At 33.7% G+C, this 114,869-nt stretch overlaps 3 protein-coding genes, 1 long non-coding RNA gene and 1 pseudogene across 4 annotated transcripts; 2 read left to right on the plus strand and 3 right to left on the minus strand.

Moving 5' to 3' along the window:
* Nucleotides 1-17,108: 17,108 nt before the first annotated feature.
* Nucleotides 17,109-22,033, plus strand: LOC108477075 (nicotinamide adenine dinucleotide transporter 1, chloroplastic-like). Its single transcript, XM_017779516.2, has 9 exons — nucleotides 17,109-17,689; nucleotides 17,925-18,020; nucleotides 18,448-18,554; nucleotides 19,232-19,280; nucleotides 19,387-19,499; nucleotides 20,862-20,956; nucleotides 21,085-21,173; nucleotides 21,267-21,361; nucleotides 21,439-22,033. The coding sequence occupies exons 1-9, from the start codon at nucleotides 17,599-17,601 to the stop codon at nucleotides 21,781-21,783; spliced, it is 1,080 nt and encodes a 359-aa protein (XP_017635005.1). The 5' UTR covers nucleotides 17,109-17,598; the 3' UTR covers nucleotides 21,784-22,033.
* Nucleotides 22,034-26,962: 4,929 nt separating this feature from the next.
* LOC108477985 (two-component response regulator ARR14-like) lies at nucleotides 26,963-31,475 on the minus strand. The gene is made up of 6 exons (XM_017780436.1): nucleotides 31,361-31,475; nucleotides 28,330-28,479; nucleotides 27,938-28,255; nucleotides 27,775-27,851; nucleotides 27,463-27,646; nucleotides 26,963-27,372 (listed from the first exon to the last, which is right to left on the minus strand). The coding sequence occupies exons 1-6, from the start codon at nucleotides 31,473-31,475 to the stop codon at nucleotides 26,963-26,965; spliced, it is 1,254 nt and encodes a 417-aa protein (XP_017635925.1).
* A 16,161-nt stretch (nucleotides 31,476-47,636) lies between these two features.
* LOC108477984 (transcription initiation factor TFIID subunit 6b-like) lies at nucleotides 47,637-75,393 on the plus strand (annotated as a pseudogene).
* A 10,427-nt stretch (nucleotides 75,394-85,820) lies between these two features.
* On the minus strand, nucleotides 85,821-93,390 carry LOC108479589 (threonine--tRNA ligase, mitochondrial 1). The gene is made up of 19 exons (XM_017782292.2): nucleotides 92,846-93,390; nucleotides 92,677-92,736; nucleotides 92,107-92,196; nucleotides 91,727-91,801; nucleotides 91,460-91,588; nucleotides 91,272-91,361; nucleotides 90,170-90,258; nucleotides 89,989-90,085; nucleotides 89,811-89,897; nucleotides 89,559-89,643; nucleotides 88,811-88,905; nucleotides 88,527-88,559; nucleotides 88,351-88,437; nucleotides 87,849-87,941; nucleotides 87,540-87,632; nucleotides 87,221-87,442; nucleotides 86,620-86,691; nucleotides 86,412-86,483; nucleotides 85,821-86,258 (listed from the first exon to the last, which is right to left on the minus strand). Exons 1-19 carry the CDS (start codon nucleotides 93,323-93,325, stop codon nucleotides 86,163-86,165), a joined length of 2,145 nt encoding a protein of 714 aa, XP_017637781.1. The 5' UTR covers nucleotides 93,326-93,390; the 3' UTR covers nucleotides 85,821-86,162.
* A 5,380-nt stretch (nucleotides 93,391-98,770) lies between these two features.
* LOC128285694 (uncharacterized) lies at nucleotides 98,771-101,395 on the minus strand. The gene is made up of 3 exons (XR_008276235.1): nucleotides 101,309-101,395; nucleotides 100,747-100,835; nucleotides 98,771-99,126 (listed from the first exon to the last, which is right to left on the minus strand). It is a non-coding gene; the product is annotated as an uncharacterized LOC128285694 (long non-coding RNA).
* Between the last annotated feature and the right edge of the window lie 13,474 nt (nucleotides 101,396-114,869).

Below are 114,869 nucleotides of genomic sequence, written 5' to 3' on the forward strand. Positions count from 1 at the left end.
TACCATATAAATTTACTAAATCTTAGTAAGCTCAATGGTTAAAACGATAAACTTACCGTATAAACACATAAATCACACAGAAACAATTAATTAACTATAATCTTGTCAAACATAACATTCAATAGGAGAGTCTTTATAACTATACTCATAATAAATAGTCTTTAAAACTAAATTGGATTATTCACTATCAACTCAATTTAAAATCTACCTGATGAACGATATAACGTATTCAAATACGTGGTTAACCATTTAGAACACATCAGCACGCTCGAGTGAGCTTAACCAATCGAGAACACACCTAGGCTCCAAGTGCCTAGCCTGTAACATCCCAAAATAGGGCCTAAACGGAATAGTGGTTGCGAAACCATGAATTCGAGATAGAAAAGTTTATTTCGATTAATTTTTCTAATTTATCGAGTGATTAGATACATGTGTTAGAGTATCGATGGAAAATTTTATAGATAGCACGCTTAATTTGCCTACTAAGGATTAATTGCAAAAGTTGATAAATATGAGTTTTAAATGCTAAAGGATTAAATTGAAGAGTATAATTGAAGTAGAGGTCCTTAAATGGTAATTAGACCATTAGGTTTTCATGGACAAAAATGGACATACATAGATAAAAATAACTAAAGTTTTAATGAAGGGTATTTTAGTCATTTGGTCATTAAAAGATTAAAAAAGGGGAAAAAGATGGCAAAATGTGCTCATCTTTTTCATTAGGCCCAAAATTTTAAGGCTTTTCATAGCTAGGTTTTTGTGAAGCTTCCAAGCTTTATAGTAAGTGATTCCAAGCCCCGTTTTTAATGTTCTTTACGTTTTTGAAGTCCCGATAACTTGATTTAGCTTATTCTAGCAATAATTTAACTTAGGGTTCATATTTGGAAAAATACCCATAGGTGAAATGTGTTTATTTTGATGTTTTATGGTGGAAAATGAAGCTTGAAATTATGTTAAACGACTTGAGCTAAATGATTTTAAGCGAAAACGAGTAAAACGACATAATCGGTAAAAATACCTAATGGTCATAAGTACATGTTAGACTGGGAATTTGATGTTGCCGTAGGTAAATAAATGATTAGAATGTCATAAAAGATAAGAATTAGGGATAAAGTTTCATTTTCGAGCCTTGAGGCAAAAGTGTAAATATGCAAAAGTTTAGGGGTAAAATCATAATTTTACCAAAGTTAGAGTTAAGGACTGTTTTGATAAATGTGAATATTAAATAATTTAAATTTGCTATTATAGATCAAGAAGAACGAAATTCGGGGTTAGACCGAGGAAAGAAAAAGGTTGAGGACTAAATCAAAGTATTTGATCGTATTTTGTATCGAAGTAAGTTTGCGGTAAATAAATACAATATTTTATTATTTATAATTAATGATGTTATTTTTCAGCATCTATATATTTATTCTGTAAATTTATTCCTTGATGATTCAAGCAAGAATTGATGGAGAAATGATACTTAAAAGTCCCGGTTAAACCTTAGGAATGTGTAGGATACAAATGTCATGACATTAGGGTTTAAGGATACCAAGTAGGACCATGCCAAGGCATGGCATTGGTAAGTTTTACAAGGCAAGGAAATCATGTAAGACCATGTCAAGACATGGCATTGATAAACTACTATAAGGCAAAGATCCCATGTAAGACCATGCCAAGGCATGGCAATGGTGAGTTCATAAGGCAAGGATACCATGTAAGACCATGTCAAGACATGGTAATGGTAAGTTTAATAAGGAAAGGTACCCGTGTATCATTAGTATTCCAAATGGTTCAACGGAAAATTCAAAGAGTGTACCAAAGGGAAGGTAAGATAAGTCTGGTAATTCCTCATGCTCGACTCCAGCGACGGTCTCGGGTAAGGGGTGTTACATAGCCCGTAGGCTAAAATCCTTCTGAAACACACTTGGGCGCCAAGTGCCTAGTCCATAGGATAAAATCCTTCTAAAACACACCTGGGCACCAAGTGTCATGCCCGAAGGCTTTACATCCGCCCTCTATAACACGCCACAATCACTATAAATATAACTCGATGGTCCATAAAAAATGTTGGACTTCGGTATATTCAATGAATAGTAAGAAATCAATAATCATCATCTCATCATAAATCAAACTCATATCGCGCGCAGTAAAACCTATTGGCATGCCAATTGTATCCTATCCTACATTCATCGACTCAAAATAATATCGAATAACAGTGTTCAAATCATTTATTTTCTCGACTCACATCAATTTATTTCAGTTCAATTTTGTTAGAATATTCAACATATCAATTCATAGTTAATATAACATTTAATTTAATATGAAACTAAATCGTACAAACTTACTAGTGCTAAACTGCAGAGACAACAAAAGTTCAGGGACTACTTAGCCAACTTTCCTTTCTCCTTGGTTATCTACTTGTTCTTGATCTATAAAATAATTTATTTCAATTTATTAACCCCAATTTCATATAATATTCAATCTAGTGCAAATGATTTCTGATTTACTAATTTTCACATTCACCCCATACTTTTACACTTTATTCAATTTGATCCTTAAGACTAAAACATTATTTTCACAATTAATCCTTTATCCTAATAAACCAAATTCAATTGTACTTAAATATAATCTACATATGCTAAAATTTTCCAAGAAAACCATGCTTATTTTAATTTATTTTTAATTTAATCCTCGAACTTAAAAATCATATAAAATCACTTAACAAAATATTTTTATTTAACACCTAAACATCATATTCTACCCTTAAACTTCAAAAACACACCAATTTGATCAATGGCATCTTCCAAAAAATTTAACAATTTTACAAATTAACCCTTTGCTTAGCTAGATAAAGCTCAAACGATTCTGGAAAAAATAAAATTCATGAAAAACAGATGAAAAATACCTATCATGCAAGTGTATTAAGCTAAGGCTGAAAAATTCCTTGGGACTTCTATAGGGTTTCGATTTTGAAATGCTAAAGTGAGGAAGATGACAATTACTTTTATTTTATTTAAGTTTTATTATTTATTTACCATTTTATCCTTAACTAATAAATCAAATTTCACATTAAAATCCACTTAAACAATCCTCTAAATAAAGAAATGGCTTAATTTCCATATTAAACCATTTTATTTTACTTAATCACCCAATTGGCACTATAAAACTAATAACAATTGACTTTCGTATTTTTTACAATTTAATCCTTTTTCTTCAATTAACTATCTAAACTGTGAAAAATAAAATAGAATAAAATAAATAAAAATAAAGAACACATAAATTTTACGTGGAAACCCTTTCGGGAAAAAAACCACGGGCAGAGGAGAAGAAAATTCACTATGTCGAAAAATTTTTACTCAAATACAAGAGGAATAGACTATGTCTATTTATAGGCTTGCAAAGCCATATTCTAGTAGGATTGAAACACCTTATCCTAATCAATATAAAATAGATGGAGTTTAATAAGGTTTAAAACCTTATTCTAAAATAAAATAAAAGAAGTCTAGTTCTATATGGATTTTACTTTTATTTTATTTTCCATCGTATTTTATTTAAATAAGAACTTGGGTCACTTAATTCTAACAATCTCCACCTTGACACAAATTCTCAATGAACAAGTTCTTCATCGCGAACTTTCAATAAACAAGTTCTTCACCTCTTCCAAAAACCCCTTAAGGGTTTAACTTCAACAATGAACACCAACCAAGTCTAAGCAATGCTCAAACTTGGTTATAGGAAGTGACTTAGTCATCATATCTGCAGGATTTTCATGAGTGCTAATTTTGCTCACAACAATATCACCACGAGCAATAATATCACGAACAAAATGATACCGAATATCAATGTGTTTTGTTCTCTCATGAAACATTTGATCTTTTGTAAGAAAGATGGCACTCACCGTCACAAAATCTGTCTGATTTGAAGGTCTTCATTGAGTTCACTAAATAGTCCCTTCAACCAAATAGCTTCTTTACAAGCCTCGATAATCGCCATGTACTCACCTTCGTGGTAGACAAAGCGATCGTAGTTTGCAAAGTGGCTTTCCAACTAATTGCACAACCTCCGATTGTAAAGACGTAACTCGTGAGAGATCTTCTTCTATCAAGGTCTCCAAAAAATCAGCATCAACATACCCTATAACTCCATCTTTAGTTCTTCCAAACTGTAAGCAAACATTAGTAGTGCCTCGTAAGTATCTTAAAATCCATTGAATCGCTTTCCAGTGTTCTTTACCAGATTCGCCATGTATCTCGCTAATCGCACCGACCGCATATGATAAATCGGGCGTGAACAAACCATAGCATACATGAGAGATCCTATCGCACTAGAGTATGGAACATGTGACATGTACTCAATCTCATTATCGATTGAGGAGATAAGGCCAATGAAAGTCCGAAATGGTCGCTAAAGGAGTACTAACGAGCTTAGCACTCTGCATATTGAACTCCAAAGAACTTTCTCAATGTACCCTTCCGACTTAGGTACAATTTACTTGCTTTTCTATCTCGAGAATCTCCATACCAAGTATCTTCTTTGCTGGTCCTAAATCTTTCATCTCAAATTCTTCACTTAGTTGGGCTTTAACCTTTCTTATCTCTCTTTATCTTTTGTTGCTATCAACATGTCATCAACATAAAGAAGTAGATACACAAAAGAACCATCACTGTTTTTCTTAAAGTAGACACAACTGTCAAAACTACTTCTTTTGAAATCATGAGAAGTCATAAAGGAATCAAACCTCTTGTACCCTTGTCTTGGTGATTGTTTCAAACCGTAAAGGGACTTTTTCAGAAGCAAACATAGTCCTCTTTTTCGAGACTATAAAACCCTCTGGTTGTTGCATGTAAATATCTTCCTCAAGTTCTCCATGCAAAATGCGCTTTTACATCTAACCGCTCAAGCTCCAAATCATGCATGGCAACAATACCAAGCAAAGCTCGAATCGAACTATGCTTAACAACCGGAGAGAACACATCTCATGAAGTCCACTCGAATTTGATGTAACCCTTTGCAACAAGCCTTGCTTTATATTTGGGTTCTTCAACTCCTGAGTCCCTTCTTTCTTTTAAACACCCATTTACAACGAATGACCTTTTTACCTTTAGGAAGTTTTACAAGATCCCATGTTCTGCTTTTTGTGGAGTGATTCCATCTCCTCTTGCATAGCAAACATCCACTTTTCGAGTCTTCACACTAATCGCCTCGAATAATTAAATGGCTCTTGATTAGCATCTATATCTTCACCACATTTAAAGCATAAGCAACTAGATCAACCTCGGCATACTTCTTTGGAGGTTTAATTTCTCTTCTTGTCCTGTTTTTGGCGATAGAGTATTGCGGTGAAGAAGCAACTCTATTCTCAATTTTTGTATTGGCTTGAGGAGTTGATTCTATTAATCGATGCTCCACCGCTTTTGGTTTTCTTTATTGGAAGAGTCTTTAAGAGATAAGTTAGGTAGCATAGCGGTTTCATCAAAAACAATATCTCGCTAATCACAACTTTTCTATTTTCAGGACACCATAACTTATAGCCTTTTACACCACTTTATAACCAAGAAAACGCATTTAATGGATCTCGGTTCCAATTTTCCATTATCAACATGAGCATACGCAGACACCCAAAAATCTTTAAATCGAATAATTAGCGGGATTACGGACCATACCTCTTGTGGAGTCTTTTTCTCAATGGCAACGGATGGAGATCGGTTGATCAAAAACATGCAATGAGGTCGCTCGCCCAAAATGACTTGTAAGTTGGCATTTGACAACATACATCGAACCTTCTCCATGATCGTTCGTTCATTCGCTCGCAACGCCGCTTTTGTTTGTGGAGTATGACGAATCGTCAAGTGTCTCATGATCCTTCGACTTGCACAATCTATTAAACTCATCGAGCGTAACTCTAAGCCATTGTGCATGCGGAGGTATTTTATCTGCTTTTCCGTCTGCTTTTTCAATCATAATTTTCCAAGACTTAAATGTGGAAAACACATCGCTTTTTGCTTCGGAAGAACGCCCAAACTTTTCGGAAAATCATCAATAAAGGTTAGCATATAATTAGCTCCACCTCTCGAAGGCACTCGGGCGGCCCCACAGATCGAATGGATATACTCCAACGCTTCCTTCGTGTTATGGATTCCTCTAGTGAATCGAACTCTCTTTGCTTCCCAAAACACAAGGTGCTCACAGAAATTCGGTTTGCAAATTCCTTGCCCATTAAGAAGTCCTCTTTGCTTAATTACGCCATGCCATTCTCACTCATATGCCCTAGGCGATATGCCAAAGTTTAGTAATATCATCATCGACAAGGAAGAGGAAGCGACAATTTGCATCACCAATAATGATAGAACCTCAGAAACATATAACTTGGCAATCTTTCTTTGCCCTTTCATCACAACAAGGACCCTTTGGAAATCTTTAAAACCCCACTTTCACCGTTGTATCTGCACCCTTTTGAATCAAGAGTACTCAACGAAATTAAATTTCTTTTCAATTCGGAACATGCCGCACGTCACTAAGTGTTCGACAACTCCATCAAACATCTTAACTTTAATTGTTCCAACACCGCGATTTTACATGAAGCATTATTTCCCATAAAACAACACCTTCAGATCATCGTTTCATAAGTTGTAAACCAATCCCGATTGGGACTCATGTGGAAGGTGCACTGAATCAAGTATCCACTCTCGCCACTTTAGAATCATTGATGAAGCAACTAGAAGTTCACCATCGTTGTAGTCTTCTACAACATCGCCTTCACCGAATTTTCCGGTTGTTTTCCCTTTTGATTCGCACCTCCCTTTTAATCTTATTTTGTAGCTTATAGCACTCAGATTTAATGTGCCCTTTCTTCTTGCGAAGTTGCAAGTTTTACCTCTGTTTGAAGATTTCGATCTACCCTTAGATTTACCACGAGGATTCCGTTCCTGTGTTCTACCACGATCATCATCAACATTCCGGTCTTGTCTCCCACGAACAATGAGACCCTCTCCCCGAGAGTTGGGTTTAACCACAAGATGCTTCATCTTATCATACGAGGTTAAAGAATCATAAACCTCATCAACCGTGAGAGACTCGCGCTATATAAAATCGTGTCTCTAAAGGTTGAATAAGACGGGGCAACGAACAAAGTAGAATCAACCCTAGATCTTCCTTATCATCTTGAACCTCCATGGCCTCCAAGTTTGAGAGAATTTCTTTAAACACTGTTAAGTGTTCGTGTACAGACGCACCTTCCTCCAAACGATGAGCATAAAGACGCTGCTTCATATGCAACTTGCTTGTTAGAGTTTTTGACATACATATTTGTTCTAGCCTCTTCCATAATGCAATGGCGCTTTTCTCTTTCATCACATCCTCGCAAAATTTCGTTGGACAAATGCGATGTAATTGTGTTAATGCCTTTCGATCCTTACGCTTCTTCTCTTCATCTGTTAATGTCGAAGGCATCTTATCTATCCTAGCGGGCATCCTCTAGATCCATCTGCAAGAACGCTTGCATCTTAATTTGCCACAATGCAAATCGGTGTTGCGATCCAACAATGAATTTCATACTTCAAAGACGCCATTACCGTGATCGAGATGAATAACCCTAAGCTCGATACCAATTTGTGAAAAATAAAATAGAATAAAATAAATAAAATAAAGAACACATAAATTTTACGTGGAAACCCTTTCGGAAAAAAACCACGGCAGAGGAGAAGAAAATTCACTATGTCGAAAAATTTTTACTCAAATACAAGAGGAATAGACTATGTCTATTTATAGGCTTGCAAAGCCATATTCTAGTAGGATTGAAACACCTTATCTAATCAATATAAAATAGATGGAGTTTAATAAGGTTTAAAACCTTATTCTAAAATAAAATAAAAGAAGTCTAGTTCTATATGGATTTTACTTTTATTTTATTTTCCATCGTATTTTATTTAAATAAGAACTTGGGTCACTTAATTCTAACATAAACATTAAAATTTCTAAACTAAAATTTAATACGACCCTAACGACCTTATAAATATTAAATAGTTAATATTTACAAACTGACACGTTGGTAGTGTGGTTCCGAAACCACTGTTTTTGACATCATTGAAAACGGGTTGTTACATTATGAGTATGCTTTGTAATTTTCTTATTAGGAGGTGATTTGGAGTGTGTTTGAAATGTTTAAACTTGAATTTTTGGTCCCTTGCATCAAGGTTTTGACACCTTAGTTTTATGTATAAGAATTTTGCAACTAAGTGACCAAAATTTGGTCTTAGGGGTCTAGGTTTCGGAACCAATACTTGTAGGTATCATAAATTTCATGGATGGTAGCCAAAAAGCTATAGTCTCAGGCCAATGTATCGACACATAGCCCTCCGTCATTGCCCATTGCACTATTTTTTATGTTTTGAGTTCTCCAAAGCTTGTATTTATGATCAATGTAAACGTGGCATCTATCACCATACAAATAATGTCGCAAAATTTTCAAAGTAAAGACAATCGTTGCTAATTCTAGATCGTGAGTTGGGTAATTTCTCTCATGTGATTTTAATTGTTGAAAAGCATATGCCATTACTTTTCCTACTTGCATAAATACACAAGCTAATACACTGAGTGACACATCACTATAAACAACGTACTCTTTCCATGATTCAGGCTGAGTCAGTACATAAGCTTCTGTCAACATATTTTTTAACTGATCAAAACTCTATTAGCATTTATTTGACCAAATAAAATCAACATTTTTCTATAACAACTTGGTTATCGGTATAGCAATTACTGAAAAATTCTTTATAAATTGAAGATAATAACTAGCTAAGCCTAGAAAACTACGTACTTATGAAATATCCTTCGAAGCTTTACAGTTGACAATAGAATAAATTTTGCTTGGATCAACATGAATCTCATTCGCAGAAATTACGTGACCAAGAAATCCAACCTCTCTAATCCAGAACTCACATTTACTGAATTTTGCGTATAATTGTTTCTTGTGCAAAATTTGTAAAACAATTTTTAAATACTAAGCAAGCTCGGATTCTGTTTTAGAATAAATTAGTATATCATCAATAAACACAACCACAAATTTTTCCAAATGAGGCTGAAAAACCTGATTCATCAGACCCATAGCAGTAGCAGGGGCATTAGTTAACCCGAACAACATCACCAAAAATTCATAATGACCATAACGAGTTCTGAAAGTAGTTTTCGATATATCAACATCTTTAACTCGCAATTGATAATATCCCGATTTGAGATCTATTGAGAACACAGTTACACCTTTCAATTGATTAAAAAAATCATCAGTACAAGACAAAAGATATTTATTTTTTATCGTAACTTTATTCAATTGTCTGTAATCAATACACAATTTCAATGACTATCCTTCATTTTCACAAATAACATATGTACATCCCAGGGAGATATACTTGGCCGAATAAAACCTCGGTCTAACAATTCTTGCAACTGTGCTTTAAGTTCTTTCAATTCAGTGGGTGCCATTTGATACAGTGCGATATTGATCGGAGCAGTTTTAGGTATCAAATCAATTACAAATTCAACTTCATGTTCTGACAGCAATCCCAGTAACTCTTTAAGAAATACGTTTGTAAACTCATTCACAATTGATAATTGATCAAGCTTTAACTCCAAATCACGAGTATCAAGAATACAAGCTAAAAATGCCTCACAACCCTTGTGAATCAATTTCTATGTCGAGATAGCTAAAATAAGTCTGGTAACACTGTTTGATCTATTCGACATAATTGTAATCATTTCACCCATCTGACATCTTAGATCAATTCGTTTTAGTCTACAATTTACCATAACATCATGTAACGTCAACCAATACATTCCCAGAATGATATCAAATTCATAAAAAGGGTAACAACATCAAGTTAGTAGGAAAATCACAACCCTGAATTTGCAGTTGACATTTACGACATATTGAATTAACTAACACACTTTGATCTAGTGAATTAGTAACTCAAACACCAAACTCAGTTGACTCAACAAGTAAATTCTTATTCGTTACTAATGTCGTGCACATATATGAGTGAGTTAACCCAGGATCAACCAATGCATACACAGTAACATTAAAGAGATAGAATGTACCAGCAATAACATCAGGTGCAGTAGCTTCCTTTTTGGCTCTAACAGAATATGCTCGCGCAGGTGCTCTAGCTTCAGATTTGATAGTTGTATCTTTAGTGCCACTACGATTTTCTCCAATATTACTACTTTGACTAAGACGTCTATTCTTCTGATGTGTAGACAACTACTTTTTATTCTTTTCTTCATTATCTCCAACTAATCTCGGACAATTCTACACAAAGTAATATGTCGAACCACATTTGTAGCACGTGCCTGTTTTAGTATTATATTCAACAACATGAGGTTTTCCACAATGCTCACACATCAATCTCAAAACATTATGAACACTAGCCATGTCAGCAGGTTTAATCTGAGACTTCGAATCATGTTGTATTAATTTTTTTACATGAAAACCTAGATGGTGAATGACATGGCTAACAGCTTCTTTTGTCTTCTTTGACGGTGGTACAAAAAATGACTTGGAAAAACTTCTTTTACCAAATTCTCGAGCCTTCCTTTCTCTCTGTTTCTTATTATTATAAACTTCCTCCAACTTTTGAGCCCGATCAGATAAAACCATAAACTGTCATATTTCCATCCCTCCAATCATCATTTTAATTTCATTGTTTAATCCATCTTCGAAATAGGTGCACATTTCTTCCTTATTTGGCACAATTTCACAAGCATACTTGTTAAGATGTACAAACTCTCTTTCATACTCAGCTACTAATTTATTTCTTTTCTTTAGTTTAAGAATTTTTTTTTTCGATCTAAGTATCATTTGCTGACATACTTCTTTTTAAACTTCGTTTTGAAGAAATCTCAATTGGCTTTATTTCTTGGTACCACAACTATTAACGTTGACCACCAACTATAAGCTTCATCTTTAAGTAATGACACAACACATCTGAGACAATCATTAGGAGAGTAAGTCATTTTATCGAAGACTCGCTGAATATTCTCAAGTCAGTATTTAGCTTTATTAGGATCATCATCGGTTCTACCTTTAAACTCCTCAACCCCACATTTTCTGACTTTATCAATATGGATCCATCAACTCATTTCAATTGTCGGAGGAGGTGTAGGTATCATATGAGGTACAACAGAGGGTGGAGGTTGTTGAGCCACAGGGTTGGTTCGTATAAATTCCATAAATCATTTACCCATTTGAAGAAAACATTTTTAACTTCATTTCCAGACATTTGTGGAAATGGTAAACTATGACTTACTTCTTGTTCATTAGTCGAAACATTACTATTCACTTCATCAATGTCAACGTGATTAGATTCTGCAGACATCTTTCAAATTTAAAAGAAAATGGGGGTTAGATTGGATCAATCAACATCACACTATTATAGGTTTATATGACATGTAACTTGTAAACTACAAACATGCTACGTTTAGTTTGAGAATCGACTAAATCGTAGCTCTGATACCACTAAATGTAACACCCCTAATCTGTCTCCATCATTGGATTAGGTTTACAAAGTATTATAGTTCAATTCAGAATATTTAACTTCAAATAGAAACAATTATACAAATTAAAAAATAACATTCAATAAGTCATTTTAAAAAAGATAAAAATACACTTATGAGCCTTAAACCTAGCCTACGAGACCCTAAAAGTAGTTTGAGAATGTTCGGGGATCATTTTGAAACAAATAAAAAAAGTTTGAAAAATTTGACATTTTTTTAAAACGGGGGTTACACGGCCTTGCGGCCAGGTCGTGTGACATAGCCCAGGCTGTGTGAGCATTCGAAGTATAAGACACACTGTCGTGCCCCAGCCGTGTGTTCAACCATGTGGGTATTCAAAATAGGGTCACATGGCTATACCACAGGTCGTGTGCCTGATCGTGTGTATATTCGAAATATGGTCACATGACCAAGTCACATGCTGTGTAACAATTGAAATACCCTCACACGGTCGTGTTATAGGCTGTGTCGTAGACCGTGTGACACACTTATTTGAAATACAAGGCCATGTAGAGAGACCGTTTGTAGCACATGGTTGTGCGACTGCCCGTGTCCCAAGCCGTGTGCCCCTAATTTTTCCTTCAAATGCAAGTTTATCACAGCATGCTTACTTGAACATCAAGCAACTTAGTTGCCATCAATTAAACCTAATCAAAACACATTTAAACAAGCCCAAAGCATGTCAAAGTCATCCAACCTAAGTTCCTAACTAATGTGCTATCATTGACACCATAGTTCAATATCCAAATCAAATACATATCTTACTCTAACAAATGACATTCAAGTTCACATAAGCATACCTAAAGCATACATCAAACTTACTATATTTCAATACCATACCATTATGAAACTTGTATGAAATAGCCAAAGATAAGTTAACAAAGACATATACATGCCAAAGCCATAGGCACACACACAACCAAACAATACCAAATTTAAACAGCTTTTCATCAATCTCATACATATATCATTTGAAATAAGTATTCAAGACATATATTAAAACACACCTAATAGATGCCATATAACCCAAAAGTAAACATCCAAAAACTACCAAAAGATATCTGCATAGTGCGATTTCTCGGGTTGATCCGGCTGTCCGATTTTCCACAAACTGTAATCTATAAAGAAATAGAAGAAATAACACAAGTATGCTTTACTAAAGCTTAGTAAGTTCAACGGTTAAAATGATAAACTTCCGTATAAACACATAAATCACACAGAAACAGTTAATTAACTATGATCCTGTCAAACACAACATTCAATAGGTGAGTCTTTATAACTATGCTCATAATAAATACTCTTTAAAACTAATCTAGACTATTCAATATCAACTCAATTTAAATTCTACCCGATGAACGATATAACGTATTTGGATACGTGGTTAATCATCTAGAACACACTAGAACGTTTGAGTGAGCTTAACCAATCGAGAACACACCTGGGCACCAAGTGCCTAGCCCGTAGGCTAAAATTCTTTTGAAACACACCTAGGCACCAAGTTTCACGCCTGAAAGCTTTACATCCGCCCTGGTAACTATAAATATAACTCGATAGTCCACAATAAATGCTGGACTTTGGTATATTCAGTGAACAGTAACGAATTAGTAATCATCATCTCGTCATAAATCAAACCTGTATCGTGCACATTAAAACCTACTGGCATGTCAATTGTATCTTATCCTCTGTTCATCGGCTCAAAATAATATCGAATAATAGTGTTCAACTAATTTATTTTCTCGACTCACATCAATTTATTTTAGTTTAATTATGTCAGAACATTCAACATATCAATTCATAGTTAATATAACATTTAATTTAATATGAAACTAAATCGTACAAACCTACTAGGGCTAAACTGTAGAGACAACAAAAGTTTAGAGACTACTCAACAACTTTTCCTTTTCCTCGGTTATCTATTTGTTCTTGATCTATAAAATAATTTATTTCAATTTATTAACCCAATTTCATATAATATTCAATCTAGTGCAAATGATTTCCCATTTACTATTTTTTATAGTTTCCCCAAACTTTTACACTTTATTCAATTTGATCCTTAAGACTAAAACATGATTATTTTCATGATTAATCCTTGTACCTAATAAACCGAATTCAATTATACTCAAATACAATCTACATATGCTAAAATTTTCCAAGAAAAGCATGCTTATTTTAATTTATTTTCAATTTAATCCTTGAACTTAAAAATTATATAAAATCACTTAACAAAATATTTCTATTTAGCAATCAAACATCATATTCTACCCTTAAACTTCAAAAACACACCAATTTCAAAAATGGTATCTTCCAAAACGTTTAAAAATTTCACAAATTAACCCCCTAGTTAGCTAGATAAAGCTAAAACGATCCCGAAAACATAAAATTCATGAAAAATGGATGAAAAATACCTATCATGCAAGTGTATTAAGCCAAGGCTGAAAGCTTCCTTAGCACTTCCATGGGGTTTTGGTTTTGAAATGGTAAAATGAGGAAGATAACAATTTACTTTTATTTAATTTAAGTTTTATTATTTATTTACCATTTTACCCTTAACCAATAAATCAAATTTCACATTAAAATCCACTTCAATCATCCATTAAATAAAGAAATGGCTTAATTGCCATATTAAACCATTTTATTTTACTTAATCACCTAATTGGCACTATAACACTAATAACAATTGTCTTTCACACTTTTTACAATTTAATCCTTCTTATTTAATTAACTATCTAAACGTTAAAATTTCTAAATCAAAATTTAGTACGACCCTAATGGCCTTATAAATATTAAATATAGAGAGAAGAAGTGAAACGCTTGTTGAATTTGTAGAAGTCTATTTCAATAGAAAAACAACTTCTTAGTTGAACTAAGAGAGAGATGGGCTAATAAGGTGTGCTCTGATTCGGGCTTCTTATGTATTGTGTCTAATTATATATGCTTTCTGAACTTTTAACCCAACACTTTATAGTTTAGTCCAACCCAATACATGTTTTTCTATTTCTCAAAATAGATATTATTTATTAAATTAATTAATTTTTCAATTAAATAGTTTTCTCAACCCGATTCCGATTTCGTTAAAATCATTACAACTTTATGTAAAAGAATTTATGAGAAAATATATTTAATTTTTCTACATTCAACGGATTCATTATGACCAATTAATTTAATCACATTTTGAACTTCAATTAATTAATTAATAATTCGAAAAACCATAAATTAATTCTCAAGTCATTTTCATACTTAGTGTTTTCTATTTCTCTAACTTTACCATTTTTATCCATTTTTGTTCATTTGATTCAACATGCAATTCATTTTTGATTTCAATGACCTAGTGGGGGGTCAACTGGATATATGTAATTAGGGATCAAATGATTTATAATTAAGTTTCAGTTTTTCACCTATTAATTATAAACTTATTTAGTCACGAAGTCATCCCACTATAGTATCGTGACTGAGCTCTCTCTAATGGTATACCATTACGAAAACAACTCAATTAGTGCTAATCCAATGACCTTGTCATAAGTGTGTTACATTCATAGGATATCCTTAATCTCTTTGGGATAAATCCGCTCTCCCAATATGATTTTATTTTATCTCATGATAACTATTACATCTTACTTCGTGAAAAGTTAATTATTACCAAATAATAATTAAGTCATTTATCAAAAAGATAAACGACCCTTGGCCACGTTTACTTTTCATCTATTGTGTAATTCCAATGAAAGGATATCATTTAACTGTTTCTTGGGCTATGAATTTCACTATTGTAAATTATGCTACATATTGCAGAAGTCGTATACCTAATGCACCAGCTTTCGGTTCCTTATCTATTTAAACTCAGGCTTTTACTTACATCAAAGTATACGAGTCATGCATAAATAGTCCATTATCCACTCTGGGAGTCATCTACTTCGATGCCCAAGACAATGCATCTTCCTAATTGGACTTGATAGATAATATATTAGTCTTTCAATTGGTTTGCTAATTTTTTATTAGACTAAATACATGTTTAAGTTTGTCTACTAATATAAGTTGTCTTTTCGTATTACTATCCGACCACGTAATACTACTTAGTATTAGTTTAAACATTAGACAACTAATGAGCCAATATTTGCTTCTATTTTTCTTTACATGCAAACATGACATGAGGACAATATACAAAGAGTATTGATGTAATTAATGAATGATTTTATTAGCCAATCTGTTTGAAAAAATTACAAGTGTACATAGACGAAAATACTACACTTAGGGCAGCAGATCCAACACTTCACTCCTCGAGGGACTATAAGTTTGCTAACCTGGCCAAATGTCTCTCCTCTCTCCTACAAAGCTTAACAAGGACCTCCAATATTTCTAAGATGATTTCACCCTTACTAAGGTAGCCTATTAGGCTCATAAGACAATGATACAACCCCGCTTGCTTACAAAAAGCCCACTAGGCTTATCAAGGTCACTAGAGATCTATCAGGTTTGCCAAGGCATCCATTCGTCCAAAAAGTATGCTCCAAGAAGGTTTTCCCTTGCTAACCTCCTTATTAAGCTCATCTAAATTGTTGTCCTCACCCTTGCCACTCTGAAGACACTTGTTGAGCCACTTTAGGCGTACATAGTTTGAAGTGTTCTTATTGTTGTAGTCCAAAACACCCTCCTTTAGCCAAATTAAGGAAAAGGGAGAAGACAATTTTTTTCCCATTGATATTTTTTTATCACAATAGAATTTGATATTTTCTTCTAATGCACCACTTCCCCTGACACTTGTACATTGCAATTGTAGGCTTTTCTTGAACTTGAGTAGATGATTTCTGTATGTTATCTAAATAACCAAAACCCTTACCCTAGTTAAGTAAAATGAGGGGAATGAATCATCTTTCCCTTGTTTTGATAATACTTTTTAATTAAGGGAGGGAAAGTAAAGGAAGTTAAAAATCCTTCATTTTGGCTTGTTTTACTTAAATATTTTAATATTAAATTCGAGATAAAGTGAGAAAAAGAAAATGCTATAAATATTTATAATGTATAAAATTTCATTTTATCCTTTTATAATATATAATGTACGGTTTCAAGATTCATTTATGTTAGAAAATAATATGGATTGGTAACATGTTACGTTTGCTATATCATCTTTGGTAGTTAATTTTATATGTTGAAATAAAATATTTTAGTTAATAAATTGATAAATTAAACTTATTTTAAACAAGAATATATTAATATATTATTGATTATTACTTTAATTGATTCTATGAAAATATATTATATAAAATTAAATTTTGTTTGAAATAAATCATTTCCTTTTCTTATCCAAATAAGAAACATTAAAATTCATTTCGTTTCCTTTCGTTTATTCTAAAGAAAAATTAAGTATATTTTTATTTCTTTAATCTTTTCAATAATATTTATCTGAACATGAGTTAATGCTAATGTTGTTTGAATGAACTACATTAATTGGTCGAATTAATTAGATTAGATATTGTTGGTTTGGAGAATAAATTTAAATCTGTAAATAAAAAATTGATATAGATAACTAGAACTGATTCTATAACCAATCCAATCTAGAAAAACATTGGTTAATGCGCGACCCCAAACAGGCAATCACCCCTAACCTTGTAAGATTACTATCATGCTCCATTTTAATAACTTAATCACTAAAATTGATTTTAATGAAGCCGGTTAAAAACGTAGGCAATGCATCTCATGGCAGACCCAATTAGCTACAGCAAACGAAATGCGATTTCTCTGCAACTTGTTTTATTTTTACTAAACACACACCCAATTTCAAAGAAATTGTGACACCCCAAAACTTTCTTCCACTTTGCCATTAAATTTCATTCCTCCTTATAACAAAAGCAAAAGTCATCTATTCAACTTTAAATTCCACCAAAGACCCGCTTCAAGAATTAGTAAAAGTAAAAGTTCCCGTCTCGCTCTTTACTTACCCCTTCAAACAAGCTAAAACCCAGAAAATTTTCGTACGTATAGAGGGTTTCAGGCAGATGCTATATATACAGATCTTTGATGAGTGTATGCCTTGGATGTTTTTAAGTTGTTTGTAAGATTCTTTTAAGGTTTTTGAAGATGGGTAGTGATGGAGGTGGCCAATCGTCTCATCCTCTAAAAATAACCGTCCGAGAACTTATCTGCCATGCGTGTGCTGGTGCCACTGCAGGTAAAGCCTTTTACTTTGCTGCTGTCTTTGATTTATTCTTTTAGGGTTTTCTTTTATCAGTTCTTGCGAAAGAATTAGAAACTTCGTGGAGCTTTATTTTTATTATTGGTGAAATGAGGGTTTGTATGTTGATTTTTTGATTATGAATGTCAGCAGGCTCAGTTGAAACTATGAGTGCCACTTTTAATTTGATTGAATTTTCAATTTATTGATGATCTTTGTTGGAAATTTTAAGGTGCAATTGCGGCCACCTTTGTGTGCCCTTTAGATGTAATCAAAACAAGGCTACAAGTACATGGACTCCCTACAGCTTCTAAAACTGGTGTTAGAGGTATTGCAGATCCTGAGCTTTTGAAACTGAGTTTTACTTTTGGGTGCATGGTTTAGCAGAAGGACTAGGATTGAAATTGTTTTAAATTTTTTGGTCAAGCATTTTCATAGGAGATCTTTGGAATGCAAAAATCTTGCTTTGTTAGGATACTCCACACCTATTATTTTGCATACATTTTGCTTTCTAGGCCATGGATCTTTTTCTATTAATGTCTGTGTACTCTGATAGATTCTGGTAATCTGAAGTGATGACCAGATTGAAAGAAAATTGTTGATAAATATAGTTTTAATAGATTTGTAACATTCTGAAGTTTGATTTTACATATTATGTGAAATTGTTTGTGCTTGTGTTAATGATGTACGGTGTTTATTGCTATCATTGATGATGGGCAACTCTTCTTCCTGCCTTTTTTCTTGTCTATACTCAGACAGTGTTATTATTACAAGTCTACAACATATAATAAAAACTGAAGGTTTGAAGGGGTTGTATCGTGGACTTTCACCAACAATAATTGCTCTTCTTCCAAACTGGGCGGTAAGTAACCTTTTCATCCCTAAAGCAATTAATTGGAAGCTACTTATCGGATTGTTGGTTTTTTTTTTTTTTTTCGTTATGGGTTTATGTCTAAAATTTCTAGTTTCCCTTTGACCTTTTGATGTGCTAATGATCTATGTCAGATGCACTGAAGATAGAGTGTTGGTGCTTTATGGTTTTGGAAATTTTTTAAATTAATTTTTAGAACAAAGTGTCATACCTGTATGAATGGTGAAGTGTCCAAGAGGTGCCAGACATGGGTATGTTGGGATAAAAAATAAACTGAGGACTCCATGTCACAAACACACACACACCCACACACACACGATTGACTGATAAATGCTACTGCCTGGCCATCTTTTTGTGTGATTCCTTAACGTGCCGGCCTGGAAGGCAAACTTTATCCTTTTCCTCTTTGATCTCCCATGTCTATTTGAAGCTAATGTTTGAGCCAATCTTTGTAACTAAATTTCTTAATATCCCATGAAAACATGATTGTGTGAGATTTGTAGCCAGTGTCTGTAACCTATCATTATATTTGAATAAGGAAAGTGGGTAATCTGCTACCATGTTCATAAACCATTAGCTTCTTGGAAAAATATTGATTCCAACTAGAAAGAAAAATACTTATTTGATGTAATTAGTCTTCTAAGAAGTAACTCTCATTTCATATGCAGGTGTATTTTACAGTTTATGAGCAACTCAAAGGCCTACTCACTCCACATGGTTGGTTCTTGTAATTTCCTTAATAGTTCACGCTTGACGTGTGCTCTGCCAAATCCAGCTTCAGTTGTTTTAGTTTCTAGTAAAGTTATACATCGTGATTTTGCAGATAATAACAGTGCACAGCTCACAATTGGGGAAAATATGGTAGCTGCTGCCGGTGCTGGGGCTGCCACAGCCATCACAACAAATCCATTATGGGTTGTAAAGACAAGACTCCAAGTATGTACATTATTATGTATGGTGCATGATGTTTCTTCTAAATTATATCAGTGGTTTGCATCACATTTTATTTCTCTTTGCTTAAATCATGATAATTCACTTCTAAGTTCGTAATTACAATTAGTTATATGACCTTGATGTTGACGCATTCATACTCTCATAATTCAGATTTAAGTGGCTCTAGTTAGTACATAGCTTTGGTTATTGGTCTACATTCTTTTGTTACAACCAAATATGCTTCGATATGTTGTAGTCTTCTGGAGATACCCCAAACCAATGTAGTGACTAGGGTTTGGAGGATCAAACTCCTTACCAATGCTTTGACATAAGCATGGTCAAGCAGGCATTTTTTTGAACCATAAAAGTAATCCTTTTCCGGCAAGTGGATGAGAGTGATCAGTTGTTCTGATTTCATATCGGAGAATTTAACTTTCTTTCAAGTTTCAATGTTGAATAAAGCCTACTCTGATTTATTTTGCAAGTATATAGATTGTATCTGCAATAAAACCAAACTAGTAATTTATTTTCTATGATTTATGAAAAAGTGAAGACCGATCTGTTTTTGTGGTTTCTTTGTGAGTTAGGGCAATGTTATTTCACCTTTGCTTATTATACTCAGACATGTAATGCATGTTGCTTTTGCTAGCCATCTTTACATAGTTGTAATTGAAGGATATAATGAGACGAACTGTGAGAATGTTGGCTGCATTCAATCATATAGAGGTTTTTAATCCTCGTAAGGATTTTTGGGAAGTTCTGGTATAATTGTGATGTTGCCCTTTAATAGTGCATGTTGGAATAATACATAACATGCAGTAGGCCAATTTCAGCTGGCCTGGTAGTACCTTGGCCATTGGAATATACTGTAGTCATCGAGAGTTTGGAGATCCAATTGATTTTGACTGCTAATTAGTTTAATATCATATAATGTACTGACACGACATGGAAACAAAGTTTGCAAAAGGGTTTATTGTTTTATATTTTTTCGGTCTTAGGGCTTCATAATTAAACTTGGTTTCTTGTTTTTGCGTCAATCCTCTAATTATTACTTTCTAGGATATGACAACAATGTTACATTTGCTTGTTGGGCTTATGTGATATTCATTGAAGTTTCCTCGGATGGTTTAAAAGTTACAAATTTCTGTGCAAACCTTCCTTCTTACCCAATCAAAGGTCATAAAGTGTAAAATGAGAAAGATACCACAAAAATTAGAAATGCTTGGTTTCAGAGTAATGTATATAAGTGCTGTTGGCAGATAATTAATCTGAATATCATATTTATTAGATATCATTGTGAATTTATAATTCTGGTTGTTTTGTATGCATTCATTGTTATTCTTTTTCATTTTGGTCTTTGTTTAGACGCAGGGAATGAGGACTGGTGTGGTTCCCTATACTGGTGTACTTTCTGCTTTAAGAAGAATTGTACATGAAGAAGGCTTGCGAGGGCTGTACAGGTCGGTGATTGGGTTCCACTCTGTTTTGAATAATTTTCGAGCTTTCCATCAATTGCAATCTTAAAACAAATTTACATTTTCCATTTACCATTGGTGTCATAAAATTATTTTCATTTGATTTGAAACAGTGGAGTTTTGCCTTCCTTGGCTGGGATTAGTCATGTTGCAATTCAGTTTCCAGCATATGAAAAGATCAAATCATATATGGCAAAAAAGGGTAAATGAGTTCATTTTTTTATTTCCTTTTTATGTAAATTATTTCGTTGGTGGTCCTGATCATATTAATTTTTTCAAATTTCTCTATTGTCAGGAAATACAACTGTTGATCGTCTAACTCCAAGTGATGTTGCAATTGCCTCATCCATATCAAAAGTGCTTGCCTCTATTATGACTTACCCACATGAGGTGTGTTTTGGTTGGTTTTTGATATATGTTGTTTCATGGATCATGTTGTGCTTAGTTTGTGTTTTTATTATGATCAGGTAATTCGATCAAGGCTTCAAGAGCAAGGGCAGGCGAGGCACACCGAAGTCCAATATGCAGGGGTGGTTGATTGCATTAGAAAGGTTTTCCGGAAGGAAGGTGTTTCTGGCTTTTACCGTGGGTGTGCAACCAATCTCCTGAGAACAACACCATCAGCTGTCATTACATTTACCAGTTACGAGATGATACACCGATTTCTGCACCAGGTATTACCTCCTGAAAGGAAGAAATCTGAGGCTGGGCCTAGGTCTGATGGCCATGTGAACAATTCATGGCCAAATAAGAGAGCCAGTGCGGAAGAAAGTAAGATATCGCAAACTCACCCAAATAAGATTACACCTTAAAATCCCTGTTTGGTAGGGTAAGTCTTTACTGCTTTCTCCCCTGGTAGAAAATTTTTCATAAAAGAAATTGAAAGCTTGTTACTCAAATGTTAAAATTGAATAAAAGTGTTTTTTTTTTTTTAAAAAAAGAGTAAAATAAAAATTGCTTTATTTGTTAGTGTAAATGCTTAATTTAAATGAGGTCAAGTTGTAATATACGTTAATGTATACAAATACCTAAATAAGCTATAAAATATTAAATTTACTTGAATCCCAAGTGTTAGCTTATTGATTGGATGTTTATTTTTTTAGAAATAATTTGAGTTCAAATCATCGTTGTACCAAAAATATATATTAAATTAACTTCTTTAGTTATAGACTTATCTTTATTATGTAAGATAACGGTTTCAATAATTAAATTAAAATAAGTTGATTTGTTTCCATGCCATTTTACATGCAGATAGAAATTTCTATATTACCTAATTTAGTTATTTTTGTGGTCGATAATAATAAGAAAAACTCAGGACATATATTTTGATTAGTAAAAGGAGACATGAAAAATTTTGATTTATACAAAACAATATAATAAAGAAGGATATAGAAGTTGATGGCTTCGAAAAAGACATAGATGAATCAAAAGTTCTATATCTTATATATGTGGGGGAAAATTGAAAAAAAGAAAGAAAGAGGATATGGTATGTGTATATAAGTGGATTGATTGAAGTAAGAATATAAATGGGATTGGAATTACCTTGGTAGGAAAATGATTGTAGCATTGATGCTAGTTAAAGGTGTGCATGGGTTGGGTTTCGGCCAGGCTCAATTAAAAATTTAGACTCGTTTGCTAGGCTTGGACCTGTCCTGGCCTAAAAAATGGGCTTAAAATTTTACTCAAGCCCGACTTGGATAAAAATGTTAAAACTTGGGCCTGACCCGACCCGCCCATATTAATTTTTATATAATTTTTAAAAATATATAATACATCAAAAATAATAAAAACATCAAAATAAATATTTCTCAACAAATTGAAAATAAATTTTAAAAAATATGTGTACTTAAATAATACTAAGATAAATTTAACTTAACAATCAAATGCCTCTACAATAATAACAAAATTAACAAATGTCTTTAAAATAATAACAAAATTAACAATAAAATAAATTTTATACAATATACAAACAATAATAATAAAATAGTAGCAATATAATAGTAAAATAGTAGCAAAATTGAGATAAAATAATAAGAAAATAATATTAAAAATATTTTTTTGTCCTTTATTAAATTCGGGTCAGACTGGACCGGGCTCAGGCCAAAAATGCCTTACTTGAGGCTCGGTCTATTTTTTAAACGGGCCTTATTTTTTTCTAAATCTATTTTTCTGGCCTATATTTTTACCTAAACCCTCCCACATTTAGGGCGAACCTTCGAGTCGGGCTAGACGACCGACCTATGAACAGGTCTAATGCCAATAACATGAGGAAGGTCATGCCATGATCTACCACCTGAATTGAAAAGCCCTCACCATAATTATTTCCTCTCATTTCCTTCATCTCAGATGAAATTGGATATGAGATTAATAGTAATGAGATTTATCAATATTATTATACGTTTTGCTTGACCTATACCCACGAGCATAAGGATAATAATTATTTAAGTAAACTAATATCTTGAAAGAGAAAAAGGCAGTAAAAAGGCGTCAGGAAGAAAACATGTCCACTCCCTGAGCTGAGAAAGATGAATAAATAATAAAAGGAACAATTTGATATATTTACATAACCTTCAATGTTTAGTGTAACTTCAACATTTTGCTAGCTTTTTTCTTTTTCCCACCATACAATAAAACCTCCCCACTAATAAGGGAGCCTTAATTTTTGGCTTTTTTATTTCAACTCTTTTGTCGTTGCCTTTTGCATATGAGGATTTTTTTAGTAATAATTTATTTGTCTTTTAATTAAAAATTTTATTTTAACTCCTCATTTAAATTTTTTCAAATAGAAAAATTATTTTCTTTAAACTTTACTGATTTTGCATACATGTACATTGCAATATGAATTACATGTCAACATTTAATTAATTTTTAAAATTTAAAATTTTTAAAAATATAAAAATATTTTAAAAATTAAAAAATCATTAAAATCATTATAAAATTATAAAATTATAAAATTATAATTTTTTAATATTCTTCAAAATTTTAAAAATTAATTAAATGATGATGTGTCATTTACGCGGCAATCCATGTGTATGCCTTGTTAACAAAGTTAATAAAATTAACTTTTTCATCTATTTTGAAGTGATTTAACAAAAAAAATTATAAATTTAAAAGCGAAAAGAAACGAAAAATTATTACACCTTTTTTTTTTTTTTTCGTTTGTAAAGCTTGCTTCCATCTATTTTGCTGTTTAAACCCAATTCTTTTATTAACCAAGTTGATAAAATTGCAAAGGTAGCTACTACTAAATGGGAACATAGTAACACTCTACTCCAAGTTATTCATTAATAAAATTTTAAACTTTGTTGGGTTAAAACGGGTTAAATTTACTTTGCTTTTTGAGTAGCGTATCTAGAAAGTTAATAACGACTTCAGTCCCCTTAAAATAAAAAATTATTTATTTAAACCTTTTAAAAAATTTAAAATTTAAAATCATTAAAGGTAATTTTACTATTGGCATATAATTAATTTGAACATCATATTTATTAGATATCATTGTGAATTTATAATTCCGGTTGTTTTGCATGCATTCATTGTTATTCTTTTTCATTTTGGTCTTTGTTTAGACGCAGGGAATGAGGACCGATGCGGTTCGCTATACTGGTATACTTTATGCTTTAAGAAGAATTGCACGTGAAGAAGGATTGCGAGGGCTATACAGGTTAGTGATTGGGTTCCACTCTGTTTGGAATAATTTTCAAGCTTCTTTCCATCAATTGCAATCTTAAAACAAGTTTACATTTTCCATTTACCATTGGTGTCATAAAATTATTTTCATTTGATTTGAAATAGTGGAGTTTTGCCTTCCTTAATTGGGATTAGTCATGTTACGGTTCAGTTTCCGATATATGAAAATATAAAAATCATATAAGTCAAAAAAAAAAAAAGGGTAAATGAGTTCATTTTTTTATTTCTCTTTTATGTAAATTATTTTATTGGTGGTCCTGATCATATTATGTTTTCCAAATTTCTTTATTGTCAGGAAATACAACTGTTGATCGTCTAGGTCCAAGCAATGTTGCAATCGCCTCATCAATATCAAAAGTGCTTGCCTCTCTATTATGACTTACTCACATTAGGTGTGTTTTGGTTGCCCTCAGCACAATTCCTTCTTTTCATTTCCTCCATCTCAGATCAAATTGGGTATGAAATTAATAGTTAAGAGATAAAAAAAGAAAGAATTTATGATATATTATTAGACCTAGAAAAATTTAACTTCAAACTATTATCAAATACCTTAAACGAATCAGATTGTCACCTTAAGTACTTAAGTAGAAATTTCCATGTCATATTTACACATGGATAGAAATTTTTATATTACCTAATTTAGTTTTCGTTGTAGTCGATAATAACAAGAAAAACTTAGGATAGATATTTTGATAAGCAAAAAAAGAGACACAAAATATTTTGATATATACAAAAACGACATGATAAAGAAGGATATAAAAATTGATGGCTTCTGAAAGGACACTGATGAATCAAAAGTTTTATATCTTATATATATGGGGGAAATTGAAAAAAAAAAAGATAAAAGAGAGAGGAGGATATGATATATGTATATCAGTGGATTAATTGGAATAAGAATATAAATGGGATTAGAATTACCTTTATGGGGAAATAGTTGTAACATTGATGCTAGGAACATGATAGAGGTTGTGTCATGATCTACCACCGGAACTGAAAAACTCTCACCACAATTGGTTCTTCTTGTTTCCTCCATCTCAGATGAAATTGGGTATGGGATTGATAGTTATGAGATAAAAAGAGAGAGGGGGTTTATGATATATTATTAGAACCAGAAAGATTTAACCCCAAACTATTAACAAATGCCTTAAACTAACCACATCGCCACCTTAACACCATGTTTGGTTCATCTGAATAACTAAGTCATTCCGGCTGTATAGATCTAAATTAATATTAGTAGATTTGTTTCCATGCCATGGATAGAAATTTCCATTTTACCTAATTTAGTTATCATCGTGGTCGATAATAACAAGAAAAACTTAGGACAAATATTTTGATAAGTAGAAAGGAGACACGAAAAATTTTGATGTATCTAGAAACAATGTAATAAAGAAGAATATAAAAGTTAATGGCTTCTAAAAAAACATTGATGAATCAAAAGTTTTAATTGTTATATATGTGGAGGAAAATTGAAAAAAAGAGGAGAGGATATGATATATGTATATGCACATGCATATAAGTGGATTGATCGAAGTAAGAATATAAATGGAATTGGAATTACCTTAGTAGGAAAATAGTTGTAGCATTGATGCTAGTAACATGAGAGAGGTTGTGTCATGATCTACCACCAGAACTGGAAAAATCTCACCACAATTACTTATTCTCAGATGAAATTGGGTATATGATTGATAGTTATAAGATAAAAAGAAAGAGGGGGTTTATGATATATTATTAGACCTAAAAAGATTTAACCCCAAACTACTAATAAATACCTTAAACTAACCACATTGTCACCTTAACACCATATTTGGTTCATCTAAATAGCTAAGCCATTTCAAGTGTATTCAACCCGTCACAGGGTCCAGATTTGTTTAAACTTTTTTAATTATTTCCCAAACTATGGTGTCTAGATTTGTTTTATTTTATATATAATATAAAAAATTTATTATAAGCTCTTTTATGGTATTCTTTTGAACAGAATTTTTTTTTAAAGAAATTGAGAAAATTATTGGGAGCTTACCTTAATTAAAGAAGAACCTAGAAGCTGAAAAATAACTAAAATTCTATGTGATGTCCTACCCAAAAAAACTAGAGGGAAAATAGATATTAGTTATATGTATATATAAGTACAGAGTTTGATTCATTAATATTTATTATTTTGGTTTACTAAGTAAAATGGATTAAAATCATAAGAAAAGGGTAATGGAAGTACCCAAGCAATATAAAATCACCAAGAATGTAACTCTGGATCAAACAATAGTTTAGGTAGGAAATTAGGAAAAGTCGGCGCTCCTGGCTTTATGAAAACTAAGGATTATTATCATTTCCTTGTATGGCTTCCTTTAGCCATTCGCAGAATTGATCAACCGCATCTGGATTTGGTTGGTTGGCACAATCTCCACAAGCATCTCCCTCCTCCTCAAGATGTTTCAACAACTGAGCCAACTCCGGTGACTGTTGGTTCCACGTAACCCCACCTGCTGCATTCCCAACACCTATCTCTGCCTCTGCCATCCGTCGTGCCGCTTCAGTCCATGGCTCCCAATTATGATTCTCATACACCAAATTCCCACTAGGACTTGGATCTGGAATAATGTTCTGCTTCTCATGCATAGATTCCAAGATGTTTGGAAATTGTAGAGTCTCTTCATTGTGATAATCTGAACTAAAACGACCAGCAGTTGAATGTTGAGCCAGATATGAAAATTGACTAGTGCCTATTGGAAAACAAGAGCCAAATATTGATAAAGTCTTCATCACTAAACAGAAAATATACATATATATATATATCCTGCTTGCATAATTACCTGCAACTGAGTCGTTCAAATATTTGTGAGTGTGACCTCCTAGTTGACTCAAAACTGAGTAGTACCCCTGCGGCATGTACAAGAATCCTGGTTTCCCATAAATGCTTGTAGATGCATTGGCATTCGACGCTAACTCACTGGGGCTAGCTTTGGACATTAAACGCTTCATGTGTTCCTTATGTTTCTGATTTTAGAAAAAGGAAAAACAAATGGGCATGTATATATAGTACTCGACCATCTTTAATATATATATATATGTATATAGCATGCATGCATGCATGCTGCAGTATATAATAAGTGATAGTAAGGAACCTGCAGATGGCTAGCAACCTGGCGTTGTGTCAAATTAGGCTCGTCCATCATAGTTAATATTGACTTGGGGCGAGCATCTGGATCCACAGAAAGAAACAATTTAGATACAAATGAAAGAAAAATTTAGAAATAGAGTAAGCAATGAACGTTGGTTGTTAATTACTGGCATAGCCTAATGCAGTAATGGCGGCTATAAACTTTTGGTGGAGCTCCTCATTCCAAAGAAGACGAGGCTTCCTCTCCGTCGGCGGCATGATGTTCAACATCTTCTTCTGTTCATCTCTCTCACCCACATTCTTGTTGGGGTCATATGTCCTCAACTCATTGTCATGCAAATGTTTTGCTCTTTTAGCAGGCCTTCCGTACGCATATTGCCAAAGGTATTTAAGATCATGCTTGGAAATCGGCTTCTCCAGATGTAAACTTGCCCCATAAGTAACAGCTTTCTCAGCAGCTTTATGACCTTTTTCGTTGGACATCACTGCATGGATGCACATCATGTAAATTAAGATAGTGGCCAAACCAAAAATCAGAAAATTTGAAGCTAAAGCTCACAAATGAAGGGGATATTCATCTTAAGCAATTTCCGCAGAAATGAAAGACTGTTGACGTCGTCCATATTAACATCAGCCATAACAAGTTTGAATCTGTCTTTTGCTTCCTCAATCAGGGATAGTGCAACTGATTCTACTTCAGTTGTTGTCACTGCAAAATCATATATTTCAGTTAAGCTGAATATGCTAATTACAAGCTTGGAAATGAAACATTAAAACATTGGAAAAATTAAGCAAATGATTAGGAACAAAATCAAATCATCCATCATCGTTAATTGATAAATAAATCAGCTTTTATCTTCATACACCTCGATAAGCACACTCCTTGTATTAAGTAGAAAAAGAACACAAGAATAATTATGAGATATGTAAAAATTGGGTGGAGTGATGGGTTAATCACTCCAACTTTATAAAAAAATTTATTTTAATTTCCATTTAATTTTTTATATTTTTAACCTTTAAATTTACTTTATTTATCAAATCATTCAAAAATAAATGTAAAAATTATATATGTGAATATCATATCGACAAAATTAAAAATATTATAAAATTTATCTTAAAAATTAAAAATTGTTAAAAGTATTTAATATATATAACCTAAACGAAACTTTTGATGATACAAAATAATGATAGGATATATGTTACAATTTAATATAAGTGCTCAAATTCAACTTCAGACAATTTAGGTCAAATTTGTTAGAATTTAAAAACTTTTTGATTGTAAAAAAAAAAATGAAATTGCCTAAACCCAAATAACTTAAATTTAAAACTCACATTTTTACTTAAAATCATTTTGCGAACTTGGTTTCTCAATTTTTTCTCATCTTAGAAAAAGGGAAAACAAAAACTTGTTTGGATAAAATTAGGGTAAACTATTTAATTGGTGATTCTTAGGGGGATTTCATTTTGGGTTTAGTCACTCAAAATGAAATATTTATAATTTGATCACTTAATTTTTACAGCAATTTCATTTTAGTCACTTAAGTGTTAAATATCTAACCGCGGATAACTATATATGCCACGTCATGTTTACACTTTTATTTTGGTCATCAAATTTTTTTTAAGTATTGATTGGAGTAAAATAAAAATAAAAGCAAAAAAAACTAAAATAATACACAAAAATTGTAAAATTTTATTTGTTTATCCCATTGAAATTCTAATTTTTTTAATATTGAAATTTTAAATTTCAAAACATCAAAATAAATTAAATAAATTGTTGAAAATTTTTATCCATTGATAATGTTAACCGACTTGTTACTACAATATTAAAATAATTAATTTAATCTCCTTTTAAATTTTAAATATTTATTTTATATTTCCATACTGTCCTTAATAAAATCAACTCAAATAACTCATATTTAATAATTGTCTACAAAACTTAAATTTATTTTTATTATATAATCTTAAACCTTTCATTCAAAGCTAAAAGTAAAGGAAAAAAACACTTGCAATTAATTAAATTAATTGCTTATTCTTCGTTTGGGTAAAGAAATGATGAAAAGTTTATGAGTTTTGTTTGGAATGGAAGATAAAATTTATTTATTTAATTAATTGTAAGGATTTTTCTTTTCTTTTAACTTAGTATAAAAGAGTCAAGGTCATATAATCAAAAAAATTTGAGTTTGGTAAACAACTAATAAATACAATAATTTTCATTGATAATTTTTAAAAATAATTCCAAAACATCAAAATAAACTAACTAAATTGTTGAAAATTTTTATCTACCGATAATGTTAATTGATTTATTACTATAACTTTAAATCTTAATATTTAAAAGATTTATATTTCAAAACCCAAATAAGAATTTTCGCAATGGGATAAACAAGCACAAATTGATAATTTTTTTATATTGTTTTAGTTTATCTTGCTTTTCACTTCAATCATTGATTTATTTTTACTCCAATCAATCTTAAAAATTTATGTTTTAGTGGCTAATATGAAAATGTAAACATTATGTGGCATGTATAATTAATCACCAATAGAGATTTAACTGTTGGTGAATAAAAAGAGAGACTAATAATCTAAACATAACATAAAACATTAATGAGTTTATTATTTTGACAGATTCCCAAAGAAATTTTGAGAAAATAAAAAAATGATTCAAAATAAAATTTTGCATAATATAAAAATATACAAATTTTCTCTCCTTTCACTTTACCCCAAATTGGGGTATTAAAAAATAGAGGAAAGGAAAGGAAAGCGATGGATTCTCAACTCCTTTTGCTTCCCATCTCTTACTAAAAACAATTTATCCAAACAAGAGAAAGACCTTTCCTTCATTTTACTTAGCTTTCTGTACTTTTTTCCTAATCCACTGTGGCATTTTTTTAGGGATAAAATATTAAATTTACTTGAATCCCAAGTTGTAGCTTATTAATTGAAAATTTATTTTTCCTAAAAATAATTTGGGTTCAAATCATCTTTGTACCAAAAATATATATTACATTAATTTCTCTAGTTATATAGACTCATCTTTACCACATAAGACAACGGTTTCAATAATTAAATTAATACCAGCTGATTTGTTTCCATGTAATACTTACACGTGGATAGAAATTTCCATATTGCTGAATTTATTTATTGTTGTGGTTGGTAATAACAAGAAAAATTTAAGACAAATATTTTGATAAGCAGAAAGGAGACGCAAAATTTTTTGATGTATACAGGAGCAACATAATAAAGAAGACTATAAAAGTTGATGGCTTCTGAAAGGGCATTAATGAATCAAAAGTTTTATTTCTTATATATGTGGGAGAAATTAAAAAAAAAAGAAAAAAAGAAGAGAAGTTGATGGCTTCTTAAAGGACATTGATGAATCAAAAATTTTATTTTTTATATATGTGGGGGAAAATTGAAAAAAAAAAAGAAAAAAGAAGAGAAGTTGATGGCTTCTTAAAGGATATTGATGAATCAAAAATTTTATTCCTTATATATGTGGGGAAAAATTGAAAAAAGAGAAAGGAGGATATGATATATGTGTATGTATATAAGTGGATTGATTGAAGTAAGAATATAAATGAGATTGGAATTACCTTGGTAGGAAAATAGTTGTAGCATTGATGCTAGTAACATGAGAGAGGTTGTGTCATGATCTACCACCAGAACTGAAAAGCCTTCACCACAATTGCTTCTTCTCTTTTCCTCCATCTTGGATGAAATTGGGTACGGGATTGATAATTATGAAATACAAAGAGAGAGGGGTTTTATGATATATTATTAGACCCAAAAAGATTTAAACCTAAATTATTAAGAAATGCCTTAAACCAACTCCTTGGTTCCATTTTGTGGAGGCGCACCTAGTAGCCAATTTTTGAGCGCCACGTAGTCAAAGGGAATGATTGTGACAAAGCCCGGGTGTGATTTTAGCATTGCTGGTTTGTCTCCGGGGAATTAAGTCAGCAGTCTGAGTCTAGATGTTGACCACTATAAATGGAAAGAAAAACTTCTTACCATTTGTAGAGGGTTATTGTTAGACCTCGAGTTTAAAAGTTGGACATTCGTATGTAAAAAAACAAGGTTTATTCTTTGCATTTGATTTTTTTTTTTTTAAATTTGATTATCACATTAGTCTCAAAATCTGATAACTTTAATTTAGTTCCTCAGACCGTTCTACATCATCACAAAAATTTTAATTATATTAATTTAAAAATAAAAATATTAAAAACTTATAAAGAAATTTGATATATTTTTAAAAATCAAGTGATGATGTGATACAATCTCATAGTGTCACATCATCATATATTAACAAATCTAAGTTCAAGAATTAGTGTGGACAAAAAAAAAGTTACAAAGTTCAAGTATTGTTTGCAAAAGATGAGATCCTGAGTTTTTCTTTTCTTTTTTTGATAATTGAGAAAAAAGAATGGGATTACTTGGGATTGAATCCAGTCTCTCATGCTTACAATATAATGCTCTCATGCTTGAGATCCTAAGTTTTTTAATTATCATGTTCGAGTTCTACCATATTTGGTTATCATGTGTTGTAAGGTTATACTTGTAAACTCTTAAAAAGGGTACACTTAATATCACTATCCCACCACGAGTTTCTTCGTAGGGTCATAACTTTACACAATCAAAATCTCCAAAAATTCTCTTTTGTTTACTCACTCTACTTCTTCACTAAATAACGATGTCTTAACATTCATAAAAATCATGTAAATAATTATTCTTTTTTTTTTTGAACAATCTCATTATAAATTCTAATTATATCTGTTTTTTTTTTTATAATATGCCTAGAACTATCATAGCCCTCGCCAACCCTTAAATAGGAGAACAATGCGTTTCAACATACTCAAACTATTAAATCAATGATTAAGCTTTTATCTTCTTACAACTCAGTAAGCCCACTCCTTGTACTAAGTAGAAAAAGAACGCAAGAATAATTATGAGATATGTGAAAATAGGGTGGAGTCATGGGATAATCACTTATTTGACCCTCCAATTTTATAAAAAAAAATTATTTTAATCTTCTATTTAGTTTTTCATATTTTTTAACATTTGTTAACTTTACTTACATGGCATATATGTGAATGCCACGTCGAAAATTAATTAATTTTAAAATTTGAAAATGCAAAAATATTACAAAATTATCTTAAAAATTGTTTAAAATATTATATATATATATATATCCTAAACAAACATTTTGATGATATAAAATAATGATTGGATATATTTTACAATCTCATAAAATTGATATTTTTAAAATAAAATTTCCCAAACCCAACTTCAGACCACTTAGGTCGAATCTGTTAGAATTTGTCTAAACCCAAATAACTTAAATTTAAAAGTCGCATTTTTACTTAAAATGATTTAACTCAAATCTAAATAGATCTATTATTTGCGAACTTGGTTCCTCATTTTTTTCTCATCTTACAAAAAAGGAAAACAAAAACTTGTTTGGATAAAAATTAGGGTAAACTATTTAACTGGTCATCCTACTTTTAGGGCGATTTCATTTTAAGTTTGGTTACTCAAAATGAAATACTTGTAATTTGGTCACCCAACTTTTAGAGTAATTTTATTTTAGTCACATAAGCATTAAATCTCTAACAACGGTTAATTGTATATGTCACATCATGTTTACACTTTCATTTTAGTCACCCAAATTTTTTTAAAGTATTGATTAGAGTAAAATAATTAAATATTAAAGTAAAAAGGCAATGAAACTAAAATAATACACAAAAATTGTAAAATTGTACTTGTTTATCCCATTGCGAAATTCTAAATTTTTTTAATATTGAAATTTTAAATTTCAAAAATAAAACAAATTGAATAAATTGTTGAAAAATTTTATCCATTGATAATGTTACTTGATTTGTTACTACAATATTAAAATTAATTAATTTAATCTCCTTTTAAATTTTAAAAATTTAGTTTATGTTTCCATATTGTCCTTAATGAAATCAACTCAAAGAACTCATATTTAATAATTGTTTACAAAACTTAAATTTCTTTTGATTATATAATCTTAAACCTTACATGCTAAAAGTAAAGAGAAAACATTTGCAATTAATTAAATTAATTGCTTTTTCTTCGTTTGGGTAAAGAAGAGATAAACTTTTGTTTGGAATGGAAAATAAAATTAATTAATTAAATTAAATGCAATGATTTTTCTTTTCTTTTAACTTAGCATAGAAGATTCAAGGTCATATAATCAAGAGAAATTTGGGTTTCGTAGGCAACTAATAAACACAACAATTTTCATTGATAATTTTTTAAAATAACTCCAAAACATCAAAATAAACTAACTAAATTGTTGAATTTTTTTTATCCATTGATAATGGTGATTGTTGGGGATCAACCCGATTAAGTAACGAACAATTAAAAATAGCGAAAGAAATTGAGAAATTGAACACACAAATTTAACGTGGAAAACCCCCTCCAAAGAGGATAAAAAACCACGGGCAAAGATAATTTTACTATAATGGAAAAAAAACGAATAGTACAAAAGATGGAGATAAAAACTAAACCCCAAAAACCTGAAAACAAAGAACCCTCAAAATATAAACACAAAATTCTCTAAATGTGTTATGAGTTCTAATCTTTAATGGGTGTTTTTTCTAAGGTTGTAAAAGAGCCTATTTATAGGCTAAATTCATAGGTCAAATAATAATAAAATAATCTGGACTAATTAGAGTTTGATTGAAACAAATAAACGAAGAAAATTATTTCTTAAATTTGACTGAAATAGGAGTCATACTTAACAAATCTCCACCTTGACTCATATTTTCACAACGCCATATTTGCCAAAACCCGCCACGGGCCTATCTTGAACTATGCATGGAATTAACTGAGTCGAATTTGTGCTTAGAAACAAGAAGACTTCTAGCCTTCGACTTGTACATTGCCAAATCAAAACTAACAAGGGTTTGATTTTCACGAACACAATGCCTTAACTTTTCAAAACCTGCATCCAAAAGAGAACCTTTCTTCAACGAAACAGTCATACCTTTTTCCCTCTTATGACCAAGTTGCCTTCGCTCCAAACGAGTTGACTTCGACTCCGTAATGGACGAGGGACATTCGATTTCACCGATCACTGTAGAACCTTCTAAAATATAAAGACTGTCAATTCTTTACTTAACAAATGACCCTTCACATCTTCGAATGAGAGTTTGTCTCTACCAAAAATCAGGATCTCCTTGAAAAACTTATATGAACGGGGTAAAGAACACAATAATAGCATAGCTTGATCTTCATCGTCAATCTGAACCTCAATGTTCTTTAAATCATTTAAAAGAGTAATGAATTGACTGATGTGATCTCTAAGAAACTCACATTCGTTCATGTGAAACGTAAATAGACGTTGTTTCAACACTAAACGGTTAACCAGAGACTTAGTCGCATAAAGAGTTTCTAACCTTTTCTACAAAGCGGATGAGGTCTTCTCCATCAATACCTCCTACAATAACATATTCGTGAAGCACAACTAGATTGTAGACAAGGACTTTTCATCAAGCTCTTCCCATTCTTTTTGATTTAAATTCTCAGGCTTTTTTCTGGTAATAACCATTTTCAAGCCGGTTTGAACTAGAATTGCCATCATCCAAACTTGCCACAGATTGAAATTTGTCTCACCATCCAACTTCTCAATTTCAAACCTTCTTGCTACCATCTCTAAACGGGTTGATCTATGAAATTTGAACTAGTTCTGATATCACTTGTTGGGGATGACCCGATTAAGCAACGAACAAGTAAAAATAGCGAAAGAAATTGAGAAATTGAACACACAAATTTAACGTGGAAAGACCCCTCCAAAAAGGATAAAAAACCACGGGTAAAGATAATTTTACTATAATGACAAAAGAACGAATAGTACAAAAGATGGAGATAAAAACTAAACCCCAAAAACCTGAAAACAAAGAACCCTCAAAACATAAACACAAAATTATCTAAATGTGTTATGAGTTCTAATCTCTAATGGGTGTTTTTTCTAACGTTGTAAAAGAGCTTATTTGTAGGCTAAATTCATAGGTCAAATAATAATAAAAAATATAGACTAATCAGAGTTTGATTGAAACAAATAAATAGAGTTTAACTAGAAAATTATTTCTCAAATTTGACTGAAATAGGAGTCATACATAACAGTGATTAATCTGCTACTATAACTTTAAATCTCAATATTTAAAAGATTTATATTTCAAAACCCAAATTTAAAATTTTCAGTAATGGGATAAAGAAGTCCAAATTGATTTTTTTTTTGTATTATTTTTGTTTATACTGCTTTTTCAATTTAATCATTGATTTATTTTTACCCAATCAATCTTAAAAAACTTATGTTTTGGTGACCAAAATGAAAGAGTAAACATAATGTGGTGTGTATAGGTAACCACCAAAAGAGATTAACGCTTGGGTGACTAAATTGAAAGCACCCTAAAAGTTGAGTGACCAAATTATAAGGATTTCATTTTGGATGATCAAAATGAAAATGCCCTAAAAATTGGGTGACCAACTAGGTAGTTTACCCTTGTAAACTCTAAATTATATAGATTTTATATAGTTGTTTATGACACATTTTTACTTAAAAAGTTATGTTAATCCCGAATATTTGATAGTTAATTGGGTGAATTTTGTTCATATTGAGATAATGGGCATGGTTTAGTAAATTATGCAATTTTATGTTTTTATGTATCAAATTTGTGCATAATTTAATTATTTCATGTTACATAATAATTTCCTTTATTTAATTGTTGTAGTGGGACAATGGAATTAATAAGTTGAGAAGCTTATTTCAATTTTAAATGGACATGAGCTCTATTCCACCTTAATTGGATGGCAAAGGCAAGCAAATTAGATCAAGAGAAAGTCATTTTTATCTAGTTAAAGTTGATTTAATTGAAGAGCAAGTCTAACAAGTAATAGGGTCACAAAACCGTCTAAGTGAAGGGAAAGAAGCCTAATTCAGCAAGGGCATATGAGTAACCCAAAATCAACTTTTGAAAGTTTTATTCAGAGGTCCTTACACTTATAAAATTATTAAAAATCAGCTCTTAACTTTTACCCAGGAAACCGTCCACCTCCTTGCATGAAATCAAACATGAATCAAGCAACCATCAACTCCTTCCTCCACAATTTATGGTCGGCTAAGGAAAGGAGAAGCCTAGGGGATATTCAAGCTATTTTTAGTAAACTCTTTAGCCATCCCTCTACTATAAATACCACTCCTTACTTCCCACTCAAGAATCATCCGATAAACCTTCAATCATCTTTTACTTTATATTCTATCCTCTTTCTTTCCTTTCCCTCTCACACATAAACCAACCAATTTCCCTTAGCTAGCAATTCTTTGAGAAAATTCTCTCTTGGCTGGCCACCTTGAGGAGCATCTTATGAAGGAGCAATTACAAGGACTGGAAGAAGCTATCACGATCAATTTTCGAAGGATTGCTGAAATCATTTCAAAGCTTATTCTTCCTTAATCTTTATTGTTGTTCAATATGTTTGCAATTTGCTTTGTTATTTTTTTCCATTAACAATAATAGCTTAATTTTGTTTATCTAGAATGATTATATTAATTTGATAAAGTTTATTTGATTTATTGTAACATCCCAAATTTTGGGGTTAAAAGTTTTAAGATTTGTAGGTAGAGTTGTGGCTAGATCAGACAATTAGGTTTGTTGTTGTGTTTTAGTGTCAAAATGGGCCTGCTGGCCTAGTGGTTAGTTGTGTGATAATGTACCTCTAGGTTTGAATCCTCATGTGTGTTTTCAGGAATGATTTTGTATTTTAAAATTTGTTTTAAGTTTAAAACTATTTATTTATTTTTATTTTTATGTCAACATCCAATAGTTTTTACGTTTTTTTCCTACACGTTCTTCCCCTCTTTTCCACTTTGTTCTTTGTGACTTTTTCAATTTCCTTTGATTTTCATTTTGCTTCTTTTGCTTTTTGTCTGTCAATGGAGCTTTGTTCTCGAGTGTTTTGCTTGATTGGTTCCTAATTTTTTGTTTAAATAGAGGAATTACTTCAATTTTGTTATGTTGCTTAAATTAAATTTTTATAATTAGTTGTGCTTGTAATTGAGGTCTCTGAATCGGCTTGGTTGGGTGAGTCAAACAATTTTGGGTGCTTAAATTGTAAATTCAGGTGTGGGTTCAGAAAATCTTCCTTTTCATTGTCGAAAGTGTGATTTGATAATGAGAAATTTGACATATTTGGTGTGTTTCTGAAAATTACCAATCGTAGTGTCAATTCTTACGGTTTAGCTTGAAATACTATGTGTTTTTGGTATATTATTGAGTTAACAAGGGTCAGGGGTTGTTTCGACTTCAAAGGCACGTCATGCAACCTATTTTTGGTATGGATTCATGACCACAGGGGTGGCCACGCAGGTGTGTGCCGTACACAGGCAGTCCACATGCCCGTGTGGAATTGGAGATTAGGGTTTTTGGGACAAATTTGGTGCCACATTGCTTGGACACATGGCTGTGTGGTTGATTTGGGGATTTTAGTCGATTTTCACACAGGCTGTGTTCTGGACACATTGGCGTGTTAGACTTTCACACGGCCGTGTCTGCCTAGTACCTTATTTAAGCATAAATGGATAGAGAGTTACACGAACTGTCCACACGGGCATTGTCATAGTCATACAGGCTGTCCACATGGGCCTGTGCCTTCTTCATATAAGTGTGTTGACCCTACACGGCTTAGGCACTTGAACACGGGCAGGGCACATGGCCGTGTGGCCCTGTTTCACAAATTTTCGTACTGTGTAGGTTTATGACTTGTTGGTGTTCCTATGTGTTCTGACCCTCAATTAGGCTTTGGTAAGGTAGGTAAAGACTTTGATTAGCTCAATTTGGGCGTCTATATGTAACTAGAGCCTCAATTTAATAGTTTAACTAAGTGTTATATGGTGTTCTGGTAAATAGTTACAAACATGATAGTTTCTGAATGTGACTGATTGAGCTTATAAGTTTCGGCTTCCGTATGAATATTTGTATGTGGTGTGCATTCTGCAATCGCATGGGAATTCTGAAATTGATTGACTGAATATGAGCTTTCATGTCTGTGTGACTAGTAGTGCTTGACGTGTATTCATTCATGAGCATAAAATTGGGGTTTTGGTTCTGAAAAGAAGGAAGTCTAATATGATTTGGCTGTTTCAACTGTAATACGCCTCAGACAAATGACTTCTTGCCAAGAAGATTCATATGTCACCACCAGCATATTGTCATTTGCATTGGCTTAGTTCCATATTTGTGGTGTGTAAGGTTGGATAGGCCTTTCGAGGTCCTATGTGATGTGCATGGTTGGTTAGGCTTCCTATAGCTCATACGTGTGTGTACGGGGATCGGGGTGGTGTTTAGCTTGATGGGTGGGTTTATTCTTTATTTGATGTACACATTCTGCATTAGATTACATATTTGTTTGTCTGAACATGGGGGTACTTACTAATTCATTTTCGTTACACCACTTAATCTTATGTGATTAAGTAACATATGTGTTTGAGATTTTGTATTCGCATTTTGCATTATTGATGAAAAGTTTTCATGTATGATCGGTGGTTCGAGTAATGTAGTTGTGGCATTTTGGATTGTTTCTTTGTCTTTTTCTTTTTACGCTTAGTTTCGGACTTACACTAAGCTCGTGTAGCTCACCCCCCTTAGTTTTCCCCTTTTCAGGTACTCACGTTTTCTGTGGCTGGATTTGGCATGCCGAAGGTCTCGGAGTAATGCGTTTAAGTCAGGCTAATAAACTGATTTTGCAAATGCTTAAATTTGTAAATTGTTTTGGACTGTAAAAATTTTTTTAGAGGAATTGTGGTACAAACTTGGTTTTGGGTTTTCGCAACTTGCTATTAGACTAAATTTTAGAAATTTAGGGATTTTATTTCTGACTATTTTTACGTATCTTCAATACTGTTTTGTAATTTAATTAGCTAAACTAAAACTGCTTTGGATCACTTCGGTGATCAATGTAACCTTCGGGATTCGGTCTAAACTTCTAGGCCTGGTTTTGTGGTATTACATTTATGTTCATGATGTTCTATGCCTTAGTCGTTCATGCCTTCAATTAAAATCATGCATGTATTTCATTCATTAAAATGTGATCGAATGCAATAGAATTAGAATGTAACACTTTAAACCTGACCTAGACGTTAAGGTCAGATTATGGAGGTTACAGTGCTCGTAAAAACATTGTCAATTAACGTACACAAAAAAAAAACTTAGTTTTAATTCCAAAGTAATAAAGTTATTTAATTTATCGAAAATAAAATTTTTCAGAAGAACACGTGCAAGTACTTAGACGGAAATCTTGTTTTATTAATTTTATAAAAACAATCCCAAATGTTTAACCAATTGAATTGTAAAAAGTCGTAATTAATTTCAAAATCTTGCAGTGGAAAAATACTTTTAAAATTCTTATATCTTAAAATCATAAGGTCCATTAGTTATGTCATCTTGGGTGTGTTTATGAGTTTTAAATAAAACGTCCATGAAAACAAATACCAAAACCAAGAATTTAATGTTCCAAAACAAATTAAAATCCAAAAGATTGTAAAGCTGGAAATTAAACAACCAAATCAACTTATACCAAATTGTGTTAATCGAGCTCTGAAGTCGCCACCAAGTCCTAAGTCGGAAGTACACCTGAAACGAATTAAATAAACGAGTGAGCTAGAAGCCCAGTGTGTGACTCGGCCCACAAATTAATGTACATAAATAATAGACACGTTATCAGTTACAAATTTGACATATATTCACATACAAAATCAGATATATATTTATAATCATATACAAGTATGGACACCAGTATCGAAACAGATTCTAACTCATAACGTACACATATGCAAATAACATATCAAAATGTCATAATAGATCCAGAAGCATATATCCTTTTGGATTCATAATTTTCAGAAATTTATATATATTTCGGATTATATTGTCATATAAGAATAGAACAAATCTTGCCCCCACCAGCTACACACTAACTTCGTCCAACCAATTACACCAGATAGGACTATAAGAATCCATCCATCCAGTCACACAGGTCGTATGCCACTCATGATTAAGCAGCTGAGCTATCAGACCAAAATTGCGGTTTAACTGCCAAAATTACAGTAATACTACTAGAAAACACTTCCTCTATCATATCAAAATTCACCTCAATGTAAATGCAAAATCATAATAACTTACCTACATAACACATAGGTGATATGCCATGTATACCAAAACACATGTTTTACAGAGCACAACACAATACATAACTTATAAAGATCGTATCATATCTCAGTTCTTATACTAACAATTATTCCACATAAAGATGACATGCACAATCAAACACATAATTACGTTTTCAGAGTTACTAGAACATAAATCGTACTTATAATGCCCTGATTTGTTTAACTTTATTTTTTTTGAATTATGTTATAAAAATGAGTATCTACTTCAGTGGTTAAGTTTTATGGATGTGTGTTTGAGGTCTTGGGTTTAAGTTCCATATTTGGAAATTTTTGTTATTTTTTATCCTAGCTTATTCCTTGGTGGTTTGGCTTATATTTTATTGCTAGGCAAATCATATCAGAATGAGCTTGCTGGTTCGAGTGGTAAAGTGTTAGTTTGCCTAAAGTCTCGTGTTTAAGTCTCCATATAATCATGGGTGATAATTTTTGCTTCGGTTGTGTGATAAAGGTTCGGTGGAATTGAAATTTTAAGATTGTTAGATGAGGATCAAGGTGTGTGTTAGTGGGATTTAGTTGTCAGTAGGGAGTTAGGGTATTCTTCTATTTTTTTAGATTTTTATTTTAATTTTCTCTCTCTTCTTATTTTTTTGACGTCAGTTTCTTCTTTCCCCCCTCTTTTCCTCTCTGTCTTTCCTTTTGCTTTTTCATTTCTCTCTATTCTAATTGATATATCAATTGTTCTAATTGTTAGGTTCATTAATTTGATTGTTTCTCATTCATTTAGGTAAGTGTAAGTCCGTTAGTTTATTTCTTTTTCTTTTCTTTCTGCTTGAATTAGCGTAACGGTGCAAAGTTAGGGAAGTTAATGTTCTATGAATCTATTACGTAGGAGTGAAGTAGTGGTTTCTGCTCGACGGTCTAATCTGTGCGTGTGAATGGGTTTGTTAGTGGTAAGTGAATGTGCGTTGCTCAATTTAGTATTGATGAATTCGTAAACTGATTGCTAAATTTATCATTAGAATGTTATTTCTTAGGTTTCAGAGGTCTCGAGATTACTGTAGCATCAAAATTGAACCAGGTGTGTAATAAAACGAGAAAATGTCGTTCGGTGAATGCCAAAAAATTAGCCTGTTGACGTCACACAGGCATCTGTCCGGCCCTGTGGTAGGTCGTGTGCGACACATGATTGTGTGACGGGATAGTGTGTGGTCGTTTGGGTCACACGGTCTAGGCCAGTTTAGGCGTGTAGGTCACATGAGCATGCCACATAGGCGTGTGGGTCGTGGGCCAAGCCATGTAGGCCACACGAGTAAGGCAAATTTGGGCATATGGGCCCAAAATTTAGAATTTTTCCTAGGGTCGCACACGTCGTTCTGATCGACTGTGGGCATTTCGTAGGGTCGGCAAGGGCAAAAAAACCCTAATACATGAAATCTCTGATAGACTAGTTTGAGTATGATGAAATGCAATATGTATGATATGACCATTATATATAGTCATATGTAATTTATGTATTTGAGCATGCGGGACATGTTAATTCTAATATATCTATTTATCTATTATCTGTATATGTCTATGGGATGGGATATGTATATGATGAGGAAGTATTCTGTGAGGCAACATTTCACCAATATACTGGTAGCATAACTGCGATTTATTCTGTTAAGTGTCGTACGGACACTATGTGGTGTGTAGAGATGGGTGAGTGTTTTATACCCCATGTGGTGTGTAGGGATGTGTAGTGATCACTAGTCTGGAAATTGTCTTTTAATTAATAATTTATTTAATTTACTATGTTTTTCTTTGAGAGTTTTGTAATTATGAGACTCTTTGGACTGTTTGTTTTAATTTTGGTTTTGAATGTGCTTTTTTTATTTTTATGCTATGATGTTCGACAAAACCATGCTTTTACACAAACAAATATTTTTGAAAATACAAGCTCAGTTTTCAAATGTTACGACTGTCAAAATTCTGCTGCAAAGTTACGGAAAAACAGATGAGGTTCACACTAAAGAGTGTAATAAAAAATTTTCCTAAAATGTGGACTCTACTAGTAATAACTAATACGAAAAATTTAGCATGTTAAGATTAGTTTCAAAACCCTTCTTTATAACATTCCCAGATTCGGCCATAACGGTTTAAGATGTTACATTTAGTGGTATCAAAGCTAGGTTACAAAACTCAGGTTATGAATTTTGGGTTCAAAATGGTATTTGTAATAGAACTGGTTTTCAAACAAAGATTGTTTCTTTTTTAGTAAAGTATGTGGTACACCGAGTCTCCAGCGCCGATCCTATAAGTACTTCTAAACTTAAAAATATTGTAGTTAGAATTGTTTGAAACTATACTGAGTTAGTTAGAGACTAAAACTTCTGAAAATTTTCTTAAACTTCTGGTAAGTACTTCAAGAATAATATACTTGCCAATAAACACTGAAATTGATGCATAAAATTTTGTAATGTAGATAAAATAATAATTACGATGAACACTCATAGAACGTGTGGTCGTGGGACTTGTAAGCGCGGCAAGTGCCATAGGGGGACTCGAACTGAATCTTCCTTATTAGGTAGTGTGCCAAACTTGGATACGAGCGAGACTCGGGCTACACCTACTGTTGAGACTGGGTCTCAAAGACATTTAGCTGGGGACGACGCACTATCCCAAGCCACGCTTAGAGCATTAGAGAGGGTCACTGGACCCCATTCTAGATTTGGGGGCTATGGGTCAATAAGTGAATTACTCCGATCCAATAGTGCTGAATTATGTAGGGGTGTCACTGGAGTCGCCCCTACTATGGCTGAATATTGATTGAAGGCCACCGAGAGAATAATGAATGATATTGATTGCACACTTGAGTATAAATTGAAGGGTGCAGTTTTTTTACTTCGCGACGAGACATACCAGTGTTAATTATCGGTTGAGGAGGGTACTTAACTAGGTCGACTTAATCTAAGCGAAATATGTGGGAGCGAGTTATGTGGATGCTCGCAAGCGTGAATTCATGAATCTCATGCAAGGGGATAGGATTGTGGCTTAGTATGAGGGATGATGGCTTTTGAGTATGAAAAGTGTGTTCGCTTTGAAGATGGTTTGAGGGATAGTCTGAGAGTTTTGATAGCTCTACAGGGGGAATGAAAGTTTTCCATTCTGATAGACAAAGCGAAGATCACAGAAGAGGTTTAGCGCATTAAACGCCAGAACAGGGATCGTGAGAGAGGCAAGAATAAGAGTGATTTGGAGCGCTCTAGTTCTGCTCAGAGGCCTATGAAATAGGGCAGAGCTGATGGGCCTTCTAGAGTGGGAGTTCCAGTTGCTCCTACTAGGGTTCAACCATGCAGTGACTATGATATGCGCCATCCAGGCGAGTGTTGGAGGAGACTTGGGGCCTGTTTGTGTTGTAACTCCCTGAATAATTTAAGTCTATTTTGTGAAATTCTGACAAATATGTATCTACTTCAGTGGTTATGTGTTCTGGGTGTGTGTGTGAGGTCTTGGGTTCAAGTCCTACTTTTAGCAAATCCTGTTATTTTTAATCGTAGCCTCATCCCTGCTGGGTAGGCTTATGTAACATTGCTTGTAAATTCAAATCAGAATGAGCTTTTTGGTTCGGGTGTTAAGGAGTTAGCTTGCTAGAGTTCTAATGTTCGAATCTCGGCATGGGCATGAGTGATATTTTTGTTTCAGTTAGCTGAGAGAGAGTTTGAATGAGATTGAAAGTCTTAGTGAGTGGGTAGTTGAGATTGAGTTGTTAATGGGGAGTTGTGACTTATCTAATTTTGTTTTTATTTTTTGTTTTTTCAAAAAAATAGTATTCTCTTTCCCCTCTCAATTCTCTCTGACGTTATTTTCTATGTTTCCTCCCCATCAAAAGTTTTTTTCTTTCTTTTTCCTTATTCTTTCAAATCCTTTGTTCCAAATCGCTGTGATACAGACCCTTGGTCTCTTCATGTGATTAGGTAAGCAGAGGTGGTGAGATCTTGTTCGTTTTAGAAGTAACAGTTTGTGATAATCTTTGTTGATATTACATTTCGTAGTTTGATTTTTGGGTGTTGGCAGCAATGAACAGTGAAGAACGGAGCTCTCTTCTCACTATATCGTAGTCAAAATCATTCAGGGTATTGGGTAAGTGTTGAACGCTTAATTTTTACCATTGTTGTTTTTGTTAGTTCTGTTCAATTGAGAATTAAAACAGATTGTCGGAGTATAATGTCAATTTTTAGGTTCTGGTGAGTTCGGGACTGCTCGTGTGTCAAAATCGAATGAGATGTGTACTCTTGACACAGAAAAATCAAGTTTTGGTGAAAGTCGAAAATGGAGTCTGACGACACCACACGGGCAAATGGCCAGTCGTGTGGTCGTCCATGAGTGAGACACGACCGTGTAACTGATGAAGGTGCGGTTGTGCACATGACACAATATGTGTTTGTGTGAGGGTGGCCATATAGGCCACATGGGCTGGGCCAGATTGGGCGTATGGGCCCATACGAGTATGTGGGCCCAAAATTTTAAAATTTTCCTTAGGCCGCATAGGTTGTTTCGACTGACTGTGGACCTACTGTAGGGTCGGTAATGGCTAACCAAACCCTAATTCATATGATCTGATAGTCTGATAGTCTGATTTGAGTAGGATACTGATACGTAAATCTAACTATTCTATTTAAGTATATATATGTTATCTGTATACAAACATGTTAACTCTGTTAATTCTACATTCTGTATCTATGTTTAGGGTGAGATTTGCATATTTGGCGGAAGTGATCTGTATGGCGACCTTTCGCCTATATTCTAGCAACTTGACTACATATTGTTCTGTTATGTGTCGTATCGACACTAAATGGTGTATTGGGATGGGTGAGTGTTTTTAACCCCACATGGTGCGATGGGATGGTCGGAGATGGTGTGTAGAGGATGGGGGTAGGATTTTGTATATCTATTCCGTTAATCTAATTCTGGTATCTGTATTTGTTATGGACTTTGGCCTAAATCTGTATCTGACTGTATATGAAATACTGTGTATGTTGCATGATTATTTCTATTGGGTTACATACTGAGTTTACAAAAAATTACATTTGTTTGTCTATTCTATTCAGGTAATCCACAGACTTGGGCAGGTCGACGCAACGGAAGCTCAACGATGACCACTTGACCATGATCTGTTTTTATTTAGTAATAACAATTTTATTTTAAAATCTGGTTTTCTTGAAAGTTTGTAAATTTGGGACTCTCTAGACTGTATGGTTTTAACTTTTGGATTTGGATTTTGTTTTCCTTTCTTTTTTGTAATGTTGACAAAACATAATGCAAAAAAATATTTTTTGGAAAAAAGAGAGTGATTTTGTTTTAAACGATTTCCAAACTTTCGTTGCGAAATAAACAGTTAGTTTTAAAGAACAACTAAAAATGGTTTCAGTAATGTATATGTATAAAAGAATATGTTTTATAATACCTAGATGATTTAACAAATAACTAAACATGATTTTATCGAAGTACTGTCAGTTTTAAAACCCTTTATTGTAACACTCCCGGATTCAGCCATAATTTCTACACTGGGTTTGGGGTGTTACATATATTATGTGTCGATGGAGCATCGTATTAAAGAGTGCCCACAGTGTTTTGATCAGATGCAAGCATTAGTTTCGGGATTTGTTCAGCTTCAGAGGGTAGTATAGCAGCCGCCTAAGGTCGTAGTCTGGCCAAGGGTGGAAATGGTTTAGGTAGGGGACAGAGAGCACTAGGCAGAAGTCCTATTCAGATTGAGGCGAGGAAACCTACATTGGTTTATGCTGCTCGACGCCATGAGGATAGAGATGCCCTTGATGTGATTACAGATACATTATTTATTTATGATTTTCTTTATGTTGCTTTGAATACTTAGGAATTATTGTTGAGAGCGTATCGGGTAAGATTTTTGTATTGAGTTTGTTGAGTCAATTGGTTCGGGTAAATAAGGAATGTACCACTAGAAGTACAATGGGTTGTGTTATGGGCGAATCTGATGGAGTTATCTTTTGGAGAGCTCGATTTAATTTTGGGTATGGACTAACTTATAAAGCACCAAGTCAGTTTGGATTGTGTGACTAAGAGGGTAGTTTTGAGGACCAAGGATGACGGGTGTTGTTGTGATCAGCGAGCGTTGGGATTAATTTTCCAATGTAATCTCCAATCTAGTGGCCAAAAAATTGGTTCCGAAAGGGTGTGAAGCAGACTTAGCTTACGTAAGTGTTTCAACTTCTAGGGACTCTTCTGTTGAGAACATCAGAACAGTGAGGAAATTTTCGGATGTTTTTCCTGAGGAGTTATCGGGTTTACCTCCAAATTTTAAAGTTGAGTTTGGCATTTAGCTTCTGTCGAGTACAGCTCTGATGTCTATCTCTCCTTATTGAATGACACTGAATGAGCTTACGGAACTACAGGCTCAGCTTCAGGAGTTTTTGGATCATGGGTTCATTCATTATAGTGTGTCTTTGTGGGGGGTACCAATTTTGTTTGTAAAGAAAAAAAAAGGTATCATGTGGATGTGCATCAACTACCGATAGTTGAATAAGCTAACTGTAAAGAATAAGTACCCACTTCCAAGGATTGACGATCTGGTTGATCAATTTCGTAATACTTCAGTATTCTCGAAAAAAAATCTCTGTTCTGGGTGTCATCAGCTTAGGGTTAAGGAAGCTGATGTTCATAAGATGGCTTTTAAGACTAGTTATGGGCATTACGAGTTCTTAATCATGCCCTTTGGTTTGACGAATGCTTTGACTGTAGTAATGGATCTAATGAAGTGGGTTTTCCAGTCGTATTTGGATCAGTTTATCATAGTCTTCATCGATGATATTCTGTTGTACTCTAAGACCGAGGGTGAACATGATGAGCATCTTAGAGTCCTCCTTCAAATCTTTCGAGAGAAACAGCTCTACGCTATGTTGAGCAAGTGTGAATTCTAATTGCGAGAAGTAACTTTTTTGGGGCATATGGTTTCTACTGAGAGGATCCGAGTTGATCTTCGGAAGATTGAGGTTGTACTTGATTGGAAATAGCCTAAGAATGCTTTAGAGATCCACAGTTTTCTAAGTCTCACAGGTTATTAACGGAGGCTAGTTGAGGGGTTCTCGTTGATTGTAGCTCATTTGACTAGGCTTTTACACAAGAATGTTCATTTTGTTTGGACTGACGAGCAACAATCGAGCTTTGAGAAGTTTAAGCCTATTTTGACTCAGGCTCCTATTCTGATATAGCCTGAATCTAGTATAGAGTTTATAGTTTATAGTGATGTGCCGCATGTTGGTTCGGGATGTATTCTGATGCAAGCTGGTAAAGTTGTGCTTATACGTCCCAACAACTTAAGTCACACTAGGGAAATTATCCGATGCATGATCTCGAATTGGCTACCGTAGTTTTTACCTTAAAGATTTAGAGGCACTATCTATATGGTGTGAGGTGTATCATTTACACCGATCACAAGAACCTTAAGTACCTCCTTACTCAAAAGGAGTTGAACCTAACGCAACGTAGATGGATTGAGCTACTCAAGGATTACGACTGCACGATAGAGTTTAATCCCGGTAAGGCCATTGTTGTGGTCGATGCTTTTATTCGTAGAGCAATGTCTGATATGAGGGCAATGTTTGCTTGCCTAAGTCTATTTGAGGATGGGAGTCTGTTAATCGAGTTGCAAGTTAAGTCGACATGGATTGATCAAATTCGGGATAAACGGTTAAAGGATGATTCTCTGGTTCTGCATTTCCATCAAGTAGAGAGTGGTAGTACGTCTGATTTTAGGCTGAATAGTGATCGGGTTCTTTGTTTTTGAAGACTAGTTTGTGTACCGAATGACTCCGATTTGAGTCAATCGATTTTGAAGGAAACGCATAGTAGCCCTTATGCTATGCATCGTGGAAATAAGATGTATGTGGATCTCTATGAACTGTACTGGTGGCCGAGTTTGAAGCGAAAGGTAACATATTTTGTTTCTCATTGTCTAACATACTAACAAGTTAAGGCTGAACACTAGTTGCCTTTGGGTTTGCTCTAACCGGTTAAGATTCCCTTATGGAAATAGGAACGTATAACTATGGACTTCTTTAGTGGGTTGCTTTTAACACCTACTAAGAAGGATTCTGTATGAGTCATCATGGATCAGTTAATCAAGCCTTCCCATTTCATTCCTATTTGAACATATTATTCACTGCAGAAGTTGGCCAAGCTCTATATTTCTAAAATTGTAAGACTTCATGGGGTTCCAGTTTCGATAATTTCTAATAGGGATCCTCGTTTCACTTTTCAGTTTTGGAAAAATTTTTGTGAGGCTTTGGGTTCGAGATTGGACTTCAGCACTGCGTTCCATCCTCAGACCGATGACTAATCTGAAAGAGTGATTCAGATACTAGATGATATATTTCAGAGCTGTGTGATTGATTTTCAGGGGAGTTGGGAGGACAATAATTTTCAATCTAGCATCCAGATGGCACCTTACGAGGCTCTGTATGGTCGTAAGTGTCGTACTCCACTGTGTTGGATTAAGTTGGGTGAACGACAGGTTTTGGGTCTTAAACTGGTTTCTAAGATTGAAGACAAAGTTAGATTAATTCGAGATTGTCTTAAGATAGATTTTGATAGACAGAAGTCATATGTAGATCTGAAAAGGAGGGATATCGAGTTCTTTCTGGGTGATTACGTATTCTTTAAGGTATCTCTGTGGAAGAAAGTTCTGCAGTTTGGACGTAAGGGCAAGTTGAGCCCTAGGTTTATTGGGCCATATTGGATTCCAAAGCGTGTGGGACTGGTCCCTTATCAGTTCGAGTTACCTCTAGAGTTAGACCATATCCATGATGTGTTTCACGTCTCTATGTTGAGACGGTATCGGTCTGACCCATCTCACGTTGTTTCTGTTGAGGAGATTGAGGTTAGACCAAATTTGACATTTAAGTAGCAGTCAGTTCAGATTCTAGATCGAGATGTTAAGCTTTTGAGGAGGAATTCTATTTCGTTGGTTAGGGTTTTATGGCAGAATCATGGCACTGATGAAGCCATGTGGGAACCTGATGACGCGATTCGTCAACAGTATCCTTATCTATTCGGATAGGTAAATTTCAAGGCTGAAATTTCTATTAGGGGGTAGAGTTGTAACACCCTGATTTATTTAACTTTTTTTTTTAATTCTATCATAAAAATGAGTATTTACTTCAGTGGTTAAGTGTTCTAAGTGTGTGTTTGAGGTCTTAGGTTAAAGTCCCACCTTTGGAAATTTTTGTTATTTCTGATCCTAGCCTATTCCTTGGCGGCTTGGCTTATATTCTATTGCTAGGCAAATCATATTAGAATGAGCTTGTTGTTTGAGTCCCGATGTGAGCATGGGTTATTATTTTTTCTTCAGTTGTGTGATAGAGGTTCAGTGGAACTGAAACTCTGAAGTTGTTGGATGAGGATCAAGGTGTGTGTTAGTGGGATTTAGTTTTAGTGGGGAGTTAGGATATTCTTCAATTTTTTAATTTTTATTTTATTTTTCTCTCTCTTCTTAGTTTTTTTGACGCCAGCTTCTTCTTTTCCCCCTATTTTCTTCTGTGGCTTTCCTTTTGCTTTTTCGTTTCTCTCTACTCTGATCAATATATCGATTGTTCTAATCACTAGAGTTCGTTAATTTGATTGTTTCTCATTTGTTTGGGTAAGTGTAAGCCCGTTAGTTTGTTTCTTTTTCTTTTCTTTTCGCTTGAATTAGTATAATAGTGTAAAGTTAGGGAAGTTAATGTTCTATGACTCTATTGCATAGGAGAAGACGGTGAAGCTGTGATTTTCGCTCCGACGGTCTAATCTGTGCGTGTGAACGGGTTTGTTGGTGGTAAATGAGTGTGTGTTACTTGGTTTAGCATTGATGAATTCATAAATTGATTACTAAATTTGTCGTTGGAATGTTTTTTCTTAAGTTTTAGAGTTCTCGGGATTTTTGTAGCATTAAAATTAAACCAGGTGTGTAACGAAAACATGAGAAAACATCGTTTGACGAAAGCCAAAAAAGTGGTCTATTGACACCAGACAAGCATATGCCCGGCCGTGTTGTAGACCATGTGCGACACATAGACATGTGAGGGGATAGTGTGCAGCCATGTAGGTCACACAGTCTAGGTCTATTTGGGTATATGGGCCACATGAGCAGGGCCAATTTGGGCATGTGGGCCCAAAATTTAGAATTTTTTCCTAGGGTTGCACACGTCATTCTGATTGATTGTCGGCATTCTGTAGGGTCGGTAAGGGCAAAACAAACCCTAATACATGAAATTTATTATTCTGATAGACTGGTTTGAATATGATGAAATGTAATATGTATGATCTAACTGTTATGTATAATCATATGTAATATATGCATTTGAGATTGTGGGACATGTTAATTTTGATATATCTGGTTTATCTGTTATCTGTATCTGTGTATGGGTTGGGATATGTATATGTAAAGGAAGTATTCTGTGAGGCGACATTTCACCAATATACTTGTAGCATGGCTGCGATTTATTTCGTTAAGTGTCATACAGACATTATGTGGTGTGTAGGGATAGGTGAGTGTTTTATACCCTACGTGGTGTGTTGGGATGGTCGAAGATGGTGTGTAGAGGATAGGGGTAGGACTTTGCATATCTGCATGATCTATGTTATAATCTGATTCTATTAAGGACTTATGTCCGTATCTTTACTGTTTTGTAAGAAATTTGAATGTATGTGCATGTATGTTTTTGTTGAGTTACACACTGAGTTTTTGAAAACTCATATTCGTTTGTCTATTCTGTCCAGGTAATCTTCAAGCTTAGGTGGATCAGTGCGACGAGGCTCAGCAATGACCACTAGTCTGGAAATTGTTATTTAATTAATAAGTTATTTAATTTAATGGGTTTTTCTTTGAGAGTTTTCTAATTTTGGGACTCTTTGGACTGTTTGTTTTAATTTTGGTTTTGGATGTGTTTTTTTTTATACTACGATGTTCAACAAAACCACGGTTTTACGCAAACAAATATTTTTGAAAATACAAGCTCGGTTTTCAAATGTTACAACTTTCAAACTTCCGCTGCAAAGTTACGTTTTACTTAAAAGGATAAACAGATGAGAGTTACACTAAAGAGTGTAATAAAATGTTTTCCTAGAATGTGGACTCTTCTAGTAACAACTACTATGAAAAATTTAAGATGTCAAGATTGGTTTCAAAACCCTTCTTCATAACATTCCCAAATTCGTCTATAAAGTCTAGACCGGGTTTGAGGTGTTATAGTAATTACATTTTTGACGTACCTTAACCACATCACGTACTAACACATATTGCCATCTATCATATTTCTGATTTTATTTCAGCTAAACGGACCCCACTAAAGATCTAATTACGCATTTATAAGTCAAATATAAGTGAATTTTTTTCAAATATGGGCCTACACAACCGTGTGGACCACATGGCCTAAATGACCAGCCCGTGTGATCAAACATGGTTGTGTGCCTCACACAGCAGACCACACACCCGTGTGGTGCACATGGCCAACCACACAATCATGTGATGAATAGTAGTCTCGAAACAACCTCAGTTTTCTCGAGTTTTTTGAGTTCTAAATGACGTTTTGGTTTAGAATCACAGACCTGATGATAATTTAGATAAACCACGCAAATATCGCACTCTGAATCCTACAATCATTCATCAAACCTCACTAATTAATCATAAAAACTCATCCCATAAAATAACATCCATAAATCAAACGTTCAACACCTAATACGAAATTCAAACACTTACTTCTTAGAAGCAGCGTCGAAACCGTATCTACTCTACTTGAGGGTTCTGGTTTTCATACCTTTCACCTAATCAAAATCATGAACACACTTAACACAATGTGGAATGAAAACTAAACACCAACACCTCAAATCTTATTCAAGAACAAATTAAAGCTAAAATAACAGAAAAATAGCTTGATAAACTTACACCACGCTTTGAACTACGATCGAAGAGTGAATCTTACACACGTACATAGATTTTATTATACATATGGGGGGAAATTGAAAAGAGAGAGAGAGAGAGAGAGAGAGAGAGAGAGAGAGAGAGAGAGGAGGATATGATATATGTATATGTATATAAGTGGATTCATTGAAGTAAGAATATAAATGGGATTGGAATTACCTTGGTAGGAAAATAGTTGTAGCATTGATGCTAGTAACATGAAAAAGGTTGTGTCATGATTTACCACCACAACTAAAAAACTCTCACCACAATTGCTTCTTCTCATTTCCTCCATCTCAGATGAAATTGGTTATGGGATTGTTAGTTATGAGATAAAAAAAAAAAGGCAAGGAGTTTATGATATATTATTAGACCCAAAAAGAGTTAACCCCAAACTCTTAACAAATGCCTTAAACTAATCGCATTGCCACATTAAGTATTTAAGTAGAATGCATGCAATTTCCCCCCAAACCAACTACTTGGTTCCATTTTTGTGGGGGTGCACCTAGTTGCTAATTGTTGAGCGCCAATTAGTCGGTGGGAATGATTGTAACAAAGTCAGGTTGTGATTTTAGTATTGTTGGTTTGTCTCTTGGGAATTCATTTAGAAGTTTGACTCTAGTTGTTGACCACTATAAATGGAAAGAAAAACTTCTTTGTATTTTTAGAGGGTTATTGTTAGACTTTGAGTTTAAAAGTCGGACATTCGTATGAAAAAAACAATGTTTATTCTTTGCATTTGATTTTTTTTAAAAATTTGATTCTCACATTAGTCTTGAAATTTGGTAATTTTAATGTAGTTTATCAATTTAAATTTTATTTAAGAACAATGATGTGACAATGTACTACATCATCACAAAATTTTTTAATTATATATAATTTAAAATTACAAAAATATTAAAAACTTATAAAGAAATTATAATTTAAAAAAAAAAGTGATGATGTGATACAATCTCAAAGTGTCACGTCATCATATATTAACAAATCTAAGTTCAAGGATTAATGTGGACCAAAAAAATTTACAAAGTTCAAGTATTGTTTGCAAAAGATGAGATCCTGAGTTTTATTTTTTATTTATTTAATTTTTTGATAATTGAGAAAAGAGAATGGTGTTACTTGGGATTGAATCCAGACTCTCAAGCTTACAATATATGCTCTCATGCTTGAGATACTGAGTTTTTTGAATTATAATTTTCGAGTCCTACCATATTTAGTTATCATGTGTTGTAAGGTTATACTTGTAAACTCTCAAAAAGGGTACAGTTAATATCAACATCCCACCACGAGTTTCTTCATGGGGTCATGACTTTACACAATCAACATCTCTAAAAATTCTCTTTTGTTTGCTCACTCTACTTTTTCACTAAAAAACGTACGTCCTAACATTAATAAAAATCATGTAAATAATAATTATTTTTGAACAACCTTATTATAGTTTCGATTATATATGGTCTTTTTTATACAATGCCTAGAACTATCCATAATCCTCCCCAACCCTTAAATAGGAGGATTATGCGCTTTAGCGCACTCGAACCTACGTCCTCCTATACTGGAAACAGTATCGATGTGTAACTCCCTAATTTTCTTGAGTTTAGATTGTTAAAGTATGTCAAATAATTTGTTTTGGTATGGTGGTTAAGTGCCTTAGATGTTTGCTTGGGGTTTTGAGATCAATTCTCTTGTTTTGAATTTTTCCTATTAATTTTGGCATTATGTCAAGCTTGAGCCTAAGGCTTGTTGGTTTAGTGGTAAGGTTTTAGCTTACCTTTTGGCCTTGTGTTCAAATCCTATGTTGCACAAATTTGGAATATTTTTGCTTCGGCTTTTGTTTGGGTAGTAGAGTTCAATTTAAGTTCTTAAATATCTGGTAGGTTAGGATTTGAATTAAGATAAATTTTTATTTATTTTATTTTAATTTTAATTTTATAAAAAATCCCTACTTTCACTCACCAAACAAACTGTCCACTTTTTCCCCACTTCATTCACGTCTATTTTTCTTTTCTTTTCTTCTTTTTGTTCTTTTCTCTTGAGTTTTCTTTCTTCTTATTTTTGGTTGATTCTTGCTTGTTGCCATTAAATCATTGTGGGATTACGTTGGACCCTCTGTTTTCAATCATAATTCAATAATAATGTAAGTTTTGTCGACAATTTTTCTATTATGTTTAGCTTTAATCCATTGTGTGCAAGGTTGAGTTTTGTATTAGTTTTCATTCTACATTTTGTTAAGTATGCTCAGGGTTATCTTATTAGGCAAAAAGGGTGTGAATCTAATCTTCCAACAGATTAATCGTTGTTTAGGTCACTATTTTTGTGGAATAAGTGTTCAAACGCCATTTCAAGGGATTTTTTTGTGGAGTAAATGTTGTATGTAGGATTCGGAGTGCGATAGTTGTGTGGATTATCAATTTTTCCATCATGTGTGTGAAACTAGCCCAAAATCTTGATTGACACTCGAAAAAACCCAAAAACATTGGTTGTTTTTGAAACTACTTTGCGTCACACGGCCGTGTGGGCCTTTTTGGGCCAAGTTGAAGACCTGATTAGGGGTCAATTAAGGGACTCTAAAATTGGATCTGTGAGCATTTTGTGGGCTTATAAAAATATAAAATTTGATACGTTACAGATGAGTATGCTTAGAAAGAATGTTAATTAAATTTTTTTTTGTATAAGTATGTGATATTGACCTATAAAATATATATATATATATATGTTTAGGTATGCATGCCATACAACTTATGAGATTTGCGTGTATGTTATCATGATTATGCATATGCATTGGAGTGGGTTTTGATATGTTGGAGGAAGTGTAATCTGGTAGTTTTATTGCAATTTTGGCAATTAAACCGCAATTTTTGTTTGGCAGCTCAACTGCATATTTAAGAGTGGCATTCTGCCACATACTGGTGTGATTGGATGGATGGACTCATGTAATCCTAATTGGTGTGATTGGTTGGACGAAGATGGTGTGTAGCGGATGGGGGTAGGATCTGTTTTGATATGCTATATGTTCTAAAATTTTGAAAAAAAATATATGTTCTGAAATTATAATTTGGCATTTGTATATGTGTACAGTATGAGTAAGAAAATTTTGTATATAGGCCAAGTCACACACTAGCCTTCTAGCTCACTCGTTTGTTATGTTTCGTTTCAGGTGACCCTCAGGCTTAGGGTTGGACGACAGTTCTGCAGCTCAGTTTGGACATTTGTGTTTAAGTATGTTTTGGACTAATTTATGGATTCTAAGGGCTTTTGGACTGTTAATTTTTGTTTTGGACTTTAACATTGATTTTGGTATTAATTTTCAAAAGTCGTCTTTCTAGTTGGTATTCTAATCAAGAAGACATAACTAACAATATACTATGGTTTTATAAGATCAAATTGCTAAAATGTTTTTTTGCTGCAAAGCTTTTTAAATTTGATACTATGTTTTTCCTACGCAAGTGATTAAGCAATTTGGGTTTGTTTTAATAAAGTTAATAAAACATGGTTTTCGTTAAAGCACCCACGTGATTTTCAAAATTTCTACATTTTCGATGAGTTAATCTATTTTGTTTACTTTTAAGTTAAAATGAGCTTTTCACAAAAACTAAGTAACAATGTTTTCACGCACGATATAACCTTCACAATCCAACCGTAACATCTAGGTTGAGTTTGGGGTGATACACGATGTCAATCAAACTAAGGGTTTGTTTGGTAACCTGTAAAAGCTTTTTTGTAAAAGCTTTTTAGGCTTTTCTAATGTTTGGTTGGTTGAAAATACCAGGGTAAAATATTGTACAAAACACGGGAAAATGAGGGCTTTTTTAAGGAAAATGTCTTACCCTTTTGAAACCGGTAAGACATTTTTCAAAAATTGATGCTTCTTCTCCCCTTTCCCCTTCCCCTTACCCTTGGGTTGCAAATCAGCTTGGTCGAGGGAGAACCGAAGCCATTTTCAATGTTGAAGAAGCCATTACATGAACCTCTCCCTGTTTTAAATCCTCATCTCGAAGTTTTTGCCATGCAAGCTGCTTCCTTCAACACACCCAATTTTTCGTCCATCATCACAAAAAGAACATCAGCACAGCCATGTCCAACTCGATTCGCAAGAACCCTTTTTCTTAAACTCCCTCAGAGCTTCCAAAACAATCCTTTTTTTAGACCGTCGGCTAATTCCTTTGCTTCTTCTTTTTCCTCCTTTTTCTTCTTCTTCCAACACATTCATCGAGTCAACTACCAACGGCACGTATTTGGGTTGGAACAAAGCTCCGGAGATTAAGATCGATGGTGGTGGACAAGCTAAGGCTCTGGGGTTCAGAGAAAAAGGACGATGGTCGTGAAAGCTGCTTCATTTTCCTTCCTTTTAGCAACACTGGCTGGCTCGTGTAAGTTTTTTTTTTATTTTTCTGGTATAACTAAAGGTCTTTGATTTTGGAATTTTGCACATGGAAAAGTAAATTATGGCATTATTTTTTTTCCTTTGTAGTTGAAAATAGTGCTAATTAATGTTATTTGTTAGTATAATTTTGTTAGAATCTTATGAATTTTTAATGATGTACTATATCTTGATTTGTTGGACTAATGTGATAATTTCTACTTCATGTGTATTAATCCATAAAATTTATCAAAACCGGAATTTGAAAACTTAGTTTTGGAAGTTTGAATATTAAGTTTAACCTCCTGCTTTAGATTTTGCATTTTGGTTGATTGGCTTGTGTTATGTGTTTCTCTGGCATCAGTCGATCTGTGGATTTGCCTCTCGTGATGCACAACGATTCAAGAAGCCCACTGGGCATAAGGATTTGTTCTACATTGGTGACAAAGATGTGGAGTTTAAAGAAGTAAGAACTTATCAACAATATTCGAGGTTCTGTTGTATGTTGCCTTACTAAAGAAATCTTCACTTAAATTCTTCTATGTTGCCTTATGTATGTAGGTTCTTGAGTCACCTTTGCCAAAAGCACCACTGACACATCTGTTACATCCCACTGGCTTGCGATTGAAGGCATTCAACCAGCAATTCTAGAAAATGCTTCAATTGAAGGTACCATCTTAGCTAACCTAAATATTCTCTCGAAGCTATTTGTGTTGAAGACTTTTATGGTTCATGTTCTTTTTTGGCTTTATCACTTTAATCTAATACGAATTATCTTTATTTCTACATGGAATTGGTATTTTGCTTTCCATGCAGCACCCTCTGATGGTAAAAAGGTTGAATACAAAGAAGATGGGCTTTCCGTTGATGTCAAATTACCTATTAAGCATGTATTATCTAGAGAACTTCAAGTATGTTGTACATCTTCAGCAACATTTTTATGTTAAAATACTTTTTGCACAAAATGATATTAAAAGACTAATTTGGTTGCTATGCAGCTTTACTTTGACAAGATCGTGGACATTACCATGAATAAATCAGTCTCGATTCTCTTTAAACAAGCATTACTGAGTTTGGAAATAGACTCGGGATTACATCCTTTAGTTCCTTATTTTACATGTTTCATTGCTGATAAGGTTGTCTTAAAGATCTTTCATACCTATATGTGTGTTGCAAAGAACTTTTGGTTGGTTATCTCAAGCTTACATTTTTGCCACATTTATCTCAGGTTGCACAAAATTTGAATAATTTCCCTCTCATGTTTGCTTTGATGCTTGTTGCCCAGACTCTTCTCCAGAATGAACACTTACACATAGAACCTTACGTGAGTTTATTATTTCAATTATTTAGAAGTACACGAACTAATGAAAATATGCTAGTGGTTTATTTTCCACCTATCTGATTTTTTAAAATGTTCTTCAGTTACACCAGTTGATGCCATCTATTATTACCTGCCTCGTTGCAAAAAGGTTAGGAAAGAAATTCACCGACAATCATTGGGAACTTAGAAACTTCGCAGCAAAGCTAGTGGCATCAATATGCAAAAGGTGAAGATTTCTTTTTTCTTTTTTTTGGACTTATACATGCATATTTGATTTTATGAATTTCAAGTCTCCGATTTTTTAGTTATAAACTTGGATCTATTCTTGAAGCGCATTTGCAGCTTCTTGAACCTGAAATAAAAAGACACGAGGCCTGGCGTGTTTATAGGGCCCTGCTGGTAAGTTTAACATCAAATTTGGTAGCAGTTTATGAGCATCAGTTCATTTATTTGTTGTAGAATTAACAACACTGCATAAAATTTCCACTAATAGCATGCAGCTGGACTGTGCATGTATGATCGGCTTAAAATGTTCCGCAGTCTGCTAGCACCCCCAACTCGTCCTGTCTGGAAAAGCAACAACAAAGTTGCGACAAGTATGATTTCTTCGAACCATCATATTTACACTTAATCCACAAGTATCTTCTCCCCCTTTACAATATTCCATTTTCTGATCAATCAAGATAAACGAAAAGCAAGCACGGACACCTTGATGCAGTAGCAACCACCTGCCAAGAAAATAGCAACTGAGAGTGCAATAGGTGTAACACCCCTTACCCGTATCCGTCGATGGAACAGGGTACGAGGTATTAACAAATCATAACTCGAGTTACAAAACTTGAAATTCAAATCTGTAAAATTTTCCTAAAACTAGACTCATATTACTTCTTACTAAAATTTTTCTAGAATTTTTGGTCCAGCCAATTAGTACAGTTTATTAGTTAAAGTTTCCCCTGTTATACAGCTCAATTGATCTGACCTCTGGTCACTACGAATTGAATTTCTCCCAGTACACAATTCAAATATCCATGAAATCTATTTCATTTAAAACTAGACTCAATAAGGAATCTAGACATATAAACTATATTTCTTAATTTGTTTTGTACAATTTTTACTTATTTTTCAAATTTAGAACAGGGGATCACATAGTCATTCTAAGCGAGTCACACGCAAATATAAATATCTCAAACTATAGAGTTCCTTTACTTGATCTGTTTCTTTTACATGGGAATAGACTCGTTAAGCTTTAATTTCATATCTCATTCAGCCTCTAATTAAATTCCTACTATTTTTTGTGATTTTTCAAATTCACATCACTGTGACTGTCCAAAACAGTATTATTGCTAATTCACTCTTTCACACTTTCTTTGTATTAACCTCATTTTAACATGCATATCACAATTCATTTTCACCACATTTCATACATCACAAGTATAGGTCCATGATTACAATGTCACCTTAAAACTATCCCGTTGAACAATTCGGATCAATCCTCGATACTTGATGGTTTCAGCACACAGCCCCACCATTATATTTCATATAATTCGGCCCTCTTGTACACATGGTGAACACTTAGTACCACCCATGTGACCTAGCCAATTTATCTCATAGCTCTCTTGTCTACATGGTGTCCTTCACTTGGAATCACACATGCGACCTAGCTACATTTATCTCTCCCGTAACTCTCTTGTCTACATGGGATACATCCCGTATCACACATGTGACCTAGCTACTACATAGTATCTCGTAGCTCTCTTGTACACATGATGTGCACTCATCACCATACATGTGACCTAGCTACGCTCCATCTATATTATTCAATCTTTCCGAATGTTCAACCGGGATTTTTCTTTCTATTACTTATTTTCATTCTTCCAATAGTCTATTTATGCTTCAAAATCTGCTAAAATATATATAATAGGCTGAAATATAAAAATGTAAATGAAGTTAATGTATTCTTTACATACAAACTTACCTCGGTGCAAAATATGAAAATTTTGCAATTTAGTCCAAAACCTTTTCCTTCCCCCGCTCGAGGTCGATTCCATGCCTTTCTTGATCTATAACAACACATTTAGCTCATTTAATACTCATACTATTTATTTCAATCCAAAAATTACATTATGGAAAAATTACATTTTTGCCCCCTAACTTTTACAAAATTATGATTTTGCCCCTAGGCTCGGAAATTTAATTTCAGCCCTTATTCTTATGTTTTATGACATGCTGATCATTTTTCTCTTCTATGACAACATCAAATTCTCACTCTAACATGCACTTACGAGCATTAGGTATTTTTACCAATTACATCGTTTTGCTCGTTTTTGCTAAAAATCGCTTACAAAAGATCGTTTTCCTAACCTCAAACATTCATATTCTACCATAAAACATCAAAATACATGCATATTATTCATGGTAAATTTTTAAACATAAACCCTAACTCGAAATAATGGTAGAAATAGGTAAATCGAGCTACGAGGATTTCAAAAATGTAAAGAACATTAAAAACGGGGCTTGAATGCACTTACTATTGAGCTTGAAAGCTTGAAACAAGCCCTAGCTATGGAGAACATGCAAGTTTCGGCCAAGCTAAATGAAGATGAACACATTTTTGTGTTATTTTTCCCATTTTATTTCATTTATTATGCAAATGACCAAAATGTCCTTACTACTAAACTTTCTAAAAATTCCATCCATGTCTAAATTTTTGTCCATATAAAGTATAATGGTTTAATTTCCATTTAAAGACCTCTACTTAAAACCCCCATTTCAATCAAGTACTTTATGAACAAAAACACACATTTTTCACCTATTTCAATTAGTCCTAAACGTCAAATTAAACACCCAATCGATAAAATTTCGCAACAAAATTTTCACACGATTATGCAATCATAATATAAACACTAAAACTTAATCAAAATAATTTTTTTTAAACCTCAGATTCGTGGTTTCGAAACCACTGTTCCATTTTGGCCCTAAATCGGGCTATTACAACTCTCCCCCCTTTAGGGATTTTCGTCCCTGAAAATCTTACCGGTAAAAAGGTTTGGGTACTTTTTTCTCATGGCTTCCTCCGGTTCCCATGTAGCTTCTTTTACTCCATGTCTTTGCCATAACACTTTCACTAAAGCTATACTTTTCTTTCTCAATTGTTTTACTTCTCGAGCCAAAATCTTAATCAGTTCCTTATCATGGGTCAAATCCGATCGAATCTCAATTTCTGTTGGAGAAATCACATGTGAAGGATCAGAACAATAACATCGCACCATTGATACATGAAACACGTTATGAATTCTTTCTAATTTTGCCGGTAATGCCAACCGATATGCCACTGGTCCAATCCTCTCAATAATCTCGTACGACCCAATAAAACACGGACTCAACTTGCCTTTTCGGAAAATCTTAGAATCTTCTTCCATGCTGACACCTTCAAGAACACTTTATCACCCACTTGAAATGCAATCTCTTTTCTTTTTAAATCTGTATATGACTTTTGTCGATCTGAAGCAGCTTTCAAGCAATCACGAATTACTTTTACTTTCTCTTCGGTTTCTTTAACTAGATCAACCCCGTGAATCTGTTTCTCACTAAGTTCGGTCCAATATAAAGGAGTCCGACACTTGCGACCATACAAGGCTTCAATGACGGTGCCATCTGATACTTGATCGAAAAGCGTTATTGTAGGCAAATTCAACCAAAGGTAGATATTTGTTCCAACTGCCTTCAAATTCTAAAACACAGCATCTAAGCATATCTTCGAGTACTTGGATTACTCTTTCCGACTGACCATCTGTTTGTCGATGAAACGCGGTACTAAAGTTCAATTTTGTGCCTAAAGCTTCTTGTAACTTTTTCCAGAATCTCAAGGTAAACCTCGGATCTCTATCTGATATTATAGACATAGGTGCCCCGTGCAACCTCACAATTTCAGCAATATATAATTCAGCTAATTTGTCAAGTGAGTAATCGGTACGTCTGGGTATAAAGTGAGTCGACTTTGTTAACCTATCAACCACTACCCAAACAAAGATCCTTCTTTTAAGAGTCGAGGCAAACCGGTTACAAAATCTATGGTAATCCTATCCCATTTCCACTCGAGCACAATTCTGGATGGAGTAATCCTGAAGGCACTTGATGCTCGGCTTTTACTTGTTGATGATCAAACACTTGGTTACAAATTGAAATGTCCTTTTCATGCCCGCCACCAATATAACTTCTTTAAATCATTATACATTTTTGTGCTACCGGGTGAATCGACAAACACCACTATGTGCCTCATGTAATATTTTCGAATCAATTCATCATTTTTCGGTGCACATATCCTGTCTCGAAACATCAAACAGTCATCTGGTCCAACTTGAAAATCTGAGTCGTAATCCGATTCGCACTGAGTTCTCTTGGTTCGCAACTCACTATCGTTCTTTTGAGCATCACAAATCAGCTGGAGAAATAACGGTTTAGCCCTCATCACTGCTAAGATTGACCCATCATCGGACAATGCTAACCCCATATTCATGGCTCTCAAAGTAAAAAGAGATTTCCTGCTCAAGGCGTCAGCAACTACATTCACTTTTCCCGGATGATAATCAATCATTAGCTCATAATCCTTCAATAATTCAAGCCATCTTCGCTGTCGCAGATTCAAATCCTTTTGATTCATTAAATACTTCAAACTTTTGTGATCAATAAAAATTCGGCATTTTTCACCATACAAATAATGTCGCCAGATCTTCAAGGCAAAGACAATAGCGGCCAATTCCAAATCATGTGTAGGATAGTTCTTCTCATACGGTTTTAACTGTCTCGAGGCATAAGCTACCACTTTACCCTCTTGCATTAGCACACATCCAAGACCTGTCAATAATGCATCACTATAAATTACGAACTCCTTCCCTACTCAAATTGTACTAAAATTGGTGCTTCAGTCAATCGTGCTTTCAGCTTTTCAAAACTTTGCTGACATTTATCAGTCCATTCAAACTTAACATTCTTTTGCAGCAACTTAGTCATAGGAGAGGCAATCATCAAAAATCCCTTGACAAAACGTCTATAATACCCTGCCAAGCCTAAAAAGCTTCCAACCTCAGATACATTCTTTGGCGGTTTCTAATCAACGATAGTAGAAATCTTGCTCGGATCCACCCGAATGCCATCACCTGAGACTATATGTCCCAAAAATCTGACTTCACGAAGCCAGAACTCACTTTTACTAAACTTAGCAAACAATTTCTTTTCTCTCAAGATCTGTAATATGGTTCTCAAGTGTTCGGCGTGCTCAGACTCATCCCGAGAATAAATTAGAATTTCATCTATAAACACTACTACAAACTTATCTAAATATGGCCAAAAAATTCGGTTCATCAAGTCCATAAATATAGCTGGAGCATTTGTTAAACCGAAAGGCATCACAAGGAACACATAATGTCCTACAGGCGATTTTCGGCACATCCGACTCCTTAACTCTCAACTGGTAGTAACCGGACCTCAAATCAATCTTTGAAAACACTGTGGCCCCCTTTAACTGATCGAATAAATTATCTATCCTCGGCAACGGGTACTTGTTCTTTATAGTCACCTTATTGAGCTGACGGTAATCAATGCAAAGCCTCATTGAGCCATCCTTCTTCTTTACGAACAATACAAGAGCACCCCAGGGAGAGAAACTCGGTCTCACAAATCCCTTGTCTGTTAACTCTTGCAACTGAGCCTTCAATTCTTTTAATTCATCGAGCCATTCTATATGGAGCAATCGAGATCGGTGCGGTCCCGGCAACAAATCAATGGCAAACTCTATCTCTCTGTTTCGGAGGCAATCCAGCAATTCCTCCGAAATACATCCGGAAATTCACAAAGTATCGGTACTGATTCAAGCTTCAATTCAGACAGCTCTGTAACGCCCCTAACCCGTACCCGTCGCTGGAGGGTTAAAGAGTATTACCATACAAGCACGAAATTTCAATTAACTATTTTTGAATAACTTCCATTAGCACACTAAAAAAAATCATCTCAAAATAATAGGTATATTGATTCATTCTTAAGTTCAATTCACCTCAAACATTGAAAACATTAATCAAATTTCAACTATACATTCACATTAACCATTTGGAACGTATATAGTAACTTATCAAGCCATTTTCACATGGCTATACATATATACATACATCATCAAAAGATAATTATTTAACAACAAAAAGTCAAGCCTATACATGCCATTATCGAAATTTAACTACTAGAGTACCAAAAGGGTTTAGATAGTGTGGACGACTTCGACTTTGAGATCCTCGAAACCGTAGCTGATGAACAAGGTCTATAAAACAGAGAATTAAGGCAACAAAGTAAGCATTACTATGCTTAGTAAGTTTTAAGTATTTCAAACAATCAAAATGTGTCATATAAAACGAACATTAAATATCACAAAACTTGTATTTTAATTACAATCACTCGGCCGAATATACATAAGTATAACACCTATAAAGCCTATTGGCCGAATATAAATACACAAAGAATTTTTTTTTTCAGAACATGCTTCACTTCACTTTATGGCTCATACAACTAATTTAATTTACATATTTTCATATAATGACAGACATCGACCGAATAGGTCAGTTCTCTTATTCATAGATATATTAATCATCTTCACAATTATATAGTTATTTGATACTAATGACTCACCTTGGAATCAATTCACATATAAGTACATAATACGTACCTGGTCATTACCATGTATCATAAATAATCAATAATAGTTTGCTTGGAACATTTGAATTTGTAATCTCATTCGAATCACCGGCGTTAAGCCTGCTAGGTTTCAAAACCCGAGTCCAGTTACTAGCACAAAGCCTGCGGGACTTTAGGTCCGGATATATTTCCAGCACATAGCCTGCGGACCTCAAGTTCGGATATGTTCCATCACGTAGCCTGCGGACCTCAAGTCCGGATATGTTCCAGCACGTAGCCTGCGGACCTCAAGTCCGGATATGTTCCAAATACCATGTGTAATAGTCCAAAATTGGGTCTAGTTGGAACAGAGGTTTCAGGACCACAAAATTTGAGATATAAATAATTATTTTATGATTATTTTGAGGTCTATGATATGATTTCATGATTGTGTGAAAATTTCGTAAAGAAATTCTATGCATAAAGTGCTTAATTCGAAGTTAGGGACTAAATTGAAGAAGTTGCAAAACTTGCATTCTAGAAGTTTCTAGTATGAAATTGATTTGAAATATTAATTAGGAGGTCTTAAATAGAAATTTTACCAATTTCTAAGTTATGGACAAATATTTGACATGGATGGAATTTTTGGAAAGTTTAGTAGTAAGGGTATTTTGGTCATTTAGGGGTAAAATGAATTAAAATACAAAATTAAAAGCTAATTTTTCTCATCTTCTTCACCATGGACGTGTATACCAAGGGAGACTCCATGGCTAGGGTTTTCAAGCTTCCCAAGCTCAATTGTAAGTCCGTTCTAACCCCGTTTTTCAAGTTCTTTATGTTTTTGGAGTCCCGGTAACTTGATTTAGCTTATGCTAGCAATAATTCAACCTAGGGTTCATATTTGGAAAAATACCCATAGGTAAAATTTGTGTATTTTGGTGTTTTATGATACAATATAAGGTTTTAAATTATGTTAGACAACTTGTGCTACTCGATTTTAAGTGAAAACGAGCAAAAAGGCTTAATCGGTAAAAATACCTAATAGTCTTAAGTATATGTTAGAGTGAGAATTTGATGTTGCCATAGAAGGGAAAAGTGATCATCATGTCATAAAACATAAGAATAAGGGATGAAGTTTAATTCCCGAGCCTAGGGGCAAAGTGTAAATATGTAAAAGTTTAGGGGCAAAATTGTAATTTTTCCAAAGTTTGAGTTAAGGAATTTTTTGAATAGTACATTAATTAAATAAGTAAAATATGATGTTTTAGATCCCGGAAAATGAGATTTGAACCTAGAATGAGAGAAAAATCGAAAATTGGGAAAGTTGGTAAAATGGCCGTTTTAATATCAAGGTAAGTTCATATGTATAATAAGCATTAATTTATGCATGTTTCAATGTAAAATTGATATATTTACTATGATCTCCGAGGTGTTGAAAGTATGTAAGTTGGTATGATAATAATACAACAATAATGTTGTAATTTATATTTGAAAGTTAAATTTAGCGAATTAATTGAATTATGTTAAATTAAATTATTATGGTGCCAAGTTTATGAATTGATTTAAAAATATGTCTATGGTACATGAATTCCATTGAATTATCATACATAAATGTGATTTCTATGATTATGGATATTATGGAAAATTGTAAGTTCATATGATTTTTAATAAGACAATGTGTAATTTAATGTTATTATGTTGATATTAAATAAGATGTAAGTTTATATGTAAGTAATACATCACTATTACTTGTATTATGATATTTTATAAAAATATTGGAAATATGTTTGTGGATAATTACTTGATTGGTGAAATTGTTGGAAAAGAGAGAGAAATCCGGTTGAACCTTGGAAAGATTGGATGATACAGATGGTATGTAGCTAGGTCACATGTATAGTGCTGAGTGCACATCATGTGTACAAGAGAGCTACGAGACATTATGATGTAGCTAGGTCGCATGGGTGATACTATGTGTACACCATGTAGACAAGAGAGCTATGGGATATATGTAGCTAGGTCGTATGCGTGGTTCCAAGTGAAGGACACCATGTAGACAAGAGAGCTACGAGATAAACTGGCTAGGTCACATGGGTGGTACTAAGTGTTCACCATGTGTACAAGAGAGCCGAACTATATGATGGGTGGAGCTATGTGCTGAAACCACCAAGTATCGAGGATTGATCCGAAGTGTTCAACGGGAGACTCTCTATGTATTGCTTTGTGAGATTTGTGATGAATATGTGCAAGAACTTGGTAATGTGAGTGATGTGTTCACTAAGTGACCAGGATATGGTAAGGTTATAAACAAGTAAGTTATACATGAGGATGATTTTATGGTGACCTTGTGATCATGGGCCTATACTTGTGATGTATGAAATGTGGTGAAAATGATTTGTGATATGTATGTTAAAATGAGGTTAATACAAAGAAAGTGTGAAAGAGTGAATTAGCAATAAAACTGTTTTGGACAGTAGCAGTGACGTGATTTTGAAAAATCACCAAAAATATTATAAATTGAATCAGAGACTGAATGAGATATAAAATTAAAGCTTAATGAGTCTATATTCATATAAAAGAAACATAGAAAGCAAAGGAGTTCTATATTTTTAGATATTTATGTTTTCGTGAGACTGATTCAGAATGATTACGTGATCCCCTGTTCTGACTTTGGAAAATCACAAAAAATTGGATAAAAATAATTAGAGGCTCAAAATTATATTTTTAAAATCCATAATGAGTCTATTTTCAAGATAAATCAACAAGAACATTATCCGAGTTTTGTACTGTGAGATAATTATTTTTTAGTGAAGAGAAGTCAGAACTATCAGAAAGTGAAATAGGGGAAATTTTAATGAATAAACTGTACTAATTGGCTAAACCAAAAATTATGAAAATTTTATTGTGGAACGATATGTGAGTCTAGTTTCAGGGGAAATTTACGGATCTTAATTTAGATCTCTGTAGCTCGAATTATAAATAATTAAGTGACTATGACTCGTGTGGACAGTTTGATGTGAACATTTATTAGTAAATTGTGAAATCGTACTTACAAGAATGCTATATACATTAAGGATGTGGAATGGAGAGGAGGAGGAGGAAAATAAATATATGTGGAATACATGGAAACTATGGTATATGAAATATTGATATAATGAAATAAATGATATGTGTTTATAAGAAAACAAAAAGAGAATGTTATGTATCATGACATGTATATATATATATCTGACTAATCTCAATGTAATGCTTGTTGGGTATGGAATTGAATTGAAATGTTTCAGGCAAACATGTTATTCTGCGCATCTGAATCATGGTATTTTATAAAGATATGATCTAGCTTTAAATATGAATGCTTGATGATTAAGCTGAAGATATTTGGTAAGATGATAATCTTGGTATAAATGTATAAGTGGTACGATAATAAACAAGGTAAAATGAGTGTGAGAGACACATGTACGATGACATACAAATGCTATGTTTGTGGTTTAATTGAGGATGTTTAATCATTAAATGAATACCATGTTATATGCTTTTGATTTTGTATAAGTGTGTAAGAGATCAAGGTTGACCAAAACTTGGAAAATAGCCTAGGAATATTCCACACAGGCAGAGACACGACCATGTGTCTCAGCCGTGTATGGAACACGACTTTGGGACACGGGCGTGTGGAGCCTTAAAGCATGAAATTTCCAAGATTTTCGTAAGTTCTCGGTTTAGTTCCAAACCCTTTCTAAAGTATGTTTTGGGCTCCGTAGACTCAAATAAGGGACTACGTGTAAGAGAATGAACGCTTTGAAATATGAATAAAATTTTATGGCTTGTATTTTAGTTTAATGTTTGTATATTTGTCTGGTAACGCCTCGTACCTTAGCCCGGCCTCGAATACGGGTAAGGGGTGTTACACCATGCATACTTAGTCATTTACTACATTCGGATATAAGCTCAATATGCACATCATCATTCACATTTCGGCTCAAGAGTTAAACCTAATACCACACATTCATTTCACCATTCAAGCTTAATCCCAAAGTAACCCTTATACTATAAATCATATACATACACTATTTATTATACGGCTATAATCAAAAACATCCCAAAGATTTCAATTCACTTAATATTCTATTATAAAAGCATCATCAATTTCATACTAAAATAAACTACTCAAAACTTACCTCGGATATTTTTGAACAGTTGCAGATAGGCTATTCGTTCGCTTTCTCCTTTCCCTTATCTGGTCTAGTTCCTCTTTGCTCTTGAGCTTAATTTAAAACAAATAGATTTATTCAATTACTTATCAATTAAGCAATTTAATTTAATACGTGTATATCATATATTTAAGGTACAAATGACCTTACTAACTAGCTATTTAAACATCATACATATGCCCTACTCATACACAATCGAACATATTACTAGGCTACAACCAACAACTACATTTGTCCCGTATAATAGATTAAAACTATCAAGGAACATTTTACTAACTTTTTACCTTGCATATTCGAATTTCATAAACTAGTTTACTAACTCAATGTATAATAAATTTGAACTTATCAATTTCATAACCACACATGATTATCATATCTATCAATTTGGCCGAATACTTATAAGATTAGCATTTTGCAAATTTTCATACCACTTCCAAAGCCAAATATCATTATAAATTAAAATATACTTTCACACATCTATACAAGCTTACCAAATTACATTTGACTTCATCTACCATCATCACTTATTTAGTAGAATATGCAAGATCAAACATATCTTTACAAATATATATTTATATATATATATATATATATACCTATGTGGTCGAAATTACAAGTTCAATTAGAACACTCCATAAATACTTACCTATATAACCGAATATACCAAATTCATTATATCATTACATAAGTACATACCTATAAGACCGAATATACAAGGCTTAATGTAATCATCACATATGGCTGAATATTACTAAACTCAAGCCACCATATTTTATCCCTTAAGTCACACCCAAAAATCACATTCGGCATATTCAACAAACCAAAAATACTAACCTCAACTTTTAAGTAAAACAAATAACAAGCACTTAACACATCCAACATAATTATCCAAGCTAATGACATCAAAGTATCAACTAAAATTTCAAGCTTCTTAGCCGAACTTCAAACTTCCTAATAACCTAAATTTAAACCATGGAATAGGTAGAATTCAACTAATTATCTCAATTTATGCATAAATTTTCAAAAATGGCATAGTACTTACCTCAATCTAACCATCATCTAAGCCAGAAAATTAAACAAAAATATTTTCTTCTTCCTTGCTTCAAGCTACGGCAATGGAGGGCAAAATGAACCTACTTTGGTTTCTCCTCCCACTAACCCCATAATATTATTCTTTATTCATTATTTCATTTTGTGAATTAAATTGTTATTATAAAAATTACATAATATATATATTAATCATATCATGGCCGGCCACTAACCAAAAAAATGAGTAATTGACATGCAAGTCCACCTTTTTGACATCATGCATTAATAGATCACTTTAAAATTTACCTATTATAATTCACAATTGTCTCACTTAAGTCCCTTTTTAAAATTTCACATACAAATGACAAAATTAAAGCATGAAACTTTCACACATGCATTTACACATATAATAGGCATAAAATTTAACAGTTAATTATTTTTAAGACTCGATTTTGTGGTCCCGAAACCACTTTTTGACGAGGGTCAAATTAGGGCTGTCACAAGCTTAGTATTCATTACATAGGCCAGATAAGCTTCACACCCTTTCCTCATGTATTTCTGTGCAGACATGTGCGAAATCGCCATAGGCAATTTATTTGATTCATCTGTTTCAACCCACAGAATTTCACCATTTTCACATTTCAACTCTAGTGTTTTCTGTTTACAATTTACCTTGGCATCATACAATGTCAACCAGTCCATTCCCAAAATAACGTCAAACTCATCAAATGGTAATAGCATCAGATTAGCAGGAAAACAGTGACCTTGAATCATTAATGGGCAATTCTTGCAAACCTTATTAACTCGCACATATTGGCCTAAGGGGTTCGACACTTTAATCGTAAACTCAGTAAACTCAACAGGCAACTTCTTATTAGATACTAAATTCATATAAATATAGGAATGAGTAGACCCGGGATCAATCAATGCAATAACAATAGCATCATAGAGAGAAAATGTACCAGTAATCACGTCGGGAGATGATGCATCCTCTCGGGCATGTATGGCATAAGCTCTAGCAGGCGCTCTAGCTTCTGATCTTGCCGCTAAATCTTTCATTACAGTTTTACTGCTACCTCTACTTCCAGTATTTCTCGGTGGTCTACCTCTGCTAGCGGTAGTACTCTATCTAGCACTCTAAAATTTTTCTTCTTTAACTTTCTTCGGACAGTCTCTGATAAAATGCTCGCGAGAACTGCACCTGAAACAAGCTCGCTCGTTTCCCCAACACTCACCATAATGTTGCTTGCCACATTGCTGACATTCGGGCTTTCTAGATCGCACATTACCCACACTTGCCACTAAAGTAGCTTGAGCTTTAGACCCTGAATATGCCCTACCACGATCTCTGTGTGAATCCCCAGCTGAAACTATCATTCGAGGGTTTGTCTCTTTGGACCTCTTTGATTGAGATTGAAATGACTTGCTTATCAGCCTCTTTCTGGCATCTCGAGCCTCAATAGCAGTTTTTCTTCTTTCTTTGTTCAATTTTTCGGCTTTAAGAGCCCGGTCAACCAATACTACAAATTCTTTTAGCTCTAAAATTCCCACAAGCACTTTAATGTCCTCATTTAGCCCATCCTCAAACCTTTTACACATAATGGCCTCGGTGGACACACATTCCTAGGCATACTTGCTGAGTCTTACAAATTCACGTTCATACTCTGCCACAGACATCTTGCCCTGCTTCAATTCAAGGAACTCCTTCCGTTTTTTATCAATAAAATGCTGACTTATGTATTTCTTTCTGAATTCTTCCTGGAAGAAATCCCAACCCTTTCTTTTGGCACCACTGCTACCAAAGTCTTCCACCAATGGTAGGCTGAATCTTTCAAAAGTGATACAGCACACTTTAAGCACTCCTCGGGTGTACATGAGAGCTCATCAAATACACGGGTAGAATTTTCAAGCCAGAACTCCACTTTCTCAGGATCATCATCAATCTTTGCTCTAAACTCTTCGGCCCATTATTTTCGAATCTTGTCAACCGGAGGCTTGTTCATTCTTACCAAATCTATGCCTTGAGCAAATTATAGGAACCGTCCCGAGGTATGGGAGGGTGGAGGAGGTTGAGCATTTGGGTTTGCTCGAATAAACTCGAGTGTACCAATTGTTTATCATTTGGAGAAAGGCATCCCGAGCCTCATCTCCCTGTCTCAATGTCTCAGGTCTACTTTCTACAGGCGCGGTCCCTTGTGCAGGAGCCGGCGCATTACTAGCAACATCATCAGCCGCATTTCCTTCAGGATTCATTACTATATTAAAACAAAACACAGTTTAGAATAATCAAGAGTCACCACACTATCACAGTATATTTATAGCATGTATAGCTAGACTTTTACACACACTTTATTAGTCTGAGAACCAACTAAACCATAGCTCTGATACCACTAAATGTAACACCCCTTACCCGTATCCATCGCCGGAACAGGGTACGAGATATTAACAAATCATAACTCAAGTTACAAAACTCGAATTAAAATCCGTAAAATTTTCCTGAAACTAGACTCATATTACTTCTTACTAAAATTTTTCTAGAATTTTTGGTTTAGCCAATTAATACAGTTTATTAGTTAAAGTTTCCCCTGTTATACAACTCGACTGATTTGACCTCTGTTCACTACGAATTGAATTTCTCCCAGTACACAATTCAAATATCCATGAAATCTATTTCATTTAAAACTAGACTCAATAAGGAATCTAGACATATAAACTATATTTCTTAATTTGTTTTGTACAATTTTACTGATTTTTCAAAGTTAGAACAGGGGATCACATAGTCATTCTGAGCGAGTCACACGCAAATATAAATATCTCAAACTATAGAGTTCCTTTACTTGATCTGTTTCTTTTACATGGGAATAGACTCGTTAAGCTTTAATTTCATATCTCATTTAGCCTCTAATTAAATTCGTACTATTTTTTGTGATTTTTCAAATTCAGATCACTGTGACTGTCCAAAACAGTATTATTGCTAATTCACTCTTTCACACTTTCTTTGTATTAACCTCATTTTAACATGCATATCACAATTCATTTTCACCACATTTCATACATCACAAGTATAGGTCCATGATTACAATGTCACCTTAAAACCATCCCGTTGAACAATTCGGATCAATCCTCGATAGTTGATGGTTTCAGCACACAGCCCCACCATCATATTTCATATAATTCGGCTCTCTTGTACACATGGTGAACACTTAGTACCACCCATGTGACCTAGCCAATTTATCTCATAGCTCTCTTATCTACATGGTGTCCTTCACTTGGAATCACATATGCGACCTAGCTGCATTTATCTCTCCCGTAGCTCTCTTGTCTACATGGGATACATCCCGTATCACACATGTGACCTAGCTACTACATAGTATCTCGTAGCTCTCTTGTACACATGATGTGCACTCAGCACCATACATGTGACCTAGCTACGTTCCATCTATATTATTCAATCTTTCCGAATGTTCAACCGGGATTTTTCTCTCTATTACTTATTTCCATTCTTCCAATAGTCGATTTATGCTTCAAAATCTGCTAAAATATATATAATAGGCTGAAATATAAAAATGTAAATGAAGTTAATGTATTATTTACATACAAACTTACCTCGGTGCAAAATATGGAAATTTTGCAATTTAGTCCAAAACCTTTTCCTTCCCCCGTTCGAGGTCGATTCCATGCCTTTCTTGATCTATAACAACACATTTAGCTCATTTAATACTCATACTATTTATTTCAATCCAAAAATCACATTATGGAAAAATTACATTTTTGCCCCCTAACTTTTACAAAATTATGATTTTGCCCCTAGGCTCAGAAATTTAATTTCAGCCCTTATTCATATGTTTTATGACATGCTGATCATTTTTCTCTTCTATGACAACATCAAATTCTCACTCTAACATGCACTTACGAGCATTAGGTATTTTTACCAATTATACCATTTTGCTCGTTTTCGCCAAAAATCGCTTAGAAAAGATCGTTCTCCTAACCTCAAACATTCATATTCTACCATCAAACATCAAAATACATGCATATCATTCATGGGTAAATTTTTAAACATAAACCCTAACTCGAAATAATGGTAGAAATAGGTAAACCGAGCTACGAGGATTTCAAAAATGTAAAGAACATTAAAAACGAGGCTTGAATGCACTTACTATTGAGCTTGAAAGCTTGAAACAAACCCTACCTATGGAGAACATGCAAGTTTTTGCCAAGCTAAATGAAGATGAACACATTTTTGTGTTATTTTTCCCATTTTATTTCATTTATTATGCAAATGACCAAAATGCCCTTACTACTAAACTTTCTAAAAATTCCATCCATGTCCAAATTTTTGTCCATATAAAGTATAATGGTCTAATTGCCATTTAAGGACCTCTACTTAAAACCCATATTTCAATCAAGTACTTTATGAACAAGAACACACACATTTTTCACCTATTTTAATTTAGTCCTAAACGTCAAATTAAACACCCAATCGATAAAATTTTGCAACGAAATTTTCACACAATTATGCAATCATAATATAAACACTAAAAATTAATCAAAATAATTTTTTTCAACCTCAGATTCGTGGTTTTGAAACCATTGTTCTATTTTGGCCCTAAATTGGGTTGTTACAATAGGTATGATGCCAATAAATTCCATGCAAACTGATTTACAAGGGGCAGTTAGCGGCTTTTCTACCACCGTAGGAGCTTCCAATATTGGTGTATCATCAATTTCACGGCCATTATCAAACGATAACATGCTAGGAAGGGAGGTCGGGGGTCGAGTTTCAAAGACATCAACTATTCTAGCTCAGGCTTGGACGGAAGACACAGACCCAGGGAACTTGTTAGCATCATTATTTGAATTTTTTGGTGAGAGTATGTTATCATTTACCCCCAAACCTAAGCTCTCATTCTTCCTTTGATTAAATTTTACCTTCAAAAGCTATGGTTTTTGAAGGAATGTGTAAATTATCTCCATAGTTTTTTTTCAGTTTTACTGTATTTATCTTTTATAAGTCTTCTTTTTTTCCTTGCTCATAAATGTATTATGTAGTTATCAAAAAATATATTCTACTTTGGATTTTATTTATATTAAATTTTAGGTTAAATTCTGCAATTAGTCTCTATACTTTACGACAATGGTGGATTTTGTCTTTATACTTTAATTTGATCAATTTTAGTCATTGTAATTTTTGAATTCATCAATTTTAATACTTTACGAAAATATATGCTTTGTTTTATTAGTTATAGAAAAGACTTTAGAATGCGCATTATATGCTTGGTTACTCCCATTTTCAAATGAAACTATTTTGATGATTGAAGAACAGTTGGGGAAAAAAGGGTATCATCAATTGGAATTGATCTTTTCATTGAAGTGAAAGATCCAGGAAGAAGAAAAAAAAAAAAAAAACACCCAAAAGGACATTTTTTTTTTTGATACCTTGGCAATGGCGTCCAAAGACACATTCGACTGTAGACTTTGTTACTTACACTGGTTGGGAAACTTGAGATGTTGAAATTGAAATTTTTTTGTCTAACAACAACGACAAAAGAAAAAAAAAACAAGTTACATGTTTTGATAGCTCTTTTCTTCTTGTTCTTGGTGGTATCGAATTTTGTGGAACTCTTTCTTTCAGGTACTTGGATTTCTTCATCAGTTTTCTAATTTTTCACCCTTTTCTTTTTCATTGTAATTTAAAAGAAAATGTGATACTTGACATTGTTCAAATAAAGCAAATCAGTAGGCAAAACGGGAAAGAAAATTTTATAAAAATTAAGAGTTAAATCACAATACTGGACTATGATTTAGGTAGATAATATGTTACTTGGACTCTATTGTGAGTGTCGGATATGGCTATGTGTTTGGTATATCGGATACTGGTGCTGGCTGATCTGTCAGCATAGTCTGTATTCATTTTCATGTCAAGAATTATAATTCTTTTTTGCAATTACATTGATTCTGCTATAATTCACTTATGAGTCCACATAAATGTTAAATGAACATATACATGCCATGCTATTTGCTCTCTCCGAATGCAATCAAATCTTGTGTTTGTGATAAACAACTTGTGGTTCCTATTGTAGAAAGTTTAGAGCGGTGGTTGATGCAGCTTTAGAGGCCCATTTGCACTGTCCGCAGCTATATCTTTATAGTACAGCTGATAAGGTCGTTCCATATAGCACTGTCCCCCTTCCTCTACTGTCAAAAACCCAACAGATGTGATTTGCAGCTCTTCCCTTTAGTATTGATGACTCAAGGCTTGACATTGCACATTCTGCATGGTGGCCATAGGCTATTTCAGTTACTAACCAATGGCTGGTTTTAGTTTTAAAGTTATCTGGTGCTAGCAATGCTTGCATTGAATTATTGATGACAAACATTTGAAATAACATGCATTAAGACGCATAGACATTGAGAAAAAGGTATTGTAAATATTTCATTAAAGAGATTTGAAAGAAAAATAGATAGTTCTGTACTTATGTCAAACTTATGTATACATGCTTTTTTTCTCTTCATGTATTTGGCATTATGGATCGATTTGTCAGAATTCATAAATTAAAGCTAGTCCAAGATTGTGAATTTATGGTTTATGAAATTTTCAAAGCTCTGTCTTACAGGACACGTATCGAAGTGCAGTAATATTTTTTGGTGCTTTGATAGCAAAGGTTTAAATATTTCACATTTTGGATTGTTCTTCTCCTTTTTATTTTCTAATGTATATTCTAGCTTAATAATTGAGTATTATTATATATTTAATTTGATTTATTTATTTATAAATAAATCATTGTAATATATGTAAAAACAATTTAAAATATAAATTTATTAATATATGTAAAAATAGCTTTTCCGAAAAATATTTTCAAGTAATCTGCCAAACAACAGAAAATATTTTACACAGATTCATCAAAACACCAGAAAAGTAAATCATTTTCCAGAAATCATTTTCCAGAAAACATTTTACTGGCAAACAAACGGAGCCTAAGGCTCAACCGGCATGTAAATACTTTTTAAAATAACAAAAAATGCAATGAGGAAACACAAAGAAACAAGCTAAATGCAAGCTAAAAGAGAGATACATATAATTATGATAAGCAAAGATAGAAGAATAAGTACATCATAAAGAAAGCAACCCAAACAACACAATTCCATAACTAGCATGCTATGAACATTGATAATCCGCTCTGCCCAATCCATAGCAAGGCATTCAAAAAATTTGTAATCATGATAAGTCTCCTACTCAAATTGTTTTCAACATTTCAATTAAAATTACCATTGACCCTCCTATACCCCTTTCTGCTCTTCAGCTTAATTTAATTATAGCAAGGTTTTTAATAATCAAGTAATCATCATCATTAGATTGAAGCTGTAATAGTTTTTTTTTATTTCCCAAGCTTCTTTTACCTTGCACAAGATTAAATTAAAAGAAGGGGATTTTGGACTCAATCAAATAGACACTAGAACTCCCGAAACACATTGCATCCAACTTGGTTGTTAGCAAGGACGGATTTTGGATTTTACTCTAAGGGGAGCGAAACTTCTAAATCCGAATGACCTTTTTTTTTTTAAGTAAAAAACTGTCAAATCTTCTCAGATACTTTTTTTTCTTATCAAACAAATCAATTTAATATTTTTTAAAAAGTATGAACGATTTAACTGTAAAAATTTTAAAAGAAAAAAATTATACTATATAAAGTTAAATATTTCTTTCCAATATGCAAAAAATAATAATTAATACCATACTAAAATTTTCATAAACATCATTATAATTCCAAAAATTAAATTAAAAAAAACTTAGCATTAGTCTTATTTCTCAATACTAGACATCCTAAATTTCACTCTGCACTTTTTCATAAGATCGAACTCATCAATGATAGAATCTGTTGAAAATTCTCGAGCTATCTCTTTTTTGGTGCATGCCACCGAGGAAGTTGAAAAAAATCATCCCCCATTTTGTTGTGAAGTCTTGTCTTCACAATTTTCATGGCTGAAAATCTTCGTTCAATTGTTGCAGTAGACACGGGAAGAGTTAGCACAAGACAAATAATTCTATCAAGAAGATGATAAATATTTGACTTATTTGTTTGATACAACTTGACAACTATAGAAGCTTTCTGGAACTTTGAGTTTTGATGAGCATCAAGTTGAAAATGCTCCAATTGAATATTAATGTGTAGTTGTTCTTGCTCCATAAAATCCTTTGGCTAAAAATCATTTATAGGCTTGCAAATATCTTCCACTTGAAAAGTTTTGTAATTATCACGTGGATCTAAAGAGAAGCTAAGAACAACTCCACTACCTCATCATTAAAGCGAGAATTCATTTCTGTTAGCAATGAATTGATACCAACAATGAATATATCAAACCGATAGTGATGCTCAATTGTGAGGTTATCTCTTTGGATGCAAGACCGACCTCGACTGGTTTTGTACGGAGCACTTAAATTAGCAACTTCTATCTCATGATCTTCACAAAATAACTTCACTTTCTCAAACAAAGGATCTCACCCATGTTCCCTGAATATCTAGAGAAGCATTTTAGTTTATGACACCAGCTGAATTGCGTTTAGTATATCATGCGATTTATACTGCAATGTTTGACAGTTGTGCATCTCAATCATGAAATTCAAGATGAAAATAATTTGAACAGATATTATTGTATCATTTATTCCATAAACTTCACTCATTTGAGTAAGGTTGTCGAACTTGATGATATCTTGTAATACAACACAGACGAAATCAAACATCCTCGTCAAGGTATTGAGAAAATCTAAATGAGATCCCTATCAGGTATCGCCTGGACATTGGAGAGTATTGATTTGATTTTTCCCTTTACCAGTTTCAAGCTCACCACTATAAACCAACTCAGCAGTATGAGATGCCTTAATGTCTCTTAATTGATCATGTCGCTCATTTAAAGAAGCAGCTAAATTGATTATACTAGTCAAATATGAAAAAAATTGACAAATAAAAATAACCTCCTTGGATGCAACTTACATAGTTGTAATGCATGTTGCTTTTTCTAGCCATCTTTAAATAGTTGTAATTGAAGGTTATAATGAAACAAACTGTGAGAATGTTGGCTGCACTTAGTCATGTAGAGGATATTGGGGAAGTTCTGGTATAATTGTGATTGGTGCCCTTTAATAGTGCATGTTGGAATAATACATAACATGTAGTAGGCCAATTTTAGCTAGCCTGGTAGTACCTCGACCATTGGATTTTACTATTGTTCTCAAAAGTTTGGAGATCCGATTGATTTTGACTGCTAATTAGTTTAAGATCATATAATGTACTGACACCACATGAAAACCAAGTTTGCAAATGGGTTTATTGTTTTATATTTTTTCGGTCTTAGGGGTTCATAATTAAACTTGGTTTCCTGTTTTTGAGTCAATCCTCTAATTACTACTTTTTGGGATATGACAACAATGTTACATTTTCTTGTTAGGCTTATATGATATTCGTTGAAGTTCCCTCGAATGGTTTAAAAGTTACAAATTTTTCTGCAAACCTTCCTTCTTACGCAATCAAAGTTCATAAAGTGTTAAATGAGAAAGATACCACAAAAATTAGAAATGTTTGGTTTGTAACACCCCTAACCCGTATCCGTCGCCAGAGTAGGGTTACAAGGTATTACCGATCAATTCACAACATATAGCATACATTTATCAAACATAAAGCATTCATTCTCATAAACCATTCAACACAATCACATTGTCCCTTATCTTAGAAATAGCTCGGGCCTAAACCGATAACATATGAAAATTTTGAAAACTTAGAAAAATTTCAACCATACAGAGGTCACACACCCGTGTGAATAGACCGTGTGTCTCACATGGCTCCAGACGCGCCCGTGTCTCAGGCCGTGTTGAAACAGGGCATACATACTGACTAGGGTCACACGGCCGACCACACGTTCGTGTGTCTAGTCCATGCCAAATCTGTAAGGTATACTAACTTATGCAACACGGCCAAGTCACACGCCCGTGTGCTAGGCCGTGTGCCAATTAGCGGGTATACTGACTTGTACCACATGGCCAGTCATACGCCCATGTGTGAGACCGTGTGGAGTATACTGACTTCAATTCAATTTCATCACCTAGGGACACACGGTCGTGTAACATGACCGTGTGTCACACACGGCTGAGACACACGCCCGTGTCTTTGCTCGTGTGGACAAAAATAGGCCATTTGTAAGGCCAATTTGCCACCCTTATTCATGCTCACCTAAACAACCAAAATGGTAGCATTTCATCACACAATTAGGCGGCCAAAATCATCAACCAAATGCACAATTCATACCATTATAATTTCATCTATTCCAAATCTCAAATCACTACCATTTACTTAACCAAATACATGTCAAAACAATATCAATCTATATAATTCATTTACCATAATTCACATACACATAACTTCCTTATAAATAACCAACATAATACCTAAAATCATCCCTTATCAAGGCATTTCTCAAGCATTTATACCCTACAAATCATTTAACCATTTGAGCAACTATAAAACCATAACCTCATTCATACCAAACATACCAAAATAAGCCATCACTCATGGCTATATGTACAAATAAAAAAATATACAATTTACAAGCCAAATCTCATGGCTATAATCACAACCAAAATACCACATCTAGCCTGTACATGCCATATACCATATATGTATAATCCAAAAGTACCAACTTAGATGTTTTATAGTGCGATGAAATCTCTGACGATCCCCGAATCCGAGCTAGCTTCGATATCACTATAAAACATGAGAAAATACACAAAGTAAGCTAATAAGCTTAGTAAGCTCGTATGATATAAACTTAACTAATCACAAATACAATGTTCATCAATCTAAACATATAATCATGTACTTTAAGATTACTAACAAACCTTTCAACTGCTTATTCATATGCTTATATACAAACTTTGTAACTTCTTCGATTTTAAGTTCATAACATACATACATACCTGTACCAATCCCTAACAAGTTCATACATACACAAAATTTCGTTCATTACTCAATGCCTTGCACACTATGTGCCATACTCAATATCTCGCACACTAAGTGCCACACTCGAAATCTCGTACACTAAATGCCATACATAGCCGAAGCTATCTCAAATCGCACACTAAGTGCCATATATAGCTGAAGCTATGTCGAATAACACACTAAGTGTCATACATAGCCGAAGCTATCTCAAATCGCACACTAAGTGTCATATATAGCCGAAGCTATGTCGAATCACACACTAAGTGCCATTTATAGCCGAAGCTATGTCGTATCGCACACTAAGTGCCATAAATAACTGATTTGTCGTCGAACATGTCTGTAGTCCTGTATATACAATTTATGAAATACCAAGGCACTAAAAGCATAATCATTACAATGCTTAATACATATGAACTTACCTCGGACGCTAAAACAGCAAATCGAGTCGATTAGTCGATAGCTTTATCTTTTCCCTGATCCAAGTTCGTATTCCGCTTTTCTTGATCTAATTATATTCAAAATTAACATATTTAATCATTTATTCATTTAATTTAGTTCAAAATACACTTTAAAACACATTTACACTTTTGCCCCACAAATTACAAATTTTTTACAATTTAGTCATTATTTCACAAAATCACAAATTAATGAAATTCAAGACAAACTCATGCTAGCCGAATTACAATAATGCCCCTAGTAGCCCAAAATTTTCATTTATTCACACTTTTAATGACTAACTTTACACATTTCTCAATTTAATCCCTATTTTACATTTTCACTAAAAATCACTTTACAAAACTTGCTTAACTATCCACAATCATTTATAATCTATCAAGAAACTTCAAAATACACATGTATTCAATAATGGCATCATTCAAAATCTTTAACAATTTCAAAATCTAAGGTACGAGCTAGCTAGATTGAGCTGCAACGATCTCAAAAACGTAAAAATCATTTAAAACGAGACAAAAAAACATACCTAATTGCTTGAATTTTGCCTAGCCGAATGAAGAACCCTAGTTCCTCTTGTTCTTCTTTTAATTTCGGCTAAAAAGATGATAATGAATCACAAATTTGATTTTGTTTTATTAATTAAAATATTATTTGTCATTTTACTAATTTGCCATTAAAATAATTCATATTTACACAAATGCCATACCAAATATCATCCACTAACTCACAATTGGACTATTTACCTCATAAGGACTTAAACTTTAAGGTTCTATAGCTATTTAACACATTTAGCTAATAGAATGGCACTTTTGCATTTTACACGATTTAGTCATTTTTCTCAAATTGAGCAATTAAACGATAAAATTAGCTCACGAAATTTTCACACATATCAAATAACATGCTGTAAATACCGAAAATAATATTAAAATAATTTTTCAACATCGATTTTGTGGTTCCGAAATTACTGTTTCGATTTAGCTAAAACCGAATTGTTACATGGTTTCAGAGTAATTTATGCAAGTGTTGTTGGCAAATAATTAATTTGAATGTCGTATTTATTAGATATCATTGTGAATTTATAATTTTGGCTGTTTTGTATGCATTCATTGTTATTCTTTTTAATTTTGGTCTTTGTTTAGACGCAGGGAATGAGGACTGGTGTGGTTCCCTATACAGGTGTACTTTCTATTTAAGAAGAATTGTGCATAAAGAAGGCTTGTGAGGGTTGTACAGGTCAGTGATTGGGTTCCACTCTGTTTGGAATCATTTTCGAGCTTCTTTCCATCATTTGCAATCTTAAAATAAATTTCCATTTTCCATTTACCATTTACCATTTACCATTGGTGTCATAAAATTATTTTCATTTGATTTGAAACAGTGGAGTTTTGCCTTCCTTGGCGGGGATTAGTCATGTTGCTGTTCAGTTTCCAGCATATGAACAGATAAAATCATTTATGGAAAAAAAAAAGGGCAAATAAGTTCATTTTTTTATTTCTCTTTAATGTAAATTATTTCATCTAAGTCCAAGTGATGTTGCAATTACCTCATCCATATCAAAAGTGCTTGCCTTTATTATGACTTACCCACATCAGGTGTGTTTTGGTTGGTTTTTGATATATGTTGTTTCATGGATCATGTTGGGCTTAATTTGCGTTTGTATTATGATCAGGTAATTCGGACAAGGCTTTAAGAGCAAGGGCAGGCTAGGAACTCCGAGGTCCAATACGCAAGGTGGTTGATTGCATTATAAAGGTATTCCGGAAGGAAGGTGTTTCTGGCTTTTACCGTGGATATGCAACTAATCTCCTGAGAACAACACCATCAGCTGTCATTACATTTACCAGTTATGAGAAGATACACCGGTTTCTGTACCAGGTATTATTACCTCCAAAAAGGAAGAAATCAGAGGCTGGGCCTAGGCCTGATGGCCATGTGAACAAGTCATGGCCAAATAAGAGAGCCAGTGCGGAAGAAAGTAACATATCTCAAACTCACTCAAATAAGATTACACCTTAGAATCCCTGTTTGGTAGAGGAAGTCTTTACTGCTTCCTCCCCTGGTAGAGAATTTTTCATATAAGAAATTGAAAGCTTGTTACTCAAATGTTAAAATTGAATAAAAGTGTTATACCTTTTGTCTTTTTTCTAAAGAATAAAATAAAATTTGCTTTATTTTCTAGTGATAGACTGAGTGATTCATTTATGCATAATTTATTTGTTAGATTAAAAAAAAGTATTATACCAATATTTTTAAGTTTGTAAGACTTTTAAAAGTAAGAAATCAATGCTATTATACGTTTTGTTTGACTTAAGGATAATAATTATTTAGATAAACTAATATCATTATAAAAGTATTATCTTGCAATACAAAAAGAGAATAGGCAGTATTACCAAATTTAATTATCGTCGTGGTCGATAATAACAAGAAAAACTTAGGACATATATTTTCATAAGTAGAAAGGAGACAGGAAAAATTTTGATGTATACAAGAACAACATAATAGAGAAGAATATAAAAGTTGATGGCTTCTAAAAGGACATTGATGAATCAAAAGTTCTATTTATTATATATGTGGGGGGAAATTGACCAAACAAAATGAGGATATGTATATATATATGTATACATATATGTATATGTATATGTATATAAGTGGATTGATTGAAATAAGAACATAAATGAGATTGGAATTACTTTGGTAGGAAAATAGTTGTAGCATTGATGCTAGTAACATGAGAGAGGTTGTGTCATGATCTACCACCTGAACTGAAAAGCCCTCATCACAATTGCTTCTTTTCATTTCCTCCATCTTAGATGAAATTGGGTAGGGGATTGATAGTTATGAGATAAAAAGAGACAGGAAGTTTACAATATATTATTAGATCCAAAAAGATTTAACCCTAAACTATAAACAAATGCCTTAAACTAACCACATTGCCACCTCAACACCATGTTTGGTTCACCTGAATAGCTAAGACATACATCCTGTCAAGTTGGATGCAAGGGGTTATTCCGGTATGACCAAGAATATTAACTGTCAAGTTGTTGATCAATGGCTACCTCCTCCCACCGGCTCTCTAAAATGTGATGTTGATGCATCTGGATTAGACCATGTAAGTGCTGTCATTTTTGCGATTATTATCTGAGACCATCGTGGCCTTGTGGTGAAATGTTTATCCAGATTTGATAAGGCTTTCTTAGCCCTTTTCTAGCAGAAGCATTTGCCCTTTTGTGGCTAAAGTCAATTCATATGGATAATGTGATTCTAGAATAGGACTGCTTAATGGCTTTATTACATCCTTAAGACTGATGTTTTGGAACTCGGTATGTTGGTTTATTATTGTATAATGATGGAAAAGTGATTTCAACAATTCTCCTACTGTTGGATAGGTAGGTGTACAATTAAGGAAGCTCATTCACTTGCTTGAGTGACTATATTATATGCAAATCACACTGACTGAGACACTCTTCTCACTACTTTTTCTGATCTCTCATGCAAATTCTACTAACCTATTATTGAATATTAGTTTTTTTCCTATGCCCAAGTCAATTGTGTATATTAATTAAAATATATTAAATTATCTTATAATTTTTACAAAATATAATAAAGAAATTTATAACTAATATTTCACAAATTAAATGTTTTGTTATTAATTGAATTTTTTTAATAGCTCTAAGGGAGAGGTAAATTATAAAAGTACCAAAATGTAATTTTATCACTATACAACCACCTCTAGCTCCAGCATTGTACGTAAAGTCCTCATGTAATGTTCTATTTTTCTAAACATCATATATTTAATTTAAAGTGGATCAATATTATAATAGTAAAATAGACTGGCTAATTTAATATAAAAAATAGCCATGTCACGGAGAAAATATTTATGCAATTTCAATCAAGTCAACCCAAATTATAAAAAATATTTCAAAATGTTTTAATATAATCCAACTCAATCCTACACAATCAATAAAGGCTTGTTGTACAAGTGTGTGATTAGTACCATGGATTGATATAAAATTTAGAATTATGAGGGCAGAAGAAATGTAAAACAACAATGTTATTTAAACAATAAAAAGATGAAGGGAAGACGATGGTTTAAAGTAAAACAGGATGTATGTGTGTAATTTCTCCAAACAAAATGCTTACAAGTTCAAAAAGCCAATCAGGAGGCAGCAGAGATGTAAATAATACAAGGAAGAAGCCAATCCCCCCATTGATGTTCCACATGTTAAGTTGATAGAGTCGCATCATCTTAATGAAAAGCCTCAGTTTCAGCCTGGAAGTGATTGAGTAGATCTTCTATGCTCATTCCACTGAAATCTCCACTATCCCTCACCCGCACACTCACCTGTAAAAACATTACTATTCTCAACCCACACCATACCATGCCTCTTCTACTTACATTTGATAAATTGAACAAAGGAATAGATAAAACATATTTAATGAAATATAAATTCCAGCAATGCCCAAAAAAGGTACAGAAATCTTAGGATTTGCAAACCTTCTTAGTGTTCATTTCCTCTTCACCAACAACTAATATAAAGTTGTACTGTGCCAACTGAGCTTCTCGAATCTGCAGAAATGTAAACAACAGAGCAACCCGTTTAAAGATTAAAAGACGAAAAAGGATTAACAACAATGTTATATGGTGATCAATGACATGGTGGGCTCATTCTAAGTCCACAACTGTATGCAGAAGAAGAGATCACCTTTTTCTGAATCTTTCGATCTGTCATGTCAACATCTACATAATAACCAGCTTCATGAATCCAATCCCGGACCTATAAAAATGAAATACGTGATAACACTGGAAAATTAGAGTTTCAAATAACTTCCATTTTGTGCCTCAAATGAAGGGAAGTACGACTAATAATTAACTCAGTAGCTTCTGCCCACATCTATGATCTAGAACTATGTTCTCCGAAAACTACCTCAAGCATGTAAAACCACCTATTTTGGTAAGTTCATCTAAACACTTCAAAACATGATGTAATTAAGGCCTTGAGTCTCGAAATAAATGAAGTCAAGTATCAAAAAAAAAACTAGCGCAGGAGATTATATATAGGCATATTTCATGCGCAACAACAACACATCAATGCAAGAGACAATTGTAAAGTCATGATTTCAAATTGTGGAGTGAGGTAGATAAAGGATTTATTATGCAGGTTTAGATTTACATTGTCATGTACAAGTAGCATGCAGCCACACAAGAAATAAAATTCTGGTTCTTCCAGATATCATTAGAATGATCATATGGATATAATTTAGGTCAAAAAACAAGCTAACAAGCATACTGCTAAAGTAGGCTACCTGCATTGCATATTGCTGAGACTTTTCTGACACAGGGCAAACAATTGCTTGACGGGGACTAAGCCAGAAAGGCCATTTGCCCTTATAGTGCTCCAACAATATAGCAAACATTCGCTCAACGGACCCCAGGATAGCTCTATGTATCATAACAGGTTTCTCCCTCTTGGCTTCATCCTCTGCTGAGTACTCCAACTTGAAGCGCTCAGGAAGTTGGAAGTCAAGCTGCAATAAAGAGGGCATCAGCTAATAAGTGATAACTATCAAAATACACAAGCAGCAAAGAAAAAGGAGAAATGAATAACAATTGAACATCACAAACCTGCAATGTTGCGCACTGAAATTTCCTGTTCAATGCATCAGATACACTAATATCAATCTTCGGACCATAAAATGCCCCATCTCCTTCATTTATCTGTACCAAAATGACCCTTATAATATATAAGCATCTAGAAAGAAGACCATAGAATGGATGTCAACATAGAATAGTCCCCAATAAGCAGAGCCTAAAAACTTTAACGGTGGTTGTAAACTGAAGCAAATTTTTCTTATTTGTCACCCACAGGCAATCCTTAAACAATCATTGTTCTGAAGAAAATGTAGAGTGAAAGATGTTAACTAGAAAACCTACCTGCCATGGCTTCCCAGACTGGTTCAAAGCCTCTGTAAGAGCAGCTTCAGCTCTGTTCCATGTTTCCAAATCACCAAGGTATTTCTCTGGCCGCTACAGTTCAAACATTTGTAACACAAAATAAAAATGGTCATTCTAGAATAAAATCCAAGCATGAGAGTACAAACACAAATCAAGATTCATGACTCTTCAAGTCTATCTAGTATTATAACATGAATATAATCATGACATGGGTAGATATATTAGGTCACTATTACAAAACCACTTTACAAACAAACAAATAATAAAAAGGAATCATTCCTAATGAATAAAAATGGAAAATTAAAATTTCAGGAAATATTAGTGGTTTTGTAAGTTTAGTAACTCAAGATATAAACAGAAAACAAACTCATTAACATCCTAAACTCCATTATACTTAGAGATCAGTAACAGAATGCACCATGTCATCACACAAAATAAAATTCCAGTCCCTAACAATTTAAGTAAATAGAGCTTATCATACCGTAGATAATTTTAGGTCATAAGTAAACCCAAACACGGTGTAAGCATAATCAATGAACTCCAGGACACCTTTAACTTCTTCTTTTACCTGAAAAAAGAAAAAAGTGAAATGTGCAGTGTAAAGACAATGAGCTAAAATATTTCATAAAACTATTGAGTAACTAAAGCCAACCTCACCTGGGATTCCCTGCAGAAAATGTGAGCATCATCCTGAAACAATATGAAGAGTAATGTCAAAGAAAGGAGAGCTAAAGAGATTTTTAACTAGCACAACTAAGCAACCAAAATGTATAACATATGAACAGAGACTTCTTTAAACTTAAGTCCAAAAGCTACCAAGGAAATTTTCACACGGCGATAAATTATGGTACGCCAAATTTCACAGTTGATATTTAGCCAGAAGAAAGGTGAAGGTTAGCAAGGAGCTCAATCTCAGAAGTTCACATCTAACAACAGGGTACCTGCTGAAACCTCCTGACACGAGTCAATCCAGTCAGTGCCCCACTAGCCTCATTTCGATGCAAGACCCCGAAATCAGCCATGCGAAGAGGTAGTTCTGCATGAATGAGAATACAACAAAGCCAGATAGGAACCTCTTTCAGAAAAACATAATTTAAATAAGCACATTGTAAGCTACAGAAGAAAAATAAATAAACTACATTGACAAAATTATATATCTTAGTAAAGACTGGGCCATATAGCAATTAGATTAGAGGCTAAAAACAGAATCAAAGGGCAAAAAGATGCAGAATGGAATACATGAAAATGTATTCAAGCTAATATGGTTTCAGAAGAATTTATAATTAGAACAACTCATTCACTAATATATAATGGTAACTCATTACCATGAAGTATGAAACAAAAGGGAGCAAAGAAAAGTTTATCCAACATTTTAAAGCTTGTACATGGAAAATTTTATAAAGCACAAACCAAGATTGGATGCTCATGTTCGGAGCAACAACATGATGAAATAAACAAAAGCGCATAGCCTAAGAATGCCTTTTTTAAGCTCTCCTCACAGGGCAATGAAGTTACAATGCGGTCTATGGTTGGCATGCACGCTGTCCTTCAGGTGATTTTGCTTGATCACATATAATATAGAGAGAGAAAGAAAGAATGCAAAAGGGGAGCTTCTTTTCATGTGCAGTACCAAAGGTTTTCTTGCCATATGGTAAAAAGTAGGAAAATCATAGATGCATATGAACTGACCTCTATAAGAACGAACCCTGTGCTGAAACATTAAACAGTGCCCTGGGCAATTCATAGGTTTCAGTCCAAACTCTTGTTTTTCAATCTGTGGCAGAGCGAAACATCATAAAAAGGATCATCGATAGAAGACTAAATGCAGAAATGCACTTTTCAACAAATGTTTGTTAAATTCTAGGAAGTCCACATCAATATTCACTCTACAATTAAAACAATAGACAAGTTCAATTTTTCCATAGTTGCACAAAATCTCACCTCAAACAAAAACATATTCTCCTTATAATTTGCAGCATGGCCAGATGTTTCCCAAAGATTCATATTATACATGTTGGGTGACTTAACCTGTCAAATTATGCAACTTCTTTGATTCAGTATTCAAGTAACAGAGTTTTAATTAAATCTCTAAAATAGAGCAAATGAGAAGACTTGTAACCTCTTCATAACCCCTTTTCCAATATTCATTTCGTATAAATCCCATTAGTTTGTTGTAAATTCGAGTGCCATGAGGAAGAAAGAACCAACTTCCTGGGCTGAAAGTTACCAAATATACCAACTATTAATATTGCATACATTCTTTAACATACTACTCCTGATCATATTAAGTTATATTGTACCTGAGGGGGTGGCAAAAGAAAAGTTCCTGCTTTGTACCTAATAATCTATGATCGTATTTCTTTGCTTCTTCTATCTGACGGATATATTCCTGTGGAAAAACATTACACTAATGAGAATAAAGAAGTGATTGAAGAGCAGTTAATGTACTAGGAAACAAGAGAAAAAAAAAATTCTCATTGTAAAAGAATTACCAAAGCTCTCAAATTTTTGTCTAGGTAAGTAAAATGTGAACCTAATATGAGAAAATGATTTCTTACAGTAATTTCAGCTATTATACCAGATTTTGATATTCTTTGTATCAGAATAGAAGAGATAAACATATTTCTCTATGCATCATACTCTTGTATAGTTGCTTGAACAATCAGAAATTGTGTTACTTGGAACGCGGATCGGTCTGGCAAGAGGAATAAGAACTGAAATGTAAATCGCTACTTATCTGGACAGTATTTCAATAGGGGTAGTCTTCTTCAGTTAATAGGAGTGTAATATGACTTATTAGAACCAAAAACGTTTCTTTAGAACATGTATATATATTAATTTAACTGATTTGTACAATTTGTTTTATTTTAACTCAATTTATGTTTAATTAATAAAAATTAAATCAAGGGTTAATATAATTTTTGGCCCATAAACTTAGCAACTACGTTAAGTATATTTCGCAATTAACTACTTTCAAAGTAAATCAGCTGTACACCAATAACTTAATCATTTATTAGAAAAAAATATTATAAACCTATAAAATATAAGCAGATCTGGAGTAACATTGAATGGTAATTACTTCAAGAGTCAAGATAAACTGACAATTTCAGCAGTCCACCTCACATCCACCAATAAACCCCTACTGAAATAAATACATAATCTGCAGGTCTCGTAATAGAATTCTCTACTTCTAGTAAAAGCTCTAAATTATGTTTGCTAAATGGATCACTGATCCACTGAATTGGAACTCCACCGATCCATGGCTGGAATCAGGCAATCCAATTCCGAAATAGCAGGAAGGAGAGCAATTTCAGGTAACAGAGGTCACAAATAAAGCAAATCAAATAAATATACAGCGTATGTGGTACAATAATAGAGTTGACGCCAGACAATTAACCTCACCTTCAAACGTTTCTGATCAGGAAAAGATATACCATAAACTCTTTGTAAGCTCTCACGATCTTTGTTTCCCCTCCAGTATGCAGAAGAAGCCTGAAGATAGAAATTCATGAGTAGACCAGGAAATGGTGGTGAACATGAATTGAAATATCTCCAAAACATAGCTTAGATCTAATCATGTATCGTGTTACCTTCATGCATGCAAATGCCTTTGCAAAAGAAGTATTGGGAATATGAGGTCCACGACACAAATCAACCAAGGGACCACATCGGTATACTGTGATAGTTTTATCTGCAGGCAAATCGTTGATGATCTCAACCTGATTATAAAAGTTACCATTAAAGAAATTAGTGCACTGGAAAAACATAGAGGTAGAAAGGAATAGTTTCAATTGATATGGTAGAAAGGAATAATTTCAATTGATATGAAAATTTCAAAATAACACCACTCAACTTGCCTTAAAATTATTCTCAGAAAACATCTCAAGGGCTTGTTCCCTTGTCACTTCAATGCGTTCAAAAGGTTGCTTTTCCTGCATTAAGATGCAAAAATGGAAAAATAATAATGTACCATGAAATAACAGCTTTACAACTAGCATATTCCCATTTAATAGGACCATAAGAAAATATTTAAAATTTAACCACTGTTCAACATTTCATAATATGGTTTTAAGACAGCCAATTTTTCCTTAGCACTGGTATGAGTGATTAGCAGAATATTGTTACAAATTGCACTAACTTAACACCAAACAAACATGAATGCCACTGAAGGTGATCATAAATAAACCAATCAAAACTTCAGAAGCTGGAAGTTGGACACTTAGGAAGATTACAATACCGCAACAGCTTTCAAAGCCCCTGATTCAATTTGCTTGAAGTGATCCTCATTCAAGCCCAAGTCACCATAAAATGCATCATAATAGAAACCCTGTAACACCACATTATCATCTAGTAAGAGGTAAATTCCACTTTAAAGACCTTGGTAAACCAACTTAAGGATCAAGATGAGAAGAGCGAAACATCAAACAATAACTTAAACCACATAATTATCTCTAAATGTCTTGCTTAAGTGAAACATAAAACTGGCATAGAAAGTACAAGCTACACAGCGCAGTATATTGGATAATTACAATGCATAAAACTTCATCCCTACAATATAAAACTTGAGTGCTCCTGGAAACCACATGAAATCTGGCTAAAACTTTCGCCAATTCTCCAAAACTTAATTGGGAAAGAAATTCATTTAATAAAATATACTAACATATCCTATACAACAGAAGTTACCAGAAGTGTGTACCAAGAAAAGTTAACAAAGTGAAAACTTCAATAGATATAATATTATTCCAAGATACAAAGATTATGTACAAAGAAGGTTTAGACATAACAAGAACTCAGGTAACGGACTTACCTCCCCTCTTGTGGTACAGGGCCCAATGCAAAGTTTGCAACCATATATGCTCTCAAGGGACTGCATAACCACCAACCCAAATTAATCAATTACCAAAAAAAAAAAAAAACAAACAAACAAACAATGGAATTTTTTTTTTTAAAGTAAATAAAAAGGAATCCCAATTTACTTGACCAAGAATGTGAGCACTAGAGTGCCAAAAAGTATCACGACCTTCATCGCTATCAAAAGTGAAAATCTTAAGCTCACAGTCACCTTCCAAAGGTCTATTCATATCCCACAAAACCCCATTGACCGATGAGATCAATGCATTGGCAGCCAAACTCTTGGAAATTCCTTGGGCAATATCCATAGGGGTCGAAACCCATTTTTTCCCTTCCTTAACTGACCCATCAGGCAAAGTGACCTTGATTGGATCGTGCGGGAGGGACAGAAGATGAGACTGCTGTTGAGACTGGAGGGACTGGAAGAGTTTGATGCGCTTCTCGATAACTTGGTTGAGATAGGCTTCGTCTTTGGGATGAGAAGAAGCCATGGTGAAGGCGGAAAAGAGGCGGAGAGGGGAGGAGAAGGAAGGCTTAGAGAGGAGAAAGAGAGCAGGATGAAAAGAATAGTAACGGCGGAGAGCAAAAGAGAGAGCGCATAACATAGAATACAACTTAAGGATTATTATTCGAGCTGTTTTTCACTTCTTGTAGAGGTTTAGGGTACAACTTCCCAAGCAACGTACTGTTGAGAGGTTTAGAATAAATGTTACAACGGTTAATGTAGATCTACTTACTAAAGTTTGACCGTATCCGCAATGTGTTATATATTAAAATTTGTGGACTATGTAAATAATGTTTTGAAGGTTTATTTGACAAGGCACAAATTAGTTCTACTCCCTCAACCCTTTTGGATTAAATTGCATCAAATGAAGAAATATGTATAGGTACCCTTAAGGCTTCGGGTTTTGATGGGTTGCATGCTCAATTCCTTCTATCTCAATGAGATAGTGTAAGTTTTTTACTTTGTGGTATAGTTTTAATAGATTTTCGATGGAGAAAATGATTGACGCAAACTTTAACAAGACTCTATAGTCCTTCTACCATAAGTGATCAATCCAAAGGCTCACATTTCTAACCTATTAATTTATGTATGATGATTTATAAGTAGATGCCAAATTTAATAGATCCCAACCAAGTCAGTTTCACACTAAGTTGTAACATTAACAACAATATGCTCATTGCACAGAAGGTCATCCATTCCATGTAATCTTGTAGAACAAAAATAGGTTAGATTGAGATCAAGGTTCATTTGGAGAAAGTGTATGATAGGGTTCAAAGAAATTTTATAGAGAACACAATGGTTGATGTTGGGCTGCCACCCATGCTTATTAGGGTCGTTATTAATTATGCTTCTAGTTCCTCGATGCAAGTCTTATGGAATGGCTCTCTTACGGAGGAATTCAAGCCTTCATGAAGTATTAGGCAAGGGGATTCACTATCCTTTTATCTATTTGTTCATGGCATGGAAAGGTTGGGTCATAGTATTCTCCTTGAAGTTACGGAAAAAAGGTGGGAGATGATCGTTTATTTAGGAAATTTCCCCATTTGTTCTTCCATCTTTCTTCCTACAAATTAAGGCTAAATCTCATCTCTCCCCCAGCTTTAGTTCTCTTACTAAAATCAAGTAGAAAACCAACTCTTAAGTGATAAATGCCAAGTAACATGTTTTAGCATCATTTTTAACGCATTTTTATATGATTATTCAATTTAAAATGGTGAATTTTATGCTCCTAATCCTTTAAATTCATGTTTCTATACTTAATAGAGCATTTAGGAGCAAAAGGAGCTAAAGACAAGTGAAAATTGGAGCAAGTTTCAAGAGCCACACGGCCGTGTGAGCCACAGGGGCTGTCACACAGCCATGTACCAAACTGTGTGGAAATCGCGAATCGCACTCCAAACTTGTGAGAAAACATGTTTTTTAGGTTTTTCGGGCATTTTAAGACCTATATATGACAAAGATAAGGAGAGGGAAGTGAGCCGTCATAGAATACTCAAGAAAACAACTCGAAAAACACCACTGAAGCTGACTCTGAAGCAGATTTCCATCAAGATTGAAGATCTCCTTTTGATTTCTTTGAAGTTTATTATGAGTTTCTTTATTTCTTGTGGTTACACTATTTTTGAGATGTTTTTATTTGCTATCATGAACTAATTTTCCAAATACCTAGAGAGATGAACCCTAGGATAGATTCTGTTATTTGATTTTTATTTTTTACACAATAAATACTTGGATCTTGTTCTCAATTATGTGTGCTTATTCTTGGTTTAATATTTCTAGACTATTAATCAATGTTTGATATGCTTAAATTAGAGGAGGAATAGACTCTGTTTAAGAGTAGATCTAGCATAATTGTGTGGAGTTGCATGCAATCCTAGAAATAGGACGACTTAAATCTGCCGAATTAGAGTCAAATCTAATAGGTGGATCCATAAATCGAGTTAATGTGATAATAGGGGCTTTAATTAGAAATAAATTTCAATTAATCAACCTAGAGTCAATTGCTATTAGCCTTGAAGAGAGATATTAGCATAATTTAGGGATTTCTACGAATCAACATACTAAGTGAATAAATTGCGTAATTTAGATTGATAGTGACAGATGAAGTCTAGGTGAATTCTTTCCTCGGTATTGTCTCCCTTCTTGGTTGTTAATTGTTTATTTTCCTAATTTTTTTTGTCGTGTTCTTTAGTTAATTAATTTAGTTAGTTTCAGTTTTAATCAATCCCTCCAATTTGTCGGTTAAATAATAGAAAGACAGTAATTATTAGTACTTTTAGTCTTCGTGGGAACGATATCTTTGTTCACCGTAGCTATACTATTAATTGATAGGTGTACTTGCCTTAGTCAGATTTTTAGTTGGTTTATGACTACATCAAAATTTTGGCCACTTACATCATCATCTTCACCATTAAGGATTTAGGGTTTATGTGGATTAGTGAGAAAAAGTTGAAGTTGAAGAGAGAAAGCTTCAAACAATATAAGAACTGGTATCTTTTTTTATCATTTCTAAAGTGTTTATTTGAGATTTTAGTTTGAGTGATTTTTATGACAATATTATGTTTATGTATGTGCGAGGAAATGGAGGGACTGATGGGAATAGAGGTTTCAAGCATGGTTTAAAAGGATCCAAGTGTTGGGAATGAAAAGAAGAGCCTTATTTTGAATTTTAGCTAATCTAAGAGATAAGTACCCTTAAGCTTTTCAATCTTTCCCTTGATAAATATGTGATTTTAAAGAAAAATTAGTATTATTAATAGTTGAAATTAATATGTGTGCATGCTCAAACTGTTAAAGCAAATAATAAACTTGAAAGAGTTGCCAATGAATATATTTTATTTATTACAGGTGATTGCGTACAAAAAGTGACTAATTACTATTAATTAATAAAAAATTATAATAAATTGATATAATGAAGTAAAATAGAAATAATGTGGTAAAACATGTCTCTTAATATTCTAATGTGAATATGGTAATATAAATATAAAGTTTGTGGCAAAATGATCATATATAAATTGATGAACTAGAATTTGCCAAATGTTGGCTAAGTGAAAATGATTGTTTATTATATATGTGAAACTGAATTCGTAACTTAATTCACCTATTTGATAAGTGAAAATGTGAATGTTTGTGAAGTGTCAATGAATTTTTCATTAAGCATTTAAAAAGTGATTTTGTTTATGTATTTGAAATGTAAGAATTGACGTGTTATGCATATTATGGAAATAATGCCCTAATAGACTTAATATAATAGCTAGGAAATGATTAGCATGCCAATAATGGATGTTTAACGTGCGTGTGTTAGAAGACTATGACTGATGTCTTATAGTGAAGCAAGCATGTAAGCTACAAATCTATTTCTAGGGTGTACGGCTAGCAGGGCTTCTAGTGCGATATTTCAGATGTTCAGTTGGTTAGTCCCATGCGTTCAACCTTTATTTTGCTAAGTTTTACTAAGGGTAAACTGTTAAGCTCTAAATGTGAAAATATTGAATAAGAAAACATATATGGAAACAAAGATGACAACTGTTAAAGTGATTTAGTTACAAAGTGGAATAAAAAATAATTGATTAAAAAAGTGGAGGTAAATGTGAATAAAGACACTAACAAGACAGAGATATAAGATGAAACACTTCAAACCCAACTTAAACGTTATGGACGGGTTACGAAGGTTACATTGATATTTAAAAATTTGACCATTTGATCTCAAAACAAATATATTTTTTTTTAGGAAATTGAAGATTCGAAGTTTAAATCTAACTTTATAATTTTGTGACTCTGGTAAAAATATTTGTCACAAATAGCGTGTGAGAGCATCTTAATATATTGCTTATTGTTTCAGTTTTATACCCATCACGCTTTAGTTGCATGCTTCGTAAAACACATTATTCCAATTAAAACTTAGCATCAGAAAAAATCTTAGAGTTGTTTAACTTTGAAAACCATTTGTTCGATTTGCATTATCAGAAATCATCCTAGTAAAAAAATTACCAACTAATTAAAATGTTTAACAAGTTTCAAACCAAAGTTAATGTCCAAAAAATAAAACAATTCGATAGTCCATAAAGTCCAAAATAAAAGTTTATGGTAGATTTAAAAACAGTTAACCGAACAGAGCTCCCAAGTGCTGCCAAATCCTAAGTCTGAAGATCACCTGAATAATATCAAACAAATGGAGTGAGCTAAAAAGCTCAGTGTGTGCCTTGACCCACAAGCAAAAATCACATCAGAACATACTTTAATGCATATAACAGAACAAAAAAATCAGAAATTTTACATGAATAAATGCATATGTCATAATAGAATAATCCTACCCCCATCCGCTACACACCACTCTGTCCAAACAATCATATAAAATAAGACTACAAGAGCTCGTCCATCCATCACACCAATAAATAAGCGTATGTCACTATACAGATAAGTGCAATCAAGCTACCAGAAATAATGCGGTAAACCACTAGAATCACATAAGTGTAGTCTAACCACTAAAATTGCAGGCAAGCTACTAAAACAGATATGTGGTTAAACCACCAGAAAATATAGATCATTAAACTATCAACACATCCTCTATCACATTATCATACCCCACCCCAATGCATATGCAAAAATATACTAACATCTTATGCTACATATGATCATAGCGAAAATAGATTTATGACATGCTTACATAAGTGTCTCCAAAATAGATTATGTCACATAACCTACACAGAGTTTTGCTTATTAGAGTCATGCTTTACTAACATGCATAAATTTAAATTACGGATTACGTGGTCTTACATGCTTATAGAGTATCTGCAAATCTATTTTCAAAATCTCACATCCAGCCCAAATTAGGCCTAACAATCCACTCAAAATGGGCTCACATACCCTACTTGTCCATACCGTGTAGCCCACACAGTCTGCCACACGACCAACCACACGGTCGCATGACCTACACGATTTTCCATATGGTCAACCACACGGTCGTGTACTGTAACACCCCTCGCCCACATCCGACGCCTGGACGGGGTTCAAGGTGCTACCTGACTTTTACTAACATTTCCATACTAAACAGGGCCATGAAATCTCAAATAATTAAAAACTTTTCTTTTCACATGCAATCTGTCCTTTATGCGAGCTTACGAGGCCCAATACATGCATTCGGGGTAGTTCGGGACCCAACCGAGAACTCATGAAAAACTTAGGAAATCTCTAGTATCAAGGCTCCACACGCCCGTGTAGGTATAGAACACACGCCCGGGTGCTAAGGACACGCCCATGTCCCGAACCCATGTCCAAAACCTGGACAAATACAAGGCTATTTTCCAAGCCATTTTGTCACACTCACAACACATGCACGCATACTTATACAATAGCATACAACATGGAAAAATTAGGCACTTAAACCTTCCTAACATGACATGACCATGGTAATTTCACATGCAACCATTACAATAAGTTTTTCTTTCATCTTTACCATATTAATGCTATAGCTATCAACATGTCATCAAATCTCATGTCCATCACAAAGCATGCATAATCATATCCACAAACCATTCATGAAGCATTATTAACTATTTACCAATCACTTAATCCTGCATTAGTTATTAGCTCATCAATGAATCTCAATTCAATCTCTAGGCATACATGTTGTAAGCCACATCACAAGAGATAATAACATACATGCATAAGAATAATCATATGGGCCCATAACGATATTAGCCGACATAGGCCAATTTACATGACTAATACTACCTTAATAACAAGCCAATGCCTTTGGCTAAATCATAATATTACATACTCACATTAAAACCCTATACATGCCATAGACTAGAATCACTTGAGTTTACTTACGCCGATAGCGTTAACTCGACAGTGTGATAATATCTCTGACGGCCTCCAACCCGAGCTAACCTGGAAACTCTAGAAAACATGGGAAAGAAGAGGGGGGTAAGCTTTCACTTAGTAAGTTCATATGAAAACAATAAGCAACTCATTAACTTGTTTTATCAATGTTTACAACATATTCTCAAGTTCACTACAAGCTGTCTTTCTGAGCAACGGTCACTAAATTATTTATATCTGGAGCTACGAAACTCCGAATTAAGATCCTTTAATTTTCCCTGAACCTAGACTTATTTTTCTTTCTTCCATAAAATTTCCAGAATTTTTGGTTAAGCCAAATAGTACAGTTTATTCCTCAAAGTTACCCCGATTCATCATCCGACATTCAGGCCCTTCCGTACTAAAGTTTGATTATCTCATAGTACAAGACTCGAATAATGTTCTCGTCTATTTCTCTTGAAACTAGACTCATATTCTACCTACTAATTTTTTTCTAGAATTTTTGGTTGGGCCAATTAGTACAGTTTATTAGTTAAAGTCTCCCCTGTTTGTGGTATGACCACTCTGACCCCTGTGCACTACAAACCAAATTTCTCCCTGTACAAAATTCCAACGACCATGCCATTTATTTCCCCTAAAAACAGACTCAATAAGGAATCTATGCATGTAAGGTATGACTCTTAATAATTTTTGTACAATTTTTGGTGAATTTCTAAAGTCAGAACAGGGGATCTCAAATTCATTCAGACCCTGTTTCACAAGAATTCAAATACCACACAATATGGAATTCTTTTTCTTCCCCTGTTTCTTTCATGTGAAAATAATCTCATTAAGCTTTAATCCCATATTTTATTCTGCCTCTAACTCATTTTCCACTATTTTTAGTATATTTTCAAATTTACACTACTGCAGTAACTTAAATCTGTCAAGGTTAAATTACTCATTCATGATCATTGTTCACAAAATTAATACAACATCGTTTGTATAATCATCACCGAGACATTCATATCACATTTTCATTTACCATCTTACCATATTGTTGTTATGTCGAGTTTTCAACCCGAGGGTTAAGTACATACCTATTCAAAGTATCCATTTCACAACATTTACCAATACGTCCCTTTCATCTCGAGTATTCCTCCATTTGAGTAGAATTTTACCCGTTGAACACATCAGAATATAATTCGGATACATGGAAAGTTTGCACATAAGTGCCACATATGTAGCCAAGCTACCATGTAACCCGCCCATAAGTGAACTCGGACTCAACTCAACGAGCTCGGGCGTTCGCATCCATAAGTGAACTTGGACTCAACTCAACGAGCTCGGATGCCTAGTTACATCTCACGAACTCGGACTCAACTCGACGAGTTCGAACATTCGCATCCATAAGTGAACTCAGACTCAACTCAACGAGTTTGAATGCTCAACCATCCTAGTGACATGTCACTTGTATCCTAATCTATTCCTAAGGTTCAAACGGGATTTTCCTCAAACACATATCCTTTCCATCTTCCGTAAAATACCGAAACCAATACTCGGTAGCACTTTATATTTAATAGATAATACACATAACTTGCATTTTATTCGAAAATAACCACAAAGCATATATTTCATGATAAAAATCAGCATATCATATATTTAACATCAATAACTTAAAAATAACAATTATGCTACATTATTTACACATGAACTTACCTCGATACCACAAAGGTGAAAAAAAAAAGACGTAATTATCCCTTAATCGATTTCTTTCCGTTCTAGGTCCAAATCTCGATTTTCATCATCTAAAATATCACATTCAACTTATTAAAACAATGTACTGATCAAATTAGTCCATTGACACACTTGGGCAATTTTTTACAATTTTGCCCCTATATTTTGCCAAAATTACCAAATTACCCCTAGGTTCGTAAAATAATTTTTATCACATTTCTTTACTCCTTGCGTCTAGATGAACCATTTTCATAACTATTGTAACTCATAATTTCAACTATTTCACACATTTACAACTCATTTTACAACCTAGCAATCTAGCCCTTTTTAAGGTGTTTTCATGCAATTTCTTTCACAAAAGTTGTTTATTAGACAACTAGGACTCATAATATTCCATAAAAACACAGCAAACAACACATTTACTCTCATGGAAAAACCCTAGACTCTTCATCATTTTGCAAAATAGTCCTCTCTTATGAAAGCTCATGCTTTAGGGGTTCCAAAAATGTAAAAATCATCAAGCAAAGACATTAAAATCACTTACAAGCAAGGGAAATATGTTGCTGAAATTTTCCAGCTTCAAAGCCCTTTCTTTGCTGCATATTTCGGTGAAGGAGAAGAGAAAAATGATAGCTTTTTCTTTTGATTTGTTAATAATAAAACTAGTCAAAATTGGTGACCAAATTTCACCTAATTTTGACTTTTCAACAATTTTGTCTCCCATGACCGGCCATCACACTTTCAATGGCCTAATTTCACTTTAAATACCCCCAATTTAAGATACAAGACAATTTAACACCTTTAGGTATTAAAACACAACTTTTACCTTTTACGCGATTTAGTCCTTTTTCGAAATTGGACTAGAAATTGCTAAAATTAACTTACCAAAATTTACATGCACTTATAAAATTATATTATAACACATAATATAATACTAAAATAATTTTCTATAGCCTCGAAATAGTGGTCCCGAAACCACTATTTCGACTAGGCCCAAAATCGGGCTGTTACATGTACCCACATGGTCTACCACAAAGCCAACCACACAATCGTGTGACCCACATGGCCAACTATACGGTCGTGTGACGTAGTCTGCCATCTTCGAAATTTTCACGAAATTCTATATTTTTGTAACTATTTTAAGTGTTTTCGAGTTAGAAACACACACCTTAATGCTACTCGAATACCGACACTAACACATCAACAAGATATTGTACACGACATTCACAACTAAACTTAGTTATCGTCTAATTACGAAACCGAAACATAAATTTGGTGCTAAACACTTAAAACCAGTCCCCTAAACCAGCATCTAAGCACTTGCTCCGGAAATTCAACGGTTAATTAGTAACTAGACCATCAGCGATTGGTTGTGCGTCCCTCGTTCTTCTAACAGAATAACCAAACATCAAACTAAGCACCATCATCCAAATGAATGACCACTTACCCTCCAAAAGTCCAAATTAACAAAAAGAAATACTACATCACAAATGGTAACACAAACGTTCTTACCCAAAATGAAAACACCTTAATCCCACACTTCTACCACAATAGCCAACACTAGAATAGGAAGGAATAATGGCAAATTGAAGTTGAAATGGCTAAAAAAGAAGGAACAATGAAATGATACGTCGTATAATGACAAGGATCAAATTTAAGAAAAGAAAGAAACATAGGTATAAAGTGAAAATAATTTTGGTAGTGGAGGAAAAACAAAACTCGATAGTTAAATTGGAAACAAAAAGAAAAGTAGAGAAAGGAAAAAAACATTGAAAGAAGTGGAGATTTTGGATGGAAAAAAAAAAGAAAAATTTTAGGGACTTTTTCTCCTTTTAAAACAAACAAATAAAATAATTATCTAACAAAATCCCTTTAATATCAAATTTTTTATTGCCACATCCGAAAAACTGGGTTAGAAAAAATTGGGTTAGTGAAACCATGAGTGGTCACATCTCATTTTGAATTAAGGTTGTAAAAATTATGTCAAGTAATTTGTTCTGGTTCAACAGTTAAAAATTGTGTTTTTGTGTGGGGGGTCCTACTTTTGTGTTCAAATACTTTTTGTAACACCTTCAACACAGTCTAGAAATTTAGACCAAATCCCAGATGCTACATTGATCACCGAAGTGATTGTAGAAGAATTTTACAACACGAGTTATCTTCAATTCCATTACAAACATATCCATCTCTTTACGAACCAAAAACATTTATCCATTTAGTCTTCAATTAAAAAGATTTAAGCTAGGTTTAATTTATGAACGAATAGGATTCACGTTATAAATTCGAAAATAGAACTTGTACCACAATGTTTACAAAACCTTACAATTCAAAAACCGAATAACCAAATAGAAACTGAAAATACAAACTGATAATTTATTTTTCACAGAAACTGTCCGAGACCTCCACATACTGAGTCCAGCGTCAAAATTCAGAAAAGTACCTAAAAGGGGAAACACTAAGGGGGTGAGCTACTCGAGCTCAATATGAGTTCGAATCAAGACTAAAAACAGAATCATGGAATTCAATTCAATAGCGCAACAAATTTACAAATATTCACTGAGTTAGAAAGGAAAATTGGAACTAACGTCCCAACAGAACATAACATTTAAGCACACCAAATCACACACAGATAGACGGAATACAGTCAGATAGTCTAGCACCCAGAACACACAAATAGATGCGTATGAAATGCAGTCAAGTAATAAAACCCACCTATCTAGCCAACACACCTCTCCGTCCCTCGAACACACCCCATAAGAGCTGATTAAGCTCATCCAACCAAAACACACCACATGGGACCTCAAAAGGCCCATCCAACCCTACACACCATGTATGTGGACTAAGCCACTCAAATATTAATACGCAGCAGAGCTAGCGTGTATGAGGTACAGTACAATGCGATAATCCACTATACAGACATGATGCAGTTTAAACTGCCAGATCAGATAATAGTACGCAGCAAAGCTGACGCATATTCAATACAGTGCGATAAGTCTCTGTACGAATACGTTGCAGTAGAACTGTCAGATCAGATTGGAATCAATCTCCATTCTCTTCTCAATCCTGCCCAAAACTTTACTTTATGCAAGTGTATGTATGCATACAATGTCACAAAATAATGACACATTATCAGCCAGTTCAATAGCATAGATATGCATACACACCCAGTTAACCGGGTTCAGAATCAGACATCTCACACACATCAGTTACAAATTACACATGAATAGAAACTCGTATCAAAGTCTTATTCACCTTCACTAAAGCCTAGCCAAGAGTCGAAACATATACAAACACAATTTCAATTCAGAACGCACACAGAACCAGTATAAGTGACTTAGGGTCACATGCCTGTATGTTCTGGCCGTGTGGAACTGCCTAGGCCGTGTGGGAGGTCAAACGCCCGTGTGAAAAGGGACACACAGCTGTGTGGTAGAGGCACACGCCTTTATAAAGAGAGTACCACGGCCGTGTGAGGGTCTCATAGGGGCGCGTGTCCAAAACACACGCCCGTATGGGATCCCTAAATCCCAAAATCAGCCACACAACCGTGTGGCTAGACCGTGTAGCACAAAATCACCAAACCCTAATTCCAAAACATACACGCCCGTGTGCTCAAGGAACACGGCTGTGTGGAAGTCAACAAAAATCTCCAAATCAACCACATGGCCGTGTGGCACCAAAACTTTCCAAAAAACCCTAATTTATAAATGCACACGGCTGTGTAAGCCGGCACACACCCGTATGGCCACCCATGTGGTCACAAAACCACTTCGGGACAAGCCAAAATTGTCGTTTTAGCCATCAAATCAGTCCTCAACCTTTGCAATAACAAGAGTATATCGGAATATGTAGTATTCCCCTTACCTTTTCCAACCACTAAATACCCAAAATCAACAGGTTAGAGCACATTCAAGAAATGTCAAAACATTAATTTACAAAATAGAATATATAAGGTTCGAATCCCACACTTGTTTGATAAAAGACATTCTGACACCAACTTGACGACGAGCGAACGACTCTCCACAATCCACAAAAAACACTGTTTCCAAAAAGAAAAATGTAAAAGAACCTAAAAACCAAAAACAAAAGCCAAGAGAAGAAGAAAAAGAACGTTCAACAACCAAAATAGAAAATAAAAGTCAAAATAAAAATAAAAATAAATAGTTATAAATATTAACTTAAAACAAAACAAAATAAAATGTCTCTCCAAAATACGTACACAAAGACTTGAACCTAGATCCTCAAGGTAAAGTAACTCTAACTCAACTACCAGACTAGCAGGCCCATTCTAACACTTAAACACACAACTAAACATAATAGCACACCCTTCTCTCTACCCTAACCACAAACCAAAAAACTTCTAATCCAAAATTCAGGGTGTTACACTTTTCCTTAAATTTTTATTAATTTTTGTTTCAACATTAGGCTTTGAAGACCCAAGTTATACATTTTTTTCAGTCAACTAATGTCAAGAATGAGCTACTAGTTTAATGGTAAGGCTTCAGCTTACCCTTTGGTTCTATGTTTGAATCCTTGCGTGAGCAAATAGAATTAGTGGGGTTGTTATGATTTTTGTTTTTCTTAACTTTTATTATTTCATTTTTTGTTAAAAAATTAATTAACTAAATTATTATTTTGAATTAATTAGTTTTTCCCCAAAACCTTTATTCTCCATGTTCCTTTTTATTCTCATTACACCTATTTTGTCATTCCAAGTTTCATTCTCACAACATCCACCATAATTCTTTCTTTCTTTCTTTTTAATTGTGTGCATTTATCTTTATTTTCTTTTCTTTCTATTGGACTATTCTTGAGTAATTATTTTCTCCATTGTGAACCATTCGTTTTCTATTTGGTTGTCATCATCCTTGCGAATTCATTCCTTAGTCTTGTGTCAATTCGTGTGTGGGTAAAAGGGGTTTCGACGTGGTAAGTGGAGTCTTTCTTGGACATCGTTAGTTCTTTGTGAAAGTTCGTGGCTATATATGTAACATCCCTAACCCATCTCCGTCGCTGGATTATGGTTGCGGAGCATTATCGAACAATCAAAATAACATTAACATCATAACTTTAAATAAATTAATCTCAATCAAAAACCTATCAAACATATGTATTTAGTCCCTAAATTGAGCCTTTGAAGCCCTAAAAATAACATAGAAGCAATTTGGGACTAATTTGAAACAAAACAGAAGATTTGGAAAAAAAGTTGAAAATTTTGAAAATAAGGGCCACACGACCGTGTAGCCAGGCCATGTGGCATAACCCAGGCTGTGTAACAATCGAACAAGGGACACACGGTCGTGTCCCAACCCGTGTCACCACATGTGTAACTCATTGAATTGGGTCACACGGTCGTGTCGTAGGCCATGTGCCAGACCATGTAACTCTCTGACTTGCGACATACTGCCATGTAGCAAGTTATGTGCTGCACACACGGCAGTATGATAACCCCTATCTCAGGCTGTGTAATCCATAAATTGACTCTAAATTCAAGTCATTTTAATGCCAAACCATACTTAACCAACCATTCCATTTGTGGATAAATTCAAGAAACTTAAACATCATTCAAACACATCTAAACATACCATTTCTGTAACACCCCATACCTGATACCGTTTTCGGAGTTGAACACGAGGTGTTAACAGACTTAATTCATTAATTAAACAGCTCATACAATACATTTTAAATTTCCAGACAAGTTGGCTAACTGCATCATAGTCGCTTTAAAAATCATATCTCGAGTTACGAAACTCGAAATCCAATTCCGTAAATTTTTCCTGAAAATAGACTCATATATATATCTACTAATTTTTTTCTAGAATTTTTGGTTGGGCCAATTAGTACAGTTTATTAGTTAAAGTCTCCCCTGTTTCAGGGTTCAACTACTCTGACCTCTGTGTATTACGAATCAGATATCTCCATGTACAGAGCTTCAATGACTATGCCGTTTGTCTCTAATAAAACTAGACTCAATAAGGAATCTGTACATATAAAGCGTGACTTCTAATTATCTTTGTAAAATTTATGGTGAATTTCCAAAGTCAGAACAGGGATCCAGAAATCGCTCTGGCCCTGTTTCACAAAAATTTAAACATCTCATAAAATATAGCTCATATACCTGTTTCGCTTATTCCATATGAAAATAGACTCATCAAGCTTCGATTCCATAACTTATTCATTATTTAATTCCATTTCTACTATTTTTAGTGATTTTTAAACTCACGTCACTGCTGCTGTCTGAATCTATTTTATGGTAAATTTTACCTATTTCATGGTTTCCATGGATTAGCTAGCAATTTGACATACATAATACCAAATATGATCATGATTAGCCATTCCAATGGCTAATCATTACCAAGCATTTCTATTTCCATACCACTCAATAACCATATCATAAGACCATACATATAAAATGATTATAATGCTATACATGCCATACTCAAAATATACAAGCCATTATGCCAAGATGGTATACGGATAGTGTGGCGTGCCTCCGACCGCTTCCGATTTCCGAGCTGGCTTGTCAACACTACAAGGAATGAAAAGGAGGGAGTAAGCATAAATGCTTAGTAAGCTCACATGCAAATAGCAAGTAACATAACCATATAAGCAAACATAAAACATCATTTGCATAATCATCACCAAGACATTCATATCACCTTTTCATTTATCATCTTACCATATTGTTGTTATATCGAGTTTTCAACCCGAGGGTTAAGTACATACCTGTTCAAAGTATCCATTTCACAACACTTACCAATCGTCCCTTTCATCTTGAGTATTCCTCCATTTGAGTAGAACTTTACCCGTTGAACACATCGAATATAATTCGGATACATGGATAACTTGCACATAAGTGCCACATATGTAGCCAAGCTACCATGTAACCCGCCCATAAGCGAACTCGGACTCAACTCAACGAGCTCGGCGTTCGCATCCATAAGTGAACTCGGACTCAACTCAACGAGTTCGGATGCCTAGTTACATCTCATGAACTCGGACTCAACTCAACGAGTTCGGACGCTCGCATCCATAAGTGAACTCGGACTCAACTCAACGAGTTCGGACGCTCAACCATCCTAGTGACATGTCACTTGTATCCTAATCTATTCCTAAGGTTCAAACGGGCTTTTTTCCTCGATCTCACATCTTTTCCGTCTTCCACGGAATATCGAAATCGATACTTGGTGATAGTTCATACTCATCAAGTAATTCACATAATTACATATTATCAAACAATTATCACAAGTATAATATTTCATAATAATTATCATATCATTTAAAAACATTAAAACATTTAAAATAATAACTATGTTACCAACATTTACATATGAACTTACCTCGTATGCGAAAATGGCTATTTTACCATTTCGTCCACAACTTGGTATTTTCCTATTTTAGCCCGAATTTCAGTTTTCCTTGCTCTATCATTTAAAATATAGTCTAATTAGGACTCACATTATTCAAATTGACCCAAAATCATATTTTGGAAAAATTACAATTTTGCCCCTAAACTTTTGCATATTTACACTTTTTCCCCAAAGCTCGTAAATTAAAATTCAGCCTATTTTCTTATGTTTTATGACATGCTGATCATTTTTCCTTCTATGGCAACATCAAATTCTCACTCTAACATGTACTTATGACTATTAGGTATTTTTACCGATTAAGCCCTTTTGCTCATTTTCACTTAAAACCGAGTAGCACAAGTTGTCTAACATAATTTAAAACCTTATATTCTATCATAAAACACCAAAATACACAAATTTCACCTATGGGTATTTTTCCAAATATAAACCCTAGTTTAAATTATTGCTAACATAAGCTAAATCGAGCTAAGGGACTCCAAAACGTAAAAATCATTAAAACGAGGCTAAAACGGACTTACAATCGAGCTTGGAAGCTTGAAAACCCTAGCCATGGTTTCTCCTTGCTATATTCGGCCATGGGGTTGAAGATGAGCAAAATTGGCTTTTAATTTTGTATTTTAATTCATTTTACCCTAAATGACCAAAATGCCCTTACTACTAAACTTTCCAAAATTCCTTCCATGTCCTAATTTTTGTCCATAGACTTAGAAATTGGTAAAATTACTCTTTAAGACCTCCTAATTAATATTCTAATTCAATTTTATGCAAAATACTTCTAGAACACAAGTTTTGCAATTTATTCAATTTAGTCCCAAATTTCAAATTAAGCACTTTATGCATAAAATTTCTTCACGAAATTTTCACACAATCATGCAATCATATCATAGACCTTAAAATAATCATAAAATAATTATTTCTATCTCGGATTTTGTGGTCACGAAGCCACTATTCCGACTAGGCCCAAAATCAGGATATTACAACTCTCCCCCTTGAGGATTTTCGTCCCCAAAATCTTACCGAAAAGTGGTCTTCACTTTTAATCTCATATTCGGTGCCGAAGAACTTGCACTTAGACTATACCTCCAATACATCTCTTCAATTTCTCATATGATCTAAAAGCTTACAGTCTCAACTCTCAACTGTTCTTAAATTTTCAACCCTTCTTAATTTCCCATGATATCATGACATAAAACCCGGATCTCAACTTGATTTAATGGAAACCGGAATTCCAAGAAATCCAACAATCAAAGAGACCTGAAATTCCATGAATCTGTTGAGTAGGAATTCATTCAATACAGATGTGATTTATAGATCTCGCCAAACATTTAACAATAGGATACATCACATTTTTCTCTTTCCGCCATAGAAATAATTCTGATATGGCCTCAAGAATAATCCTTCTCATTTCCATCCCAATATCAACATTGACAAGGATAATTTTGATAGATCCCAATGCTCGGCTTTAACCCCTTTAACAACTCCGATTTTATGTAACATCGGATGCTTTAAACTATCACATTACCTCACTGTCTTGAAACACATCACAATTCATACAACAATACATTCTTGAAAGTCGAAGTCATTGCTCAATGTAGACTAGTCTAGTTCGGACGCTTGTTACCAATATTCTCATCTATCCGAACTCACAACATGTAATAAACTTTTCAGCTTTCACAAGATGGAAACCTTATCATTCGTAGTGACTTAAACTAATATCCAACTCTTTTCTAATAAATATACACTTCTCGTTCAAACTATTTACTCTTTTATCCGTACAAAATGAAATTCTATTATCGACTTGGGAAAAATAATCCGACATAATTGTCACATGAAATCTTTCAAATAAATAATTTACCATACCGACTAAAACTCGTGCTTTTATCACCTATGCCTTTCTTGATGTCAAATCCTTACGAAATTAGAAAAATCCCAATACTAAAATCACCACATTACCAAGATCAAATTAGAAGTATAGTCATATTTGACATGATTATCACGAATGAAGAACGTACTTGAACATGAGTCATAATTGACAAATTATGGAACAAAGATAACAAGAAAACCGAATAAAGAAATCCAAGATAGAGAAACCCGAATAAAGAAATCCGAATAAAGAGATCCAGGATAAAGAAACCCAAGATACGATACTATGCCGAGAATCGAAAACCAAATTCATAGAGAAAATACAGAATACCACGATAATTCTTCAAAGAAAGAAAGTCCAAAAGAAAACATTATTTAATCCCACTGAAATCAAATATAACAAGATCAATATATCTTCCCATACATATATATCGATGAAGCATAAAGTAGAAGAAACAGAATCATAATATCATATGAATTCTCTCATCAATTCTTATCGATTTAAATGAAATAGAATACCCGATAAAATAGAGCAATATAAATTATAAACCAGTCAGACTACCAATGCTTTCATCCAACACCAAAATTAGAAGACATTCCCATATAACAAGAATTTCTTCAGAAAATCAATAGCCATAGAAATATTTCGAGAACGGGTGAACACATAGAACATCTCAAAAGAGATCGCTAAATCATCCCCATCATAATCTGTCACACTCGGATAATTCACATTTGAAATATCATTTCCCCAACTAGTTCTGCGTCACAAATTTCATATTAAATCATTCACTAAAGAATGTCAGTTCTGAATAAATTTCGATTTACACTTTTCTCGACCTTGCACTTGAGTAATTCGATTTACCAAAGAGAATTCCTTCTCTAATCGGGACAAGGCATAATTCCAATAATCTTTATATCAATCCGATACTTTCTCGCTCGACTTTACTTATCAGCTCATTTTCAATCTCGGATCATACTTATAATTATTCTATCATTGAACTCTTTGGGTTCTCAACCGAAAACTTATTCAATACAAATCTCATGAAATTCCATTATAAGTACCACTTTGGTAAGGGGAGGGTTGTAAGACCTCGACTCGACTTTCTTATACATACACATATGACACAACTTCCATCATCATAGTAACATCATCAAAATCATGTCATTCATTCATGTTGGCTTACACCAATTTTCCTATTGTCCCGTTTAGACAATATACTTATGCATACATTCTATGTTTTCTAGACACTTTACTTATCCATTCATTTAATTAAATTAATTCATGCTCATGACATTATATAAGGCCAAACAAACATAGATATTTGCATCACAATCACAACTTTCATTTCGTGCATCATCATGTACATATCATTACAATCATACAATTCAGGTCCAACAATTTAACATAGATAAGTTCATTTCATTATAATCCTTTATCTCATAAAAATTGTATATCATTAACATTCATCAACATTCAACGTCCAATCAAGACAAGGACATTTTCATCCGTATTATGATATTATGACCTTTATTCATACCTCTACTACTTTCTATTTATTCCGTTCATCTTATCAAGTAAGCCACATACACTACATCGTATGAGTATTAAGCAAATATGGATATTTATCACAACATGAACTTTCATCTCACATATTATCACATATGTATCATAAACTTTTATTCATACTTTTCTGAACCGAGACTTATCATAATCATAATTTTACTCAAATACCTTCACATAACATTGAACATGGTCGGCATTTCGGTTGGAGAGTACCTGTCTAAATAAGACGGTACTTATACGCGTCGAAAGACATCACACTATCACAGATCAGTGGCATGTATAGCTAAACTTTTACACATGCTAGGTTAGTCCGAGAACCGACTAAACCTGCTCTGATACCACTAAATGTAACACCCCATACCCGATACCGTTTCTGGAGTTGAACACGAGGTGTTAACGGACTTAATTCATTAATTAAACAGCTCATACAATACATTTTAAAATTTCCAGACAAGTTGGCTAACTGCATCATAGTCGCTTTAAAAATCATATCTCGAGTTACGAAACTCGAAATCCAATTCCATAAATTTTTCCTGAAACTAGACTCATATATATATCTACTAATTTTTTCTAGAATTTTGGTTGGGCCAATTAGTACAGTTTATTAGTTAAAGTCTCCCCTGTTTCAGGGTTCAACTACTCTGACCTCTGTGTATTACGAATCAGATATCTCCATGTACAGAGCTTCAATGACTATGCCGTTTGTCTCTAATAAAACTAGACTCAATAAGGAATCTGTACATATAAAGTGTGACTTCTAATTATCTTTGTAAAATTTATGGTGAATTTCCAAAGTCAGAACAGGGGATCCAGAAATCGCTCTGGCCCTGTTTCACAAAAATTTAAACATCTCATAAAATATAGCTCATATACCTGTTTCGCTTATTCCATATGAAAATAGACTCATCAAGCTTCGATTCCATAACTTATTCATTATTTAATTCCATTTCTACTATTTTTAGTGATTTTTTAAACTCACGTCACTGCTGCTGTCTGAATCTATTTTATGGTAAATTTTACCTATTTCATGGTTTCCATGGATTAGCTAGCAATTTGATATACATAATACCAAATATGATCATGATTAGCCATTCCAATGGCTAATCATTACCAAGCATTTCTATTTCCATACCACTCAATAACCATATCATAAGACCATACATATAAAATGATTATAATGCTATACATGCCATACTCAAAATATACAAGCCATTATGCCAAGATGGTATACGGATAGTGTGAGCGTGCCTCCGACCGTTTTCGATTTCGAGCTGGCTTGTCAACACTACAAGGAATGAAAAGGAGGAGTAAGCATAAATGCTTAGTAAGCTCACATGCAAATAGCAAGTAACATAACCATATAAGCAAACATAAAACATCATTTGCATAATCATCACCAAGACATTCATATCACCTTTTCATTTATCATCTTACCATATTGTTGTTATATCGAGTTTTCAACCCGAGGGTTAAGTACATACCTGTTCAAAGTATCCATTTCACAACACTTACCAATACGTCCCTTTCATCTTGAGTATTCCTCCATTTGAGTAGAACTTTACCCGTTGAACACATCGGAATATAATTCGGATACATGGATAACTTGCACATAAGTGCCACATATGTAGCCAAGCTACCATGTAACCCGCCCATAAGCGAACTCGGACTCAACTCAACGAGCTCGGGCGTTCGCATCCATAAGTGAACTCGGACTCAACTCAACGAGTTCGGATGCCTAGTTACATCTCATGAACTCGGACTCAACTCAACGAGTTCGGACGCTCAACCATCCTAGTGACATGTCACTTGTATCCTAATCTATTCCTAAGGTTCAAACGGGCTTTTTTCCTCGATCTCACATCTTTTTCGTCTTCCACGGAATATCGAAATCGATACTTCGGTGATAGTTCATACTCATCAAGTAATTCACATAATTACATATTATCAAACAATTATCACAAGTATAATATTTCATAATAATTATCATATCATTTAAAAACATTAAAACATTTAAAATAATAACTATGTTACCAACATTTACATATGAACTTACCTCGTATGCGAAAATGGCTATTTTACCATTTCGTCCACAACTTGGTATTTTCCCCATTTTAGCCCGAATTTCAGTTTTACTTGCTCTATCATTTAAAATATAGTCTAATTAGGACTCACATTATTCAAATTGACCCAAAATCATATTTTGGAAAAATTACAATTTTGCCCCTAAACTTTTGCATATTTACACTTTTGCCCCAAAGCTCGTAAATTAAAATTCAGCCTATTTTCTTATGTTTTATGACATGCTGATCATTTTTCCTTCTATGGCAACATCAAATTCTCACTCTAACATGTACTTATGACTATTAGGTATTTTCTGGATTAAGCCCTTTTGCTCATTTTCACTTAAAACCGAGTAGCACAAGTTGTCTAACATAATTTAAAACCTCATATTCTATCATAAAACACCAAAATACACAAATTTCACCTATGGGTATTTTTCCAAATATAAACCCTAGGTTAAATTATTGCTAGCATAAGCTAAATCGAGCTACCGGGACTCCAAAAACGTAAAAATCATTAAAAACGAGGCTAAAACGGACTTACAATCGAGCTTGGAAGCTTGAAAAACCCTAGCCATGGTTTCTCCTTGCTATATTCGGCCATGGGGTTGAAGATGAGCAAAATTGGCTTTTAATTTTGTATTTTAATTCATTTTACCCCTAAATGACCAAAATGCCCTTACTACTAAACTTTCCAAAAATTCCTTCCATGTCCTAATTTTTGTCCATAGACTTAGAAATTGGTAAAATTACTCTTTAAGACCTCCTAATTAATATTCTAATTCAATTTTATGCAAAATACTTCTAGAACACAAGTTTTGCAATTTATTCAATTTAGTCCCAAATTTCAAATTAAGCACTTTATGCATAAAATTTCTTCACGAAATTTTCACACAATCATGCAATCATATCATAGACCTTAAAATAATCATAAAATAATTATTTCTATCTCGGATTTTGTGGTCACGAAGCCACTATTCCGACTAGGCCCAAAATCAGGATATTACAATTTCAAACATCCTATTTTATTTAACCAATATGCCATTCAAAGGCACCACATTTATACCAAAACACCATTAACCAAAACAAGTCAATATTGTCATATTCCAAGCACAAAAACCTAGTTCTTTAACTACCAAATAACATCACATATAACCATTTGCATATCATCACAAACATATCAACAAATATTATGTATTTCAAATACCTAAAAATGACCAAAATAATCTAACTTGACAATGCATTGAA

This window comes from Gossypium arboreum, chromosome 12 (genome assembly GCF_025698485.1).
Source record: "Gossypium arboreum isolate Shixiya-1 chromosome 12, ASM2569848v2, whole genome shotgun sequence".
NCBI classification, from domain to species: domain Eukaryota; kingdom Viridiplantae; phylum Streptophyta; class Magnoliopsida; order Malvales; family Malvaceae; genus Gossypium; species Gossypium arboreum.

Coding starts and splice junctions, on each gene's coding strand:
- LOC108477075 (XM_017779516.2), top strand. CDS start 17,599: ATGGGTAGTGATGGAGGTGGCCAATCGTCTCATCCTCTAAAAATAACC. Junction 17,690..17,924: donor GTGTGCTGGTGCCACTGCAG/GTAAAGCCTTTT, acceptor GGAAATTTTAAG/GTGCAATTGCGGCCACCTTT. Junction 18,021..18,447: donor TTCTAAAACTGGTGTTAGAG/GTATTGCAGATC, acceptor GTCTATACTCAG/ACAGTGTTATTATTACAAGT.
- LOC108477985 (XM_017780436.1), bottom strand. CDS start 31,475: ATGGAGGAAAAGAGAAGAAGCAATTGTGGTGAAGGCTTTTCAGTTCTG. Junction 27,852..27,937: donor TACTGCATTAGGCTATGCCA/GTAATTAACAAC, acceptor CTGTGGATCCAG/ATGCTCGCCCCAAGTCAATA. Junction 27,373..27,462: donor TTTGAACGACTCAGTTGCAG/GTAATTATGCAA, acceptor GTTTTCCAATAG/GCACTAGTCAATTTTCATAT.
- LOC108479589 (XM_017782292.2), bottom strand. CDS start 93,325: ATGTTATGCGCTCTCTCTTTTGCTCTCCGCCGTTACTATTCTTTTCAT. Junction 88,560..88,810: donor GTGTCAGGAGGTTTCAGCAG/GTACCCTGTTGT, acceptor ATATTGTTTCAG/GATGATGCTCACATTTTCTG. Junction 87,633..87,848: donor AGTCTGGGAAGCCATGGCAG/GTAGGTTTTCTA, acceptor ATTTTGGTACAG/ATAAATGAAGGAGATGGGGC.